At 33.0% G+C, this 144,179-nt stretch overlaps 3 protein-coding genes and 2 long non-coding RNA genes across 7 annotated transcripts; 1 reads left to right on the top strand and 4 right to left on the bottom strand.

The window, feature by feature from the left end:
• Positions 1-35,506: 35,506 nt before the first annotated feature.
• On the bottom strand, positions 35,507-48,377 carry LOC132717882 (zinc finger protein ZFP2-like). Its single transcript, XM_060701457.1, has 4 exons — positions 48,285-48,377; positions 39,862-40,642; positions 39,548-39,608; positions 35,507-38,788 (listed from the first exon to the last, which is right to left on the bottom strand). Exons 2-4 carry the CDS (start codon positions 40,591-40,593, stop codon positions 37,752-37,754), a joined length of 1,830 nt encoding a protein of 609 aa, XP_060557440.1. The 5' UTR covers positions 40,594-40,642; positions 48,285-48,377; the 3' UTR covers positions 35,507-37,751.
• Positions 48,378-52,136: 3,759 nt separating this feature from the next.
• On the top strand, positions 52,137-80,713 carry LOC132717897 (bifunctional 3'-5' exonuclease/ATP-dependent helicase WRN-like). Its single transcript, XM_060701474.1, has 27 exons — positions 52,137-52,180; positions 53,738-54,027; positions 54,900-55,373; positions 55,798-55,920; positions 56,462-56,543; positions 57,176-57,251; positions 57,796-57,863; positions 58,700-58,808; positions 59,547-59,621; positions 60,560-60,749; positions 62,026-62,132; positions 63,374-63,534; positions 64,078-64,242; positions 64,684-64,792; positions 65,370-65,471; positions 66,088-66,168; positions 66,995-67,124; positions 69,088-69,194; positions 71,177-71,316; positions 71,718-71,805; positions 72,499-72,655; positions 73,181-73,293; positions 73,919-74,075; positions 74,419-74,508; positions 75,259-75,421; positions 76,073-76,260; positions 76,968-80,713. Exons 2-27 carry the CDS (start codon positions 53,806-53,808, stop codon positions 77,160-77,162), a joined length of 3,672 nt encoding a protein of 1,223 aa, XP_060557457.1. The 5' UTR covers positions 52,137-52,180; positions 53,738-53,805; the 3' UTR covers positions 77,163-80,713.
• Positions 80,714-81,220: 507 nt separating this feature from the next.
• Positions 81,221-84,296, bottom strand: LOC132717896 (uncharacterized). The gene is made up of 3 exons (XR_009624003.1): positions 83,932-84,296; positions 82,921-83,109; positions 81,221-82,251 (listed from the first exon to the last, which is right to left on the bottom strand). It is a non-coding gene; the product is annotated as an uncharacterized LOC132717896 (long non-coding RNA).
• A 9-nt stretch (positions 84,297-84,305) lies between these two features.
• LOC132717895 (uncharacterized) lies at positions 84,306-88,769 on the bottom strand. 2 transcript variants are annotated; one of them, XR_009624002.1, is made up of 4 exons: positions 88,567-88,769; positions 87,728-87,884; positions 86,322-86,525; positions 84,306-85,314 (listed from the first exon to the last, which is right to left on the bottom strand). It is a non-coding gene; the product is annotated as an uncharacterized LOC132717895 (long non-coding RNA). The 2 variants fall into 2 exon arrangements; XR_009624001.1 differs by lacking the exon at positions 88,567-88,769 and having other exon boundaries at positions 87,728-88,559.
• A 7,549-nt stretch (positions 88,770-96,318) lies between these two features.
• Positions 96,319-124,410, bottom strand: LOC132717893 (fibroblast growth factor receptor 4-like). 2 transcript variants are annotated; one of them, XM_060701472.1, is made up of 7 exons: positions 124,196-124,410; positions 118,630-118,768; positions 112,579-112,742; positions 104,616-104,739; positions 99,707-99,867; positions 97,447-97,681; positions 96,319-96,816 (listed from the first exon to the last, which is right to left on the bottom strand). In XM_060701472.1, exons 2-7 carry the CDS (start codon positions 118,703-118,705, stop codon positions 96,395-96,397), a joined length of 1,182 nt encoding a protein of 393 aa, XP_060557455.1. In that variant the 5' UTR covers positions 118,706-118,768; positions 124,196-124,410; the 3' UTR covers positions 96,319-96,394. The 2 variants fall into 2 exon arrangements, with proteins under 2 accessions (XP_060557455.1, XP_060557456.1); XM_060701473.1 differs by lacking the exon at positions 124,196-124,410 and adding an exon at positions 119,348-119,372.
• Positions 124,411-144,179: the final 19,769 nt, after the last annotated feature.

Raw genomic sequence — 144,179 nt, 5'->3', positions numbered from 1 at the left:
GGCATATAATTATAAGTATTGTGATTTCCGCATTTTAAGTTTGTTAATAAATAGCTCTAAATATATCCATATTCTAAGTTAAATTAATTTAACGTTCATTATATACAATAAAAAAATTAACGTTTAATGGCCTTTCATTTCGACAACAATCAACACAAATATAGTTCAAAAGGTTTTTCCTCCATATCTTATACGATCCCGGATCCCGGGCGTCCCGGATCCCGGCCAGTAAATACATACACTAAATACCGGAAAGGATAAAATGACCGGAAAAAAGGAAAAATAAAAAATGCACAGAACCAGATGTACACTTATGTTAATTAGATGTACACTTATGTTAATTAACCAAACGAAACTTACTACAGAGAAAACGGGTGAAATCGCTAAATCAGAAGTCAGTGTAAATATGATTTATTGAAAAGAATTCATAAAGACACACATTTTAATCCACATTATATCTTTGCGCTCAAAACAATACTTGCTGATTTTTAAAAATGGCGTGAAAATTGAAGGTTTTTTGACGCTATGTAAGATTTAATTTGATTGGCTAAATAATTTTGGATCCTAGCCCTGATAGATAAATTTTGTAGAAAGCTGGAAGCCAAGCTTCGATTAAATATTTGGATAGCTTCGGAGTTTTAGGTTGTTTCTCAGTAAAATCCTACCGTAATACCGGCTCGCCGTGGCGAGCCGGCATAAGGTATCAGTGGCCATCTTTTTTACTTTAGCGGCAAATAAATATACAGGTGGCAAGAGATGTGCAACTTTACCCTAACAGAGATCTGCCGAGGACGCGATTTTGCGCCATTGGCGCTAAAAAAATGAGAATGGCGCAGGAAAATCGGCAGCAAAGGGCCATGGGCGCATCTAAAATCTGTGCCAGACTTATAAGAAAACAAAACTGTCTGCTGGTTTATTTAGTCATCCAGTCAAAACTGGTACCAGCAGCAACATGTTACCCATGCTCCTGTAATTACGCATATTCTTGAGTTTATCCATTCCCCTATAGCTTTTGTTCATGTTATCTACTTACTGCATTTCTTCTCATACTCCCTTTCCCACACAGATACTCATTTTTACTACAGTAAATTTAATCCAATAAAACAAACAAACAAATTATACAACTACTTAACATTTAAAATGATTATCGGTAACTGAAAAAAAAAGTGTTGCTATTTTAAGAAATGCTGTAAGTTACAGCATAATCTGACAGGTGTTCAACACGATCAACCCTAAGGTCACTCAAGTTCACGCAAGTTTTGGCTGATGAAGTGTAAAAAAAGATGTATATTTCGTCATCAGAATGTTTGACAGGGTGATTAACCAATCAGAGAAACATTGTGCATGACTTTTTTCATGATCAAAAGGTCTGTCGGCAAATGTCTTTGATGTATGCTGTCTACACAGAGGCATACAAGGGGCAATAAAATTCGTCAATATACAGTGGTAAGGGACATTTGGTGCAAAGTAGGAACAATTAAATGGATAATGCACAATATAAGACATTACAAGTAAGAACCAGCAATTATGTGAATAAATTTGCATATCAAATTTTTGAGCAGCCATTTAAAAAATATTTTCATTTTTGCCTGCAATTAATATTAGTTAGAAAGTTACCATGTAGGCATAATTTTTAATTATTGGTAAAGTACTGAATTATAAGTGAACCACTTGTCATAAAATATGATTTAAGTTTTATTACCGGGGAAATTCAATTATCTACAAACTTTTTAACAGTTATTTTGGTCAATGTTTACTTATTTTCCCAAGGCCCATACTTTGGTAAAAATGGCCCATCATTTTCAGACCAAGTGGGCCCAGGGCCCAGTACTTTCAAATTCTTGGCAGATCTCTGCCCTAAATTTAACGAAAAAGTGCTTCGTTATATCTTTTAAGAGAAAGCGAAGTAAAAGGGTGATTACCGGTATTCTACAAAAAGGAAAATCCATGTTGTCTATAGACATGAAATAGTTTGAATCCTTAATGTGATTTTAAGGAAAGCATTCAGTTGTTATTTTCATTTTTACAAGGACAGTCATAATGGATTGGACAGGTTTAGGTTGTTGAGTTTAATTCACCAGAAAAGACTACAAACGGTTGAATCCTGTTATCAAGAAATTCAGCCTAATAAATACGAACTGGCATAATGCTGGTTTTTACTATAAAGGTGAAGGGGATATCGTTCAGTGTTTTTCTTGCTCACTAACATTGACTCAATTGAAAAAGGAAGATGAGCCAATGAAAGAACATAGAACATTTTCTAAACAATGTTTATTGCTTCAAATGGTTGGATACAAAGAATACTATAATTCCATCAAGAAGCTTTTATGAAACCATAAGCTGAATTCAAAAAGTGCATATTTTTCCACACTTAATGTTTTATATCGTTAAACATTTCTGATAAAAAGAATAAATAATAAATTATCATATCATAGGTATAAATAAATATTTTAGATAATAAATAATTTTGTTTAAGCATGTATATTCTATAATAAATTATTGAAAATTTGTTTACCTTGTGGTAGATACAACTATTACTAAAATTTGTTATATTTTATTTCAAGAAAGACAATGGAAAATCTCAGAAAACACAGATCCGTGGAGCTGGTGCATACAGAATCATGTTGAAAGAAGCTGTCTGCTAAACAGACTTATAAATTCATATACTAATTCTCGGAAGATCTGGTGGGGTGGGGTTAAGTCGTCGTCTAAAAGTAAAACTCAAACCTTTCAATGAGTAAAAAATGTTATTTTTGTCTGTGACTATTAATTTCTAAGAACTAGTACCGTTTTATTTAAATGCTTTAATTGATACTGACAAACTCCAAATATCTCATCATAGACACCATGCATATCCAGTAACGCTGGTTTATGTGCAATTATCTTAAAAGTAAAGCCGAATATGTGCAACGCTATTGCCAAAACCCATAACACAGTAAGTAAACAAACAAAAATATTTTATTCTAAATCAAATTTAAAGAAATGAATTAGCGCATACGGCTGCTACTACATTATACTTTAACCAGCATTTCAACTTTTTTTTAGGAATTTGTTTACTTTCTTAGATCATTCGTGAGGAAGACAACCTGAGTACTGTGTTGAAGGTGTCTTTTGTGTTTTGTCAAATAAATGTGTTCATCTAACACATTAAAAACTTTATTTTTTCATATTCTGTATACCCAAGACAAATGCACATACATTTTGTTCTTTGACATCTATTATTTAAAATATTTTTCTTACATTTCAGAATTCAGTGTGCATTGCGTTAAATCTTCCACCTCAGATTATGCGTCAGGTCCATTGCCAAAATTACAGGAAATATGTTCGATCCTCTCTAATACTGAAGGGAGTATCGAAAGACAGCAAGGTATGTGACCAGCCCGATTGCAAAGGGGAAAAGGGAGTCATCCGGTGGATTCAGTGCTGTATGTGTTGACTGTGGTTCCACATAAAATGTTGTGGAGTCATGACCATAGCAGCCATTGAAGAGTAATTTGATTTTGTTTTACAAAAAGTGAAATCAACTTTTCAAAATAACTTGTACAAGCTGATAAATAACTGAGTGTTTGGTAAGTGCATACTTTTCCATACTAAAATGTTTTATATCGTTTAACATTTCTGATAATAATAATAATAATATATCATAAATTATTATATCATAAGTATAAATAAACATTTTAGATAATAATAATTAATAATCTTATTTTTAATATGTATAAATATTTCTATAATTGGAAAATATGTTTATGTTTTTTATGATAGTATCAACCATAACTAATTAATGTTATATATTTTTTTTATTGGAAAATCTCAGAAAACACAGATCCGTGGAGCTGGTGTATACAGAATATGATGTTCCTAAATATTCTTGATTAAAATATGACCATGTGCAGTTTTAGGGAGCATCCATTTAAAATAGCATTATGATTTAATGTACATTATTTTCTAAAATATAAAATACCCTAAACATTTAAACACGAAACTGGTAATAGAATCTTCCACCCATAAATTCATAAACTACAGAATGTATTACCGGTAGTTTGGATAAATAGTAATATTTTCAAATATATTTTTTTCAGAGCTGGGGTTTAAAGAAAGTTAAACTGGTGCCAGACTATGATGTTTGGATACTGCCAACCCAAATTTCAATTGCAAATCACAAGGCAGGTGGTAACCCAAGAAAACTGCTAGTGAACCTGCTTGATGTGTTTTTAACGAGGGAAACGTTGGCTTCATCAAGCGGTAAAGGGAGCAGAAAGGCCCATAATAAAAGTGAAAGTGAAGGACTTTCTTAACCCTTAAATAAAGTTGTGTTTGGTGCTATTAAGACATATGTCCTTAATTCTTTCAAAAAAAACCTAATGGTGAGGCCTGTTTGACTGACTCGACAATAACAGACGTTATTAACAATAAATGTGCCACAGCACGACGTGCACTGAAGGCTTAAACTTTAAGAGAAAAAACACTGATTGGGAGAAAAACACTGAATTCTAGATTACGCTACTACTAGTATATTTTAAAATGATTGGAACATATCTTTGGCTTTCTTATTAGTTTTATAATGAACTTTGTATTGATTGATATGTGTAAGTTGATGAAGTAAGTATCTTACATGTCTGAAATTTCATTTTCACAAAGGGTGTTAACACATATCTTTTCTAAATAATTAACTGATGATATTCAACAATTTTTATTATGACAAGATAGCGGACAGAACTATTTTTCTTTGTACTAGGCTGGTCGGTCTACCAGATTGGAATATTCAATAGCCCAAAAGACATTTCACTAGCACAATTCATTTGTTCAAAACATATTGCCTCTGAAAATACAGTAGTCTGGCCGGGCTTGTTACTTTGAACAGTTGGTAGCCCGAGGAGAAATTTCAGTAATTTCAGGGGTTATAAGACTAGTGCTAATTTCGAACACTGGTAAGTAACTAAGATGTACATGTACCTGATATATTAAAGTCAGCTGCTGTTAAGACATGCTTATGGAGAAGGGTGTGTGCACAGTGCATTTCTGGGGAAATAGCATTTTTAAGGGAAAATGTATCAAAATATACCTATTTTGGACTTGGGGGAAATAACCTTTATTTAAATATTGGGGAAAATCACTGATCAGTATAAAATAATTTTATGATGTACATGTGTATTTACATTGTCATAATGTAATTTGTCTATTAGTGAATGGGAAAACTTCTTTCTAATTATTATACATGAACTATGAATATGTCATAAATTTGAAGTTTTCATTTCACACTGGAATATAGAAAATTAATTTGCCATCATTTCATACAGTGTTATTATCATAATTTTATAAAAATTATAATTTTTAGAGTCATAATTTTTTCCCCATGAAATTTAATTTGTCAATACCTATGATGTTTGGATGATGTTTAAGGGTTTTTGGGTTGTAGAGGAGGAACAGGGGTATAGTGTAAGTCATGGCCACGCGACGTTCACCTGTGGGAGTAATTATGCTATTTTTGATAGATTGCACAAATATCTGTCTTATTGGGTGTTTAAGGTCACAAAATTACAGGCTGCCTCAAAAACAAAGTTACTATTAAAGTTTGGCCATGATAGCTAGAGGGAATTTACTATTCCCAAATGTAAGGTGCTTATGGGGTATTGAAAGTATAAATTAAACAGTAGCTCAAGGAGAATCTTTAGATGATTTAATTTCAAATAAAAATAAAGTTTAAACTAAGTTTCTGCATTTTGACAGATTTCTGTAGATGTTTAAAGGATCAACACCATTTACTTGTTATCCTCTTCTGAAATTACGATGGACTATATTTTGGCATTTATTAACATAAAGTTGGTTAATTTCTTTAAAAAACAGGACTGTTACTGTATAAATGATGGTTTTCATTCTGTACAATTCTTATATACATGTATATAATTGAATAAATGTCATAATTTCTGTTTTTTTATGGTATATGACAAAAAAAACAGAAAGATGTGTTTCATCCAGTGTTCACAGGGGTTGAAGAGCTTTGCTAGCACTTACAGCTACAGCTAGTCCAACAGATTGTGCCGAATAAACATTGTGTACTAAGTACATGTATAAAATAACCATTAGAAATAGTACAGTTGAACTCCAAGGCAGAAAACATAGAAGAAATCAGTGATCAAAGTATCTGTGGATCTGAAAGCCTCTTGTAAGTGGGAAGTAAATGTTATGAACAAAGACTTATAATGTGATTTACATGCATTTACAGAAGATAAAATAAGGATTTTTGACCTTGTTTATTTATTTTAAAAATAAAATTTGGGATGGAGAATTATGTGACATATTACTACAGCAAAGATCAAATCAAGTCATCAATCAGAGCCAAATAGCAGTCTTAAAGTCTTCACCACTGCAAAAATGATGAAATACGGTTAGGCTTCAATACTTGTATAGTATGGACCATCATCAGTATATGATCAGATACCTGCGAGTTGTGAGTTCCGACTGGCTGATAGTCATTCTCAATTCCAAACTTCAAAATCTCAATGGCTTTCAATGACCCTATCCCAGTGCCAAAATCTCTTCAAGCGGTTAAGGCAATTCAAGGTTAACAGCTCCAAATTGGTTTATTCATCTGATGGGAAATCACCATGGTAGCACCACGCACAAATGGTAAGAAGCCCGGTGCCAAAAAGCGCAAGGTCAACATTAAAACAACAAGTCTACCTAAAAGAGCCAAAATCTAGGAATAACTACTCTACTTTGCATAAACTCCTACAAAACAAAATAAAAGTACATTTGTACTTTAATACTTGTATTTCTGATACTTAACAAGCTGAGATATATAAAACTACGAAGCACATGAAGCTCTTTATCATCGGAAGGAACTACAAGAGTGAACCTTTCTTATGTTGTGTTTATTTCAGCAATTTGATACTTTGGTACCAGACGAGTGTGTTCTGTCACTTGCTTGTATGATGCGTAGGGATATACTTGTGTTCCCAGATGAACAGCTTGGGAAAGGAGAAGATGATTATAATGCAGCCAACCGTTATTATGCTTATACCAATTACACATTATGGAAACATGGACGATTGGGTGCTGGTGTAAGAATACCTCTGCCAGCCTGTGCTGTCTAGAGCATTTGTGATAAGTTTCCCCATCCATATGGGCAGTACACAAGTTTCAAACTCTCAAGAGTTTAATATAATGTCTCATATATCACCTTGCACTCATGATGAATTTTTTGGTAATATATGCTTATGAACTAGAAATACTTAGTTTGAGTAATTGTGTTTACTTTCTGTTCTCGACTACTTCCAGAAACGCCTTAAGCCAAACTTAAAACATGATCGAGGTTAACGCTCCTTCTAGGAAAGGACTTGTTGACTTATCAACCATGTGGTTAAACAGTCTGTTGAGGTCATACAGCATTTTTTGAAACGGCCCAAGCTCTTTTAGAAGGTCAAATATCTGAAATGAGAGCGGCATTCATTGGGACTGGTCAGTTCAGACTGGCTGATGGTCATTCTCAATTCCAAACTTCAAAATCTCAATGGCTTTCAATGCTCCATCCCAGTGCCAAAATCTCTTCAAGCGGTTAAGGCAATTCAAGGTTAATGGCTCCAAATTGGTTAAATCCTCTGAAGGAAAAAAAAAAACGTGGTAGCATTACGCACAAATGGTAAGACGCCCGGCGCCAGAAGCGTAGGGATATACTTGTGTTCGCAGATAGACAGCTTGGGAAAGGAGAAGATGATTATAATGCAGCCAACCGTTATTAAGCTTACACCAATTACACATTATGGAAACATGGACGATTGGGTGCTGGTGTAAGAATACCCCTGCCAGCCTGTGCTGTCTAGAGGATTTGTGATAAGTTTCCCCATCCATATGGGCAGTACACAGGTTTTAAACCCTCAAGAGTTTAATATAATGTCTCATATATCACCTTGCACTCATGATGATTTTTTTTTTTTTTTTGGTAATATATGCTTATGAACTAGTAATATTTAGTTCGAGTAATTGTGTTTACTTTCTGCTCTTGCAAGAAATGATAAAAATTTAATTTACTAAGCTTGCAATATATATACAGTCAGCTAGAATAAATTATTGAATTTTACTAAAATTGGCATAACTATTGTTAATGGCCTGACCAATTTGATTTATACTTGACCAAATACAGGATTGATGGGCACCTCACGTACTTGTGCATATACAACAGATTTTTTTTCGTAAAATGATTTTTGGCTGAGTGATAGCCCTTTTTTTATACAGTATTTTGTTAAGATTAAAACTATTTCTTCTGTTATTCATGTATGGTTTTTTCTGTTAATTGCAGATAACTGACATTCAAATCACATCAAGCAAGAATGTTGTGGAAGGTTTTAGTTTTATCGAAGAGTCAGTTGAATTTCTTACAGAGGAAAGAAATGTTATCAATGCAAGTGAGGCCGTTGTTGCTGCAACTTTTCCAGACACAACTAACCTGGAACAGACCATCCTTGAAAAAATGCCTATTTCTTTGAAAGTTTCAAAGAAAGGATCAGATGTTGCTGACATTGAACTGTAGTAAATTTAATAATCCTTAATAATCTTTTATTCCATTGTGTAAATATTATGAGGATGCTATAAATATTAAGGTGCATTACACTTAGGATATTGCTTGATATAACTTCACATTACATAATTATTAAAACAAGGGTTAAAGATAAATGTATCGGGTGTCTGTAACCAAAATGCAACTCTTGGAAGAAAATGTGAAAAAGTATGGACTGGAATGTACGGTATCGCAGTGATAAAATTGAACGTGTTTCGTGGTCTGCTGGCTGTTTTTCAGAAGTTTGTAAAAGCATTCCAGACTGAAAAACCATTGCTCCCCACTCTCCACAGAAGAATGGTGGAAGTAACAAGAGTACTTTTTGGAATGTTTATAAAAACAGAATATATCGGACAGTGTTTCTGCCAGTTAGATGTCACCCGCAGGACAATACAGAAACCTTAGAAAAATCTATGTGTTGAAAGGTTTGCATATTTTCACTGAAAGATATACCTGGCCTATTTTTGGCCAGCACAAACCATGAAAAACAAGCAATTATCATAGTATTGCAAGCAATCCATAAGTCCCCTACCGGTAAGAGCCCAAGCAACATTCTGAAGGGCCATTGGCCATTCACTTAGGTTCCTATTTAAAGTAAATTTGTTGAAAAAGTTCTTTAAAAGTGATCACAGTAAACAGTTTTTATGTACAGACAAACGGACTTGAAGGACACTCTAAGTTATTTTTTAAACATCCCTGTTATCAAAATATAACATTTTAAAATCCTATCATGATTGAAGAAGTTGGAGTAAAAATTACCAATTTCTCAAAAAAAAGTCTAAGTTCAAAGGGGCATAATTCTGGAAATAGTCTTGCTAGAGTATTGAACACTCACAAATGTTGAGTGACAATAAGAAACATTTATATGAAGTTTGAAGTAGATACATTCAGAAAAAGAAGTTATTAAAAAAACAATGTTTTTTTCATGAAAATTTAAAGTTCAAGGGAGGTAATTCTGATAAATTTTGTGCTAGAGTTGTAAACCTTGTCACATATGATGTGGTTGATGACAAGCAACTTATATTTAAAGTTTGAAGAAAATATCTTAAGAAATAAAGAACTTATAGTGAAAAAACTTAAAAACTAGAATCAGAAATCTTGAAATTCAGTCTATTTGTTGCCATAGCAACCAGAATTTTCAACATAGGAAGATAAAAAAGGATGTGCATAATTTCCATACTGCCATCTACCCATATGTCAAGTTTCATAAACATATTTTCAGTACTTTTTGTGTTATCACTGGATCCAGGTTATGTGTAAAATTTGCCATATTTTCAGTCTATTTGTTGCCATAGCAACCAGAATTTTCAACATAGGAAGAACAGAAAAAGACGTGCATAATCTACATACTGCCATCTATCCATATATCAAGTTTCATAAAAATATTTTCAGTACTTTTTGCGTTATCGCGGGATCCAGGTTATGTGTAAAATTTGCCATATTTTCAGTCTATTTGTTGCCATAGCAACCAGAATTTTCAACATAGGAAGAAAAGAAAAAGACGTGCATAATCTCCATACTGCCATCTATCCATATATCAAGTTTCATTAAAATATTTTCAGTACTTTTTGCGTTATCGCGGGATCCAGTTTTGTGGACGGACGGACTGACGGACGGACAGACGGACGGAGGGTAAACCTAAAGTCCCCTCCGGTAAACCGGTAGGGGACTAAAAACACATTTTATTGATTTTTTAGGTGAAAAATGCCTATTTTGTGAATACATGTATAACGGATTCCATCCTGTTTGTCCAATTATCGAATGTGAAGTATGTATAAAATTAAACAACTGCCAGTTTTTTTTAACTCACGGATAAAGCCGAAGATGACAGAAATTTACAGCAAACGCCGTGCCGTATCTTGTCATGTGACATGAATATTTATCTATTAAGATATTAGGCTTTATTAAGGGATCAACCAGAAATATCAGTTGTTAAGTCAATTCATTCTGAAGAAAATGGAGCAGGGTAAGAATTGAATTATAATTGCATCTATTCCGATGGGAAACAATGAATTACCTACATGACATATGTGCATTTTATTTGAGGTTCACTTTTTTAAATGTAAAGCATGAACATGTAAGTATATACTCAAAGCAAGTGTTTCTAATGATTTGAGTTGAGTTAACATAATGATAGTATATGACCAACACTTAAATGTTAAAATTTCAGCCTGTATATCAACATAACCTTGCAATCCAGCTATAAGGATTCTGATGACCCAGACTACGACCCTAGCTATGACACTAGCTTTGCTGTTTTATAAGATTTCTTTCTCTTTTTATTATAGTAAAAATGTTTTAAAGTATGTTTATTTCAAATGGCTCTTTCTTGATCTTGAGGAAAATGCCTCATGGAAAAATATTCATAGATCATGTGTATGCATTATATTATTTAAGCTATGATTTTTAATTGAATTAGCAAAGGAAAACATATGTATGAATAGACTTGATTTGTTTTTGCATGAAAAAAATGTAATTCATTTACGCAATACAAAATTAGACAGTATACAAGAGGGCCATGATGGCCCTGAGGTCGCTCACCTGTATATAGCCCCCCCCCCCGGCCCAATTTTTACCCAAGGGCTTTTATTTGTTTATTTGAACAGACTTCAGGTAGACACCCATAAGAAGATGTTTCATGCAAAACATCTAAGTTCTAGCTCATTGGGTTTTTTTAAAAGAAGATTTTTTAAGTTTTTACTATACACATATAGTTAAAAACAATGACACCCCTCGGGCAGGGCCAGTTTTGACCCCTGGGCTTTTATTTGAACAAACTTTGTAGGTATTTACTTAAAGATGTTTCATGCTTAATATCTAAACTCTAGTTATTTGGGTTTTTTCAAAGAAGATTTTTAAGTTTTTGCTATGTATATAAGGAAAATCAATGACCCCCGGGGCGGGGCCAGTTTTGACCCCAGGGCTTTTATTTGAACATATTTGGTAGACACACATTAGAACATGTCTCATGCTAAATATCTTAGCTCTAGCTCTTTGGGTTCTTTAAAAGAAGATTTTAATAAGTTTTTACTATATGCATATAAGGAAAATCAATGACCCCCTGGGGCGGGCTAATTTTGACGCCAGGGCTTTTATTTGAACAAACTTGGTAGACATTCACTAGAAGATGTTTCATGCCAAATATCTAAGCTCTAGCTCTTACGATTCTTTAAAAGAAGATTTTTTAAGTTTTTACTATATGCATATAGGGAAAATCAATGACCCCGGGGGCGGGGCCAATTTTGACCCCAGGGCTTTTATTTGAACAAACTTGGTAGACATTCACTAGAAGATGTTTCATGCCAAATATCTTAGCTCTAGCTCTTTGGGTTCTTTAAAAGAAGATTTTTTATGTTTTTACTTTATGCATATAGGGAAAATCAATGACCCCCTGGGGCGGGGCCAATTTGGACCCCAGGGCTTTTATTTGAACAAACTTGGTAGACATTCACTAGAAGATGTTTCATGCCAAATATCTAAGCTCTAGCTCTTACAGTTCTTTAAAAGAAGATTTTTTAACTTTTTACTATATGCATATAGGGAAAATCAATGACCCCCTGGGGCGGGGCCAATTTTGACCCCAGGGCTTTTATTTGAACAAACTTGGTAGACATTCACTAGAAGATGTTTCATGCCAAATATCTAAGCTCTAGCTCTTACAGTTCTTTAAAAGAAGATTTTTTAAGTGTTTACTATATGCATATTGGGAAAATCAATGACCCCCCGGGGCGGGGCCAATTTTGACCCCAGGGCTTTTATTTGAACAAACTTGGTAGACACTCACTAGAAGATGTTCCATGCCAAATATCTTAGCTCTAGCTCTTACAGTTCTTTAAAAGAAGATTTTTTAAGTTTTTACTATATGCATATAGGGAAAATCATTGACCCCCTGGGGCGGGGCCAATTTTGACCCCAGGGCTTTTATTTGAACAAACTTGGTAGACACTTATTAGAAGATGTTTCATGCCAAATATCTAAGCTCTAGCTCTTAGGGTTGTATAAAAGAAGATATTTAAAGATTTTTCTTTCGGTTGCCATGGCAACCAGAGTTCTGCATGGAATTAAATTCTTTGAACAATTTTTAAAGGTGACCACCAAAGGAACATTCCTGTGAAGTTTGGATGAAATTGGCTCAGTGGTTTATGAGGAGATGTCATTTAAAGCAAAAGTTTACGGACGGACAACGGACGGACGCCGGACGGACGGACGCCAGACGAAAAGCGATCACAAAAGCTCACCCTGTCACTTTGTGACAGGTGAGCTAAAAAAAGGATCGTGAGAAAGAGGACATTTCTACTGAAGTAATTGTAAGAATAAAGGGTAAAATATCAAAATACGGGCTAGATGGACATGATTAAAGATAGCACAGAAAAAATTTGATTTCATGTGTTGAAAAGACATGGTAAACTATTCTGGTGCAAATCTCAAAACAAGGTAGCACATACATCATAAAAAAACATTAGAGTAAAGAATTGCTCAAAAATGTACACTAAACCTGGCAAGGATGTTCAGTTATTGTTCACTGACAATACTACTATAAGCCAAAGTGAAAAAGGCCTATTGCATTGTCTTATTTAATTGACCACAATATCATATCTTAAACAGTTGTCAGATGGTGATAAGGCAAATGTTGCTGGCAAGATTGTTGTAAGAAGTGACCACATGGCCAAGTCTGCCACACCTTATATGTGGACCCTGCTTCAAGCTCCCAAAAGTTTCAGAATGCCTACACTTACCACACAAACCACAATTGAAGCATCCACTAACACGCATGAACTTTTTCCTATATCAGGGCAGCACTCAGAAACAAAGGAATCCCTAAAAGGGCATAAAAAATCATCCTTAAATCATGGAGAGACAGTACCAAAAACCAGTACCATTATCACATTTCCAAAAGGATTATAATTTTTTATTCTGTGGGCAAAAAATTAACGCCTTTCAACCCTCGATTAATCAAGTGTTAAAGTTCCTGTCTTTTTTATTTGATAAAGGTCTAAAATACAAAACATTAGGTATAGCCAGATCAGCAATAAGTGTCTTTCTTAAACTTTGTGGCAATATTGATATTCATCAAAATGAGGAAATTGTTCGATTTATGAAAGGTGCCTTCTTAGAAAGACCAGCTTTACCAAAATACAAACATATTTGAGATGGGAACAAAGTTCTTTTATATTTACAAAAATTACATGATATGACTTAACTACAATTATCGTGTTAATTGTCAATGCTTTTTCAATTGGTGACAGCACAATGCTGTCAAACTCTACATTTGATTGAAATTACAGACATAACAGTAAAACCCTATGCAGACAAGGTTAGCAATATACCATCTATGTCCACTTCAAGGTTGTGGAAAATCATAACTTTGAGAGCAAAGCATCATTGCTTTGTGAAATGTGCAATAAAGAATATATAGTCTTTGGAGACGGGCTTCGTTTACATGTTTCAGAAAGAAGACAATGTCATGTTTAACAAACAGTTGTAATTTCCTGAAACTTTCTAAAGAAAGTTTATTAAATTTCATTAAAAAGTTGCACAAATGTTTTTTAAAATTATAAATAATGCTTTACCTGTTTTAACTTTACACTGTTTACTAAAAATGTATGGTGAATCGATAATAATTTGATGATTTATTTCTAATAAAAACTTCTCAGGTTTTTATCATCTGCATGAGTGTAATTCAATTAAGTTGATATTCTTCTGTGTTTTACCTAAAATAGCTGATGTTGTATTTATTGCCTTTATGGGGACATGTATATATATTCAAATTATCCCAGTTTATCATAGTCTCATTCCTTTTGACTATATTATGTCAATGAAAGAAAATACAAACCTTGCATCATTTAATACTGCCAACTATATCTGAAGACCCAATAAATATTTTTGTAAATAAGAATGAACCATTAGCTTTTCTACATATTGCCCATATGATGTGGAACTGACACATACAGTTCTTTGGGGAAAAAACCCCACATGGCAGCAATACATTACAACACGCTTTCTCAATCAATAAGAAAGGTGGTCAAGGTCTGTTCCCTACCTCTTTTAGTTTCTTTACATAATATGAACCCAATTGCCTACAAACTTCCATTTCCACTGCACTTAGAATACAATCTAACTTGCCCAATGCAATAACTGCTCAAGACATTTTGAAACACAATTTGCCACAAGTAGCTGGAGACTTCAATTTTATGAAAAAACATGAAAAGGCACAGTGTCATATTGGCGAAACCAACTCCATGACTTGGTTGCAAAAATGAAACTGCTTGGCCCACCAACTCTCTTTTTATCATTGAGTAGTAATGATAACAATTGGCTAGAAATGTTTGGATAAATGTGAAACACTGACAACAACTGAAAAAATAATCTTGAAAACAAAAAAGCCTGTATTAGATGCTCTGTACTTTTACCACAGATGGGAACGCTTCTTGCATTCAAATTGGGGAAACCAAATCCATTAGGAAGTATCAAAGATTACTTTTCACGAACTGAATTCCAAAAACAGAGAAACTCCACATGTTCATGCATTTTTTTCTGGTCAAAAGATGCTCCAGACATGGAAACAATAAAAGGAAGGCAACATTCATCAAGTTTTTTTTTCAAGGAATTCTATGGCATCTTATCATCATCAGATGATGTTTGGCAGTAAGACAGAAGTCACAGATTGTCTATGACATAGTACATGATGCTGATTTTATTAAGCTTCCAAGAAATAGAACCCTATTTTGCCTATTCTTATTACATTAAAAGTGAATTAGGTTTTTACCAAGACGTACTCTGAATGTTAATGTTACACAGTAAGGCTGAAAAGTGTATCTCGTACAAAGAAGAGCGTAGTTATTGCGGTATATTGTTTGATGAAGTGAAGGCTAAAGAGGACTTTACAACAAATATTCTGGTGTGAACTTATAGGAAACTGCAATCTTGACAATATCGACAATACTTTTATGAAAACGCAGTGTTGTGTTGTGAGAGGACAGTTGCAAAATATGTTCTAGTGATCCAGAACCTAAATCAACGCATTTCTCCATTAACCCATTTGGTACCTCAAGAAAATTGTATGTCATTTCAGATGTTACCCCACCTAGTCAAAACAGCCAGAAATTGTTTTGGCAAATCATTTTCTCATAAAAATACATGCTGGTTGTTGAGAAATGGAAAAGACATCTCTTGGATGCATATATGTACATTATTTCAGGATTATTGTGAATATAACATGTACACACCTTTTATTAAATTAAAGGTCAGTAATCATCTGTACTGGTGTACTGCTAGCAGCAATGGTGACGGGGAACTTGTACAGCAGAAATGGCTGTCAATATTGAACCATGTTACCAAGGTGCATAAAGGGCATGGAGACAGATTTCCCCGCTGTGAGCATGGCGACATTGGTGATCGAATGTGGATGAAAGAAGGTATGGTTTGATTATAGTTGGTTACCCTCGAATAACTCCTTTCTTTCATTTTAATGTGTAAGAATATATCTGGAAATGTGTACGCCTTAACACACAAGTTATTGTACAATAACTGCAATTTATTTAAACAATAGAATCAGAAAATTTAGATCTATATCTTTTAAGTTGACGAGGACTTAGTTCTTAGGCATTTTGACGTCAGAAATGACATGATAAGCGTTGGCGTTTGTGATCACAAAATAACCAGGGCTTGATATTCCAACGCTTTGAAATAAGTTATAATGATTAAACAGTAATATTTGAATGTAATAAAACTATCTCTGTGATAATATTATATTCTTCAAATATTGATATTTAATGGTCTGATTTGTAACTTTAAATCAAAGTTATTTGTTTTAGGGTTCAAACCTCACGCAGAATTGGCCAAGGTTGTCCAAGGCAGGCAGCTTGTGCAGGACGTAAAAACTGTCACCTGCTGAACAGACATCTTCTCTTGAAGCATTTCATAAAGTGATCTGTAGTTTTGTTCTAAAATCAACGCACTACAAGCATGCCAACATGGAGGCAAAGTATAGTACTTTTTATAGCTTAAAGCTTTTTTTTCTTTTAGAGATTATGTATGATAGCATTTATTTAAGCTAATGCTAGAAACTAACAATTATTTAGTAAAAATCTTAAAGTTTTTACTTTTTCTTGAGTAAGCCAAGTTGAATCCAAGTTGAACTTTTTAATCAACATGTTTCAGACTAAATTTCTTTATTGCGATTGTGACAGATGCTTGATCTGCTAACATCATGGCAACACTTATATGTGGGCGTCCAAAGAGTTACTTAGATTTTGATTTGATTGAATTGCTGTTAAAATTAACTTTCAAAATTTACAGACTTTTCCTTGCTGCCCTACACTTCAACGAGAACTGCAACAGGAAGCAAGCTGTAACTAAAGATGGTAGACCACAGTTTTCAGTCTCGTACCCAAAAGCTAGGAAAAGCTAGGGAACCAGTTGCAAAGGATATCACGTCAGAACAGACCTTTGGTAATTACTTTTCATCACTTTCTATAAAATGACCTCTTTTTACGTGTACCAGTTGAGCAGATGTTTGCCATATTGTCTGTCTCTGGCTTTTTATGTGGTACATAACTTCACCACTTCATTAGCTATGAACTGTAAATTCCATATTCTGACACAACCCTCTAGTCTCTATATCAATAAAAAAAAACTAATTAAATCCTGGGATACAGTTTTTTTGTGCAAATGCTTATCACATTGACAAATGACGTCATAATGCCAAAGAACATTACGCAGACAAAAAAGACCTTGTGTTTCTTTTAAAAAGCTGCTTTTAAGCATGTGTTAGAATTAAAATAAAGGCCATCTTGTTCTTTTAAAATTTTCTAATAAACAAGTGTTCATCGTTTAGCTGCTTGTACATTTATCCAGCTTTCACCCTCGTGCCTAAAATATTGCGCATCTGAACTCTGACATGATAAATAACTATAGGGTCTACTAATTTCTAAAGTATAATTCAATTTCATATTTTAAAATGATGGTTGAATTCTTGTTTTTATAGGTTATGTAAAGACTTAATGAATGAAGTTTTGGGACTTCGAGAGTTTGGGCCAAGTTACAGTGCTGCCAACAATCTATTACTCACTATGGATAAGAACCGACCATTGCCACTCTCCCAGAGCACACCGAAAAGACAGTCCAAACAAGATGTGATACATGCGCATGTTTCTCGTTTTAACTGTTGACAAAAGACGAGACATATAACATTGGTTTTATTTACCAAACTCATAAACATGTAGACTTAAACACATTTTCTTACATGAAAGTGAGTCTAGCAACCAAGGTCTTTAGTCACAGTGTGACCTATGCACTAGAGGATTTATATGGAGATGAAGTTACAGAAACTGTGTCATTTATAAAGGTTTTGAAAAAAAAATTGACGTTTTGAATGACAGATCTGTGGTTGGGGCAGAAATGACTGTGATTATGGAAACAGGACGTTTTGGCCAAAAAAGAAATAGGCCCCAAAACAAAAATCGGACCCTGGACGTTTCGGCCCTTTTCCTAGAAATGGTGGGAAGTATATGAATATCTTGAAAGTCAAAATCATATGGAATTTTACTTGTGGGAAAATGGATGGTGTACAGATAACTGACACTATTTTTGAGGACAACGGTGAAGTTACTTACGAAATGGTCGACTCGGGCAGTAAAAGAGGGTGTAAGGAATTGGTGTTGTCTAATGGATTTTGCTTTTGTGATAATGTAAGTTTCTGTAATGAAATGTTAAACAACAATGTTTTGTTCGAAATTTAGACCTGTTCACAAAGAGTTTGTTTTTTCTTCTGAAACCCTATCTTCCAACATATACATTTAACATTACCAAGAGCTATATTTTTCTTGATAACATTCATCTAGTTTGAACATAATAAAATGTAAACAGAGTGAAATCAGATTTCAACGAAACCTTATGGAGATAGTTCCTTAAGTGTAAAGACTATAACGTGTAGGCACAGTCCCAGACTGGCCAACTATAATGTCTTTTTAAAGTACATGAGACTCTGAAACATGTAGGGATGACGAATACTATGTAAAAAAAAAATAATACTTTAAATCATTACGAATAATATTGAATGTAATTAAATAGCGAATGTAGTCTTGGAAAAGTATAGAAAACCTAATTGAACAAAGCAATGGTATGTATTGTACTGAATTTATTCTAGATTTTATTTATATGCTAATTTTCACTTTACAGCAATGTGGCAAGCCGTACCAACCTTTTCCCAAACTTTTCTGAAGAAGGCTATATCTTCCACTGGTCACGGACAGTCATGCGTAAAATAGGTAACATTGGACTCATGCAGGCACACGAGGGATGGCAAGCTATACAATGGCACATCAAGAAACTGCTAGCATTACGTTTCCCTGCACTGAGCAATTGAATAGCCTTCATAATGAGGACTCTTGACTACACAACCGATTGAAAAGATAGTTGTCTAAATGAAAACCTGAATGGCTGGAAACTCTGTTTGGTCTGATGAGCAGTGGTGTGTTTACAGACAGAATGCGCACAGACAATGATTTAAGGCGAGATGCTTAGGTTTTTGTTAATGACAAATTAAATCAGCTATAAAGTAGCTAAACTATTTCTATCTGACATTTACCAAAATCTAGTTTTTGGGCATGTAAAACGGAACTGAGTTTGGGCAAATTGAAATGTACAAGTTTATCTACTAAAAGCAATGCATTTATATGCTAATTTTCACTTAACAGCAATGTGGCAGGCCGTACGAACATTTTCCCAAACGTTTCTATAACAGGCTGTATCTTCCACTGGTCACTGACGGTCACGCGTAAAATAGGTAACATTGGCCTCAAGCAGACACACCATGGGATGAGAAGCTTTCACTGGTACATCAAGAAATTGCTAGTGATAGCGTTCCTGCCAGCTGGGCATATTAAAATAGCCTTCAATAAACTGAAGACACTAGCTTCCACGACCGAAATGAAAGAACTTGTTGAATACAATGAAAGCCAATGGCTGGAAAACTCTAAAAACTCTGTTTGGTCTGTGAGGCAGTGGTGTGTTTACAAACAGAGTGTGCGCACCAACAGTGATGTTGAAGGTGAGAATGCTTATTTTGTTAATGACAAATAACTTGACTTGGAGCAAAATTGTGTTATATTGATTTCTTTAATTAAGATAATATAAAATTAAAATATAATGTAAAATTAAAACGATCGTGACACATTGAAAGAAGAAAACAAAATTTAAAAGGAAAGACTCTGCTAACTTAAATCATCATCTGCAGATTGTCTTAATTTAATCATTATTTGGAGCAAAATTGTGTTATATTGATTTCTTTAATTAAGATAATATAAAATTAAAATATAATGTAAAATTAAAACTATCGAGACACTTTGAAAGAAGAAAACAAAATTTAAAAGGAAACTTATTTGATAATTCAGTTTTTTGGTTTTTTTTTTGCATTGTTTCAGGCTACCATTATAGAATTAATGGGAACACAGGTAGTGGAAATGTCAACATGCATGTTCTCATCCCTCTCATGTACGCTGAATTGAGATAGTATCAAATCAAACCCAATAAATTCAAGAACAATTGCTTACAATGTATAGACGGCCCAAGTATAGAAGGCTCCATGAACAGTTAGAGAAACTATTGGACGCCTATGTCTCTCGAGAGTTAATTACTAATTGACTCCAAGCGAAAAGGCAATGGGAACAAATAGTAGTCATTTGCAGTTACTAAATGTAAGTAAAATATTTTAAAAATTTTAATTAAATAGTTTCTGTTTAATAACGTTTCAGTTTATTTCTCTTTGAATTTTCAAAACAACTTAATTCATTACTGTCTGTGATTTTCAGAGAAGAAAAACTTTGATCATCAAACACTAAACGTTGATAGATATAGTTTCATGCTATTCAAAAACTCTTCTTTTAGAAACACAAGTTTGCATAATTATTCATTGCTGTTTTAGTTTATTTTAAAAATGGTGTACGCCTAGCCTCAACAGTGTGTAAAGCCTATCATACATGACTTGCATATAGCTAGCACTTCTGGCTAGCAACACAGGCCAGTATGTATTGACATGCTCACTAATAATGATAAAATGTTCAACAAAAACAGTTATTGCAAAACAAAAGTATATTTAATATATCGCTTTTTTGACATGGTAGGAAAGTCCACAACAGAAAATTTCAACATGTAGTTTTCAACAGTAGCAGATGTCTACACCAATACCACAGCAGTATTGATGGAGTGAAAACTCGGGTGAGGAAACACAGCAAACCATACCAGGCCATTCACTGTTTCCTTCCCCATGTACTTATGGTGGCTATACTAAGGTAAAATATGGCATGCAAATGTTGAAATATCATTTTTCATTATGCATCGTTATATATAGTGATGTGTTAATATAAAAAAAAAATATAAAAATAGAACCCTTATTCAACAAAACTGCGTTTGTCGTTTTTCTAACAAAACTTTCTTGTATATAAATCATTAACCAGGTAAAATTATTCAATTCCATTATTTTTCACAACATGCTGTTTTAAAACACAGAAACACTGCATGCAGTTGTCATTTGAGTGAAATCATGGTAACGGGTATAAAATCCTGGTAACGGGTATAATCTCCAAAAAGATTTCAGATTTCTGCTCCTGGTCTTATACCTGCACATTGTCATAATAAGCAAGTATTGATGACTTTTAAAATGTTTGTGTAATGGGCTACATTAAAGGTTTTTGCATGACAATAAAAATGGCAATGCAATCTTCACGATAGCTTGTCTTTTTTCGAAACATATATGCTAAAAATGGACAGATCTGCCCCTCAATTCTTATTATAAGACACCACTCAAAGATTTGACACACAATATATCTTTTGACTCTTCTTTAATTGACAGTCTCAATTGGTCGAAGAGATTTCGGGGATTGAAGACTACCCTAAGGCAGACAAAATCAAGGCAGTTCTTGTGGTTTATTTCTGGAAACAAAAACTGTCATCACAAAAGGACTCAGGACCCACACATGAGGCCCACAGGGTAGATTGCCTTTGTTGCAACTGTGTATTAGCCTCTTTAAATAAAGACTTTATTATTATTATTATTATTATTATTATTATTATATAGTGTTAAATGATTTCAAAAAAGAAGAATTAATGTTTTTATACTCGAGGTACATGTACAGAAAGTTTAATATTGAGACTCTTCATGAAGAATAATGTTTGAAAAACAGGAGAGAAGTCTTTGAATCGAATTGAACAATATTACTATGGTCACTGCTTAGGGTTCATAGTTGCTAAAACTGCCGTCTGTTGTTCATATGGGAAATGTAGGAGAGCACTTGTTGAAAAAAACATTGAATTTTTCTGGAAGTTCAAGTTGACAATTGCAAACTCTTTTCTCCAAAAAAGGATTCTAAAGTGCTACTAAAGAAAGATTTAATCAGGAACATAGACTTATAGAGACATTTATGATGGGGAATTGTACAAAAATTATGTGAAAAACAATGGACAATTATCATACTGAGATAATATAGCATTCACTTTTGATACTGATGGAGCTTCTGTATTTAAAAGCAGTAATGTGTCGGTATGACCACTGTTCATGGTCACAAATGAGCTTCCATCTAATATGCGTATGAAGAAAGACAGGACTGTGGTTTAAGAAAAAGAAACCATCAGTGGGGACAATTTGCTACCATTTCTGGATACTTTCAGGAATAATTTGAAAATAAAATTAAAAGTCACTCACTAAAATGGGGTGATTTTGTGATGAAAGCATTTTTTGTGGCACAGCAGACTTGCCTGTGTCAGAAGTTTACTTTGAAATAGAATGCAATATAATGGAGCTTACTCTTGTTGAAAATGCAAATAAAGTGGTGTAACAGCAAATAAATGTGCAGGACATTGTCATATTCCTTATTTAGATGAAACCCTCAAGTGCCGCTATGAATTCATTAGTCTGTTCCAGTGGATGCAAAATCAGCTCTTGATAAACACAGTGCAGGCATAAGGAAGTACGCAGTAAATGGTTTTAAAAGTCCATCATAGTTACCGCTCTTTCCAATGTTTAATATTGTAAATGGAATTTCCATTGATAACATGCATTCTGTGTTATTAGCAACAAAAAAACTTTTACTTGGACTCTGGTTTTCATCTATATATAAAAGAAAGTCGTACAATAATTGTGATCAAATACAAGAAGCCAATCGTAGACTTCTTAGTATTAAACCAACTTAAAGCATTTCAAGACTATCAAGACCAATACAAACAGATCTTAATGGTTATATAAAGTGATGACATATTTCTGTCTTATACGGTAGTTTTTAACGTATGTAAACGGAAAATAAATGAAAACCCCACACATCCTATCATTTCTTGTATTTAATCCTTGATTTATTTTACCTGTGCAGCGGTTTGCATTTTTATGCACCGAAAATCGTGGTACTAACTTTTTATGCATATTTGTTTGCATCGTACATTCACACAATATCTTTCATTTTAAGACATATAATTCAGTTATGTCTGACATTTGTTGTGCAGGAGGTTGCACTTATAGACCTGGGAGGAAACAAGTCTACATAATTTCCCAAAGGACGAAAAAATCAGGGCAAAATGGGTTTTTGTACTGCGGCATACTGGTACGCCATATTCCAGAGACAGTTCATGAACTCCACGATGAGGAAGAAATTCGCAGTTGGTCTGTAGCACCCACTTTGAGGAATCATGTTTTACTCTGCAAACTCAGACTATAATGAATAATTCAGGACTGCCTTCAGAAAATACAAAAGAATTATGTGTTGACAATGGCCTCACAGGAAGAATGAGCTTGACGAGTATGAAATTGATATAGGACGAATTTATGCCTTTCATGGGGATAAAGGTTTTATGATTACCACCTGACTTTTTCAAGTTAAGCCGCAGAAGCAGTTAAAAAAGGACATACAAAGCACCTGGGCAATCCATGAATCAGAAAATGTTAAGCTGATACTGGAGGGTACCGAGAGAAAACAAGATTTTCTATATCAACTTTAAAAAAATTGACATTGACATTCAAGGTCAATTTAAAGTAAAGGCCATATCAAAATAATTCAAGGCCATATCAAAATAATTCAACATGTCAGTTTTGTCATGAAGGTTCTTTTGTCTGAATATAAATAAAATCCATAAACAAGAGGGCCATGATGGCCCTTGATCGCTCACCTGACACAACTGCATCCAAGCAATGTCTTAAACAAGCATCATGGCCAAGTTTGATGACAACTGAGGCAAACATGTGACCTCTAGTGTGTTTTAAAGATTTTTCCATATTTGGGCAATGTGACCTAATTTTTTACCAGATACGACCCATATTCAAACTTGACCTAGAAATCATCAAAACAACCTTCCTGACCAATTTCCAGGAAATTTGGATCAAAACTGCAGCCACTAGAGTGTTAAAAAGATTTTTCTATTTTTAGCTCCTGTGGCCAAGTTTTTGACCGGATATGACCCATCTCCGATCTTGACCTAGATATCATCACAACAACCTTCCTGACAAATTTCAAGAATAGTTGGATGAAAACTGCAGCAACTAGAGTGTTAACAAGCTTTTTCTATTTTTAGCTCCTGTGACCTAGTTTTTGACCCGAAATGACCCATCTTAGAACTTGACCTAGATATCATTAAAATAACCTTCTTGACAAATTTCCAGAATAGTTGGATGAAAACTGCAGCCTCTAGAGTGTTAACAAGCTTTTTCTATTTTTAGCTCCTGTGACCTAGGTTTTGACCCGAAATAACCCATATTCGATCTCGATTTGTATTTCATTGAGACAAACATTCTGACAAAGTTTGATGATGATCCAATCAAAACTGTGACTGTGAACTGATAACAACCCAATTGTTCGAGTGTTAACAAGCTTTTTCTATTTTTAGCTCCTGTGACCTAGTTTTTGACCGGAGATGATCCATCTTCAAACTTGACCTAGATATCAGCAAAACAACCTCCCTGACAAATTTCCAGAATATTTGGATGAAAACTGCAGCTTCTAGAGTGTTAACAAGTTTTTTCTATTTTTAGCTCCTGTGACCTATTTTTTGACCCGAGATAACCCATCTTCGAACTTGATCTGTATTTCATTTAGACAAACATTCTGACAAAGTTTGATGATGATCCAATCAAAACTGTGACTGCTAGACTGTTAACAACCCAATTGTTAGAGTGTAAACAAGCTTTATCTATTTATAGCTCCTGTGACCGAGTTTTTGACCGGAGATGACCCATCTTCGAACTTAACTTAGATATCATCTAAACAACCTTCCTGACAAATTTCCAGAATATGAAAACTGCAGCCCATAGAGTGTTAACAAGCTTTTTCTATTTTTAGCTCCTGTGACCTTTGAAGACACCCATTAGAAGATGTTTCATGATGTCAAGTTTTTACTACACACATATAATGAAAAACAATGACCTAGACCCCCCCCCCCCTGACAGGGCCAATTTTAATCCAAGGGCTTTTATTTCAACAAACTTGGTAGACACCCATAAGATGTTCAATGCTAAACATCTAAGCTCTAGCTCATTCGGTTTTTTAAAAGATTTAGATTTTCTAAGTTTCTACTATACACGTATAGTTAAAAATAGTGACACCTCTGGGTCGGGGCCAGTTTTGATCCCTGAACAAACTTTTTAGACACTTACTAGAAGAGGTTTCATGCTTAATATCTAAACTCTAGCTATTTGGGTTTTTTTCAAAGAAGATTTTTAAGTTTTTGCTATACAGTGATAATACACATATAAGGAAAATCAATGACCCCAGGGCGGGGCCAAATTTGACCCGAACAAACTTTGTAGACACTCACTAAAAGATGTTTCATGCTTAATATCTAAACTCTAGCTACATGTATTTGGGTTTTTCAAAGAAGATTTTTAAGTTTTTGCTATACAGTATAACACATATAAGGAAAATCAATGACCCCCCGGGACGGGGCAAATTTTGACCCCAGGACTTTTATTTGAACAAACTTGGTAGAAGGTGACCACCAAAGGAACATTCCTGTGAAGTTTGGCTGAAATTGGCTTAGTGGTTTATGAGGAGATATCATTTAAAGTAAAAGTTTACGGACCGCCGGCCGGACGCCGGACGAAAAGCGATCACAAAAGCTCACCCTGTCACTTTGTGACAGGTGAGCTAACAAAAATATGACAATCTAAGCTAAATTCAGTATTTGACTTTAAAACTATGTGTGTTTTGAAAAATATGTCTTGATTATTTGATATCTGAATACAGATGTGTTATGACTTGAACTATAAACATGTACTTTCATTAAATAAACAAGGATTGAAAAGGACACCTGATTTCTGTTTCTAAAAAGATAATATTCCCAATTTAGTTCCCGCATAACACATGGTGGGATAAGAAAGATTCGTCCTACTCATTTAGCAAGCGAGTAATGCCACCTTCTGCGGGATCTAGCAACTACAACCTTAGATCAGTTGAGGCGGCAAAGAGGGTGCTAGGGATTGTACAAGAAGAGGCAGGGCCCTCGATCAACCAAATCTGTCCCCAACCAAAATAGTATGTTTTTTTCCTTATAACAGAGGTAGAAATTCCCCCTCAAAACATATAAAGTGTTAAAGAGAAAAATGAAAACTAATGTTGTTTTTGAAAATTAAAATCAATCTATTTGACGTCTATTTTGTAAGTGGAATATCTTACAGTACCATGATAAAGGGTGAAATTACGGTAACCTTATGATATTTAGTATTGTTATGACATATTTTCATGCATCGAATGCATTTACACATGCTTACTTTTCTCTATGTTTTAATCTTTAAGTTCAAAGTTTTAAGAATCTTTCAAAAGTTCATACTTTCATAGTGCATTTGGAACCTTTTGCAGATTTTAAATTTACTCAAATAATTTTAATTTACACTTTTTCACAGTCAGTATAAGTTATTGAGGACAAAATGCTTGCAGATTGCAAATAAGAATAAACAAGCAATTATCATAGTATTGCAAGCAATCCTAAGTCCCCTACCGGTAAGAGCCCAAGCAACATTCTGAAGGGCCATTGGCCATTCACTTAGGTTCCTATTTTAAGTAAATTTGTTGAAAAAGTTCTTTAAAAGTGATCACAGGAAACAGTTTTTATGTACAGACAGATGGACTGAAGGACACTCTAAAGTTATTTTTTAAACATCCCTGTTATCAAAATATAACATTTTTAAAATCCTATCATGATTGAAGAAGTTGGAGTAAAAATTACCAATTTCTTAAAAAAAAGTCTAAGTTCAAAAGGGGCATAATTCTGGAAATAGTCTTGTTAGAGTATTGAACACTCACAAATGTTGAGTGATAATAAGAAACATTTATATGAAGTTTGAAGTAGATACATTCAGAAAAAGAAGTTATTAAAAAAAACAATGTTTTTTTCAAGAAAATTTTAAGTTCAAGGGAGGTAATTCTGATAAATTTTGTGCTAGAGTTGTAAACCTTGTCACATATGATGTGGTTGATGACAAGCAACTTATATTTAAAGTTTGAAGAAAATACCTTAAGAAATAAAGAACTTATAGTGAAACTTAAAAACTAGAATCAGAAATCTTGAAATTCAGTCTATTTGTTGCCATAGCAACCAGAATTTTCAACATAGGAAGATAAGAAAAGGATGGGCATAATTTCCATACTGCCATCTACCCATATGTCAAGTTTCATAAACATATTTTCAGTTCTTTTTGTGTTATCACTGGATCCAGGTTATGTGTAAAATTGCCATATTTTCAGTCTATTTGTTGCCATAGCAACCAGAATTTTCAACATAGCAAGAAAAGAAAAAGACGTGCATAATCTCCATACTGCCATCTATCCATATATCAAGTTTCATTAAAATATTTTCAGTACTTTTTGCGTTATCGCGGGATCCAGTTTTGTGGATGGACTGACTGACGGACGGACGGACGGACGGAGGGTAAACCTAAAGTCCCCTCCGGTAAACCGGTAGGGGACAATTAAGTCCCACACTTTATTTTGAGACATACATGTGTATGTGTTTTATTGGATGATTTGAACACAGTAGTAAACCAAACAAGAGGGCCATGATGGCCCTGAGGTCGCTCACCTGTATATAGGCCCCCCAACCCCCCTCCCCATGATCAATGACCCCCTGGGGCGGGGCCAATTTTGACCCCAGGGCTTTTATTTGAACAAACTTGGTAGACACTTATTAGAACATGTTTCATGCTAAATATCTTAGCTCTAACTCTTTTGGTTCTTTAAAAGAAGATTTTTTAAGTTTTTACTATATGCATATTGGGAAAATCAATGACCCCCTGGGGCGGGGCCAATTTTGACCCTAGGGCTTTTATTTGAACAAACTTGGTAGACAACTATTAGAACATGTTTCATGCTCAATATCTTAGCCATAGCTCTTTGAGTTCTTTAAAAGAAGATTTTTAAAGTTTTTACTATATGCATATAGGGAAAATCAACCCCGGGCGGGTCCAATTTTGACCCCAGGGCTTTTATTTGAACAAACTTGGTAGACACCCATTAAAAACATATTTCATGCTAAATATCTTAGCTCCAGCTCTTTTGGTTCTTTAAAAGAAGATTTTTTAAGTTTTTTCTATATGCATATAGGGAAAATCAATGACCCCCCCCCCCCCCGGGCGGGGCCAATTTGACCCAGGGCTTTTATTTGAACAAACTTGGTAGACACTTATTAGAACATGTTTCATGCTAAATATCTTAGCTCTAACTCTTTTGGTTCTTTAAAAGAAGATTTTTTAAGTTTATACTATATGCATTTAGGGAAAATCAATGACCCCCTGGGGCGGGGCCAATTTTGACCCCAGGGCTTTTATTTAAACAAACTTGGTAGACACCTATTAGAACATGTTTGATGCTCAATATCTTAGCCACAGCTCTTTGAGTTCTTTAAAAGAAGATTTCTTAAGTTTTTACTATATGCATATAGGGAAAATCAATGACCCCCCGGGGCGGGGCCAATTTTGACCCCAGGGCTTTTATTTGAACAAACATGGTAGACACCCATTAGAACATATTTCATGCTAAATATCTTAGCTCTAGCTCTTTGGGTTCTTTAAAAGAAGATTTTTTAATTTTTTACTGTATGCATATAGGGAAAATCAATGACCCCCGGGGCGGGGCCAATTTTGACCCGAGGGCTTTTATTTGAACAAACTTGGTAGACACTCACTAGAAGATGTTTCATGCCAAATATCTAAGCTCTAGCTCTTATGGTTTTTTAAAAGAAGATATTTAAAGTTTTTTCTTTCGGTTGCCATGGCAACCAGAATTCAGCCAGGAATTAAATTCTTTGAACAATTTTTAAAGGTGACCACCAAAGGAACATTCCTGTGAAGTTTGGATGAAATTGGCTTAGTGGTTTATGAGGAGATGTCATTTAAAGTAAAAGTTTACGGACGGACGGACGACGGCCGGACGGACGCCGGACGAAAAGCGATCACAAAAGCTCACCCTGTCACTTTGTGACAGGTGAGCTAAAAACGTTCATGTGACCAGTCACCTGGAATTATCACTGCATATGTATTGTATTGTAGTACATGTTACTCATTGTCATAATTTTGATATATCTGTTTTACAGTTACACCCTACATGTTCCAGTTCCCTGACACAGATGAGGTATTCTATGACTCCCCAGGCGCTGCTGGTAGGTCTTCTATACTTTTTTTGAAATTTAAGTAAGCCCCTTTATAATTTTAATAATTTGAAATGTATCCTTTAGTCCATACAGAATTTATTTTAGTTTGATTGAACCAAAAAACGTTCATGTGACCAGTCACCTGGCATTATCACTGCATATATTGTAGTACATGTTGCTCATTGTCATAGTTTTGATATATCTGTTTTACAGCTACACCATATTTCACCTGTCCACCCTTCAAAAAAAGATACTATTGCACGTGCTGTGACTCCCCAGGTAGGTATTATATACTTTTTTGTAATTTAAGTAAGCCCCTTTATAATTTTAATAATTTGAAATGTATCCTTTAGTCCATACAGAATTTATTTTAGTTTGATTGAACCAAAAAACGTTCATGTGACCAGTCACCTGGCATTATCACTGCATATATTGTAGTACATGTTGCTCATTGTCATAGTTTTGATATATCTGTTTTACAGCTACACCATATTTCACCTGTCCACCCTTCAAAAAAAGATACTATTGCACGTGCTGTGACTCCCCAGGTAGGTATTATATACTTTTTTTGAAATTTAAGTAAGCCCCTTTATAATTTTAATAATTTGAAATTTATCCTTTAGTCCATACAGAATTTATTTTAGTTTGATTGAACCAAAAAAACGTTCATGTGACCAGTCACCTGGCATTATCACTGCATATATTGTAGTACATGTTGCTCATTGTCATAGTTTTGATATATCTGTTTTACAGCTACACCATATTTCACCTGTCCACCCTTCAAAAAAAGATACTATTGCACGTGCTGTGACTCCCCAGGTAGGTATTATATACTTTTTTGTAATTTAAGTAAGCCCCTTTAAAATTTTAATAATTTGAAATGTATCCTTTAGTCCATACAGAATTTATTTTAGTTTGATTGAACCAAAAAACGTTCATTTGACCAGTCACCTGGCATTATCACTGCATATATTGTAGTACATGTTGCTCATTGTCATAGTTTTGATATATCTGTTTTACAGCTACACCATATTTCTACCCTTATCCAACCTTCAACCCAACATACTATGCTACGTGCTGTGACTCCCCAGGTAGGTATTATATACTTTTTTTGTAATTTAAGTAAGCCCCTTTATAATTTTAATAATTTGAAATTTATCCTTTAGTCAATACAGAATTTATTTTAGTTTGATTGAACCAAAAAACGTTCATGTGACCAGTCACCTGGCATTATCACTGCATATATTGTAGTACATGTTGCTCATTGTCATAGTTTTGATATATCTGTTTTACAGCTACACCTTATTTCTACCCAAAAACATTCAACGATTTATTCTACACGTGTACCAGTAAATCATACTGTGACTCCCCAGGTAGGTATTATATACTTTTTTTTGTAATTTAAGTAAGCCCCTTTATAATTTTAATAATTTGAAATGTATCCTTTAGTCAATACAGAATTTATTTTAGTTTGATTGTGAAACAATCTATCAGCTTATAAACTCACTCTGAAAACCTGTTCCTGGAACCAACCAGTACTGAGAAATTATAGTGTTATGTTTCTGAGCTCAAAGAAACAAAGGCTTGCTCCTCAGACCGGGTTTGAACCCATGTGGCTAGTAGCCATCCTTAGAGATGACTAGTTACACTGGGCCCTCGATCAACCAAATCTGCAGCCGATAATCAGCCACAGTCTCCCACCTAAATAGTATGTTTTTTCCCCCCTAACATAGGTAAAAATTCCCACTCAAAACAGACAAAGTGTTAAAGAAAAATGGAAACTAATGTTGTTTTTGAAAATTAAAATCCATCTCTATTTGACGGCTATTTTGTGACCGGAATATCGTACAGTACATGTCTGCACGTTTCCGTTTCTTTTTTCCTCCAAAATCTACTGTCACATATTGGTCAAAAATGCTAAAATTTCAACAGAAATATGCAGAAAAAAAAGTCACAATTCCCATCAACAATTTGTTTTCAAATCATTTTTTTGTCTTCAAAATGTTACATCAACCACGGTAAATTTTGCCGTAAATTACAAACTTGTAAGTTTTGTTTTCATGATACTTTTATTAAATAACTGATGAAAAACAATCTTATAATAAACAAACAATTTAATTTTATATAATTTACATCAGAATCAACTAGAATGTGGATGTGTAAACAGAAAACAAATTTTCATTTGTCACATTTTTTCGTGATGCCGACTTTTACGAATGTTTTACAAAGTCAAGAAAAGGAAGCTTTGTCTTAGTAAAAGGTGTGTTAGAACACTAAAAATGTAGTTTATGAATAGAATTTACTTTAGGTCCATGTATTGTTCATATTTGTGGAAATGGAGACATTTTTCTGAATGTGTTTCACAATGCTTATTTTTATTTTATTTTATTTTTTTGTGAGGTGGGGCAGTGAGGGGTGGGGGGTGGTGGCAATGAATCATAAAGAAATCTAAGCAGCATAAAGATCTGATGGTGTAAGGTGTTAAAAACTTTTCTTCAAATCTTATCAATCACTTCTGAACAGTTTAGTGTAACCTATTTGGGATTTTTAAAAAAAAAAATATGCGTGTAAATAAACAAGAGGGCCATGATGGCCCTGGATCGCTCACCTGACACAATCGCATCCAAGCAATGTCCTAAACAAGCATCATGACCAAGTTAAATTACAACTGAGTCAAACATGTGACCTCTAGTGTGTTATAAAGATTTTTCCATATTTGGGCAATGTGACCTTATTTTTGACCGGACACGACCCATATTTAAACTTGACATAAAAATCATCAAAACAACCTTCCTGACCAATTTCCAGGAATTTGGATCAAAACTGCAGCCACTAGAGTGTTAAAAAGATTTTTCTATTTTTTAGCTCCTGTGACCTAGTTTTTTACCGGACATGACCAATCTTAGCAATTGACCCAGTAAACATCAAAACAGCATTCTTGACAAATTTCCAGAATATTTGAATCAAAACTGCAGCCACTAGAGTGTAAACAAGCTTTTATATTTTTAGCTCCTGTGACCTAGTTTTTGACCTGAGATGACCGGTCTTCAAACTTGATCCAGAAATCATCAAAACAACCTTCCTGACAAATTTCAAGAATATCTGAATCAATACTGCAGCCACTAGAGTGTTAACAAGCTTTTTCTATTTTTAGCTCCTGTGACCTAGTTTTTGACCGGAGATAACCCATCTTCGAACTCAACCCAGAAATCATCAAACCAACCTTCCTGACAAATTTCCAGAATAGTTGGATGAAAACTGCAGCCCCTAATGTGTTAACAAGCTAGTTACAAGTTTCTATTTTTAGCTCCTGTGACCTAGTTTTTGACCGGAGATGACCCATCTTCCAACTTGACTTAGATATCATCCAAACAACCTTCTTGACAAATTTCCAGAATATTTAGATGAAAACTGCAGCCATTAGAGTGTTAACAAGCTTTTTATATTTTTAGCTCCAGTGACCTAGTTTTTTGACCTGAGATGACCCATCTTAAAACTTGACCTAGAAATCATCAAAACAACCTTTCTGACAAAATTTCAAGAATGTTTGGATTAAAACTGCAACCATTAGAGTGTTAACAAGCTTTTTCAATTTTTAGCTCCTGTGACCTAGTTTTTGACCAGACATTACCCATCTTAAGAACTTGACCTAGAAATCATTAAAACAACCTTCCTTACAAATTTCCAGAATATTTTTTAATAACAAGAGCTGTCCCGTAAGACAGCGGGCGCTCGACTTTTTTTTAGTGCTTGCCTATAATACAAAACATTGACAGTTAAGGGCCATAATTCAAATAAAATCTTTGACAGAATTACCTTCTCCTGGACATGTTTGGGAATCATGATTGTAAACAAGTATTCCAACTTTCAAATTAATATCTCAAACAGTTCAGTCAAAAAGTGGACTGGTACTAAAACTTAACCAAGATTCTAAGTCGATAAAAGGCCTTAATTTTTAAAACAAATCCTTGACAGAGTTACCTTCTCTTGCGTACAGATGGGGGTAATGATGTGAAATAGCATTAAAAGTTTCAAAGCAATATCTCAAAGGGTTAAGGCAATAAGTGGATTTTACCCATATTCAATGTATTTTCTAAGTCAAAAAGGGGCATAATTCTGTCAAAAACCTTGACAGAGTTATGTCCTCTTGTCTGTTGATGAAGGTCGTGATGGTAAACAAGTATGGTCAGTTTCAAAGCAATACCTCCAATGGTTTTGAAATAAAGTGAGGTGGTACAAAAAACTTAACAAGATTCTAAGTCGATAAAAGGCCTTAATTTTTAAAACAAATCCTTGACAGAGTTAACCTTCTCTTGCGTACAGATGGGGGTAATGATGTGAAATAGCATTAAAAGTTTCAAAGCAATATCTCAAAGGGTTAAGGCAATAAGTGGATTTTACCCATATTCAATGTATTTTCTAAGTCAAAAAGGGCATAATTCTGTCAAAACCTTGACAGAGTTATGTCCTCTTGTCTGTTGATGAAGGTCGTGATGGTAAACAAGTATGGTCAGTTTCAAAGCAATACCTCCAATGGTTTTGAAATAAAGTGAGGTGGTACAAAAAACTTAACCAAGCTCAATACACTTTCTAAGTTCAAAAAAGGGCCATAATTCTGTCAAAAACCTTGACAGAGTTATTACTCTTGTCTGTAGATGGAGGTTATGATGGTGAACAAGTATGTAAGTTTCAAAGCCATACTTGTAATACTTCTGAAATAAAGTGGGGTGGTACGAAAAACTTAACCAAGGTGTGACGCCAAACGCTAACGCAACCCGACGCCGACGCCGGGGCGAGTAGGATAGCTCCCCTTTTCATAGAAAAGTCGAGCTAAAAACCTGCCGCCACTAGCAGTGTTAAAGCTTTTTTCCTATTTTTAGCTCCTGTGAAAACCTAGTTTTTTTGACTGGAGATAACCATCTTTGAAACTTGACCTAGAAATCATCAAAACAACCATCCTGACAAATTTCCAAAATATTTGGATGAAACTGTCGATGTTTAAAAAGCTTTTTCTCTATTTTAGCTCCTGATGACCTAGTTTTTGACAGGACATGACCCATCCTCGAACTTGATTTAGATATCATCAAAACAGCCTTCCTGACAAATTTCCAGAAATATTTGGATGAAAACTGCAGCCACTAGAGTGTTAACAAGTTTTTTTATTTTTAGCTACTTTGACCTAGTTTTTGACCGGAGATGACCATTTTCGAACTTGATCTAGAAATCATCAAAACAACTTTCCTGACAAATTTCCAGAATATTTGAATGAAAACTGCAGGCACTAGAGTGTTAACAAGCTTTTTCTTATTTTTTAGCTCCTGTGACCTAGTTTTGACCGGAGATGACCCATCTTTCGAAACTTGACCTAGATATCATTAAAACAACCTTCCTGACAAATTTCAAGAATATTTGGATGAATACTGCTGCCTGTAGAGTGTTAACAAGTTTTTTTTCTATTTTTAGCTCCTGTGACCTAGTTTTGACCCCGAGATAACCCATCTTGGAATTAATCTGTATTTCATTGAGACAAACATTCTGACAAAGTTTGATGATGATCCAATTTCAAAACTGCTGATTGCTAGAACTGTTAACAAACCAATTGTTTAGAGTGTTAACAAGGCTTTTTCTATTTTTAGCTCCTGTTACCTAGTTTTTGACCAGAGATGACCCATCTTCGAACTTGACCTAATATCATCTAAACAACCTTCCTGACAAATTTCTAGAATTATTTGGATGAAAACTGCAGCCTTTAGATGATAACAAGCTTTTTCTATTTTTAGCTACTTTGACCTAGTTTTTGACTCAGAGATGACCCACTTCCAACTTGAACCTAGTAATCATCAAAACAACTTTCCTGAAAACAAATTTCCAGAATATTTGAATGAAAACTGCAGGCACTAGAGTGTTAACAAGCTTTTTCTATTTTTAGCTCCTGTGACCTAGTTTTTGACCGGAGGATGACCCATCTTCGAACTTGACCTAGATATCATTAAAACAACCTTCCTGACAAATTTCAAGAATATTTGGATGAATACTGCTGCCTGTAGAGTGTTAACAAGTTTTTTTCTATTTTTAGGCTCCTGTGACCTAGTTTTTTGACCCCGAGATAACCCATCTTGGAATTTAATCTGTATTTCATTGAGACAAACATTCTGACAAAAGTTTGATGATGATCCAATCAAAACTGTGATTGCTAGACTGTTAACAACCCAATTGTTTAGAGTGTTAACAAGCTTTTTCTATTTTTAGCTCCTGTTACCTAGTTTTTTGACCAGAAGATGACCCATCTTCGAACTTGACCTAGATATCATCTAAACAACCTTCCTGACAAATTTTCTAGAATATTTGGATGAAAACTGCAGCCTTTAGAGTGATAACAAGCTTTTTCTATTTTTAGCTCCTGTGACCTAGTTTTTGACCAGAGATGACCCATCTTCCAACTTGACCTAGTAATCATCAAAACAACCTTCCTGATAAATTTCCAGAATATTTGGATGAAAACTGCAGCCTCTAGAGTGTTAATAAGCTTTTTCTATTTTTAGCTCCTGTGACCTAGTTTTTGACCCGAGATAACCCATCTTGGAACTCGATCTGTATTTCATTGAGACAAACATTCTGACAAAGTTTGATGATGATCCAATCAAAACCGTGACTGCTGAACTGTTAACAACCCAATTGTTGACGACGCACGAAGACGGACATAGCCCCATCACTGTACCTCACCTTGACCACTTCGTGGTCAGGTGAGCTAAAAGCAGCTGAGATTTAAATAAGTTTATTTGATATTTGATCGTAAAAAAAGAGGAAAATTCCCCCTATACACTAAAATTCCCCCTGCTGAGGGTAGCGACCTGCTTCCCCCAAATTTGATTGAGGGACCTGATAGGTAATTCCCCAAACTTTCTGGAATATGGCAAGTATACACCTAGATCAATATAATGGCACAGAAAATTCTGACTCATATGTAATAAGATTTAGAGACTGTTAAGAAAATAAACTCTTGACGAACAACTAGAGAATTTACGTAGGCGCCTGGGTGGTTTGGCCCTTCGACTGTTGTACAAGTCCTTGACAGTAAAGCCAACAAATGTGTAGGACTTAATTAAAAATTTAAAGGAAAAGTTTCAGACTGATTGTGGCATTGATATCAACTTGTTAATCCCTATAACACAATCTGCAGAAGAAATAAGCGACAATTTCTTAGATAGACTGGAAATGGTTTCATACAAGCACAAAGTGGATAACAAATTACATCTCTAGATTGCTTTAAGTGGAATGAACACTAACATTGACGATGCAATAAGTACACATGCTCCAGATTCTTTACAAAAGTGCAACAGCTTGCACGAGAGGTGTGCAATGTTCCACACTGAATGTGCCACAAGCGAGTGGTCCAAATAAAAATGGAAGCAATGGTGGACGTTTTGGTGGCTGCTGTACAGCAGCTGACAACAGGTAGACTTTGTAAAAGATAAACAATCCTTATGTTAAGAAAAACAACCCAGGTTATATGACAATGTGATGATTTGAAAATCATACACTTACAAAATTTTGATCCATGTGTGTAAAACATAAAAACATTGCATTTTTCTCAGAATATGATGGTATGATAAATTGAAATCCAAATGCATATTTCGTATTTGTGTGTGTAAAATGTGAATGCCCAGCCCCACAAATGAGACAGATTAAACAATCAACAGTTACTGAAAGCGTGTATAAATCAAACTTGGTAGATGGTCACCAATGACCATTTCTGAAAATATTAATATCTTTAAGATTATTGACATAATTCCAATAGTTTTGACAAGATTTGATTTTTAGTGTATTTTATGGATGCCAACTTTTAAAGATTATGCAAGGAACATTCTTTTAAAGGTTTGTTGACACTGGCACAGCGTTGTAAATGGAGATATTGTTAAAACAAATTAAGACGGATGATGGCTGCCGGAGATTGAGTGATCACAATAGCTCACCTTAAGCACAGTGAACTAATTATGGGAACCTTATATGAATATTAAATGAACTCCACTGAGAGCCAAAGACCTGACACATAAAATTTAAACATAGATCAACTTGGACACTTAAAACAGAAAGATACGCAAAAGATATTTAAGAAATAAACTCAGAATATATTTAAAATTGTATATTTTTTTTCTATTAAATCCCGTTTGAGTTTGCAACGCTTTTCAATATTGGATCCTTTTTCACAATTCAAATAATCATTCTCGAAAAGTGAGCAAATAATCTGAAATTTTGCAAGGTATTGGTCTAGACCAACATCAAATGGAACATCAATCTTAAAAAAAAAATCCAGTCTAAACATGTCAACAAAAAAAAACTCAGTGGAGTCCCTTTAATTAACAAGAACAGAAACAGTAGTAACAAAATTTCTATCAAATCTGGATGGACTAACTTGTGGTATTTGTTCAGAAAAATTACCATTTGTTAGTAAGTCAGTAGCAAGCTTGTCTTTACCTTGAGGTCCATCATATTCATTATGCACTTGTGTCTTCATTAACTTTGTCTTGTCCGTTTCAAGATTTAAAATTCTTCCTATATAATTGAACTTTAAATTTTCGAATCATGTTTTAACCTTTTTAGTTCTTTTACCAGCTTTTCTATTAGTATGATTTGTATCTACATTCTTTTTGATGTCTATTATGTCTTGCACACTTACTGCAATAAAATGTTCAACACTATCATCAGTGATTAAAGTTTCTTTTCTTTGAGTCCTTACATGGTCTTTTTCATGTACTTTCATATGCCGCTTAAGATTTGATGGATAGGTGAACTTATGTTTACAAATTTTACACTCCAGCAACTTCTGCCCATTATGCTTTAACATATGTCTTTTCAGTTTTGATTCACTACAATTTTTATAGTCACAGTCTCTACACTCGTATATCTTTTCTTCACAAGGATGTTCCTGATGTTTTCTGAGAGTTTGCTCCTGAACGAATCTCCTATGGCATGTTCCGCATTCTAACATTGATTCACCGGTATGTCGCAGCATATGTCGTGTCAGAGATTCTTTATTGGCTAACTCTATCCCACAATGCTCGCACTGCTGCCGACGATCTCCAGTATGCACATTACGATGCTGTTTCAAGACGTATCCAGATGTGAATGCTTTGTCACACATGTCACACTGATAGGGACGCTGACCCGAGTGCTCTAACTTGTGTCTCATCAGAGTGTCACTCCTTATAAAGCTAGCATCACACTCACTACATTTATATGGTTTCGAACCAGTATGAAGCCGATTATGGATTTTCAAGCTCGACTGCTGGGTGAACCCCTTACCGCAAACGTCACAGGTAAAAGGCCGATCTTTATAAGAATCTTGAAAATTCAACTCACCTCCGGGATGTTTCAACAGCTCATGTTGCTTCAGAGAAAATCGATGAGCAAATGTCATTGAGCACAATTTACACTCATGTGGTTTTTCACCAGTATGTTTAACCAGATGGTCCGTTAGATAATGTTTCACAGGGAATGATTTCCCACAAAACACACAAACAAATGGCTTATCCCCAGTATGTGTCTTCATATGCCTGCGTTTATTAGTTGGATGTGAAAATTTCTGTCCACAAACATCACAAGAGAAAGGTTTTACCCCTGTAAAAATTAAGAAAAAGATTTTATCAATGTAATACTGTATAAAGGCACACAGAAATTTTGGCGAATTTCGCGAATTGACAAAAGTCGCTAAAATTTCCTCTAGCATAAATATCAACTAACCTGTCATTAAATTCTACCCTTGGTTGATTTGCTAATATTTCCTCATATGAAATGCCTGGAAAATTTTAAATGCGCGAATTTTTCAACAGGCAGAAAATACAATAATACAGTAGTATTTCAAAAGTTTAACTATTTCCTGTTAAAAGGGATGTACTATTTGTCAGCAAGGTCACCTCCAATCTATTCTGGTGTCCAAGACATGCAAATACTAGAAACTGTCAAAACGTATCACAATTACTGGCCCCGTCTGAGCCAGTCTTAAAACAATTATTTGTATAAATGGGTGATTTTTATGGTGAATATTGTACATCTACATACTATTTTGTTGCTTTAAAGTTAGGCACTATTCATAAATAATGGCAATACTAAAATTGTGTGCTTTTTTTATACAGTTATTTTGAAATATTTTAGTACTTCATAAGAGAAAATTTAGCACACGGATGCCATCTTTTTTTTAAGTTTGTCAAGCTTGCAATCATATTTGTCATTTGAAACAAGTGTTGAACAGCTTTACATAATGTCCTTTGGACAACAACATTGAAGTCAGTCAAAAGAATTATTTATCATTCCTGAAAATTAATTAAAATTAAAACTGATCACTGAGATATACTGATATTTACTAGAGTGTTAACTTACCTGTATGTGTCACTATATGAAGATTAAGTCGTGACTGAGATATAAATCTTTTATTACAGAACTGAAAACAGGAATGAAAAAAGACATAAAATGATGATTTAATCAATACTTTATATGTGTAAATAAGCATATACATATATAATTATCATTATACAATGTCATGTAAACATTTACAGATTGAGAAGTCAAATTTCAAATCAAAGAAATAACTGTACATTATATAATTCAGGATGACAGTACAGAAATAAGTTTTATATACATTTATAATAAAAGAGTGAGCAAAGAAAAATCTTAATAAATAAACCACCAATTACCTTGCAAATATATTTTCCCTCTCTGATTGCTGTATTCTCGTTACTTCCGTCAACATGCAGCTGCTCCTTGTGACGCTTTACACGATTATCTGACGTAAAGGCCTTATTACATATTTCACATACATGCTCCTTGGCCTTCTTCGTTTTACGCCCATAGTCTATGACTTTAGGTTTGATCTCATCTTCAAGGTCATCCTTCACCTCCTTTTTGATAATAATATTTACTTTATTCCCAAAGTAATCTTCATCATAACTATCGGTGTCATCTCCATAATCAAAACTACTCTCCGCTTTCTCGCCAATTTCATTTGAGATATCCCCACTATTTCTGCTACTATTAAAACTACCCTCATACTCTTTGCCAATCTTATCAGAACAATCCAAAGTAAAGAAACTGTCCTCAGTTTCAGCTATACCAAAACTGTTATCACTGGTTTGATAAATATCAGCTTCCAGTTTAATAAAATCATTCTCTTTTGGAACAATGTCATCATCTTCTAAAATGTTTCTTTCAATATCCATCTCAGGATCATCTTCTGATTTTATAGAGAAAGAGATATCGTATTTATCTAATGCATATCCCACCTCATTATCTGAAAGTCTATCATCTGATTTATGATCAGCCTTCACAATTTCTGCTTCGGTTTTCCCACTCATACTAACAGCTGATCCAATACTTCTATCTGTTTTTGTATTCTCACTATACTGTTTGATACCACTGACATCCATCATGTCTGTTTCCTTTTTACATCCATTTCTTGCCAATGCCTTGCTCTTATTTCTAAAACAAGAAAGAAACATTAAACAAAATATGATAAGTAAATTACGTGTGATATGTATAAAGATCTGTACATGCCGTAAATAAAAAGGGTGGCAGCTCGATTTCACTTTGATGTTCAAGCTCAGCGAAGTTCAGAAACTTAAGGTGACCAAGTCGCCCAAATCTCCCATTTGCGAGAGCCCTGGTATTAGTATCATATTTGATATTTCAAAGATTTTGAAAATCCAGGAAGGCAAAAACAGTCTACTAGGGAAGACAGTTATAACAAGTGGTCTGACAGAGAGACCAGAAATTAAACTCTATTTCTTCTTTGCCTTAATTATTACTACAAATACTTACAAAGAAAAAATTATTTTATAATACTAGACTCTTGATAGCAACCCCAACTGATAAGCCTACAGCTTAAGAAATTAGCGTAAAAATCGATAGTGTGTTCATAAAATTGATTGTAAAACAATAAATTTTAATATTGACCATAATAAAAGTTATATGAAATAAATCAGCGATAAATTGTCTTCAAAATGATATAAAATTCATTATTCATGCATAATATGCATTTTAATCATTATCAGTTAATCTTAATATACAGGTGTACTTTCGGCCGATTTTACAAAACCCGATTGTGGACACGCGCTTGTCACATGTATGCCGCATGACCTTATTTGCGGGTCATTTGTTGCTAATTAATATTCATGATTTTTTGCAACCAATCAGAAAAATGTTTACATTTCATCCCGGAATTTTCGTCATTTAAATATGTTTACAAACAAAAAAGTTATGACGCCCGATACTCGCCGACGATTTGCTTGAAAACTATCGGTAAGTGAAGAAAAACGAATAGTGTTCTAGAAAAAAAATTGAATTATCTTTTAAATGATTCATAAATCATAAAATTATGTTGCCATTAAAGCACCCGCATCTACGATTAAATACAGCGAGTTGTGGAAATTCAACAGTCCATCAGAGTCCGCCATTTTGAATTTACCGCCATTTTAATTCAATTATCTAATCAATTGTGAGATAACCGTTGAATAAACAACTAATCAACATGTTGAATAAACAAGGTGACATGCAATAAACACTTAATGGATGAAAGTGCTGTGATATACATTTGGCAATACAACCAATTAACCTACGGTAAATCAGCTTTAAACTTAGTAAAAATAAAGGTAATAAGCAAAATTTTTAATCAAATTATACTAAAAATAATAAATATAAACATATATAAGCATTTTGTTGTTGACCAACTTGTTTTATTTACTTTATAGAAAAAAATGGATGAGGGGTGAAGTGTCTTACTGATTTTGGGGGGTGAAGTGTCTTAAGGGGTGAAGTGTCTTCAAAATTTGAGGGGTGAAGTGTCTGGGGGGTGAGGTGTCTTGCTACCTTTTCAAATTCTAAAAAGTTTTTTTTTTTTACCGATGCTTCAGGTTTCAATGAGATATCGTATATTTAATAAGGAAATCATTTTTTTATTAAATATTTAATTAATTTTTTATGGTTTTATAATTATTTAAAGCAGAAATTTATTTCTAATGAGCAATTTACATGGTGAATGCAGGGTCGACCTGCTGTCAGTGACAGTTTTGACTGAAAAAAATCTGTTTACCTCTACGCTCATATACAAAGGATAAATAATATTTTTAAACAATGTATTTAAACTTATTTTGCCAGCATTTCTTTTTAATTCATATCTGATTTATTATAATTACTAACTTTATACTTTATTTTTTTCCAGGTGCATGACTGACCTGACAAAAAAATATCATGAAATAATATTGATGATGACAATATTTGACAACACTTGGATCATTTGGACAAATATAAGATGACAAACCAATGCTGTTAATGAATAAATCTTGTCATATAGTAGTATACAGATTACCAAACACAACAAGAACTGTCCCAAAATTGTTAATGCGGATGCTGAGATGTCTGCTTTATATTCATTGAAATCCCGAATCAGCTATGATAAGAAAATTAGAAATGGAGTCGGCTAATTTCAAAGAAAATGGTTAAAGATGAAACTCCTTTAAAAAAAATCTGGAAAAGGGGAGAAGCAGATACTTCAATAGCATTTAAAAAGTATATAATACCAACTGGCATTTATCTGCAAAATATATGATGATAACAGTACTTATACATTACCAATCATTGCAAGAACTGCCCCAAAATTGTAATGTCGAAGTATGTTTAATTGCCGAGATGTATGCTTATTCATTGAAATCTGATGAAATGAAGTCAACTAATTTCAAAGAAAATGGTTAAAGATGAAGAAGACTGCTTTTAAAACAAATCTGGAAAATGGGAGAAGCAGATCCTTAAAAATAACATTAATTTAAACAATTATGTCCTACCGACTGACATTTATCGGCAAAATAAATCATATTGATATTATAGAGCTCTTGACAAAGACAACTGATATCCAGGTGCATCAATTTATGTTAGCAATAGAAAACATTCTTAATTTTGATCTCAATTAATAGCAAATCAAATCAATTTCATTTCTTTTGGTCTAGTGAGGAATTTCGGGCTGTTTGACTTATGTTCAATTTAGAATATACTGCGATAATTCGAGACTGCGGGAGTTCTGGAAGAATAGTTATTTAATAACTGCAAAAGAAGTGAATAATTATTTTTTGAGAAAAAAAAAGATAAAAGCATGACATTGCAGATGCTGTAGAGCAATTTGATATTCATTCATGTTGGATTTCATTATACAGTACTTCTGTAGTTTCTTGTTACTTCATATATGTTGATAAATGAAAAATGAATAAATTTTTTCAAAAAATTTATCGATGCCTTGCCCACTGTATTAGACTCAGTAATTGCTCTTCTACATTAAATGGTCTGTAAAATAATCCAGTTATATTCAGTAACACCTAATCTACCTATATTCCAAATTTCATCAAAATATCTCAAATAATAAAAAAGTTATGGTATTTTAAATGTGAAATTTGTCATAAACGAAGTCGTTTCGGTTCCGTCAACGCGCAAGCATTTCTCATTGACTGTATATAGTAAAAATTCTTAAAAAATGCGCAAATTTCAACATTATTAAATGCCATAACTTTTTTATTTTTAAAGATATTTAGAAAAGGAAAACTGTTCTGAAATGCTTATAATGAGCACCATAAGATGAAATAAATTGTTTATAAATACAATAAAATAAAAAAATTGGTGTGGGGTTGCTACTCTTGAACTTATTCAATTACGTTTTTAAATTTTTTTTAAGCATTTCTGATCCTGTATATGAATAAGTTTTCATTTGGTATTATAACATTTTTTGGGGTTTAATCAAATTTATCTTTTAAAAATGCTTTGCTATCATAACTAGAACTCCGCGAGTCGGATGTGTCGCCTTGTGAACAATATAGTATAGGAGAAATGGACTGGACAAAAATGAAATATGAAAATTAACAAAGGGCAATAACTCAAAAAATATAAAGTGGAGAGCAACAGTTCTTGTGTACTGCACTTCTTATCAATAAGATCTATCACCCTATGAAGTTTCAAGTTCATAGCTTTTATAATTTATGAGAAATGGCCTGGACAAAAATAAAGTAAGAAAATTAATAAAGTGTAATAACTCAAAAATAAAAAGTGCAGAGTACCGGTTCTTGTGCACTGCACTTCTTCTTAATGAGATCTATCATCCTATGCAGGGCTCAAGCTAGGTTGAAAATTTAGGGAGAAGTCACTTCTCCCTCCAGCTGATTTAGGGAGAAGTGGGGAGACTTTAGGGAGAAGTGAGGAGATTCATTTATCAATGTTTCTTGTATGTTATCGCAATGATGTTGACTCACTGTACATATCTTATTAAATGAATTGGATTTGTGTTACAACAGAATATTCAATTTTAATTTAAAACAGAGACATAGATAGCTATTATTATAACTATTGTTATCTATGTCTCTGTTTAAAAGAAGTTTGAAACAAGTAATAAGAATGAGTATCATGTAATGCAACCATTGCATTTAATGAAGATAAAAAAGCCATAGTTGATTCCTATCATGGATCATATCATGGGTGGATTAACAGTTATTCCCTTCTGATTTACTATTAAAAAGCTTGCGCCGGACATTATATTCATATTCACTTATGTTGTAAAGAAAATGAAAGTAGATAACGAAAGAAACGATCTTTAATTTAACTTCATTTGTAATAAATACAGTGTAATACGCCGTTAATTTTATCAAATTTAACTCGTCGACAAAAAAGGTTATCATAACTTTCATTTAAAATTACCGTTACAGTTATATGTCGAGCGGTCCTCTTTATTCTGACAATCATTCGATAGTGAAAATTTAATTGACGTTTGATCCGTCCATCATAAATAATTGTTATGGGTAGTTGTATGTTAGCGATTTAATGATTGGTTAAATAATGTCGCCTCGATTAAAACGTAAATTACGATTTGTTTCTCGCACGTATCGGTAATCTCGCCGTGGGCAGAGTCTAATTGTTCCTCGAGCGTCTGTTAATTAGACTTTTATGACATGTTGGTAAACAAACAGATTAATGACATTTCGCGTTGATTAAGATGCATAACAGTCAATTTTTCCGGCGGCGAGGGTAAACAAAGCAAACACACACAACATGTTATTCACAGTTATTGTTATCGTTGGTAATTTTCAATAATGGATCAATAAAATCGGGCGACTTCATCTTCGCTTTCATGTAGGATGTCGGCGAAGTCAGACGGAATTCGGCGACTATTTCGCCCGAATCGCCCACTAGCTCGAGCCCTGCTATGAAGTTTCAAGTCCATAGCTTTTATACTTTAGGAGAAATAGCCTGGACAAAAATAAAGTAAGAAAATTAATAAAGGGTAATAACTCAAAAATAAAAAGTGCAGAGTACCGGTTCTTGTGCACTGCACTTCTTCTTAATGAGATCTATCATCCTATGAAGTTTCAAGTCCATAGCTTTTATACTTTAGGAGAAATAGGCTGGACAAAAATTAAGTATGAAAATTAACAAAGGGCAATAACTAAAAAAAAAAAGAAATGCAGAGTACCGTTTCTTGTGCACTGCACTTCAGGTCATTATAAGAAGCATGCATACCAAGTTTGAAGTCAATCTGACTTATAATGACTTACTCAGGGATTTTTTCCAAGATTTTGGGAATACGACCCATACCCATGGAATTGGGAATTTCAGCGGTGTTTTGTTAAAAATTGAGAAAAAATGCATGACTGAAATTTTGCAGTGATTAAATGGATGCAAACAACTACTGTCAATGATGGCATCTTCAAACATTTAAGCACTATTACAGTGAAGAAGCCTTTATTTGCAAAAGATGTTTGAATTTTTTATTCAATATATTATTCAGTAACTTTCAAATGGGAATTTTTTCCTGTGGATTGGGAAAATAATATACTATTTTCTATTGGGAAAATGACCCAATAACAGCTATTAAATGAGCAAAAAAAATCCCTGTGACTTATGGCTCCGGACAAGCTTCAGGGGACGCTGACAAGGCGACACAAAAATGCTGTACGGCTATCCTAAACAGTGTGTTTAGCCTTTAGGCTATACATAAGTTACTTACGTACAGCTAGAACTATTAAATCCGGGTCAGTTCGGCCCTAAAACATACTCGGGCCCCCGAGTCAGCTCGGCTCTATTCCAACTCGGCACGTGTCAACTCGGCCCACTTTTAAAAGTGGATATAAGACATCAAAGGACTCCTATTGTCACGGGCTATTATTATCAATCAATGTGTATGTTAAGGATACCGATTAATCAGGTGATAATTATGATTAACTCATTCATTAAAATTTGATTAGTGACCACCTGCAATTAATTAGAAGCTTATGCTATTAATTAAACACGTTTTTGTTTCATTATTTTTTTGAAAATTACTTTACAAACAAAATGCATATATCTAACTTAACACATTTTTAATATATCTATATTAATTTTATCGAATCTGCAAGACAAATAAATAACATTTTTTTTTTCTAAATAATATTTCTTATTAGGGTAATTCGCCCTTAAATCGAACAGGTTAGAAATCAATGCTATCATACTATTCATTTACCTTAACAACATGCAAAGCAAAGTAAATACGTTATATATATTTTTGTAAAGTGGGCCGAGTTGACCCGTGCCAAGTTGGTATAGGGCCGAGTTGACTCTTTTCCGAACTATTGGCTGGCAGTACAGCCCATACTGTACAGGTTTACAGACACTTCACCCCCCCAGACACTTCACCCTAGGCCCTTTTTTGCAGACACTTCACCCCTCAGACAGTTCACCCCTCATTTTAAGAAATTTGATTGAGACACTTCACCCCCCATTTTTTTATTTTGTGTTAAACAATTATTTATGTTGAAAATGTTAAATATATTCAATAGTGATTGAGTATGTTAAATGTTTTAACAAATTTTATTATTATTTCATCATGTTATTGACCAAAGACAATGTATATACATGTATATTGTTGTTTTTGTCCTACAAAAAGGCTCATATCACAAAGTTAATATTAGTAAGTTAATTCTTTTTATTTTATTTTTATATATTTTAAACTCATTTCATTTAAAAGGAAAGTGATATAACTAACTGAATATTCTTTCTATTGAAGTTTGTGAACCCTCATTTTATTTATCTATTTTTCATACAATATTATTTATCTATTTATTTTACATACAATATTATTTATAAATTTATTTATTTAATTTTCATACAATAATACCTTTTTAATCCAATCAATTATGAGATATCTGTTGAATAAACAACCAATCAACATGTTAATTGAATAAACAAGGTGACATGCAATAAACAGTAAATGGATAAAAGTGCTTTGTATAACATTGGGCAATACAATCATCATGAATTAAGGACTGATCAAGGAATTCTTAGAGAAAGTGGGGGAATTTATGGACGTTTATAAAAATATGTTTTTTGAACCAGTAAAATGTTCTGTTATTTTGCATGTTATACGTAAATGAGTTTACAATTATTACATGTTTTATTTGTTTCTGAATTATTTACTTAAACATGTTAAAACAAATATTTACTCTTAAAAAAAAGTCTGTAAATTGTCCTTTAATTAAAAACTTATTAATCAAATAATACTAAAAATAATCAAAATACTTTAATTAAAAACTTATTTATGATTTTATCAAAAAAATACTAAAAATAATTAAAATAAACATATAAAAGCATTATGTTGTTGGCTTATTTACTTTATAGAAAAAAAATGGATGAGGGGTGAAGTGTCTTACTGATTTTGGGAGGTGAAGTGTCTTGAGAGGTGAAGTGTCTTCAAAATTTGAGGGGTGAAGTGTCTGGAGGGTGAAGTGTCTTGCTACCACTGTACAGCTAGCCACTTCTTGGTAAAATGTTAAAATAGCTGATAAACAGGTTCTAAAGTCTATTGGTAAGGGAACATCAACTTCACACATTTATAAAAATTTCCGACACTGTCGGCTTTGACCTATCATAATATCAGGGTTTTCACCAGGATTTTTAAAATACAGTAGGGGCCGTAGGTCTCCGAAAGCAGAAAAACTTGAGAGTCCCAAAGCACGTGGAAATTTTTTACGCCCTCTTTGCTTCAAAACAGTGTATCGTATGAAGTGACTGCTAAGACTTGAAGAATATTTTTCAAAACCTTACATTCAAATAATATTACCTATAAAATGTCACATGGTTTTCCAATATGAAATCTTTTCTTCCTTACAAATGGCGAATTGCTTCAAGGGAACGTAACTCTACAAGTATGCTTGTTTTATACTTGAAACACTTTAAATAGGACCTTATCTCTGTTAATCGAATAAAAAATTTACATTGGAGGGAATCCAATACAAGTGAAATGGTAGGTCATTCTAGACAAGAGCAAATAAACATGTATACCTTCGGTGTTTTACCTGTAATGTCTAAAGATTTTTTTAGAAAACAATCTACGAACAACTGATGTTACATTAATAATATCTGTCATATGTTGCGGTTCGGACCGGAATATCCGTCCCGAGGGGACCCGCCCATTGGGCGGTAACGAGGCTTGCCGAGTTACCGCCCATGGGCGGGTTCCCGAGGGACGGATATTCCGATCCGAACCGCAAACATATGTCAGATATTTTTTCTTGCATATTCTGCCATATTATTTCATATTTAAAATGGTTTACCTCAATGCGATATATGTTCATGAAAATTAAAGTCATTTCATCCATTACTATTTTCTTACAATAGCGTATGAACTTACAACTTAAATAACAACAGTGAAATGACGTCATCATAAGCACATATTTCCCTTCTAAAATGACGTCATTTTAACGCGGTTCATTCATAAAGTGCGGTAAAATGACGTTGTTGTTTGGCACGCGACTCATCTGGAACCCCCCATGCCAGATGAAATTTCCGGCATGGGTAAAACTCACGGAAACGTTAGTCTGCTATGCAAGAATTATCTATCTATCTTCCGTTAAATAAAACGTCAAACCCGTCGCGGGGACGTAGACATGTCTGCACGTCAAAAGTCGCAAGAAAGTAAAAAAGAGTTGTTTAAAAGAGGATAAAAGAATATTTAAAAATGTTAAAAAACAGGGGCTGGAAAACTAGGGTGAAACATGCTCGATGCAAGCTATGGCTGCACTGAACTGCGGTGGTATACTGTCCTAGGAAAGAATGAGAATTTATAATAGGCCGAAGTTGCTGTGAATAACCTATAACATAAGAGATGACCTTGACGTAATATTTGGGACAGGGGTCTCAAATATTCTTCTATAGGGATAGCAACCAGACCATGGTGAATCTTAGAGAAAAGGGATAACCTAGCATATATACATCTGAGTTCCAGTTTTCGATGGTTAAAGGAGTGAAGCATATCCGTGACGCTAGAGGTCTGACTATAGTCTAGCTTTATCCATTGGGCTGCTTTTCTTTGAACACTTTCAATTTGATCTATTCGTGTTTTGCTGTTGGAAGACCATACTTCAGAACCATATTCAAGCTGGGGTCTGACTAACGTCTGGTAAGCGATGGACTTAATGGATTGGGATTTAACCTTTATGTTTCTGCGAAAGAATCCTAGGGTTTGGTTTGCTTTATTGGATGTCCTGTCTATATGGGCATCCCACGTGAGGTTTTCTGATATATCCACGCCTAGGTATTTAGCTGAGGTTACCGATTCTAATTGGACTCCATGAAGGTAGTATTTGATGGAATAGGATGTTTCCTTTTTGCGACGTGGATAACTTGACACTTGGAGGGGTTAAATTCCATATCCCACTCCAACTCCCACTTTTCTAACCGATTTAGGTCATTTTGGAGGGTGACTGATTGGTTTGCAGACGTCAGAGCAATGTATATTGCAGTACCGTCTGGAAACAAGCGGACCTGGGAATTTATGTTATGTGGGAGGTCATTTATATAGGCGAGAAACAGGAGGGGTCCTAGAACAGAGCCTTTGGGGGGACACCTGAGGATACTGGGATGGGCTTTGAGCAATTAACTGCCAATTCAGCACAACAGACTGCTGCCTGTTATCAAGAAATAAATTTCATTATATTTCTGATCATTCTCTTTGTGTGAAATTTTAACTACTGTCCTCTGACATTTTACAAATGCGTCAAACACTTGAAAAATATATATAAAATTCAGGAAAGAGCTTCAGAATTCATTTATGACGATTTTGATTGTAGCTATGATCAATTACTTGAGAAATCTCGTCTGAATGCTTTAGAGCAAGGAGGTAAAGGACAATTACCCCAGAAACATACATGTACAAAATTCTCTATAACATATCTCCAGAATTGTTAAACATAATGTGTTGAAGTATACTAAGAGTAAGAGAATATCAAATACATTACCCTTGGTAATTGAAGAAACAAATCCAGAGTATGCATAGTATTAATTAAATTAGGCTAGCAAAAGAGACCCTAAGTTGGTCTACTAATAAATTAGAAAGAAATAACCCCATATATGTGTAACTCAATTTTTATATCACGAATATAATGCTCAAATGAAGACTTACCAATATTGTAAGTTCCAAAAAGCATTACTTGTAAAGATATTAACGAATTTACATTTCATGTTAATAAAGAGAGATAATTAGAAATTTATTTTTTATAAAGTCTAAGTCAATGTTTCCAATAAGAAATGAATGCATTTATTTTAATGATTACATATAATGTAGATAAATATTTTCAGTACATATTTCACATATTCTTTGATGTTTGAATATTGTTTTAGAGGCATAATTATATACATATATAAAATTTAACTTAAGTGTGGTAACAACATACAGGATCTTTAAGTAGATGTAGATTCTCAACTGTGCTATTCCAATTGCAAACACATATTTCAAATCATTAAAATAAATAATGTTCAGATGTTATTGACCATTCCCAAATATCATTTATTTCCTTTTTCTGATTTAATCATTCTCTCCTTAGTTCTTAAATCAATTTCATAGTTCTCTCTTTCTCTGCTCCTATTGCTCTCCTTTCCCCCTTCTCTCAAATACTTCTTAAGACTATAAAAAAATATAGCTTTCTATACAGCAAAGCAAATTAGGTTGGCTTTAGATATATAATATAAGAAACGTAATTGATATTTCTAATGACGTGTTTGTTTCGCAAGAACTGGTTTCATAATTTTAAAAATAATAGATTCCAACCAAAATTTGATTATTTCTACCCTTATCTCGTTATTGTTTTGATTGGACCGTTTTAAACAGGTTTTCTTGGCAATTTACATCACAAATATTGAAATATATTAAACTTGAATTCAGCAGGTACGTATATGAACAGGTTAATATACGTACCTGTATATATACGTACCTGAATTCAGTGACCAAATTTGGCAATCCACATGTTCTTGAAAGTGTTACCTCATTTTATAATAACTTTAATCTCAAATGGTATTGAGTGTTCTAAAACTTTATATATTATATAGCAACGACAGAAAATCTATAAAGATTTTGTTTTCAGTAAATGCTGTAAATGTAAATTATTTTCATTCACATATATTTACACATGTTTGCTTTAATTTCAGCCTTGATGTTACAGAGTGTCTTGAAATAATTGATTACAGAATTAAATTTCAAACTTCCTTGAATAATCGTGCAATTAGGATAGCATACAACTATCTATTTTATGCAAAGAACAATAACACAGATCTATACTGTAGGCCTATCTGAATTCTGTAAATATAAGTCTCTGACAATAACGAGGGAAAATGTGCATATATATGAAATGCATTTTGGCACAGATGTATATACCATATATACAATGTATCTACAATCGATAGATCTATATTTAGCTCCATGATTTGGCACATAAAAAATACAGAATGACAAACATGTATCTGAATTGTCCTATCAACATTAATTCAAACATACACTTTTACTTTATTCTAAGACAAAGTTAAACTTCAAATTTTAAAAACTTAAAAAAATTCAGTTGTGTTCATGCAAATTTAGGTGTTAAATTCAATGAATGGAAAATTTAGTACCGTGTTACCTAACCTGGTACTGTTTTTTGAACATGTTCTGTGTTGATCGCTAGTAATTAAGCCATCTAAATTGCGGTAAAAAATTATTTTCATTTATATAAAATGTTAAACAATACCAATGTCCTTATTTTTAATCCAAAAAAGCTTATTGTTTTCAACTTATAAGAAATCTTGAACAGTTTTTTACTTGTTTAATAAAGATAAAGTGCTGACAGTCCTTTGATCATACCGAGTTACAAAATTTTCAACTTTTACTTTGTGAATGTTGCCCGCATAAAAAAAATCAAAGCACAGAAGGCGCTGACCCGAATGTCAGAAAGGTGAAGGTTGTGAGATTATAAACCAATTTGTTTTTGTATAGTGCCACCAATGCTTTCCAGCGTTTTACTTGTAGTTAATTGGCTAAAAGACTAATTGCAACACTGATATTCAATCCAATGTTTATTTGACTTAAACAATTTGGAAAAAAAAAATGATTTGCCTTATCTGGGATTTGAACTTCAGACTTCTCGCTTCCTAAGGGAGCGCGCAAACCCCTCGGCCACGGTGAATTTATATGTTAACGGCATGAAGAAAACCATATTATTCTAAATTAGGGTTTGTAACGACGCTAACTGTTGTTTAACACTTGTGTAAATAATCATGACGCTTTCTATAAGCATATATATCTATAATGTTTGTTTGTTTCATTTTACGCCTTTTTCCAACAGTATTTCAGTCATATAGGCGGGTAGTTTCCTAACCATCGTTCCTGGAGAGTTACACCAGTACTAGACTACCTTCCTCCGCGCTAAACTACCAAAGCATCTCCCGGGGATCGAACCCACGCCAGAGAGGTAACTGGATTAGAAGTCATCGACTCTAACCCCTCGACCACGGAGGCGGTTATATATCTATAAAGAATAAAACAATATTAGAAATCTTCGACCATTCGGGAATTATTTTGCTTGAAAATTAATGCGCCTGTCATTTGACCATCTTTACGCAGTGATCTCCCCTGAATTTTTCGGCGTTAGTGTACATATAAAGGGAAGTAGCCGCTTCCAAAAAGTGGACACCTTCGGCATTTGCAGTTAACAGCATTACAGTCTGAAATTTCTCTACCATTATTTGTTTGGTCTGACGACCCAAACAAATAAAAATCATGCACCTGACAGGAGTTTACCTTTTATTTTGTTTTTTCAGTGATTTGTTGAGCATACATCTGAGAAAACGTTTTATTTAATTCAGTTGAAGCAAAAAAATCAATATTTTATCATTTTACGTTACTCTAGTCAAAATATATTGACGTGTCAAAACTAGATTCTGAGATATTTTCATTCTGGGTCAGAAACTCGCTTCTTAGAGGCGAGATATTGCCCAGACAGGAAAATAGCAATATCTCGTCGCGCAGTACAATTAGTTGGACTAACATAACTCTAACTAATAGTAGATGCTGGCCGCAAACCCACTATGTTGGTTTTGTCGTGACGCGGCTCAAATGTTTTTTTTTTTGTCCATAGAAATATAAGCAACTGGCACAAGGTTTTAACTCTCCTTTTGTATTTAAATGGATTTAGCTTGATGTTGTGAAAATTTATCGATGTAAATTACCTTTTTATTCTCACAATATTTTCCATTTCTATTTTTCAGAATTTATTTCCCTCACCAAAAAAACATGTAGAATGAGGAGTTAGATCTTAAAAGATATTTTCAACAATATGGCTAAAAATATTGAGCAGATAGTTGCACTGTTGAAGGAAAGTGTGGACAGTTTGAGGGGAACTTGTGGTGCATTATCGAAGGATGATAGGGTAGCTATATATGACCAGCTAGGGGAAGATGGTATTGTGAAAGCTGTAGAACAAGTTCATCAGATACAAGAGAAGATTCTTGATGTTCAACTTCATCAAAGAACTGAAAAGTTGATGGCTAAACATCAAGTAAGTGTTAATAGAGGGTTAATGTAACTTCTTTATGCATTTACATCAGCAGAAGCAGAATATACATTAAAAGCCTGAGAACATCTAGCAGGGGATTTTATTAACTTGTCAAGTTTCATGACTTCTGCAGATGTTTATGTATGAAAAAAGGCACTTAAGTTACATTAGTGTTAGTCTGGCATAAAGTATTGATTTGATTCAGTAATTTTGTGTTTTGTTATTTGTTTATGGTTAAAAGAAATGTGCAAGATGCCATTTTACAGTTTTGATTAGGTAATTCTGCATTTCGTCATTTATTCCTCGTATTATTTTGTTTTTGTATAAAGAAATGCACAAGCGTGATTAATTTGACAGTTATATTTTGATAATGAAATAACTGGGAGTGTGTGGGACCATTATTGCTTTTAGGTATTTTTACCTGTCACCAAGAGTCATTCTGAATCATATTAATAAACAAGCAACATTAGTGCATGCTCATGTTATTTTATCCATTAATGCATGGTTTCTTCTCTATTAATATATACTTGCACCTGAATTTTTTTATGCAAAGATTTGTATTTAAGTATCTTTTGTTCATAATTATCAAAGCTATAGCATTTTCATATGTATGGAGTGTTTGTTGAATATTTAATTTTCTAGTAGGACAGTTGCTTTACATTTTGATTTGATTGTTACTCGTCTTCATGATTGGAGTAAAGTTTGGAAAGTTGAGTAATGTTTGATGAGGTTGAATTGCCTCGCAGACATCATATATTGTCAAAAATAAGATAAAACAAAAGTTAGCTCTATTAAGCATTTTCCAGAGACACCATTTAAAAAAATGTTTTGTATGTTTCGTGAAATTTCTATGAAAGTTTTTGTTTCAACTTCAGAATGAAAGAACATCAGATGAAATAGAGGATATTAAAATATCAAGAAATCATTTAAAGAGACTAAAAGTAAGGCTAAAGAAAATCCAAGATATTGGTGAAACTGATTCTGACAGTGATGTCATAATAGGAGGATCCCCATTGGCCAGTTTGAAAATAACTGCAGGTTTAAGCAAAAAATTGACCAATGACAATGAAGATGACTCTGATGTCACTGTTGACCTTGATGAAGAGGAAGGTCAAAGTTCAGTGAATGAAAAAAATGATCTGAATAGTAAGGATTCAATAGATTTGACAATGAATGAAGTAAATACAAACAATAATATGAAAAAGGTTTCTGAAACAGAGATAGATTGGGACTCTGATAATACTGATGACCTAGAGAATTTTGATAACTTTGACCTTGATGATGTTGTAAAGTCAACTCCTGGTAAATCAGAAGAAATGAAACCCAACGCAGCCAATGACAGAAAAAAGGTTAGGATAATTATTATTAGATTGTTTTGCCTTAGTTCATTGTGGAATCTTGAAGTCTAAAATAAGTCTTTTTAATATTAAAGTTGCATTCAAGTAATTGCATATATCTTATATCCTAGGGAAGGTTTTAAAAACTGTTGGAAATTTACAACAAATAATTAACATAACAAATAACAAAATTAATCCAACATTTAGCAAAAAATGGCTTTGGTCTCATTTTGATATTAGTATGAAAATTTTGCAATAAGACTTTTAAATTTTGGGTTTAAAATTTATTATTCATATTATTTGTGGAAGCAAAGAACATAGTTATAACAATTATATGACAAGTCTTTTATAAAACTATACACTTATTGCTATGTACAGTGTTGTGTTAATCAGCTTTGAGACTTGAATAGTTATTCTTTTGTATTCTTGTTTACAGCAAACTAACAATGAAAACAAGGAACAGAAACCTAAGGAGGAGACCACAGTTGACGAAGATAAAGATTTATTTGATGATGATGATTTTGGCGATGATGATGATTTTGATGATGATGCTCTCCAGGTAAGTTAATATTTTCTTTTCTTTTTTTCTGTAGGGGGCATTCTAGGGATAGTGGTTTAGGTCATTGACATCAAACTATTTGCAACTCATTTTGTGTGTTCCAATCTTGCCAAGGACTTTGAATTCTTTCATGTGAGGTAACTTTCCAGCTACCTTACTGAATGTCTATGGTTCTGCTCAGATGCCTGCTCATACCTGAAATAAAGCATGGCGGAGTATCTGAGGTAATCCTGCACCAGTAAAGCTGGAATGTGGCCTTATGGTCATTACAGTGTTTGCTTGATTTAAAACAGACCCCCAAAAAAACCCTTATTTTTTGTGATCATTTACCCCATGCTGCTAAGAGCGTCAATTTTTTCATTTAAAGAAGTGTTTAGAAGGTCTATCTTTTGCAAGAAATCATGATAAAAATTTAAAGGTATTTAATGTGACTTACAATAAGAGTGTTCTACAATTATTTTTGAAAAATTTCATTAAAACGTGATTTTTTCCTTTCAAAGTCATAAGAACAGTGTTTATTCTTTGTTGTTTTCATTTCTAGGAGTTGGACGCAGCAGAGAAAAGTTACACAGAGAATTGTGACACTACCCCACCTGATGTGGAGATAGTAGAGAATAATGATGGTTTGTTACTATACAAAATTGCTATGATTACATTTGCTTCTGTGTAGCATGCAACTACTTTCCAAAACTAAGAGTATTATACTCTACTGTATTATGCAAATACTTTTCTGAAACTAAAGTATTATACAACTACTTCCTGAAACTAGAGCATTATGCAAATTCACCCTGAAACTAAAAGAATGATGCAAATACTTTCTGACACCTAAGTATTATGCAAATACTTTTCCAAAAGATGAATTATATTCAATTACCGTCTGAAATTATACTTCATGTATACTTTCCAAAACTTCAACTTTAGAGTATTATGCAAATACTTTCAAAAACTAGAGTATTGTGCACATATATATTTTTTTTTCTGACACTAAAATACTATGCAAATACTTTCTAAAATCTGAATATAAGAAAGCAAGATTGTATATGTTTATAATCACATTAAAATTGTTAAACATTCAGAATTCCAATTTCAAAATCATTGAAGATTTTTGCATACTTTAATTCACTAATCATTAAAAACATTGCAAGATTTGTTTGCATTTTAAATTCGACATTGATTATTCCATAAGAAGTTTTGTCGTATATTTTGCTCATAAGAAATTGTGTCAATTGAAATCATTCACATTTATTTATAACAGATGACGAAAATCAGCCTCAAGATCAGAAATATTTTCAAGTTCTAAAACAGTACTTTGGATATTCAAAATTCAGGCCGTAAGTAGTATATTAGTTATACAATGAACAGTTTAGTCTGTAAATAATATTTCATTAAATTGAATGAAAGACTGAGTTGATAAGTTAGTACAGAATTTATTTTAATTATGGTGTGATTCTTGTAAGCTATAAGCTTATAGATATAGCTTATTGAAGTTATAGACTTACCCTCAAATCTGTTCCTGGAACCAACCAGTACTGTGAGTAATGAATGTAAAGTTATTTCCTCATGGAAATAATGGCTTAAACCAATAGACTGTATGAGAGCAGGATTTATTTTACCAGAGAATTTTTTTGCTCTTTACTCACAACATAAAATTATGATAAAAAAAACCTGACATCCAGTTGTTTGCATTATATGAGAAGGAAGTATCCATGGAAATATAATAGTGAATATTATAGTGAATGACACTACTTTGAGGGAACTTTTATGACTTTGTTATGAAAACTGTGGAAAGAGAAGAGACTCACTCTGTTTTCATCAAATGAAATATACTGTAATATAATAGAAAATTGCTATTATAGAATTATAAATGTTTTGTAGAATGCAATGGAAGATTTTACATTCTGTGATGATAGAGAAGAGAGATAACTGTGTTATTATGGCAACAGGTAACTCTATCTATATTTTATAGTACATAAATTGTTATAAGTATTTTCTTTTTTAAACCTGATTTATTGCTCATCATTGATATTAGTTTTGATCTAACGTTAAAGGTTTTGAAGCTGGTCAGTAAACTTATAGATATTTCAACTTTGATCATTGTTGGTGCCCAAGTGAGTCTGAAGTTATGCATGGAGTCAGACTAGTGTCTTGGTCCTTTAGGAAAGGCTGGAAAGCTATATATAGATCCTAACAGTGTTCATTTGATTTAAAACTCAATTATAAGGCCTCTTTGGCTGGGTGTTTAAGGTGGTTGAATTTGAAACACCACCCACATTACTGGGTTTGAATCCTGAAAAGAAATTTGGATTCTTTCATGATACCCAGCTTATTAAGGATTGGTAGTTCTACTTAGGTAAAATACTTTGGTCTGAAATAATGCATGGTGCATTAAAGGTATTCTGCTCTAGTGAAGACGGAAAGGGTCTATGACCTAAACAGTGTATTTGTAAAAGAAGGGGTAAAATAAATACCTGTACTCACAGGGGATGGGAACGGGTTGAATTTTGGCTTCAAAAATCATAAAATTTGGGCTCCTAATGGTAATTGCCTCCAATAAATTTCGTTTTAATAAATTCTTGGCACAGATATAGGAAATCTCTAGTTATCTTCAGTTTAAACTATAGAAAAAAGAAGTCCACTCCAATTATAGTTTGTGTATGAATATGCTATCAAGATTTTCCAATTTACTGTGCAGTGTTATTTTTACTTTTCAATATCTTAAAGTTTAATGACATAAATGGGTGCCTTGCTCATGTTTTATAATACCTTTCTATGTTTGTAGGTTATGGGAAAAGTTTATGCTACCAGTTTCCATCTTTGATGACACAGGGAACAACTGTAGTTATCTCCCCTCTAATATCTCTTATGCAGGACCAGGTGTTGGGATTACAGTGAGTTGTCTCCCTTTGATTTGTGACTTTTTGTTGAAAAAATTCATGTAGATTATGCAAAATCACTTTTAATCTTTCGTGAAAGAAGTGCTTGTTAAGTTAATATCACATTTTTTTTTAAATTATGCAGATTGATTACTTTACTACATTTTCCAGAAATATCTTTCATCAGTCTATATATCTGAGAGTTAAACATCACTTTTGAAGTTTTTCTGTGTTGTTGACACTTTAAGCCTTGTTATAAAGATAATTGACACTCATATATGTCAAGAAAAACTCTATAGTAATATTTAAAGGCCCATGAAGCCTAAAAATGCTACTACTTTAATTTATCAAAAACTTTATAATTTTTATTGTCCTAGTATAATTTCCAAATGTTTTCATTAATCATATAGCTGAGCAAAGTTAGAGTGATCTACTTCAGAAGTCTACATACTACTTTGTTTATATTTTGCTACCTTCATTACAAATTTAGAGCTATTTTCTTCAGGTGATAAGCGTCTCACAATCATGTTCTTAATCCATTGTTGCAACATCACTAACACTTTTGCTCTTCTTACAGAAGGCAAAAATAATCGCTTCTGATGCATAATGTGCCTTTAAATTGCTCTTTAGCAAAAGTTGCAATAAAAAGAGTCATGATATATTTAAAACTAGTATAATACTAAATATGTTCTTATGTTGGTACATAAGCTATCACAGTTTAGGTTTTAATGTTCATTGTTATTATGTTTTCAGGGCAGCTAATATTCCTGCATGTTATCTCGGATCTGCACAAGAAAATACAGCTATGGTTAAGGAAAATATGTACAGGTAAACATTAGTATAAGCTACATGTTTGTTTTTAGTGAATATGATATACATTTATATCACATCATGAATTGGGAATGCTTAAATATTTCAAGAGTGCAAAATGCAAATGAAAACAGTTTGAAGTGACTTATTCAATTTTTACCCAAAACAAAAAATTATTAAATATTTTAATATAATATAATACTTCATATTTATTTTATTTATATGATATTTTATGTCATATTTTAATGTAATATTTCTTCATCACATATTATAGTTTTTGTATAAAAACAAGTTAGACATTACAAAAATGGTATCATATGAAGCTAACTGACCCTCTAATGCTTTGACATAAAAAACTGTTATCTATTATGCATTACACTACCCTGCATCTTTCAGTGAATAGTATGGTGACCAAAAAAGTTCATCCTTCACACAGATTTTTAAACCATTTCTTAACTAGCTGATATAATACTATTATTTTAACATTTCATAAAATGAAGAATGAAATAAACTAAATAGATACAGAAATGCCTGATTCTAATCGATTTAACAATGCTCTGTTAAGATGCCTCTAGATGAGCGAAATTATTTCAATAAATTCAAACTTGAGAAAAATGTACCAAGGTTTCTAGAAAAATTAAAAAATATTCATAATTATTTACATGTTATATGCGATTAATGACTGATTTTTCAGTAATAACTATATTTCTAATGTGTTACTAGTGCAGTAAGGGCTATTTGCATATTTGTCCTCTTTTTAGTAATTTACGTGAGTGGTAAGTGCCATTGATAATGTGTAAATTGCTTCCTTTTGGTTATTTCACAAAATTATACTTTTAAACACATTTTCAAAATTTTTATGAATTTGGCATGAATCCGGAGTCGGGAAGTTTTTAAATCATGTAGGATAAATCCTGAATAATATTAAATTTTTGGTTCTGTGAATGAATTTACAGAGGAGAATACCGTGTTGTGTATATAACCCCAGAGTTCGCAGCCGTAGCTACAGATTTACTAGGAAGTCTGAACACTAAAGTTGGAATAGATCTGATTGCTATAGATGAAGCACATTGTGTGTCACAGTGGGGTCATGATTTCAGAGATTCATACAGAAAACTTGGACAGCTCCGCTCATTTTTTCCAAATGTAAGTCCAATATCTTACATGTATACCTAAAACAATCAGTTACATTTAAATATGCAAGAATTTTGATTATGTTAATTACCAATTTCAACATGTATTTCTAAAACAGTTACATTTGAATTAGAAATCAAGAGGTTAGTAATTGGATAGAAGTAAATGAAATATATTTAGGTCTTTAGCCTTGACATGTTGGTGCAAATTTGACAAAGATTTTCCAAGAGAGATAACCTGCACGCTTATATGCTTGTTTGACAAACTATTAGATAGGGGATATGTTTAGAGACTACAAGGAGTTTGAAACTTAAAATAAAATTCAGTCTTGTTTTCTTGTGCAAACAGTTCTATAATCATTATATCTGAAACAATTAGTTTCATTTGAATTCAAAAGGTTAGTTATTGGATAAGTAAATGAAATATTTTTAGGTCTTCTGTCATGACATGTTGCTGCAGATGACAAAGATGTTGAATAGATGATCTATTTAGCTATTTAGAGATTACAAAGAATTTGAGATTGAAAATAAGAATGACAGTCACATTCTCTTGTGCAAAGAGTTGTAAAATTAGATAAGGGGCGTCTGTGGCCGAGTGGTTAAGGTAGTTGACTTCAAACCACTTGTCCCTCACTGCTGTGTGTGCGAATCCCGACAGGGACTTGGATTCTTTCATGTGAGGAAGCTATCCAGCTAGCTTACGGAACATTGGTGGTTCTACTCAGGTGCCCATTAGTGCCTGAAATAATGCATGGAGGGGCACCTGAGGTCTTCCTCCACCAGTAAAGCTGGAATGTTGCCAAATGACCTATACTGTGTTGATGTGTCGTAAAACCCAATCAAAACAAACAAAAATCTAAAATTAGAAAGGCATTTTATGACTTGAAAATATAGGCTGCCTGTTATTCTCAGTATCACAAAGTCTCAATTTGAAAGATGTAAATTTTATAGGTATATTATCAACTGAAAATTGTTCTTCGTTTTCTTACTGAATCCAGTATATGTTGTATACATTAAATTAAGTATCATGTCATTAGAAAAAGGATAAACAGCATGTTAGGCTAAAAGAGCATTTACACCAGGAAGAGTTTCGTAAATGGTAAAGGATAAATTGCGGCACCTCTGTGATCAAATTTTAGAAATTTGCTTCAAACCTTGCAGGATTTCTGCAATCCTGCTCTCTAAAGCCAACCCTAAGGATATGAAATTTAATTTTCTATGATACTGATAAAATGTTGTTTAACAAAAATTGATTAAAAAGCATACCTGATATCAGCTTTCTTATTTAGGTTCCAATAATGGCACTAACAGCTACTGCCACCCCTGAAGTTCGTATTGATATTTGTAAAAGTCTACGTCTTAAAAATCCAGTTATAACCTGTACTGGATTTGACAGGTAAGATTCTACATTATGACAAAGACAACCTCTTTATGAACTGTTTATAGAGAGTATTGAATGAGTGTAAGTTCAATATTGAATTTATTGAACAAGTTGTATAAAGTTATATTATGCAAGCCTCTGGCAACATAATTTATTACATGATTTTCGGTGGTTTATAGAAATATATCAGTGATATAAAACTGGTAATTTCACTGTTTGAAACAGTGAAATTACCACTTTGATAATTGCACTGTTTTGAATTTAAGCCCCTTACGTTGTTTCAGTGAAATACCAGCGTGCACAGTACTGGGTACCAACTTAATGATGTGACGTCGTAAATGACGACACGTTATATTATTATTTGGCGCGCTTTTCATTAGGTTTAATGTATTTTTAAAACGTTTCTTTGCATGTAATAAAAAGAAAATTTGTTTACTTTAGTGTAAGATTGAAATATATTTTACCTTGTGAACACCAAAAGTTCATATTTCACTCGTGGCTGCGCCACTCGTGAAATATACCTTTTGGTGCTCACTCAGTGAAATATATTTCGATCTTACACTGAACTAAACAAATATCCTTTATATAATTATTCAATGTGTTCAATAAATTCAGTATTTAACTTACGCAAATGTAATATTCTATTTATCACATACCCAAAATAAAGAGTGTTGAAAGTGAAAGAGATTTTTTTTTCAATGACGCTCCTACATGTATAGTGTAAGGCGACCATTATGTGCATCTTTACACTTTGCACAACACAAAAGATGTCATGTCAAAATATATGCACGGCTGTGCATAACCGTTTTAACTGAAGTCTCATGCATACAGCAGTAGAATTTTATCAGCAGCACAAATTTTAGATGAAGAGTTGATTTGATCGTTCTTATAAAGATTTTTATACACCCACACCAATAGCTAGATTGGGGGTTTATTGTTTTGTCCAGCTTGTCTGTCTGTATATCTGCTTGCCTTTAGTGAAACACAACAAAATGACTTATATACCTAAAAGAGCTTAAATTTTCTAAATTCATAAAAATGTATCACAACTGTTACTTACAAACAGATTTTAGATGAGGTGCATTTACATTTTATCTATATTTATATTTATTTTCAACAAACTAATAATTTTCATCAAGCAGTAATATATATCAGTTTCAAGCTATACCTTAATCTGTTGACACATTTGAGAAAGGTGCATTTGTCTTATTACATATCTGTATTTTTGTGATACAAATATACTATCTCCATTTCAGACCAAACTTGTTTCTGTCAGTGAGTATGAAGAGTGGTGATGTAGCTCATGATATTAAACAAGAGATGGAAGTTAAAGGAAATAAATACACATTCTGTGGTCCTACCATTATATATTGTCCAACAAAGAAAATGACTGAAACTGTTGCTAGTGTTGTAAAAGGTAAGTTCTGTTACTTTTTAGCTCCAGTATATGAAGAAGAGTAAGCTATTCTACTCACCCGGTGCATTGGCGTAATGTGCCTAGGCTGAACAATTTGATTTAAGTTTTGTGTGCAACTTCTTTTACAAAATCATATTGCATCACACACTTACTTGAGATCAAAATAGAAGGTCACAGTCCTAGGCCCAATAATTTTATTTTGGATTTTGGGGATAAGACAAATTCTTGGTTAAGTTTCATACAACGGTTTCAGAGCATTCCTATCAGCAGAAGAAATAAGCATTGAATGTGAAATTACTTGTCTTTAAATAGTATAAAATACTATGTCACTGTAACTGTGCTAATTGCCAAAAAGTTACAGAAGCAAATGATTGTTCAGATTATTGGCAAGTGGATAACTTTTTTGGAAACTATAAAAGGCGAACAGCATGGATCCTGATCAGACCGCGCAGAAGCGCAGGCTGGTCTGGATCCATGCTGGTCGCAAACGCTCTATGTTGGTTTTGTCATGGCGTGGCTCAAATTTAATGATCTTATATCCAGGTATCGGAGTTGCATGTCTACCCTACCATGCTGGATTGACACCCAAAGCTAGGAAAGAGGCCCACAAAAGATTTGTGAATGATGATATACAGGTTGTTGTGGCAACGGTTGCCTTTGGTATGGGCATAGATAAACCAGACTGCAGGAAGGTTATTCATTATGGAGGTAAGTTGGTGGAAATATTTATACTTATGGATACATTGTAAGTGTAACAATGACAAGTGCTTGCTAATGTCATAAATCTTTGCCGTGTGAGTTTTGTTCCCATATAGCAGAGTTTTTGATCAATTTGGAAATTAACAAAGAGCTTTTGGTTGATTGTAAATTGGAAGAAATGTTCAGAATAATGTGTTTTATTATAAAAAATGGTTTTAATGTCAGCAACTCTTGTATTCTTTTTTCATAATCCTTCAGCCTGCTGGCAGCAACAGATTATTCCCATGGAAACAGTATAGACTGTGCTGTCTGACCATGGTCTGTACTGTGTGCTAATTAGACAGTACTTATTTTGAAATTTTCGTAAACAATGAATTTATTGGTAGAGACTGAAAGATTAAGTTCATTATATAACCCATACATGTATTGTATTATATATTCTTTTTACAGCTCCCAAAGACATAGAGTCTTACTACCAAGAAGTAGGTAGAGCAGGCAGGGATGGTCTTCCTAGTTTTTGTCACACATTCTATATGAATAGTGACTTTAATACCACAAGGTAAGTCCTTTAAAATTATTTCTCAAGGCAAAGTATTTTTCACTGCAATGAGGTATTTTTAGTGGACGAAAATGATAAGTATACACATAACTATTTCATCAACATTTTTTGGCATTTTTTTAGTTTGAGTCTTTTATCTAAGTTTGTATAGGAGTAATGTAAGTAAAATGGTTATTAAAATTGCTTTCCAGTTCACTTTTGGATTAAGCAGGGTTGCTTTCATAGAATAAAAATGGCTGTGACAACTTATGATCTTGCACCGATTATGATTATAATGATAGGCAGACTTCTGTATAAGGAATAGAATGGTTTACACATTTTCTTTATAAGAAATAGAATGGTTAACACATTTTCTGTATAGGGAATAGAATGATTTACACATTTTCTGTATAAGGAATGGAATGGTGTACACATTTTCTGTATAAGGAATAGAATGGTGTACACATTTTCTGTATAAGGATTAGAATGGTTTACACATTTTGAGGAAGTATTTTATTGATTTTTTTTTTTTCATTTAAGATTTATGTTGCTAAATTGTTTCAGACTGTCTATAAATTTTATTTATTTGATATTACAGGTACCTGTTAAAAGATATTTCAAATGTGAAATTCAAGCAACATAAGTTGAACATGTTATCGAAGATGCAGCAGTATTTAGGTGCGGCTACATGTAGACGAAGGTAATATAGAATGGTGATCACAGACTTGCTGTCCCATATTGTTTTTGTGAATGTTTGATACTATTTTATTTAAATATTTTATGATATAAAAATTGCCTTATCTGTTTGTATGTCAGTTTGTCCAAAAAGCTGTTGCAAACCAGACTGGTGTTTCCATTCCCGTCGGTGGATAGGCTCAGTGTCACACAAATAGATCAAAAACTATAAAAGGAGAATTTTTTTATACTGTTAATTAATACCTTTGACATTATTTGATGGATTTTGTAATTATTTTGTAAAAATGTTCTCAATTTAGAACTTGAAATTATATGAATTGTCTATCATAGTTTTTTGGTTCATATTTTACCGTTCATGACAGTGTGTTGAAATTTCAGTTTCTATAATTTTTCATTATTCTAGGCTATTTGAAATTTCAAATAACCTACTCTGAGCATATATATTTTCTTCAATTTTAAGGATAAACATTTTTTATGTATGAAACTCTCAGTCACAAAAGCATAACCTTCTATGTAGACAGTTTAAAAATAACAGCAAAGAACTTGAAGTACATTGTATATAGAAAATTGTACGTAAGTAATTAAGGACTAATATTCAACTGTTTTATTTTTGTTACCAGGATATTGTTGTCCCATTTTGACAGCAAGAACCTAGAGCATGTTGGTGGAACTATAAATTGCTGTGATAATTGTAGAAGAATGTAAGTAATGGTTTAAACTGCAGTTATTTTATATGATGGGATTGAAAATATATTTTTAAGATATTTGAACCATTTGATGTAGGTTTGGACCAATAACTTGTGTGCAAAATTTCAGATCATTGACTTAAAAAGCAGAATCAGGCTAAGATTTATACATAAATATGGTTTTCAATTAAATTTTTTATATTATCTTTTGCATTTCTTACCATTTAAAGAGCCCAAGTTGATTTGTATGGAGGAGATTCAAATTTTATGGATCAATTAAATGTTAAAATGAAATTGTTAAGAATCAATCAAACTGGGAAACATATCAAAAATCAAAGGACTTTATTGAAATCAAACTGAAGAAAGGTTTTGCACCCTAAAAAGGAACTTTAATTTAAGATGCCATCCTTTGTTAGATGGTTAGCATTTGATATCTGTCCACCTAGCTTACGGAAGATAAGTGGTTATACCAAGTGCCCGAATTAATACACATAGAGACACATCATGTCTCCTGCCATCAATAGATATGGAATGCAGTGGTGTGATCTTTATACAATGTTGGTGTGACTTAAATCTTAAGTAAACTAAAATAATAATACAGTTCAAAAGGTTCAGCAAGAAAAACAGAAATTTTGACTCCAAAACTAATAACATAGATCAAACCTGATTAATGACCAAACATGGAGGAACAAAAACTTTAGAAAATGTCTTCATGTAATTTCTATTTATAGCAACATACATTTTTTTTTTCTTGAAGAATTTTTTGCTTATTTTGAGGCATGCTGCTTTCAATATAGTACTCAAAATTTTTGTACATAGCAATTTGAATGTATACTTACAGAGTGGATATAGGTAGACAGAAGAGTTACTATGACAACAAGAACTGGTCATCTGTTGTATCTAGTATGGCATCAAGAACAGAACCTACGGATTACAGAAAACAAGCTAAAGATTTCTTCACTGTGGTAGAGGTGAATACACTTAGCACACTGAATTTAAGAAATGGAATTTTCATGCTTTTAAATTAAATTTTGACTCATTTTTGGGGAGATTTAGGGATTTTTCATTGCTGAGTGGTTTAGGTGGCTAATTTCAAACCACTTGGCCCTTATAGCTGCGGGTTGAAATTCTGTCAGGGGCTTTGGATTCTTTCACATGAGGAAGCTGTCAAGGAAGCTTGGAGGTGCTGCTAAGGTGCTTCTATCTGAAATAATGTATGTAAGGGCACCTGAGGTATTTCACCACCAGTAAAGTTTGAAAGTTGTCAAAACTTTTAATTTAATACCTAGTAAAGAATTGCACAAACAATTGATTTTCAATTTGATTTCTAGTAAATTATTATCCCCCGCCGATGGAATCGGGAGGGGGATATAGTTTTGGCGTTGTCCGTCCGTCCGTCCGTCCGAATTTCGTTTCCGGAGTAGTTCTCTGCAACTACTGGCTGGAATTCAACGAAACTTTATGGGAATCATCAATATCAAGAGGAGATGCGCATCTGACCGTCCGTTTGTCCGGCCGTCCATCCGTCCGAATTTCGTTTCCAGGGTAGTTCTCTGCAACTACTGGCTGGAATTCAACGAAACTTTATGGGAATCATCAATATCAAGAGGAGATGCGCATATCGTCAGCTTGTTCATGTCAGACACTTTAACTCAGAGTTATTGCCCTTGATTAGTTATGTAGTATGCATATAGAGTAAAAATCGTTTCCGCCCTATTTCTCTGCAACTACTGGCTGGAATTCAACGAAACTTTATGGGAATCATCAATACCAAGAGGAGATGCGCATATCATCGGCTTGTTCCGGTCAGACACTTTAACTCAGAGTTATGGCCCTTGATAAGTTATGCAGTATGCATATGGAGTAAAAATCGTTTCCGCGCTACTTCTCTGCAACTACTGGCTGGAATTCAACGAAACTTTATGGGAACCTTCAATACCAAGAGGAGATGCGCATGTCGTCGGCTTGTTCGGGTCAGACACTTTAACTCAGAGTTATGGCCCTTGATTAGTTATGCAATATGCATATGGAGTAAAAATCATTTCCGGAGTAGTTCTCTGCAACTACTGGCTGGAATTCAACGAAACTTTATGGGAATCATCAATATCAAGAGGAGATGCGCATATCGTCGGCTTGTTCCGGTCAGACCCTTTAACTCAGAGTTATGGCCCTTGATTAGTTATGTAGTATGCATATAGAGTAAAAATCGTTTCCGCACTACTTCTCTGCAACTACTGGCTGGAATTCAACAAAACTTTATGGGAACCTTCAATACCAAGAGGAGATGCACATATCATCGGCTTGTTCCGGTCAGACACTTTAACTCAGAGTTATGGCCCTTGATTAGTTATGCAGTATCCATATAGAAAAATATTTGTTTCCTCGCTACTTCTCTGCTACCACCGGCTGGAATTCAATGAAACTTTATGGGATACTAAGAGGAGATGTGCATATAGTCACCTTGTTCCAGTCAGATACTTATAACTCAGATTTATGGCCCTTGATTAGTTATGTAGTATGCATACATCTCATTGGCATTTCAAGATTTTACTATTTAGCACAAAGTTATGGCTCTGTTATTTCCCTGAATATTTATCAAGTTCAAAGAATATTACTGTTTATGCCATGATTAATATATAAATAAAGCCTTATGTCTTCAGTTGTTGTGTTAATAATAACCAGTACTCGGCGGGGGATATAAATTCAACGAATTTGCTTGTTTTCTTTTCATTTGCATATATATCTCTGATGTAATGTGTCAGTTTATGTAAGTAAGAGTTTCAAATTTATGATTTTAGGCTTTTGGACCTCATTGGTGCTTTTGTAAGCATCGTCAAAAGTAACTTTAGGGAGTGTCCACCAGGGTAACTGATATTCTTGTTTTGTTTATAATGATAAATATGTCTCAATAAAGCAGATAAATGTTTATGACAGGCTATAAATGGAGGATTTGGTTTGAACAATACAGTGCTTATACTGACAGGCTCTAGCAGTCAAAAGATTAAAAAGTTCTCCAGCAGTAAAGTGTATGGCCTGGGGAAGTAAGTTTTTTTTACAGTTTTTAGCTCACCTGTCACAAAGTGACAGGGTGAGCTTTTGTGATCGCTTTTCGTCCGGCGTCCGTCCGTCCGTCCGTCGTCCGTCCGTAAACTTTTACTTTAAATGACATCTCCTCATAAACCACTAAGCCAATTTCATCCAAACTTCACAGGAATGTTCCTTTGGTGGTCACCTTTAAAAATTGTTCAAAGAATTTAATTCCATGCAGAACTCTGGTTGCCATGGCAACCGAAAGAAAAAACTTTAAATATCTTCTTTTAAAAAACCATAAGAGCTAGAGCTTAGATATTTGGCATGAAACATCTTCTATTGAGTGTCTACCAAGTTTGTTCAAATAAAAGCCCTGGGGTCAAAATTGGCCCCGCCCCGGGGGGTCATTGATTTTCCCTATATGCATATAGTAAAAACTTAAAAAATCTTCTTTTAAAGAACCCAAAGAGCTAGAGCTAAGATATTTAGCATGAAACATGTTCTAATGGGTGTCTACCAAGTTTGTTCAAATAAAAGCCCTGGGGTCAAAATTGGCCCCGCCCCGGGGGTCATTGATTTTCCCTATATGCATTTAGTAAAAACTTAAAAAATCTTCTTTTAAGGAACTCAAAGAGCTATGGCTAAGATATTGAGCATCAAACATGTTCTAATAGGTGTCTACCAAGTTTGTTCAAATAAAAGCCCTGGGGTCAAAATTGGCCCCCGCCCCAGGGGGTCATTGATTTTCCCTATATGCATATAGTAAAAACTTAAAAAATCTTCTTTTAAAGAACCAAAAGAGTTAGAGCTAAGATATTTAGGATGAAACATGTTCTAATAAGTGTCTACCAAGTTTGTTCAAATAAAAGCCCTGGGGTCAAAATTGGCCCCGCCCCGGGGGGTCATTGATTTTCCCTATATGCATATAGTAAAAACTTAAAAAATCTTCTTTTAAAGAACTCAAAGAGCTATGGCTAAGATATTTAGCATCAAACATGTTCTAATAGGTGTCTACCAAGTTTGTTCAAATAAAAGCCCTGGGGGTCAAAATTGGCACCGCCCCGGGGGTCATTGATTTTCCTTATATGTGTATAGCAAAAACATAAAAAAACTTCTTTGAAAAAACCCAAATAGCTAGAGTTAAGATATTAAGCATGAAACATCTTTTAGTGAGTGTCTACAAAGTTTGGGGGCCTATATACAGGTGAGCGACCTCAGGGCCATCATGGCCCTCTTGTTTTTATAACTGATCTTACTAAACATGATTTTGTAACCCCATTACAATGCTATATATACAGGGCATTTTTTTGTCAAAATTGTGTAGGGGTCTGGGCCTGTTTTTTTTTTGTGGAAAAAATTTGCGATATTTTGTAAAATTGTGGGAAAATGACATATTTGCAATATCGAAACATTTTGAAACCGAAAAAGCTTAATTATAATTTCTGACCTGTGTAAAATCTGTTAAGGTGGTACTTTTACCCTGTAAACATGTGCAAAAACCATTTAACTCAATTTAAACTATTTACGTGTTAGCGATTGGCAAAAATCAAGTTTTGCTGGAAGGAAACAAAGAATTTCAAAGACGGAGTCCCAATATTTTGTGAAATCTCTTGAAATTGTGAATTTTTTTCTGCTGCTTTGTGGAAAAAATGCAATTTTGAATTGTGAAGGGGCCAAACAATGAACCCTGTTACAGAAAAAAAATGCCCTGATATGTAGGAGTATAGTAAATCTCTTGTGTAACCCTATTGATTTTGGTATATTAAGTTGTGAGATGTTACTATCATGGAAAGATACCATTCAAACATTTAATTTGTCACATGTTTAATTTAATCCATGCAAAAATCAAATAATCTCCAGTTGGAATAGAAATGTATTGTCATTAGTCTGTTTTAAGACCTTACCAATTAAAAAGGCTGTAACAATATATATGCCCAAGGTACAGAATTTTGAAAAAAAAAAAGAAAGATGCTTTTTTTATATTTTCATACAGATACAAGAAAATCAGTTGGTGGAAAGCATTTGGTAAATGTTTGATAGATGAAGGATATATAGAGGAGAAAGCTTGTGGACAGGGAATGTTTGGTTCAACCATTCAGGTCTCTGAGAAAGCCCAAGACTGGATGAGTAATGGTTGGGTGTTTTCTTGTTTGTTTGTATTTTTTACTTTTTAAACCCTACTGAATATGTGTTTAATGGACTTGCTTAGGATTGAATTTGGAAAAGCTCATTTTTCAATTTAAGGAATTTCTTGGTTAAGGTCCTTTACTTCAAACCATTTGCCTGTTTACTGTTTTTTGGGACAATTTTATGCATTCATAATAATAAAGCAGTGATTTACTCGATAAAATATCTAAATAACGGTAACAAGCCTTTGTACCTTTTCAGACAATTTTATGTTTTCATATAGATAAGCATTATTATACTCAATGAAACACCCTTGTGACAACTTTTTGAAAAATCGAGCGTTACTGTCCTCCGACAGTTCTTGTTCTGTAATAAAATGATATATAAATGTTCTGTATGTATCGCAGGTGGAATGTCGGGCAGTAAACCTCTCAAGTTTATACCAAACACAGAACTAGCAGCAGAAGAGAAACCATCTGTCAATGTGTCACTCAGGTAATGGCACGTAATACTGTTTATATGCTCCCAGTATGGGGAGGGGGTGGGAAATTGATATAGATTAGCCCCTTGTTCATCCAACCCAATTGTCATGCTGTAATGGCCATAACTACAATGTATGCTTTCCTGAGCATGAAATGTACAAGACATAATTAAGGCTGTAAAAATTTAATTTAAAATCTTTTCATTAAATAAAAATGTTGAAGTGGCCTAATGGTTAAGATGACTGCTTTTTCAACCAAGGGGTAATGGGTTCAAACTCTACTGGGTCAGGACTATGTTTTCTTATAAGGCACTAGATCGAGAGTTCACTTCTGGGAACGGAATCAAGCTTATACAATTCATTGTGTATAGGTTTTTATGATTACGAGTTCCTTTAACTTCCGATCATTGTATCATATATTGTAAGCTTAAACAATTCAGACTGAATCATTTTTGTGATCACAGGATGTAGATGTGTTTCTACAGAATGAACTGTTTATAGAAACATACTTGAAAATGAGTCAACTCAAGCAAACTGAAAGCTTTTATCACAATTTAGCTATAATTAATATGCTAAGACTTATCAAAAGAACTATTTAGATATAGAGCTCTACACATAGTGTTATTTAAATACATTTTTTGCAGGTCAAACTTAACATATTAATTGATGTACATATATAATAAGATATATATTTTTATAATTTTCAGACCTAATGTACCAGAGGTTAAACCAGCAGAGCTAAGGAAATCTTTCTCCAGTCCTGTACAGAAGCCTGGATTGATGAAAGATCCCTATGAGGATATACAGAATGCCAAATATACACCTAAGAAAGTTGTAGTGGATGAGAGAACAGCAAAATTAGAGGTGAGTTCAGTATTTGTAATAATGTTTTAGGCATTAACAGTGAATTTTGTTTGTAATTTCAGGTTATTTTTTTTTGTCTTTATTGCTGAGGAATGTCTACATATACTTCTGAAATTGGTAAAAAATAATATTTGATTAACAAGACACAACATTAAATTCTGCTTAAAAATTTCTGAAACTGTACCATTCTACTCTTTAACCTTATCAACCGAGGAATAACAGCACAATGAAGGTTTGTGTACTGGATTAACAGGAGTATGATAGTGAGGTAACATGTTTAAAACTATGACTGATGAAAAATAGAAGAGTGTAAATACTCTTTATTTTTCACAAATCAATAACCAGTGAATTGACTAGTGCATTATTAAAGGTTGTATAAATTGGCAATTTCTGTAGATACCTCACTACGGAATACTCCTATGCATCTGCACTTTGATTTTAAAATGGTCTGTTACAAGCTGGAACATGAATCATGAAAATTCTTAGTTGAAGCTCAATATTCTTCCGGTTTATTGATATTTTCAGTCTGACTTATATACCAAGTTGATACGACAGAGGAATGAGCTTGCCCAGGAGACCGGATATACTCCACACTCTATAGCCAGTAATAAAGTACTTCTAGACATGGCGAAAATCAGGTGAGAATCTTCATTGCCCTAATTTGTTAGCTTTTGTGATGACAAGTGTTTATAATATCAGACCTTTGACACCAGTATCAAGTTCGGCTAGATTCTAAAACTTTGTAATATGACCATACCCTGTATTATGAAGCATCAAGAGTCCTTTGGTTAAGTGGTATAGGTAGCTGATTTTGATTCACTATATTTATACTGTCATGGGTTCTAATCTCATCAGGGACTTGGGATTCTTTCATGTTTAGAAGATATTCAGCTAAACAAAAAAAAACAAAAACAAAACAAACCCTTTCTGATGAATTCACAGTGACACCTACCGCAATTGCTATAATAAGTTTCACCTGTTACATCTATTTTTACAATCTCATTATATACTTACCTTATGTTGCTGAACAGTTTTCATTTACTCTAGCCCATAAAACAAATGAATATTGGAAAGTCCCAACATGATCATTAAAGTGTCCATGTGTTTCAACCCCCTCTTCGCCACACCCTCCACCCTGATAAAAATCTGATAAAGACTACTCATATATAATGAGGTATGTCCACGTAGACCTTACAAAGCTGACATGGTTGGCTAATGTATTTTTATACATGCAATTTAAACAGTGTAATATCTTAATTTTAGACCAAGTACGAGGGCAGGTTTGTTAAAGTTGGAGGACTTTCCAGAGGCCAAGGTTGAGAAGTTTGGGGCACCATTGCTTGAAGTGATTGTAAACTTCTGTAAAGATAATGATCTTAAAACTGACAACTTTCCAGAATCATTTTTCGATACTGACAAGGTATAACTGTTTTATTTTAGCCAACTTAATTTTACATAAAATATTTACTAAATTAAGTTAACATGTTTATGTATATCTGTAAATAGGAGGAATGCCTGTTTAAATAAAGCCAGTGATGTCTTAGGAAAATGCTGATTTAGTTTACAGGGAACTAATGATGCCTTCCATGCTAATGTAACTTCTTTTGTAATAAACAAGTGATCTTCACTTGGATATAAGCTGTGAAAGTCATCAAATTACATTGGTAGTGTCATTCTAAATCTTGGTTGATTTTGCAAATCAAAGTGGATCTGTAGAAAAAAATATAAGTAGTAACACAATATGATTATATTTTGATTTACAGGCTACTCGGGACCTTCAAGCAGAGATTTACAGCTTGACGGAGACACAAAGGGCCTCCTACATAATGTTTGCTGTTCAGAATAACTCTCTGGTATGTAAAAAGAAATTTTCTATTGTTTAATAAACATCTGTTAGTTTAATACATAAAGTTATCTAATAAATTTGAATTTTTTTTTTTTATAAAATTTATGTAAAGAGTTTTGATACTCTCTGGCATAGAGTCTGATTATCATTTCTCTCTCAGCACTAATTCAGAAATCATAAGGATTTAGTACTTGGTAACTTGCAGAGAAATTAGTTATTACTGTTATCAAGCCAGTTAGGTTGACTGACCAAAAAAAAATGTGAAGAAATCAGTGAACAAAATAACAAGCTAAAAAGGGAGTGTCTGTGGCTGAGTGGTTACGTTCGTTACTTCAAACCACATGCCTAGCGCTGTAGGTTTGAGCTGCACCAGGTTCTTCAGATTTTTTTTTCATGTGAGAAAGCAATCCAGCTAGCTTATGGAACGTTGTGGTTCTACTCAGGTGCCAGTCTTCCTCCAACAGTAAATCTGGAAAATTGGCATAATAAATAAAAGAAACAAAATAAAAAAAATCAAGCAAAAAAGAATTGGCCAAAAGAATAAACTTACAATCATTCTGCATACAGGCTCCATACAGGTGGCATAGGAAAACTAGTATTGCTGCTGGAAATTTTGATGAAGTTTTATAAGGATCCAGGAAGACTACATAGATTAACTACTTGATAGCCAAACTAATGTCAATAAATTGACTGAACTGAACTGTAATAGAGTTACAAACTTTACTCCCATCTCTTTTCATTATGTTTTTTAAAACAGGAAGAGGTAGCATCAAGGAGAGGTATAAAGACTAGTACAGTGATGTCACACATGGCTGAGGCCATGAAAGTTGGACTGCCTGTAGATGTTGAAGCACTGGGAGTTACTAGTCATATAAAGCAACTGGTGACAAAAGCTATCCGAGGAAATGTGGTCAAATCAGGTACAATTGCTAAGGCTAAAATTGTTAGTAGTATACATTATTATAAATTGTTGGACCTGCAACTTGTATTTTATGTCCAGTATCCAGACTATTATTAATTTTACAATGATTAATATTTTTCTGGCTACGGCTAGAACAAACAAGATAACTTGAAACTTAAAACTGGTATAATAGTTTACATGTTTAAGCAATTTTAAAGGCACAAGTTTCATGAGAGTATTTTGTTATGTAATTTGTATAAATGCATATCACAATGTATTCGATATTTTTGTTCATTCTATATAGCTTTCATAATTTTATGTACTTAACCCATAAGACTGTTGGCAGGAGCTGAATCGACCCATACAACCATTGCAGACCAAGATCAGCCAGGACATTCATGCTATCTGATAATGGTCTGCATTGTTCGATATACTCAGTCAGTACTAACTTTGCAATTTTGAATTTAAAATAGTCCATTCAAGATTTAAGGGACTTCAAAATCAAAATACAATAAAACGAGCTGAAAACTGTTCAGAACCAAGTCGGACCACACAGAAGAGTAGACTAGTGTAGATCTTTATTGGCCGCAAAACCTACTCACTTTCGTTACCAGCAGGCTAATGGTTAATTTCTAGGGTATCGCTGTATGTATTTGGACTTGTATTACAGATATCACCAGATTGACCAAGATAAAAGATGTTCTACCAGACTACATAGAATATAACCACATCAAGATTGTGATAGCTTTGTTAGTGCGGCAGTACGGTCAGATAGTGAATAGTGAAGGGGCAATAATACTGCTGGATAGCCAGTCAAGTCAGGACAATGGACAGATTGATTTGACAGATTCAGCTGAGGTAAGTTTGAAAATGTGATTGGTTGAAATTATAAGTTTCTCTACTTACAATAGGGTAGTAAGCGAACGGCATGGATCCTGATCAGACTGCAGAGATGCGCAGGCTGGTCTGTATCCATGCTAGTGGCAAACGCACTATGTTGGTTTTGTCATGGCACAGTTCATATAATCATTATCTGCAAGAGTAGGTTATGTTCGCTCAGGTGCTATTTTTGGCAGTCTTTTTGTTCTCAACCAGGCTTTAGCATCACTGTCACACTTTGATGAAGTTTTTGTGTGGAAGTAGTTATCTAAAAAAACTACTAAAGGGAATGGTTTGAAACTTCAAACACTTATTTGAGAGCATAATAGGAGATCACCATCCAAAGCCCATAACTCAAACATTAATTTCGACAGAATTATAGCCCTTCTTGAACTAATAAAATTCTGTATTGTCCAGGCTCTTGTTTTACTATCAAGCACTGAGAATTGTTGGGAACCCTGTCCTACTGACAGTTCTTGTTTTGAAAATCATCTAAAATCTGTTGGGTTGTTATTTAAGTTTAAATTGTCTATCCCTCTAAGTAATAGATAAATGAGATTGCTAAATATTTTGGATTTTATAATTTAATTACTTTCATTTATTCAAGATGAGTTTCTATAAACTTAAAATTTTATCAGATGAATATTTTGTGTTTTTAAACATTTTCTTTTGTCATGTTCTTTAAGCCCAGTCAAGGGGAATCTTGGAACCAGCCTTCAGGAAGTAAGTATGCTTCTGGTTCCCAGTCACAATTAGAGGCAACACAGTCAAGTACACAAAGTGGGGGAACCAAAAGGAAACTTCCTAGCTGGATGTCGTCTGGTACAAATAAGAAGCCAGTATTGACCAAGAAAATGAAGTCAAATAGCTTGTTTAGATAATGAAACAATAAAGAAACGTTGAGACCTTTTTGTATGGTGACCAAACAGATTGCCAAAGTGGTTTTTCTCCCAGAGATTTGCTACATAACCTAGACGGGTTGTGATGTGACTTTACTAAAAAATCCAAGTGAAAAAGGTGATACTTGACCAAATTTTATGGTTTAATAAGTTGATACTTGTCTTGTTCTGAAAATGAAATTAGTTGCTCTGCTAGGAAACTTGGTTATGAAGTTAATAAAAATTTATGAAGACTATAGATGTTACAGAATTTAGAACTTCTGTTTATTTGTTCAGGCTAGTAACACATATTTTAAGATGTTTGCTTGCAAAATAAAAATAAAAAAAATTATAAGCAAATAACTCGTAAACAAGCATTTTAGGTCAATGGGAAAAGATAACGAGATTGTTTCGAGCTTGGATAACATGTATTTCATCAGATTTGTTAGGAGGATATTAAACAAAAAGTGCTTTAACTGTTTATGATTTATGTTTGTATATAAAGTATGAGATGTGAAAAGTATATAACTGTTAAGAATATATATATTGGAATCCTTTACTATATTGTAAGAAAAACTAACCATAATCCAAAACATTTTGAAAGAAGAAATGTTTATGAATATAAAGTCTTACTTAACATTATGGCTGAAAAGATTTCCTTCACTCATCAATGACTTTCCAAGTGTTTTAACTGTTACCCTACTGGAACAGAAAGTGATTGGTCTATTCAACTAGTAAAGAGCCAGGTTAGCCTGTGTGTCTATGCTCTAACCAGGCTATTTACTGTTTAGTTTTTATGCCCCCGCCATGTAATGGCCGGGGCATATAGTGTTACCCTGTTCCGTCCTTCCGTCATTCCGTCATTCTGTCATTCCGTCATCATCAGTTTCCGCTCATTATCTTAGTAACGGTTGCACATATTCAACTCAAATTTGACATATGGATATGTCATGAGAAAATACAGGTCAAGTTTGAATTTGGTCATGGTTCGATGATTTTTGGCAGAGTTATGCCCCTTTTACTTTGAAAATAATATGAAATTTTCAGTTTCCGTTCATTATCTCCCCAACGGTACATCTCATTCAACTCAAATTTGACATATGGATATGTCATGAGAAAATACAGGTCAAGTTCGAATTTTGTCATGGTTCAATGATTTTTGGCAGAGTTATGCCCCTTTTACTTTGAAAATAATATGAAATTTTGAGTTTCTGTTCATTATCTCCACAACGGTACAACACATTCAACTCAAATTTGACATATGGATATGTCATTAGAAAATACAGGCCAAGTTCGAATTTTGTCATGGTTCGATGATTTTTGGCAGAGTTATGCCCCTTTTACTTTGAAAATAATATGAAATTTTCAGTTTCCGTTCATTATCTCCCCAACAGTACAACATTTTCAACTCAAATTTGACATATGGATATGTCATGAGAAAATACAGGTCAAGTTCGAATTTGGTCATGGTTCGATGATTTTTGGCAGAGTTATGCTCCTTTTACTTTGAAAATAATATGAAATTTTCAGTTTCTGTTTATTATCTCCCCAACAGTACAACACATTCAACTCAAATTTGACATATGGATATGTTTTTGGAATGCCCAGGCCCAGTTCGAATTTGTTCATTGTTCAATGATTTTTGGCAGAGTAATGCCCCTTTCACTTTGAAATTAATATGAAATTTACAGTTTCTGTTCATTATCTACCCAGCAGTGTTACATATTCAACTCAAATTTGACATATGGATATGTCAAAGGAATGGCAGGTCAAGTTGGAATTTGGTCATGGTTCGATGATTTTTTGGCAGAGTTATGTCCCTTTCACTTTGAAAATAATATAGATACATCTTAGGAATAAGCAGTTTAAGTTTGAATTTGGTCGTGGTTCAATGATTTTTGACAAACTTATCTTTCTTGAAAATTGGAAAAATTTTGAACTTTCAGTTTCAGCACTCATACTTTTGTGGAAATGTATGTAGCCATTATTTTGGCTACAAATATGAAATATGCTATTTTCAAAAGGTTAAGACTGAATAATTTCAGTGCCTTGAACATTGTATGGAAATGGTTTGTGTTAACATTGAAAAGTTTTAAGGGCTTTGAACTTTAAATGAAAACAATAATTTGTGCAAACAAATTTGGAACTAAATATTATAACATCTGAAATTTTGGCTGCATGCGGGGGCATCCGTGGCATGATGACACATTTCTAGTTGTATTTTGATTCTGAAATACCTTAAACTTGGAATGGACTGTTCCAAATTCAAATCTGGGAAAATCTATTACACAAATTCAGTAGTGGTAGGTTAAAGCAGTTGGTTAAAGGTTTACCTTGCCAATTGTTATATTTTTTATGGGGTAAAACAATGGAAATGAGAGATCTTTACTGTAATTTTATAATGATGTGGTTTCATTTCTAATGTTATTGTTTTATCATGTTATTTCTTAATACTGAAATTCATAAACATATGGAAAAGTGATATACATGTACCATCGTCGGAACCCGCGGTACACATTCCATATATACTACATTTAATACATTTATTTACTGATACATCTATACGGTAAATAGCCTGGGTTACCGAGGATGTACATGTTTCCTTAATTTTGTTGTATTAGAGGCTATAGCATGATATTATAAACCTGGAATTTATTAATTCCCTAAAGATCTGATGTAAAGAATATTTGTTTCATTATGTAAGTTTGGGATATATTTCACCTTGTGAATACCAGATGTAATGTTACCATGGAGGGACATGTCAGATGGTGTTTACAATTGAAAGATAATTGAACTTAACATAATTATAAAACAAAACACATTGTTTATTTATTTCAAGTTTTGTTCAATGATTGTACCCTTTATTCTACTAGAATTGAAAGTGATTAGTCTTTCCTAATAGTATAGAGACTGACTAGCCTATATAACAGTGCACTCTGACCAGGCGGTATATACTTTTAGAATGCTCAGTGGTCATATTTTGATGCTGAAATCTCTTGATTTTCAAAAAAAAATTCCAGATTCAAAATTTGGACAATCCATTGCACAAATTCAGCTAGTTATATGCTAATACATTTTTGCAGGTAAAAAGTGAAACTAGGCACATGACATGTATATAGTATTGCTTACTGGTAAATTATCTTTTTAAAAAGCTTGTAATAAAAGATAATCATTTTGTCTTTATTTTATTCTGGTGTCTTAGACAAAGAAACACTAGTTCTGAGTTTAGTTTATAAAATATTCATTTTAAATAAAACAATTAATAAAAACTCAGCGCTTACATTTTTCCAAAGAACTAGCCAGTAGTGGTGACATATTAAGATAAACTTGGTTGTCACTTGACGAGGGCTTGAATTCGTTATCCCAGTTTAAGAGGGTGACCCCTTAATCACTAGGCAACTTATCCCATTTTGTTAACTTTCATCATTATGTATGCCTGTGGTATAAATTTTGTAAATTTAAAGGTGCATAAACATTACAGGTGCTATTAAGAAGGAAAAATAATGTACAAAGAAAGAAATACAAAATGTATGAATAAAGCTAGTTGGAAAATATTTATTATTTTGTGTTGTGTTTTTATAATTTATATACAGTTTAACTGTTTCCTTATAAGCAAGGCCAAGGGTTTTCTGTGGCATTTTAGAAAAATTGGAATCAGTTACAACTTTTGTAATGGTGTGAAGTCTGCAACTGATTCATCACTCAAGTCTGCATCCCGGACTTACCAGCACTTGATTTCATTAGAAAACATGGTTGTGATAAAAATACAAATTACACACCCTTGCTATACATGGTTTTTCTAGGAAACATGGGCATGTCTCAGGCCCAGGTTAATAATAGACAGGAAGTTTTAATCAGGAGGATTTGTAGTCTGCTTTTTTGGTATAATGTTAGAAAACATAGTCCATACCCAAGTTGAGAGCTTGCACCAATCATCTTTGAGTTGAGAGGTAGACACCTTATGGCTTTAAGCATCAAGTCCACATCTTTCATTCATAAAGATAAGGTCACCTCCCTTTCATAGATATGAGGCGCGACGCGAGAAAACCGGTCTTAATGACATTTTTTTCGAAATTTGGTTTTTCACTTATTATTGCAGAGAATTTCTTTCTGAATATGACGGTGAAAACTGTTTTAAAATCAAAGAGTTAGTTATTGAGATATACTTATTTAAAGAACGTCATATATTTGATCACTTTGTAAATAAATGACGTCGAAAAATTAAATTGACGTTTAACGTTGTTAATTGCAATATTTAAAACGGCAATTATATTTGAATCTTAACTTCACTCCATTAGTATGTTTAAGCTGTAAATAAGTTAGTAATGAAGTTATGTAAACTATAGACTTCCCGCTTATTGCGATTTTTAGCGTTGCTTAGCAACGTTATAACAACACCCATAAGCGAGTCATACATGGCGCAAATAATTGTTGTTTTTTTTCAACCATTACCACACTATATACCTTTAATTATAACATCTTTACGGGAAATTTTCAGACTATATTCTGCTTAAAAAAGAAATAATGCATGCAGACCACGGTCAGAAGGCACAGGTGTGTTGGTGGGTTTTAGTATGCACGGGTCGCATCTATTGAAATCAGACAATTTTTTAGGTATATACCCAAAGTAATAAATCAACAACAGTATATAAGTCTACGTTTAACGTTTATAAAAAACATAGACAGTAATAATAAGTTCTATTTTTCTTTATAACAGAAACAATGGCCGTGCTTTAACAACAATTGATATTTAAATAGAAACATTGAACTTTTCTGCCTCGTAAATATATTTGAAGTTATTCATTTCGTGTTGTTAACATCCATCAAACAGCCAGACTATTTAAATCTGCACTAAGCTGTTGTAACAGTGCACTGATAATATGATTAACTGTCTTGACTGACGAACGCACGCACACTTCGCGACACTGCTGACATTCCTACTGGCGTAATAACGCTCGGACGGACACATGAACTGAACCGGAATCCGTGTTCTTTCAAGACTTGAATCTTATATTCCTCGCCTTCAGGTGTTACTTTGGCCATAACCACACCCGGTGTGTTCGACTGGAACCGGAAGTGCAGGATATTCTATCTATAGAAAAATGATAAATGTCCGTAATGAAAAATGCAGCAAACTTATTTCCTAATATGCTTTAATAAATAAATAAAAAAAAACATTATTCAGAGCACATTTACAACTCGTTGAGTTAAAAGAACGGAAGAGCTTGGACAGTTTTTAGAGCATGACATGCAGTAAACTTGGTCACATGACTGATTTTCATAAAATGTAAATGTTAAATAAGACCATCCGTACATATAAACTTAATTAAACCAGAAACAAATGTTACAGAATTTATCTCGCATTAAAATGTATTAGCTGGATATATGTTGCGAATTCCCTCTGCATAATATTTTGTTCCGGAACATTTTAAAAATGCTGATCACGAAGAATATACATGTGGAGACATTCTATGTAACAACAATTTCTATTAATATGTAATTACAGAACTATTTCCTTATGTTTTTTGTTTTTTTTTGCTTTTTTTTAACAGATAAGTATTTTAACAGATAACTCTTTAAGGACCATTTATACAGTATCTACATTTTCTTCAAAATATAAAGTTAATCAAAGAAGAAAATAAAGCTACTTGTAAACGATTAAAGAAACAATTAACCCTTAAATTTTCATGTTTAAGATATTTTCTTAGTCTGGAGTTTTGAGTTTCAACATTTACATTTAAATGAGATAAACATAGGTTACCTTATACCAATAATTGGTTTGAAAATCCCCCAAGAACAGGTTTCCATTGCCGCCATGACCGCTTGGGGTAACATACCGGCTGTTTGTTGTAGATGACTTCTCTGTTACATCGGCCAGCTGTTGAAGTGTTTCTAAATCATGCCTTTAGATGTGCGAATCCCGCATCAACTAAACACCGCGCATGCATGTCTTTAAAAGAAAATTTAAATTATTTTGTAATTATATTGAAAAGCATTAATTACCTGCTGCGATTTGAAGTGCTTTTTAACAATACTACAGTGTTCATATTTTGTCTTTGGGAAAACAGATAAGAGTGTCAAAATCAGTCCAGATTGCCGAGTAACTAGAAGTAAGTAAAATCTTAGTAATGAAGATTTCTTGAATCAGTACCTAGTACTTGCATATGGTACTCAATCTTTTCATTCTGTCCTGTCTTATCGTCTAACATAAAAAATAACCAACGTAACCAGTGTAACGGTTTTTATTTTGTCCTAAAATATAACGTGTACAGACTTGGTAAAATGATAGTAAAATCCCTAAAATGTTAAAGCACTGGTATTTATTTGCTTCCAAACCAAACATACTGGTGCAGCAGTACTGGTATTTGTACTGATACTATATGAGTTGACAAGTAGTGGTTGTAATATTTTAGTAGTATATCCCTAGTACTGATGTATATCTGATTGTGTAAGATGGTAGTTTTGAGTATATATTAAACCTCTTGTCCCTTATATCATTGTAAATATTTTGCTACAAACTGAAAAAATACCAGGATAAACGTAAGTTGTACAAACTTTTCCTCCGAGTCACGTGTGGCTACGCCTTATGCACTCATTATATAATATTGTCCGAAAAGAAATCAGTGGCTCACATGCATTCTTTTAAATTCTTTAGTACAAATCTTATTTGATCTTATCAAAATACGCTTGGAAAAAAATCAAGCATGGCAGATATTTGTTTAAATTATTTTTAAGTGTATTGTTACATTTAATGTTCATTTCCTATTATTACCTTTTGTGCGAGAAGTACGTGGTCCCGCAGTGCCGTCGTTGCAAGTGTCACATTTTTCCACTTCTGAATAATCATAGTCAGTATCTCTTGAAATATCTGTTTTGTGACTTGATAAGTGTTCTCCCAAAAATAATCCGAGCAGAGGGATTTCAGATCCTATGCATGACAAAAAATAAATAAAAAACAGATATAAAAAAAATTGGTATCAGACAGGATACGAGCTCGATTTGTTTGATTGTAAGGCCACAACATAATCCACTGAGCTATACTCTCATCAATATTTTAGCGTGCTAATTAATTAATAAAAGATAAATAATATTAAATCTAAAAAACTTTTTTATTCCATGATGACGTAACATATTTTGGACATAATTGAGGCACGACGCGAGAAAACCAGTCTTAATGACATTTTTTTCGAAATTTGGTTTTTCACATATAATTGTAGAGAATTTCTTTCTGAATATGACGGTGAAAACCGTTTTCATATCAAAGGGTTAGTTATTTAGATATACCAATTTAACGAACGTCATATATTTGATCACTTTGTTAACAAATGACGTCGAAAAATTAAATTTTGACGTTTAACGTTGTTAATTGGAAAATTAAAACGGCAATACTATTTAAATCTGAAGTTCACTGCATTAGTATGTTTAAGCTGTAAAGAAGTAAGTAATTAAGTTATTTAAACTATAGACTTCCCGCTTATTTCGATTTTAGCGTTGCTTAGCAACGTTATAACAACGCCCATAAGCGAGTCATACATGGCGCAAATAATTGTTTTTTCAACCATTACAACACTATATACCTTTAATGTGGACAAAATTATTCATCATCTTTACGGGAATTTTTCATACTATATACTGCTTGAAAAACAAATATATATTGAACCGGAAGGTACAGGTGTGTTGGTGGGTTTTAGTATGCCCGGGTCACATAGATTGAAATGAGACAAATATTTAGGTAAATACCAAAAGAAATAAATCAACAAAAGTATATAAGTCTACGTTTAACGTTTAATACTTATGAAAAAAAACATAGTTAAATAAAAAAGTTCTCTTTTTCTTTATAACAGTTTCTTTATAACAGAAACAATGGCCGTATTTTTTAACAACAAACAACAACAGTTCTGGATATTTAAATCAGCACTTAGCTGTTATAACAGTGCACCTTAATCACTGATAATATCATTAACTGTCTTGACAGACGAACACACGCACACTTCGCGACACTGCTGACATTCCCTATGCGTAATAACGCTTGGACGGACACATGGACTGAACCGGAATCCGTGTTCTTTCAAGACTTGAATCAAATATTCCTCGCCTTCAGGTGTTATTTTGCCCATAACCACACCCGGTGTGTTCGACTGGAACCGGAAATTTTCTATCAATAGAAAAATGATAAATATCAATATCCGTAATGAAAAATAACGCAAACTTATTTCCTTATATGCTTTAATAGATAAAAAACCAACATTATTCAGAGCACATTCACAACTCGGTAAGTTAAAAGAACGGAAGAGCTTAAATTGGACAGTTTTTAGAGCATGACAGTAAACTTGGTCACATGACTGATTTTCATCAACTGTAAATGTGTGTAAAATATTTATTTTTTTTTGTAAAATAAGACTATCCGTACATATAAATCTAATTTAACCAGAAAAAAAATGTTACAGAATTTCACATTAAAGTGTATTAGCTGGATATATGTTGCGAATTCCCTCTGCATAATTTTTTGCTCCGAAACATTTTATGCTGATCACGAACAATATACACGTGGAGACATTCTATGTAACAACAATTTCTATTAAAATGTGATTACAGAACCATTTCCTTATGTTTTTTTTCTGTTGTTTTTTTTTTAAATTTTATTATTTGTTTGTTTGGGTTTTACGTCACATCGACACAGTATAGGTTATATCGCGACGTTCCAGCTTTACTGGTGGAGGAAGACCTCAGGTGCCCTTCCGTGCATTATTTCAGACACGAACGGGCACCTGAGAAGAACCACCGACGTTCCGAAGCTAGCTGGATAGCTTCCTCACATGAAAGAATCCAAAGTCCCTGTTGGGATTCGAACCCACAGCGGTGAGGGGCAAGTGGTTTGAAGTCAACGACCTTAACCACTCGGCCACGGACGTTTAATTTTATTTTTTAATTTTATTAAGTATTTTAACAGATAGAGCTTATTACTCTTTAAGGATCATTTATACAGTATCTACATTGTCTTCATAATATAAAGTTAAACTAAATCGAAGAAGAAAATAAAGCTTCTTGTAAACAATTAAAGAAACAATTAACCCTTAATTTATTTTTCATGTTTAAGATATTTTCTGAGTCTGGAGTTCTGAGTTTCAACATTTGCATTTAAATAAGATAAACATATGTTACCTTAAACCAATAATTGGTTTGAAAAATCCCTCTAGAACGGGTTTCCATTGTCGCCATGACAACTTAATGGGGTAACATACAGGCTGTTGGTTGTAGATGACATCTCTTTAGCATGGGCCAGCTGTTGAAGTGTTTCTAAATCATGCCACCGGAATTTAATCTTTAGATGTGCGAACCCCGTATCAACTAAACACCGCGCATGTCCTTTTTTTTGTTTGTAATATTGAAAAGCCTTAATTACCTGCTGCGATTTGAAGTGCTTTTTAACAATACTACAGTGTTCATGATACATATATTTTGTATTTTGTCTTAACCAACGTAACCAGCCCTAAAATATAACGAATGCTTGTTAAAATATAGTCCAATAAGTAATTAATTACACAATCTATACACAAATTAAGTCTTTTAACTTTAGAGAAAATAGTAGGACCAAGTTAAAAGACTGATATTTTTACTGTGTACAGACTTGGTAAAATGATAGTAAAATCCCTAAAATGTTAAAGCACTCAGTCTGGTATTTATTTGCTTTCAAACCAAACATACTGGTGCAGCAGTACTGGTATTTGTACTGATACTATATGAGTTGACAAGTAGTGGTTGTAGTATGTTAGTAGTATATCCCTAGTACTGATATATATCTGATTGTATAAGATGGTAGTTTAGAGCCCTAAAATATAACGAATGCTTGTTAAAATATAGTCCAATAAGTAATTAATTACACAATCTATACACAAATTAAGTCTTTTAACTTTAGAGAAAATAGTAGGACCAAGTTAAAAGACTGATATTTTTACTGTGTACAGACTTGGTAAAATGATAGTAAAATCCCTAAAATGTTAAAGCACTCAGTCTGGTATTTATTTGCTTTCAAACCAAACATACTGGTGCAGCAGTACTGGTATTTGTACTGATACTATATGAGTTGACAAGTAGTGGTTGTAGTATGTTAGTAGTATATCCCTAGTACTGATATATATCTGATTGTATAAGATGGTAGTTTAGAGTATATATTAAACCTCTTGTCCCTTATATCATTGTAAATATTTTGCTACAAAATAAAAAAAATGTCAGGATAAACGTTAGATGGACAAACTTTTCCTCTGAGTCACGTGTGGCAACACTACGCCTTATGCACTCATTATATAGATCACGTTCCAATAAAATTACAAAAAAGAATATCCTAAGTAAAACATAAATTTGAAGTTTTTTGTAATCACGGTCATAGGAATCATGATATCGTCCGAATAAAAATCACATGCATTCTTTTAAATTCTTTAGTGTATTGAATCTTATAAAAAATACGCTTGGAAAAAATTCAAGCATGGCAGATATTTGTTTAAATTATTTTTAAGTGTATTGCTACATTATTGTTCTTTTCCTATTATTACAATTTTTCCTATTATTACCTTTTTGTGCGAGAAGAACGTGGTCCCACAGTGCTGTCGTTGCACTAGTGTCACATTTTTCCACGTCTGAATAATCAAAGTCAGTATCTCTCGAAAAATCTGTTTTGTGAGTTGATAGGTGTTCTCCTAAAATAATCCGAGTAGAGGGATTTCAGATCTTATGAATGACAAAAAAATAATGATTAAAAAACGGATATAAAAAGTTGGCATCAGCCAGGATACGCACTCGATTTGCTTGAATGTGAGGCCACAGCATTATCCACTGAGCTATTCTCTCAACAATTCTTAAGTGTGCTAATTAATCAATAAAAGACAATATTAAATCTAAAAAGCTTCTTTTTCATTCCATGATGATGGACGTATATTATTTTATTGCTTCATAGAATATGTTTCTATAATTCATTTAGAATATGCAAGCCTTGCATATTCTAAATGAATTATAGAAACATATTCTAAATGAATTATGAAAAAAGAGTATAAATGTAACTTGCGGCTGATTAGCAACCTAAATTTAGATTAGCCTATAAAATATGAAAGCAATTGATAAACCCATACAATACCGTAGACTTAAATCTAATTAAGATCAAAACAACGTAAATATATTCTATATAAAGGCACCGATGTACGTTGCCGATTAATTTATTCTTGTGTATTTCAAAGCATACTAGTTAGTCTTGGTGTACTGTGGATATACAGTACAGTACAGTAGTGAGTACAGAACTGTAAACGTCAGTGTTAAATTACCAACAGTAAATATTTATCAATTCGATGCTCTGATTTAATAAACATGATATGTTTTTGTTGCTGTTTTTCATAAATTATACATTATAGACACTTACTTCTAACTCCTCCTCCATCATATAAACTTTTCTGTGAATCCTAACGATAGCCTAATACACTTAAAAACAATAACACACGATAACAAGCATTTCCGTGTTTACATGTGTATACGCAATAAGAGTGACGTCATTTAAATCGCTGTAGTGCACATTTATTCTAGTGTCATTAAGACCGGTTTTCTCGCGTCGTGCGTCATATATTATTTTACTGCTTACATGTTCTAAATGAATTATAGAAACATATTGTAAATGAATTATGAAAAAGAGTATTAATTTAACTTGCGACTGATTAGATTATTCTTAAATTAACCTAAATTTAGATCTGCCTATAAAATATGAGATCGATCGGTAAACCCCTACGATAGACTTTGATTTAATTAAGATCAAAACAACATAACTTTATTCTATATAAAGGCACCGATGTATGTCGGCGATTAATTTATTCTTCTGTATTTCAAAGCATACTTAAAGTACAGTACTGTAGTGTAGATTTTATACAGTACTGTAAACGTCAGTGTTAAATTACCAACAGTAAATATTTATCAATTCGATGCTCTTATCTGCTTATAAATAAACATGCATGATATATTTTTGTTGTTGTTTTTCATAAATTATACATTATAGACACTTACTTCTAACTCCTCCTCCATCATATAATCCTCTGAATTCTAACGATTCTACTACACTTAAAAAACTATAACACACGATAAAAAGCATTTCCGTGTTTACATGTGTATACAGTACGCAATAAGAGTGACGTCATTTAAATCGCTGTAGTGCACATTCATTGTAGTGTCATTAAGACCGGTTTTCTCGCGTCGTGCGTCAATTATATCTTCTCAAATTCATGGACCCTTCAAATTTACAAGGATAAGTCCACCTCTCAAATTCATAAAGATAACACCATCTATGTTCTTGGTAGTTTTCACTTTTAATCACAGCAGTAAGCCACATCGAATTTACCAGAGCACAGTTCAGCCACCGCACTTTTCCTCGGCAAGCTGTCAAGCAGTTTACCAGTACTAGTTGCCTTCACTTTCTCATGGAACTGAAACTTCTGTACATGCCAGAGCAGAGGTACAGTGTGAATGACCATAGAACCGATTTCATGATCAATCAACGAAAATGACATGCACTGTCCAGGAATCGAACCTGGGTCTCCCAATTCACAGTCCAACTCTCTTAACTATTGAGTTAACCGGACGGCCTTCAATGTTCATAATAAGTCTACCTTTAACATTTATACAGATAACTTCTCACATTCATTAGGATAAGGTCAACTTTGACATTCTTTAAGATAACTCCGCCTCTCACATTCATAAACATGAAACAACAACAACAAGATGTAGTATTATAAATTTATTACTAAACTAGATAGAGTATTGCAAAGTTACAGATCAAATCTACCTATCGTTGTTTACTGATATCAATGATATAATGTCTCTCTCTTCGTATGTACACTTAATATTTTAATTAACACATTCTCAAAAATTTCTTAGAAAAAACCTTGAAAAACAAAAAGTTAATAACTTTCCCTGATAAAAAAATTCTCTTTTTTAACCTTAAATCTGAAAGTAAAAATAAATGGGCTTGCAGAAACCAATGTTTCATGACAAAAGTCAATTTATAACATTAGTTTTTAAAATTCTCAATATTCTTTGTTTTAATTTTTTAATAAAGTACATATCATATAAACATGACTGGTAATTTCATCTTTATATTAAACATGTTTAAAATATACATGTCTCACAGCAAGAGTACATATTGGTAAGACAGTACACAGATTTTTGATACTACAACACAATACAATAATTATGACTATAAAACCTTAACCTGCGGGAAACCTTTGCCACCAGTATAGAGTGAAGCCAGCCTGCACATCCATGCAGTCTAACCAGCCTCCATACTGCTGGTAGGTTTATTTTTGTGAATTTTGATGTTGAAATCCCTTCAAATTTGAATGTACTGTTCCAAATTCAAAGCAGGGCAAATCCATTACACAAATTCAGGTTAAGGGGTAAATCATTTCAACATACATTGTAATTAACCCTTGTAATCATGCCAATGTTATTAATGACAATATCTTGCCTATGTTACCAGTAATGAGTCAGGCCAGCCTATCTTTCTGTGCAGTTTTGATCAGGCTGTATACTTAATTTTGAAAAAAGAAATCCTTTGTTATATAAATGGACTGTTCTAATTTAAAAACTGGATAAGTCACATTACATAAATATAGTTTACTATGGGGATATCACTCAACTTTTTTACTCTGTATTATGAAAATTGTTCTCAACTTTGTATATAATTTCTAAGCCAGATCAATTTTAGATGTTATTTTAAATTAACACAATGCATACATTTCCAGTATTTGTTGTTCATGTAAGAAAAAGCAATATTTCATATTTAAAGAAGTATCAAATTCTCTCAAAACAAAAAAAACTTTAATACAAGAAAGTGTAAAAATGAAGCTGTTCAATAGATAAGAGCTTCTCATCAAAACATTACCAAAAAATTCTATAAAAGGATTTTTATGTCAACATAATTATATACTATTTCACTGGAAGTCAAATCTATAAATAAAATTGTAACATAGAAAATAGGCCATTATTATTCAATTTTCATCCCTGATGAAATAAATGCAATGCCAATATCAGTTCTTATACATGTATACAGTTAAAGATAAACAAAGTACAAAAAAATGCATGTATTGTTATAATTATTCTATTTAAACAATACTTAAATCTGTTATATTTTTTTTATATCTTTGTACAAGTGGACATCTACAGTTATTAAACATTGAAAATTTGTATAATAAATGTATATGTATGTAACATAATCTTATTTCAATATTATTTGAATCTTTTCAATATTATCAAAATAATACAAAACAAAACTCATTAACATAATACAAAAGATTTAAAACCTATAATTATGATAGCAGTAAAAATTGAATGTTTTTTCAATTTGTTAAAAAATGCTTTTTTTTTTCAAGCTCAAAATGTAGGTCTCGTACAAATGAAAGAGAAAAAAATTGGTTATACCAAAAAATAAGTTCTTAAAACAATGCTAAACCATAAAAGTAATATATCTATATAATTTTAAAACTGAAAATTAGTGGTTTAACAAAATCTCCTGAAATGTTTATCATTTTAAAACTGGTTACAATTTATAAAGTAATTACATTAAAAAATCCAAGAATATCCATTATATGGTGGACGATCCCTTATATCCTGACAAAGTTAAAAACATTGCCTTACTTATTAGAACAAGAAGGATATTCTATTTTTATCCTCGGTGACCTTGACCAGATCAACCTTGACACCCATCAAAGTTAAGGGCTAGAGGTCTAAACAAAGCACCAACAGATTGAATTTGTAAAATTTCAGTCACTAAATGAATTTTATTTTTTTGGCCAAATACCAGGTAAAACAGAACAGAGCAATCTGGCAACTTTATATGTATAAATATGCTCTAGTGTACTTCATCAGAAAGCGTAAAAATTGTTAAATTAAAATGTAATACTTTTAAAACACAATATGGCAAGTAAAATAAAGGAGGTAGTAACAAAAAATGAAGAAAAAAAAACAACATTTTGATTATAAAATAAATCTCATTGTATAAAGAGACACTGGTGGGAGGGATAAAAAAATATCAAAATGTAAATTTTTTAAATCTGACACTAAAAATCGTAAATTTTCAGTAATCAAACAATGAACAAAATGTACTGATGTGAAACAGATATCTATGTGTGGATTTGATGTAAAATAGTAGACATTGCACTTTTTTTTTTTCTAAAAAGGAAATAATGACGGAGTTGCAAAATTGCTAAAAACTTATAAAAATACTCTAAAAATATTATGTACTGTAATTCAATTTTATGATACCCTGTAAAACTACTTTGCCAAAGGAATTCAATCATGTTCTTCTTAACAATACATCCTCTATTATTTAAAATACATGATAATGTAACTACAAATCAGATATATGAACACACGTTTCAAAAGGGTAGTGTGATTTGAAACCAGACAATTTAACCACTCAGCCATGCAGAAACCTTTTCAAAGCTACATGTTGTATATGACACATTCTGCATGTTGTTAGAATAGATGTACTCCGGAAACTTGACTTTTGCCGGATTTTCTCATCTAACTCCCAGGTACAAACAACTTTTTTTGTTTTTGTGTACCCCTATGTATTAGAATAAGTATAATCAACATTTGCCCAGTTCCAGATAACATCTATTGCAACTTTTAGAAAAATTAATATTTTATTTCATAAGCCAAACAAAATAATCTCTTCAAATTTTCAAGCCAGCTGTTTTGTATTTTTTCTGTTTTTATATACAGAAACAAATATAGTACAATGCAAACATTAAATAAATACGTCATACAAAAAACATAGATATAAAATATACATACATATATCATGATACATGATAAAAAACAAAAATATTTCCAAGAAGAAAATATATATACATCTCCATCCTAGAATACATTTACATGCCCAGGCCATTTTTCTACCTACATGTATATTGAGGGAAAAGTATCATAGAATATTGGGAAATTTCTTGGCTGTCAATTTTGCCCAAATTGGGAAAAAAATTAAATTTTACATCAATGTTGTTAAGAGAATGAATAATGTATCAATAAAAATGAATGTTGCTTAATATTAGTTATTTATTACATGAAATTATGCACAAAATTAAATTTGTGAAATTTTTTTTAGTTTTGACTTAATGGTGTTAAGCAGACTTATGAATGATAGTCAGAGCAAAGAGATAGGTAGAAAAAGGCCCGAGGACTGAATTTCAAGCCCATGTGAAAGTTTTGTTATCCTTAAAATAAAAGATGTATAATACAAAGTATGACAACACTGAGGTGTGTTTGGTATGAAATATAGAAAGTGCAGACAACATGTCAGAAATAAATCCGAATTCAGCACTTACTAAAACTCTTATAAATGTGTCACATTAGAAGACAGACATCCTAATTGATAACTTACTGTTTTGTTGTAAAGATTATTTAGACATATTGCCATTTTTATCGTAGGGTTATAACATTTGGTCATCATAATATGGTTAATTAAGAAACAAACAAAAAATGATGAAATATAAAAATAATCGTGTGACAAAATTTTGAATATCAGATATTTCAGGCAAACTAGAAAAGATTGTTATTTTTGTCACAAAAGAATGAAAAATGATTATTTTTGTGACTACGTAACAAATTTTTAAATGACTTTGTTATTTTGTCACTAAAAATCAGAAATGACTGATATTTATTATCACTAAAGTAATACTATTACAAAGTAATGGAAATGATTGTAATTTTTGTGACTAAGTATTAATTAAAATGTAGATTGCACAGGAAATACTGGCACTAAATCAGGTAAAATATTTCACAGTGTAAACTTTACATAAACAAGTAGACTACATTAAGAAAAAGAGCAAAAAAAAGAAAGAAAAAAAAGATCATATATGTATAAATGGCACACAAAAAATCCCTATTTCTCTCATAATCAGCTGCCTAAATCATGGTAAAAAAAACCATATAGAATATAAATTTTTCATGTAAAAGGTATGTCTCAATAAAGTCTACACTTGCAAGTTTCTTCTCAGCATTGTTTTTTGTTTTTATATAAAAAATAAAAACAAACTTAATCCTGTATTGTCCAGAATTATTGAAATTTATGTTACAACAAATGTTGAGATATCCATCGTCAAGATATCTGACATTGATAATATCAATAATGCTAACTTGTAAATAAGGAAAATGCTCTCATATATATATCTGCTTCATGGCCATAATAAAAATCCTACTCCCAAACACATATACATATGTATATACATGTATCAATAATAACACAATAAGAAATAAATGCTAAACAACACTAAATAAACATTTGTATATAAATTGACAATACATCAATACATCACTTAAACATAAGAAAAAATTCTTCAAACATAAAACAATTTCTATAATCTCTTTCTAGTTTATATTTTTTCTCCCAAAGATGTGATTCAACTCCAGAGTGATTGTTCTCCTTTTTGTTTCATATTACTTTTATATACATGTCAACTTACATAATAATTCTATTTACCTTTTCTTTTTACAACACTTAATATAATTCTATACGCCATTAGAATTGTCACAACCTTTTTATAAGGTAGGTAAGAAAATTAATTCTCAAACAATCTAAAGAGTGCTAAGGGTTTATTTGCCATGGACAACTTTGCGTTATATTTCTCTCCTGTTTTTAGGTTCTTTCCTTTGGGGTTGTTGGGGTTCATTTCAAGATGATACGGGTTCATTCATTTCTTTGGATTCCTTTACTCCAAACAAAACTCTTCACAATGGTATCAGAAACAAAAGTAAAAGTAAAATTTTACACGCTCCAAGCAGTCTTATTTGAACACACATACAGTATGTATGAAATGTACATTTTATATAATGTGTATATAGAATATACCTCTCACCAAATATCCGACTGCAATAGTTTCAATCAAATACCACAAACATTATTAACACTGCCTTCCAAATAATTTACACAATTTACACCTTAAAGTCTATTCACAAGAATGACTTGCCAAATGCTCAGTAAATAAGAGTTCAATGCAAATCATTCTATTAGAAAATATTTCTCTGTATACTTATGCTTATAGGAATCTAAATGATTGACTTTTAATTATTATACGCTACACAGATTCAATGTAATAACTTTCATGCCGTGGAGTAGTTTGTGTCTCTGTTCCCCCATTCGGCACAAAGTTTGACCCCATATTTGACCCCTGAAGCTGTCCATCCCCCGCACTCTGACGTCATAGTCAGACTGACGTCGACTTATATTGTGGGTCCTCCTCGCGTTGGCAACATAATGCAATTGCTATAGCAACAAGTCCTGCTAATAAAATTCCACCCGCGACAGCACCCACTATTATATATACAGTATATACACTTATACCTCCACTCGTGGCTGCAGCCCCGTTCACTGTCTCATTCTTCTTACTCACTGAACTAAAGTTATTATCATTGTGAACATCGTCATTATTTTGGTTCTTCTCTGTCATGTAAATATTAAAGTCTTTGTTGCGAACTTCAGTTGGGTTTAAAACTTTTTCAAATATAATCTTGTGAATTTTTTTTCCCTTTTTCAAAAAATTTTAATTGTTTTTTTAAATTGGGTTTTTGGTCGACAATTTTTCTGAAAATAAAACAACAGCAAATTTTAATGTTTAAAACGGAAATTTAAAAAAACTAAATATTATTCTTGAGAAACCATTTAATGTTTGAATTTAAGGGTTTAAAATGGAAATTAAAAACTTAGGTTTTTACTGACATTCTCCCAAATTTTTTTGTACAAAAAAATTTTCTCACAATAATTTCTCTCTATTCTTAAAAAAATAAATGAACCTACCCAAAAATTTTAGTCATCCCTCACAGGGAATTTTAAGGGAAATTGAATCTGAACTATAAAACATTCTTTTATATTTTTTAAGAAATTAAACCCCCTCCGAAAAGGAATTTTACAAATTTCCCTTTCCTTGCTGCAGGGTCATTATTAAACACAATATAATAAGTTGTCCAGTTTTACAGTATAATATATCTGGTCTGACTACACTGATGTACAATTTGCCATGGATATATAATGTTGGCAAAGACTTTTGTAGTATTTTATTTCATCAGCAGACTTATAAAGTATTTCATTAGATTTGAAATCCTAACTTTAAAATGCTGTTGCTGCACCACCCCCCTCCCCCCAAATATGCTTTGTCCCTTGTATACATGCACAAACATGATAATATTATGTTGCCAAAGGCATTTTTGGTATTTTAATTTATTTCATCAGCATTGAAATGCTTAATACAAAAATGCCTCTGCCCCCGTCCCCCTTCCACCCCCAAATCTGCTTTTTCCCTCGTAAACATGCACAAACACCCTGAGTATACCAATATATTACCTTTGTCAAATGGGTAAGAATTATCAAACCCAGTTGGTGTAAGGTCTAACTCATTATAATAAGAAGGGTCCTCATATAACACTTTATCCTTTTCTTTTTCCCTTTGTCTGTCCTTCTTCTTCTTGTCTTTCTTCTTTTTATCCTTCTTTTTCTTGTCTTTCCTCTTCTTGTCCTTTTTCTTTTTATCTTTCTTCTTTTTCTCGGGTCTTTCTGTGATTCTCTCAGTAATCATTCTCTCAAATGTTGTTGTTGTAGATGGCAATGTTGTTGTTGTTGTGGGTGTGGTTGTTGTTGCTATAATTTGAAAATGAAGTTAACTCAGTCCAAAATAGATTTTTTTTCACAATAAAGATGTTATTTTTTTTACAACATTTTGGTAAAATAACCCTAAATGTGTTCATACATGAAGAAAAATGTCCTTTTTAGTCTAACAGTACAACAGTGAGGGGCAGAAAAACATTGAATTTAACTGTTGCAGTATCTGAAAAGATTCTTCGATTCTTTTACCGGGACATATCCTTTTGAACTACACCAAGTAAGTATGTTCGCCTAAATCAGCTTCTGGGGGATTTCAGAATAGAATCATTTAGAATCATTATAATTGAAAAGTTAAAGTGAGACGTTTTAAAATCACTACAAACACTAGCCAAACTTCTCTTACTTAATGCTGCTAACATTATTTTTGCTCTTTGCAAACACCATGTCTTTATTCAATGGAAGTAGAATTTGAACTGGCATTTGCTCAACTTCAGTTGTCGTCTTTTTCTATATTTTGAAATAACTGTCCTATATAATGGAAATTTCCTATCTTACAGCAGAACAGTACAAGCATTTCAATTAATCTTGAAAAATTGTGCAAAAAAACCCCAAAAAACACAAAAATACTGACATTAAGATCAACTTAACACAAAAAGATATACACACTTGTTGTTGTTGTTGTGGTGCTTGTTGTACTTGTAGTAGTTGTTGTTGTAGTTGTGGTCGGAGTGGTTGTCGTCGTTGAAGTGGTCGTTGTTGTAAGCTCAAGTACCGTCAAGTACATGTGCAGGTACTTGGAGCCATACTTGTTACCAATGAGACACATGTATTGACCAGCATCTGCGGGCACGACATCGTGAAGTATCAAGATCTCGGGACTCTCGTTAACCCCTTGTAGGAACTGAAATTAACAAACACAGAAGCCAAATGAAGTATTACATATCAGAATTCTGAGGTCCTTTATTATACATTACTTTTCAACATCCAAGAAAAAGACAACATGGCTATCAAACAACAGTTTAGTTTTTGTCAATGTGACATCTGAGGTCTTTTATTATACATTACTTTTCAACATCCAAGAAAAAGACAACATGGCTATCAAACAACAGTTTAGTTTTTGTCAATGTGACAGAGTGAAAGTGAATTCCCGTCATGTGATTGTGAAACATTACATTTCTTTAATCCCCAAAGCTCTGATATATTCTGTATCAATCTTCAACAGAAATAATAAGTTGCGCTTTCACATCTATAGCACTCAAACCTTTTTTCAATATGCGATAAATTTGATCCGTACACGTGACTTAAAGACTTATAGAAATAGTTAAATACAAGGAACATCGCAATGCGATGCAACCAGGTTTTCAGCAAAATATTTCACAGAAGCTTTGTCATGAAGGGGCATTTGTTTTTAATTGAACTTTTAGGAGGAATTATGGCTTTTTTAATATTCCTCAAACAAAAATGATTGAGAAATTTTATGTTGTCTATTCGCCTTTTTTTCCCAAATGTTTTAGAAAGGTAAACAGTACTTTATTTTTGCTTAATTTTTGCATTTTTGCGTCTCTTGTCATTTTCTTTTGTCAACAATATTGGCGTGTGGTGTTTTGTGCGATATCAAGAAAAGTATGTTCACAATTTTAAAAAAATACTTGAATGATGTCTTGGAAGAAACATGGGAATTTAGTGAGCGCCAGGGCACTTGATGACAAAGCTTCTGTGAAAGTTTGGTCAAAATCCATTGAGAAATGTAGGAGAAGTTGCGCACTGTAGAAATTGTTCACTATATATTCTGTATAAGGAAAAAATATATAAAGGGCCATAATTCGGTCAAATATTATCCAATCACAAAACCCCGACAATATGTGCCAGGCACTTGAAAACAAAGCTTCTAAGAAAGTTTGGTCAAAATCCGTTGAGAAATGTAGGAGGAGTTGAGCACAGAAGAAATTGTTCTCTATATATTCTGTATAAGGAAAAAATATACAAAAGGGCCATAATTCGGTCAAATATTATCCAATCACAAAACCCCCGACAATATGTGCCAGGCACTTGATAACAAAGCTTCTAAGAAAGTTTGGTCAAAATCCGTTGAGAAATGTAGGAGGAGTTGCGCACAGAAGAAATTGTTCACTATATATTCTATGTAAGGAAAAAAACAAAGGGCCATAATTAGGTCAAATATATACCAATTGCAAAACCCTGGCAATATGTGTCAGGGCACTTGATGACAAAGCTTCTGAGAAAGTTTGGTCAAAATCCGTTGAGAAATGTAGGAGGAGTTGCGCAAAGAAGAAAATGTTCAATATATATTTTATATAAGGAAAAAAAACAAAGGGCCATAATTAGGTCAAATATTATCCAATCGCAAAACCCTGACAATATGCGCCAGGGCACTTGATGACAAAGCTTCTGTGAAAGTTTGGTCAAAATCCGTTGAGAAATGTAGGAGAAGTTGCGCACAGAAGAAATTGTTTACGCCGCCCGCCCGCCCGCCCGCCCGTCCGCCCGCCCGCCCGACCGCCCGCCCGCCGACATACCTCAATCTAATAACCAGTTTTTTCCTTCGGAAAACCTGGTTAAAAATTATTGTATATATTTCATGCTCTGCAAAATGACACTAGCTAATGTGACAGTGTTACTTATCAAGTGAATCACCTCTGGTATAAATTTACATGCATTGTGGTCTAACACCTATTGGTGGTGGTGGCATGGCTGAGCGGTTAACGCTTCGGACTAGTAATCTAATGATCGCTAGCCGCATGGGTTCAAACCCTGTCAGGGGCAAGTTGTTGATTCCTTGAACTCATTGCTCAGTACTGGTTGGTTCCAGGAACGAATTTCGAATGTGTGTTTATAAGCTAATAGCTTCCTACACAATCAAACTAAACTAAATTCTGTATAAATCAACACCTGTACTTTAACTTACTGTATGTTGTGGTCTATCACCTATGGTTTCATCTCGTTCTATTCGAAGCCACTGAATCTTTGCTGTCTCGTCATTGGTTACAATACAGAAAAACCTGGCGTCCTCCCCCTCATATACAGTCATATTGGACGAGACATTGGCTTCAAGTGGCCAAATCTTCTCTGAAAGCAAAATAAATTACATCTCTATGTATTATCATAAGAGGGAAAAAATCATTATTTATTAAATTCCAGGCATTTTTATAAATAGCCCCCCCAAAAAATGTTCAGTCAATCTTTTACTGTAGATTAAGTATTTTCGCAAGGTCAAAATTTCGCAAAATCAACATTTTTCAAATTTTGGACTATTTTGTAAGATGAAATGTTGCAAATTTCTATTTGCAGTTCCATTAATTTTATATGGTAGTTACTTAGCAAACATTTATAATCACAAAAAAAATTTTTAATGCTCAAAATTAGCAATAGTAAATAGTAAAAAATTCTGAATTTGCAATATGAATTTCAAGCTGTGGGCATTGGAATAGTTAACGCAGACAATACAGTTTAACCTCTGCAAAGCAACAATACCCCCTTTGGGAGACTTGAGAGTTTTAATCTATTGTGAAGTATTGCTTTAAGCAAAGTTGACACAGATGTTTAAAGCTGGTTATTGCCCTATAGAAATTTCACTGAAATACCATTTTGACAATAGATATAAAGTTTTATAGTAATATACTATCAATTTCTTGTGATTCATCCATGATGTTGATGACAGAATAAATCAAAGCACAGAAGGCGCTGAATTTGTTTGGGTCTCAGAATGTAAGAAAGGTACAGGTTGTGAGATTATATGTATAGTGCCACCAATGCTTTCCAGCGTTTTAATTGTAGTAAATTGGCTATAAGACTAATTGCAACACTGATATTCAATCCAATGTTAATTTGACTTAAACAATTTGAAAAAAAATGAGTTGCCTTTACTGGGATTTGAACTCCAAACCTCTCGCTTCCTAAGCGAGCGCGAAAACCCTTCAGCCACGGTGAATTTATATGTGAACGGCCTGAAGAAAACCATATTATTCTAAATTAGGGCTTGTAACGACTTAAACTGTTGTTTAACACATATGTAAATAATCCTGGAGCTTACTATATAAGCATGTATATTTATAAAGAATCAAAGGGCTGCAAGTTCTGTGGTGTTTTCTGATCTTTGCAATCTAAATCGTACTGTATATCTGTATGTATTTTCCTGTATAAGTTTATTTTTATGTATTATAATTCATTTTGCAAGGCACCAGAGTTTGATACATACGGAATTCTGCATAACTAGAGTTGCATCAAAAAATCATTTATGTTCATTTTTTATGACAGACACACCTTGCATATCATGGCTACTTCCTTAACAAAGACACTTAAAAAAGAATTTAAAAAAAAAAAAAGTTTCCTCGACTGGGGTTTGAACTCCAGACCTCTCACTCACTAAGCGAGCGCGTTACCCCTGCTTCACGGAGAAGTTATACCAATCATGTCTGAATAACATCAAGTCATTCTAAATTTAGAACTTCCATTGCATTTCGGTTTGTAATCCTTATTAATTTCGAGGTATTTTGTTCAGGATAAACCTATTGTTTAATTGAAGTAAATAATTTAGCGAAAATCTTCTCGCCCAAACAGTCCTACATGTAGAAACTATATATTCCACTACTCGGTTTGTGTCACAGGTGCTTGAAACAAATTTTTAAAGTTTTATATGGGCTATATACTAAAATAAGATATATTTATATACATATATAGACCGGTTATGTAAAATATTTGATTATGTGACTAGCGCCTGTGGTTTGTGTAGTATTCGGTAATCGACATCGCTAAAAATAGTATTTTCATTGATAAAATCATATTCATCCGCGTAATTTGTGATTGTGCATTTATTGACAATTCTATAAGCCAACGCTATTTTTAAACTTTGAATGCGTTGTAATTTGTTGGATACTTGTAACAAAATAAAAATATTTTTTTCTTTTAAATCACTAGTTTTAAGCTGTTTTGAGAACTACTTGTTGTTAGGTTTGTCGTAAACTTCTGTGTCAGAGATTGAATGTCCGCTTTGTATTAACTTATTTTCGATCAGAAAATACAATAAAACAATATTAGAAATCTTCGACCATTCGGGAATTATTTTGCTTGAAAATTAATGCACTTGTCTTTGATCATCTTTACGCAGTGATCTCCCCTGAATTTTTCGGTGTTTGTGTACATATAAAGGGAAGTAACCGCTTCAAAAAAGTGGACTACTTTCGGCATTTGCAATTAACATCATTAGACTCTGAAATTTCGCTACCATTATTTGTTTGGTCTGACGACCCAAACAAATAAAAATTCTTGCAGATATATTTAATTTTAGAAAGTAGGCATTATAAAGATAGTAAAAGACCTTGGGCCAACAAACAACCTTTATGCTAGCAGTTGGGAAATAGCCCCGTCACATTTAAAGATTTAATATCACTTTAATATGGGATTTGAATTTTTATAGCACTTCCGCGGGAACAATTTCGAGTGAACAATGTTAAAACTACTTTGCCACAAACCACTAGCAAAATATTTATGCCAACAAACTCTTATTTCAGATTAACATTTTTGGACAAACATCAAAAGTATCAAAGTTTTTTTCCTGCCATCTTTTCATAAATTATATAAGCTGACTGGTACAGAATACATTTTGAACAATTTACAGTCAATTGCTTCACCTTTAGTAAAAGCCAATGTAAACAGATACTGCATAATCAGCAATTTTGCAGCATTAATTCTGTCACCTCAGAAAAGCACACAAAAAATTGTAATTACATATAAATAATGAAGTACATGCAATAGTCTCGAGAATCGGTGACAATTTTAGAAAATCTGCCCATAAATCAACACAGATTACGGAAATTCTCTAAATTATTCATATAGCCCATCAGCAGTAGGCCTGCTAATAAACATGGTGTATTTTGTACACAAACTATTTAGGTGACATATAAGTTTTCATTAAAATGTATAATAATGTATTGTTATATGTCTTCTGCACATAAATTTTTTATTGTCAAAAGATTTCCCCACAAAAAAGAGACTACAATGCTAGTTCTTGCTAAGTTCAAAGTGCAAGTTGTAAAACTTATAACATTACATGTTTGTAACAAAAGCCCCAAGGTCCCATTAAATTTGAAAATATAAAAATCCACTTGGGGATTTAAAATGGAAAATTATTGATAAAAATTGCATAATTGATAAAGGACCTAGTTTCATTCAAATTATTGTAACCCTTCTAAAAGTTGGTTATATAACCAAGTTACTATAACCCTCTGAATGCTGTGTTATAAAACAACAACTTTCTGATTTATATAACCATACCCATCTTTAAGCCAGTTAATATAACCATACCCATCTTTAAGCCAGTTTATATAACCATAATCATCCTAATTAACCTTGTCTCCCTGAATGCTGGTGCATATAACCATAAGCTTCTGAATGTTAGTTTATTTAACCAAACCCTTTAAATTTTGGTTTATATAACCAACCAAAACCTAAATATGCAGGTTCATAAAATCATAACACTGTGCATGATGGCTTATGTTACAAAGAAACCTCTGAAATACTTAACACTTTGAAGGCTTGTTTATATACAACTGGTTGTATAATTTCAACATTCTGATATTCAACAACAAAGAATGGTTATAAGTTCCAAAATAACGGCAGGTCTGATTAATACTGTAAACATAGCCAGGAAAAAAATGCTCCAGTAAAGTAAACTGTTTCCAGAGTTCTTCCAAAATATCAGAATCATGCAACCTTAATAGATTGGAGTTTAATTTTATATAATATAAAGATGCATATTTATCAATATTTCTGGCAGTAATAAGTAATTACATTGCTCTGTATTCTGTATCTATCATGCCAAGTTAAGAGCAAAACATCTAATTTACATCAGCTATACCTGCTATTTTAAATTGGTCTGTTTTATGAAAATGAAATTTACCAGATACTCTAGTCCTATTTTGTTCAGAATATTTGGGAGCTCTTTTTTCTTGGTATTTTCAGGAACCAGTCTATAGCAGACTTTCAATGGATGATTATTTCCCAAAAAATGTAAATAAAAAGAAAATCTGGTGATTAAAAGATGTCATTTGGGACAGCAGTTTTGCCTTTTTCCCTTTTTTTCAGGGTTTGATAGCAAAAAATTTTTTTAAAGGGGAAAAAGTGAAAGGTCCCTAAGTTATGGTATTGTTAAATTACCTACCAACAGTTACCTCTTGAGATTCAAGAAAATGCCACCTGTCCTTGTATATATAAAACTTGCTAGCAAAGCCTTGTTTTTTGTTGTTGCTGTTTTTTTTTGTTTTTGTTTTTTTCACAGATGGGTATAAGTAAGCCAAAATTCACAGAAGAGTTACGGATCTTGGATAGAGACAAATTACTGTTTGACCCAAATGTGTTTATTTTTAAGTGAATATGTTCAGTTGTTAATGTTACATGAAATTGCACACAACAAAAACTTGAACATGTTGTGCCAATTAATGCCTGGGTTATGTTCAAATAGGCAAGCTAAAAATTTGGTTTAAAACAAAAAATGATTATTGTCCACACTAATTCACACCTTGTCATTGTGTCATCATTAAGCGCAAGTATATAAGTAGCCATTGGATACTGACAAAATTCTACCCAGCCTTTGTTAGAAACATAGATGGGACTTTGTTATTACAAATTAAAACAGAAAAGGATTTTGACTGGACAGTTTCTTGTTCTCCAAAAGTGCCAATCACAATCTTCGGTCTTAGCATTTACACTCAATGGTCAAAATCCACTGATAAAATTTTAATGTAGTCACTAAAAATCACTTAAAATTCAAATGTGCTCCCCTAAATCCGACAGTGTTTTAACAATAATCATTATCTTACCCATGACCTCCAGAACATAAGTAAACTCTATTGAGCCCGCAACATTTTGAGCAACACAAGTATAGTTCCCCTGATCTTTCACCTTCAAGTCCATGAACTTTAGGTTTGTACCTTTCATCCTGATCTGAAATTGACAAAAAAAAACAATACCAATTCATTAATCAATTAACTTCATGTCCTGTCCTCTTCTATGAATATGTTGCTTATTCCCCCTTTCAATTTAACAAACATTAAGAATGCATATTTTTCTGTTTACAATATATGACTATTAGTTATACAATACGTAATAGAAAGAGCATCGAAACACGAGGCTATCTGATTTGTACGAGGGGGCATAGCCCCCGAGTATAAATCAGATTGCCGAGTGTTTTGGTGTTCTTTCTCTTTTGTATCATAGTCAAACATAAAAGCACGTTCCCTGTTTCAAAATAAACCCCGGCAAAAAAGAACCAAAAGAACGAACATCTGAAAAACATTTTTGTCCCTTTCCCTTTCTCTGCCCTCACAAATGTAAAACCCCCGCAAAAAGACCAAAACAAAGGGCCCTTCCGGAATGCGGAAATAATAACCCCCCTCCAGTTAACGCACTGTGCTGTTAGTATAAGATTTAAAACCCCAACATTTTTAACGAAAAGGGCTCCGAACTATGATACAAATGATTGTTAGTTATAATAATTCATGTAAATTCATTTATCTAAAATCTACTTCAGATTCGGTACTAGTGATCCCCCCCCCCCCCAAAAAAAGCGTCTACCGGCTTGTCTTTATTTATATCAGAAGGCCTTCACACATAACATAATCAACAAAAAAGTTTGATGAGTCAATATGTGCAGTCACAGTGATTCAAGCCCACACTCCCTTGTTTTTGTATTTCTATTATCAATTTAATATACTGTAAATGTCATCTTAATTATAAAAGTGTCCTCTCAAAGAAAATGTCATACTACTATGAATATCACACTACCCTAAATATCATCTCATAAATGACATCTCAAAGAGAAGAAAGAGAATTAATAATTATAATTATCATAATGGTAAAGTGTTATATGTCTAATCATAGGGAATGTCACTTTTACAAACGTCACTTTAAAATATCATCTCCGAAATTCACTTTTTTCGGTTATATGTATTTCTGACAGAGGTAAAAATATGTGAATAACCTTTCAAACATCTCCCTACAGTTTTTTGCTCTTGCATTAAAAAAAGCACAAAAATTCTATCTAATTATTTTATTCTATGAAAAAATTTGCCAGCTGTTTGGAAACTTGGAAACAACTCAACTACCTCCAGGGGTACTGTGTGGTCTGTTACATGCTTTATGCGTTTACTTGTCTCTTAAAAAATACCTACGCCCCTCCCCTATAATTACTCCCTCAGGATACATCCTTGCAGAATGCCATTCCATGTACATAACCTTAATGAACAAGGTGGCTAATGGATTTTTTCAAAACTTGAAAATTCCCTGCAAAAAAACGAAAAGAAAAAATTCTCCATATTTTTGAACATCTGCTGTCATGTTTTTGTGTCTAAATGAGACAAGGTTAAATGTAAATCTTAAGCATTTTTCTCATGTTTTCCTCCGTTTTTTTACCAGATAATTGTTCAGAGACTATTATCTGCAGAATTTCATTGCCTCCGGTCTTCACACAGTTTGACAAATCATTTCTGACAACTTTTGAGATTCCTTGGAATACAAGCATTTGAACAGCAGTTCATGTTGTTGTTGGGGTTTTTTTTTCCTGTCAGGAGTATTCCAGTCTAGAAAAATTTAACTTTCATATTCTCAATAATTCAACCCCCTGTGCATATTTTCATCCCAGATTCCATTAAAAATATGAAAAACTCAGCAAAAACATACCCCTGCAGAGTCAGATAAAAAAAGAAGAGGGAGGGAATTTTCATTTCTGAGCTATAATCAAAATATCATGCGTGCAAAGACAAGGGAAGAAAATTACTAAGAATGAAATATTAATGTTAGGGAAGATTTTGAATTTCTGTGAATTAAGAACCTCTATGATCTGCATTTTTCATTTTTACTTTAGTTTGATATTTAGAATTACAGACAAAGAATATCATTATATTTCTATGTAAATTCATCTTTTGTGTTCAATTATTTTCTATATTTCTGATTACCAGTTCAAGACATAGCATTACTGATAAACAATATTATTACATTCTATGAAACTTCTATAATTAAGTGATCCAGATTTGAAAAATTGATTCAATTTGAAATATTCAAATTTTTAGAACATAAAATGGTAGAGAATTAAACTTGCTGAGTCATCAAAAAATAGAACTAGACTAAATGAACCCTTATCATATTGTTATTATATATCACGACAGAGGAGAAAGCTATTGATATATGAGGACAAAACTATAGATTTATGAGGGCAAAGATATAGGCATAAATTATGAGGGCAAAGATATAGATATATGAGGGCAAAGATATAGATATATGCTGGCAAAGATATAGATATATGAGGGCAAAGATATAGATATATGCTGGCAAAGATATAGATATATGCTAAAGATTTAGGTACATGAGGGCAAAGATATAGATATATGCTGGCAAAGATATAGATATATGAGGGCAAAGATATAGGTACATGAGGGCAAAGATATAGATATATGAGGGCAAAGATATAGATATATGAGGGCAAAAATATAGACATATGAGAGCAAAAGATATAGGTACATGAGGGCAAAGATATAGATATGTGAGGGCAAAGATATAGATATATGCTGGCAAAGATATGGGTACATGAGGGCAAAGATATAGATATATGAGGGCAAAGATATAGGTATATGAGGGCAAAGATAAAGATATATGAGGGCAAATATATAGATATATAGGGCAAGATATAGATATATGCTGGCAAAGATATAGCTATATGAGGGCAAGATATAGATATATGCTGGCAAAGATATAGGTATATGAGGGCAAAATATAGATATATGAGGGCAAAGATATAGGTATATGAGGGCAAAAATAGAGATATATGAGGGCAAAGAATACTCTTTAGCTTTATCTTTGGCCAAAAAGAAAACTATTTTAAATTGACTGTGATAGCACAGCTAGAGTAGAACAACATAACAACTTTCTGTTAGGTAATCTCCAGCAGTCTTACATCATTATGTTTCTCCTCAACAAAAACCTAACAAATTTTAATATCCATTTTTTTTCTCTGGTAATAATTTTCCTAAATTATTTTCATGCCAAAGGCAAGACGTGTGACCTCATTAAAAGTAAGTAGTTTTTAATAGATTAATCTGAGCCAAAAATTTGTTTTCCCCTTTTAATCATAATCATGGCACTTGAGAAGAATTTTGTGCACCACTTGCTTTCTTTCCTTCATTTCTAGAGAGTTTAGAGTGTTCTTTTCTTGCTCCACTTGTTTTTTACCCTTCATTTCTAGAGAGTTCAAGATATACAAAGTGATTTGGACAACTCTAATTCTTCACCTCCATTACTGGAGAATACTGTACTTAAGAAATAGATAAACAAAATGTGGCATCAATTTACCCTATTGCTTACTACTATGGGACTTAATGATGTTTTGATACAGAATAAGAATCTGCACCTTTCTACAAATAGATGTCATCTGGAACTCAGTAAATAACAGATTTTAACCTTTTTGCTTCATGGTGGACTACCATTTAATATCCAGTGATCAATAGGTAACGCTTATTATCAATATATTTACCATGTTGTAACTTTGTAACACAGGATAAGATGGAGAAAACCAACATTAAATTTGCCAAGTTCCGGATAACATCTATTGTAAAGCTGCACAGCTGCAGGCACCAAACCAAGGACAATTTGTGTATTACATGTAGTTTAAATGAATCTGTTTTATTCTAATTGTGTAGGAAGCTATAAGCTTATTGAAACACTTTTGAATCCATTCCTGGAACCAACCAATACTGCCTGTAAGCAATGAGTGTAAAGTTTCTTGCTCATGGAAACAGCAGCTTGCCTCAAACAAGGGTTGATCCCTGCAATTCTTAGATTATTAGTCCAACGTGTATCACCAGTAGAGATCTGAATTGTGGATTGAAACATAACATCGCAAGAAGATGCAAAATGACCTAGAAGTGTGCAAGATGACCTGGGTGGCTTTAATGTGGTGTCTTAGGCATAGTCAAGTCCTTAATGTGAAAACATCTAAAAATACTTCTTAAATGATGGCTTTTATTAACACTAGAAACTTATCATATATCAGTCTGTTCTGCACTTTCTTGTTTAAATAACTAACACTCAATTTTGTTTTACTAAAATTTTACTTTTTTGTAGAATTTTGATAAGTAAAAAAAAAACCCTGTTATTTCTCACATGCAGTCACAAATAACAAGCAAAAAACAACAAATGTGAGTATGATCATATCACTACCGTAATATCTGCAAACATAATGCTGCTAGGTTACAAGCTAAAATTTGTCAAAACATTAACCTTGTTATTGAGAATGTACAATATTTCAGTAAAATAAGTACTGTTTGTCTATGATAATGTGAGAATGACGTTTCATATGTGTACACAAAAATTTGCACATAAATGGTAAATGATTTCAATTTTGTGAAAAAAATATACAGTTTTGAATGTTACATCTTAACTAGAAATTAAACACATAACATCATTACTGAAATTTGGTATATTTTTTTCATTATTAGTAAGCTTACTTTAGATATATCACTAAACTGCTTGACTAGTGATAACTTGTACAAGATAATAACAGTTTTACACTATAAAAGTGGACTTGACCAGCCTGTCACTGTATTATTATCCTAAATTGAGCTGTATAAGTTTAAATAAATTCATAAATATAATGATACAAGCTGAAAAAAGCTGAAAATTGAACAAGAGGGCCATGATGGCCCTGAGGTCGCTCACCTGTATATAGGCCGCCCCAACCCCCAGGGCTTTTATTTGCACAAACTTGGTAGACACCCATAAGAAAATGTTTCATGCTAAACATCTAAGCTCTAGCTCATTGGGCTATTTAAAAGAAGATTTTTTTAAAGTTTTTACTATACACATATAGTTAAAAACAATGACACGCCTGGGGCCGGGCCAGTTATGACCCCAGGGTTTTTATTTGAACAAACTTTGTAGACACTTACTAGAATATGTTTCATGCTTAATATCTAAACTCTAGCTATTTGGGTTTTTTCAAAGAAGATTTTAAGTTTTTGCTATACACATATAAGGAAAATCAATGACCCCGGGGCAGGGCCAATTTTGACCCCAGGTCTTTTATTTGAACAAACTTTGTAGACACTCACTAAAAGATGTTTCATGCTTAATATCTTAACTCTAACTATTTGGGTTTTTTCAAAAAAGATTTTTTAAGTTTTTGCTATACACATATAAGGAAAATCAATGACCCCCGGGGCGGGGCCAATTTTGACCCCAGGGCTTTTATTTGAACAAACTTGGTAGACACCTATTAGAACATGTTTAATGCTAAATATCTTAACCATAGCTCTTTGAGTTCTTTAAAAGAAGATTTTTAAGTTTTTACTATATGCATATATAGGGAAAAATCAATGACCCCCCTGGGCGGGGTCAATTTTGACCCCAGGGCTTTTATTTGAACAAACTTGGTAGACACTTATTAGAACATGTTTCATGCTAAATATCTTAGCTCTAACTCTTTTGGTTCTTTAAAAGAAGATTTTTTAAGTTTTTACTATATGCATATAGGGAAAATCAATGACCCCCTGGGGCGGGGCCAATTTTGACCCCAGGGCTTTTCTTTGAACAAACTTGATAGACACCTATTAGAACATGTTTGATGCTCAATATCTTAGCCATAGCTCTTTGAGTTCTTTAAAAGAAGATTTTTTAAGTTTTCACTATATGCATATAGGGAAAATCAATGACCCCCCGGGGCGGGGCCAATTTTGACCCCAGGGCTTTTATTTGAACAAACTTGGTAGACACTCACTAGAAGATGTTTCATGCCAAATATCCAAGCTCTAGCTATTTAAGTTTTTTTAAAGAAGATATTTTAAAATAATTTCTTTCAGTTTCCATGGCAATCAGAATTCTGCATGGAAATTAAATTCTTTGAAAAAAATTTAAAGGTGACCACCAAAGGAACATTCCTGTGAAGTTTGGATGAAATTGGCCTTGTGGTTTATGAGGAGATGTCATTTAAAGTAAAAGTTTACGGACGCCGGACGGACGCCGGACGCCGGACGAAAAGCGATCACAAAAGCTCACCCTGTCACTTTGTGACAGGTGAGCTAAAAATTCTATCCACAAAGGCAATCTTATTATAAATATCCATGGAGTCTGATACAAGAACTTTTTGTCAGTGTACAAAAATACTCTTCAATTACTAGAGACATTATTAGCTAAGCCAGGCTGACACTGTCCTCTGTGTGGTCTAAACAGACTCAGTCAGCCTCAGAACTTTAATATACCTTTATTGAATTCCCTTCAATCATAAATGGATAGTTACTAATTCAAAACAGGTCAAATCCATTAGAAGGGAGCATTTATTTGAGACAATATGGTAATGAAGGTAAATATGGCACTAATCTCAAGCAAAAACATCAATTTATGTGAGACTAGATAAACATGCACCACAGATATGAATATTTCTTTTTTGATACAGTATCTGTGTGTGTGTTTTATATAAAACTAGCAACATTCCTGATTAATGAATACAGTAAATGAAATTAAACAAAAACTATCTTGGTGAGACTCAGGCAACACTGTATTATATATCTCAAGGAACTGTGATGAAGATGGAACAGTTTTGTTCTGATCTTGAGCATATGTTGGTACATTAAGCGGGGTAATTAAAGCATAAACCAGAAATATATGAGAGAGAGAGAGGTATGATTCTTGATGATGAGCCTTGATGAATGTAGGAACCTGTTTTCAGGTCTCAGAGTAAATAGATAATAAATACAGTAAACTCAGACTCAATGATGGATGAGGAGGCACTATCTTCTCTAGGAGATCATGAAAACTGAGCAGGTAATTTGTATAAGATATACATTTTCTCAAGTGGTGTTTGTAAAAGACTTTATAACAGTATGAATCATTTTAAATAGTCATTTTTTTCATTTGTAGTAGGAACCATGCCTACTTGTACTTAGTCAGAGCATTATGCTTTAACTTCATAGAGCTGCTCTCCAAACTTAATGACCATATCACATAAAGCTTCCACTCTCTGGTGGTAGAAGACCTCAGGTACCATTGTCTGTGTTATTCCGGGCACAAGCCAGGATACAAGTTGAACCATCCACCTTCTGTAAGATAGCTGAATGTACTCCCAAAATAAGGAAATTCGAAGACCTTAGCAGGATTTGAACCCAGTGACAGGCAAGTGATTTGAAGTCAACAACCTTAGCCACTCAGCCAAGTATATTCTTGATTTAAAATCAAATCATACTAGTCAGGAACAAGACTAGGGGACAATCCAACAAGTAATGACAGTTGTAAATATTCCACTTGGCAATATTTATGTACAGGAGTTATCATGCTTGGACTTAAAATGTTGTAAATTTAAGACAACACAGCCAGCAGTTTGGGGATCAGATCCTACTGAACATATATGCAAGGTCTTGCTCTTTAAAGGTGCTAATAGACATCATATATATATATATATATATATATATATATATATATATATATATATATATATATATATATATATATATATATATATATATATATATATATATATATATATATATATATATATATAGACTGCCCATCATGTTACAATTACCATGCTTAATATCTTATATCATCTTGTCCATTTTTCAATCTGGACAAAACCTTTTCATCATTTTCAGGGAAGTTTTCAAAATAAGTACTGACTTAATAACTTGCAGTGCAGACTATAATCAGATGGTTAAGATGTGCCAACTGATCTTGGTCTGCACTGGTTTTACGGTTAAAATTAGTTGCTGCCAGCAGCATAAAGGACAAACAGTAAATACTTACTTTATCTGTTCTCGGGAAGAAGGCTGAATCATCTTTGTACCAGATCAGCTCCGGTTTAGGTCGACCTTTAGCCGGACATGATAATTTAACTTCGGTACCTTCTATCTGACTGATAAAAGGACTGCCAGTTAATGCACCAGCTCCCTCCTTCCATTCCGGTTTTTCTGAAGATAAAAGATAAATGTTAATATAATACTGTACTGAAAAATGTTCACCTATGAAAAAGCCTGTAATTTCAGGGGATTTAACATTGGAGGAATTCAAATCCTGTAAAAAAATGGTATTACTTCAAACAAACTGATACTGAAGATAATCATAGGAAACTTTCTTGATGTTTTACCTTCTTTTTTTTTTAATTCAAACTTTAACTTACATGTACCTTTTGTTTTATTAAATAGCTTAAACTTTATGCTAATAACTGTATGCTATATAACAGAAAATTTCCACCATAATCCTTTACATGTTGGTGTCAAAGTCATGAAAACTTCTTCACTTTGTTTACACAGCAATCAAAAAGTTGCCGTTGTCATTTTGTATTGTCTTAATTTTGAGAATGTTGACTTGTTTAACACAAACCTGACACAATGGCGTGGTGCCTCATTTAAATGAACTAATTTCAATGCTGAGATTACAAAAATTCAGAACATGATTGAATATTTATACTTCATGAATATTAATGAGTTTACAACAAATTGCCATAATTTTCATCTGTTTCTCATTCTTAATAGACAGGCTTAGCAAATTTTGTAGTCTAAATATGACAATGTTTTTTCTCAAGGGATCAAAATTTAAGTGTTTATACTTAAAATTAATATAAAATTTTAATTTAAGTTTTAAAATTCATTTTGATATTAAAATATCCCTTGTTTGAGCAAAATCAAATTAAAATTGATAGATTTTTTTTTCAAATGTTAGGTCAAATGATTTTATATTAAACATATGAAAGTCCGGAGTACAAGGTATGAAGAAGTTTCTCAGCTCAAAGTTTAGATCTCAGATATCTTATTAGTCTAAGTCAGACACCTGAATAGAATATACACTAACCAATGAAAACTTTTGTGTAGTCTGACCAGGCTTTGTACCATTGGTAGCTCATTTTTTGCCATTTAATGATATGAAAAAATATCTTTTTAAATATTGAAGGAACTGTTCCAAGTTTAAAGCTTTAAAAAAAACATATGAAGGATTAACATGTCAGATTAGTGGTACAGTTAAAAACATAATCCTTTCATAATTTTTAAACCCAATGCTGAGACATGGCATGTTGCTACGGGACAACAAATTTTATGTTATGCTCTCCATACCTACATCAAAGACACTTAAAATAGCACATTGAAATATGTTTTGGGGGAAAAAAACATCAAAGGAATATGATATTTAGATAATGCCAAGCCTTATACAATATAATACATATATATCATTTTGTTGAAAAACAGATCTGTATTCAAGACTTAATTATATTTTTTTCTTTTATAACTGCATGGGAAAGTTCAATTTACATTAACACCTTAAACATGTTAAAGTAGGCAAAAACTTACTGGATGCTTCCAGGCCTGGGAAGTTTAAGCAATTAGGCACCATGACTGCAACTGTATAATTCCTGTTACAACCTACAGTTTAACTTGTCACATTATTCTTTTTTCCTTTCTCCTAACCCCATGGCGGTCCCATGCTAAATACCTCATTTCTAAATGTTAGGTGGAAAGTTTGATCACGTAACAAATTGCAATGACAAATAAAGCAGTTTCTCATAAAACAATAAATTCAATGTAAGAATGTAAGTTCATAACATAAGGTATGCAAGGTGGCAGTACAAAATGCCTGAAAAGCAGATAAAAAAAACTCATAACAATCAATGGTCACAACCTGGATTAACTAGCAGATGCTACTATTTTTCAATTTATTAATTTTTAATTATTCAAAGAAATACATCACCTTGTATTCCTAACTTGACACTAAAAAGTCAGCTATTTGTCGTTAGGATTTTTAACATGCTCATGTTAAAACAATTTATATTGCAAATTAATGCTTATTTGGTTACCCCTCAGTTACCCTTTGCCTATAAATAAGCCATTGTGGCATTTTGCACTTGCTCTATAAGTGATGGGTCATCTGATAAGATCATAATGTTCATTGAAATTGAATTAAACCCTGTGGTCCAGTAGTAGTAGTAGAATAATAAATGAGCTTTAAATTCCAATTAAAGTCTCTTTGTTCATTATATGACAATCCCAAAGATCATGCATGTCTAGGACTGAGCTCAGGAAATCAGTTAAATCAAAGTCACATTAAAACTTAATCACTTTTATTTCAGGGGAAAAAATCCTTTCATGTGAAAAGTTAATTTTTTCTTTACTGTTGCTAAATTAGTTTCAGAACTCTAATTAAAGAAGTCTATAGGCAAATGATGCTCACTTTTTTTAATGACAAGCCCAACAATCTTTGCAATTATTGGCAAAGCCACTGGAGGTGTAAAACTTCATTTGGAGAGAAATACTCCAACAAATGACTTATTTAAATACAAATAATCTGATTTAAAATGTTAGGTGGCAGAAAAAAAACAACCACTTTTAATAATATAATGACAGAACAAAACATTCTGTACATACAGAACACACTGGAGGAAGTGGAGGTAGGTGTTGAAGTCGTAAAAACTGTCTGTCTACTACAAATCAAGAAATCTCAGTTTTGATCCTCAGCTTTTATTAAACAAAATTACTAACAAGTTGTTGGGTTTTTTTTTATTCAGTTGAACTTTAAAGCCACTTTTACATGAATGATATGTTTTTCCTGAAGTGAAATTAAACCATTAAGTTGCAATTGAACCTCAAACAAGAGGGCCAAGATGGCCCTAGATCGCTCCCCTGACCCATCAACCTCATCTGAGCAATGTCTTAGACAAGCATCTTGACCAAGTTTGATGACAATTGAGTCAAAAATGTGACCATTAGAGTGTTAACAAGGTTTTTCCATATTTGTGCAGTGTGACCTAGTTTTTGACCCAGCTGACCCATATTAAAACTTGACATAGAAATCATCAAACAAACTTGCAGACCAATTTTCCAAAGATATTTGGATCAAACTGCACCCATAGATTTTCAATATTTTCCCCTTTGTGACCTATTTTTGACCGGAGGGCCTTATTCATCTTGACCTAGAAAATAAAACATTTTCTACAAATTTCCAAAACATTGGATCAAAACTGAAGCCACTAGAGTGTATCTATATATTCTTGAAACATGATAGGATCATAACACATGCCAGGGTGCTGCTATCAGCAGTATGGTGACAAACAATGCTAATATAATTAAATGCTAATCACTGGCCAGAGATAGGAAATTTTGAGGTAGGACTATAAAGGAAACAATGACTTGTCCATGACACTTTTAGGTTTGAACCCACCTGTCAGCAATCTTTAGAGTGTTAGTCTGATGAGTTAACCACTCAGCCAGTCGCTACCACTTTCAATATTTCCTAACATGTATAAGGGCCAATGAAATTAAACACATTACAAACTTTTAAGCATTCAACACCTTTGATTCTCATATCAACACAAACATCTTTTTTACATAAATCCAAAGCTCAAAGAGTTTCTAAAATTCAAAGTTTATCTGAACAAGATTAGCACTGTCAGGTTTTGAAACGAAAAACCTGTTATTGTTTAGAAGTCTGGGGAGTGCCTGGCTGATAGATCACATCGGAAAAATAAGCAAACATTTACAGTTTGTACAAACTGAAAACATATTGTGTATACTGCTTCCCTCTGATAAATTCTCTGTTGGCGATGAAACTATCAGGGTCTGGTAAATTTATACAGTTAATGTGAAGAAATAAAGTAAATGGATTAAAAAAAAAAACAACCTTGAACATCTATTTATATAAGAAACTTCAAATCTGATAGTTTACTTAATGGATGTACAGACAAAATTGATGGAAATTAAGTGAAAGAAATTCTTTCATCAAAACAAATTTGTAAGGAAGTTCTTAAAATTTGGTATCTGACTAAGGCAAATTTTGTTTTCCATCAATTAAAATTCCTTAATATCTCAAATAGACTTGTCATTCTTCAAATCTAAACAAAACCATTCATCATTGTTCAGAAAAAAAATCAAAATATGTATTCACTTGGCAGAATCAAGCAAACAGTGCAGACCATTATCAAAGGATGTGGTCAGTTGATCTTGGTCTGCACTGAGTTTAAATGGGTAAAATCATTTGCCACCAACAGGCTTAGGATTAATCACCTCGAGTAGTTTTAAAAATGATAAAAATTGCCTTCCCTATTTTTCTATTTTCTCTTACATGATGACTTCTGTGATGAATAGGCAGATAAAATTTGCCATCAATTCTGATGATTTGTCTTCTCTTATCAACAAATAGATTCTCTTTTCCGGTTCATATTACTTCAATGGAAAGATCAGATTAAATAATCAAACCTCTTACTCTTTTAATCAGTGCAATACCACTGGTTAAGACTCTGGCCAAACTCCAAGAAATACTTGGTCTGGTTCTATTTATAACTATATCCTGTTTATTTTTATGATTTTGCCCAGATCAATTTTATGATTTTGCCCTGTTTAATTTCATTTTTTGCCTAGATCAATTCTATGATTTTGCCCAGTTCAATTTTATGATTTTGCCCAGTTTAATTTTATGATTTTGCCCTGATTAATTTTATATTATTTTGCCTGTTTTATCTTATGATTTTTGCCTGTTCAATTTTCATGATTTTATTTAATGACTGACTATTCAATTGATTTTGCCTGTTCAATTTTAGCCGGGTCTATCTTCTGATTTTTGCCTGATAATTTTTACGCTTTTATTTTATGACTGACTTTTTAATTCTATGATTTTGCCTGTTTAATTTTATATTTTACCTATTCAATCTTTTGATTTTTTCGTTTCCAATTTTATGATATAGCCATGCTCAAGTTTATGATTTTGACTATTGAATTTTATGACTTTGCCTAGTTTTATAATATGAGTTTGTCCTATTCAGATTCTTTTTATTATGCCTATTCAATTTTATGATTCTGCTTTTTTTTCAGTTTTTGATTTTGCCTGTTCAATTTTTATGATTTTTCCAGTCAATTTTTATGATTTTGCCATGTCCAATTTTATGACTTTGCCTGATCAGTTTATGATTCAAAATTCATATTTCATACTTACAACCTCTTATTTATCAGAAGCTGTAGAAAACAGAAAGAAAGCGTTCACTTAATTTAATGGTGTTTCCCACAACGTGTAATGTCATTTCTGAGAGCACTAATTCTCTTTTACTAGTTCCGCAGGGGAAATACATATAATTGAGCAATCATAATTTCCTAATTACAGACAGTGCCAATGGGGAAAATTTATCATTTACTAACACATAGGTTATAGTTACACAGTGACAATTACATATCACATCTCTAGTTTTTTCTCACATCTCAGTAAGTCATAAATAATGGTGAAAAGTTGCTTCCCATAAATAAGATAAGTATGCTTTATATGAATAGCATAAATTGGTAAGATTTGTTGGAATTGCCCTCCTGACCGCTGTTCTAATTATTAAAGGGTTTTAATATGAAATATGAAATAATAAGAGGAAAGAAGGCAATAGAATTAGGTCCAGTTGGACTCTCTGCATTATATCAGGCATTATTATAAGCTGGCACAAGAGAATAACCAACCTTCGTATGCTAGCTGGAAGACTTCTTGTTTTGTTATAATTTATTCCTAAAGAAATTTTTTAATGCTATTTTTATGAAAGTTCATACAAAATCAAAACGTCAATCATAGTTACTAGTTTGACTCTAAGGAACTTTCAACCATGGTATTAGCCCTGAATACTTATTTTACATGGTCTTACCTACAATAGTTCAAATATACATAATTTTGAAAATTATACACATAGCAATGCATTTTCTACACAAAGTCATAAAATCCATCCCATTTTATTAAACCAGAATAAATATCATTTTGGGGGCATTAGTAATTTAAAACATCAGACAAAACTCATAAATTTCTCAATCCTCTGTATCAATAAAATGCTTATTATGTAATACTTACTATTTGCATGAGTCTGAATCAAACAGATGCTTGCCAGCACAACTACCACTGCTAAGGAATGTTGTCTCAATCTCATGGTTGACTCTGATCAATTGACTTTCACACTATTGTCTATGACATTGATATTCGTCTTCAATATCTGAAATAACGCAAGAGTGACAAAATTTTAATTTAAATGCAAATATGAACCACACACAGATTAACAAGGAACTGATAGGTCAGGTGAGATTACTTCAAACAATCTGTCATTGACAAGGAAATGAGCTTTAAAATAATGGTATAATTCCATTCTGATTCAGGGCATTAATTTTTTTTATTTTACACAAAAACACCAAGCGTTAGTAATTAAGTCCCTGGTTTCAGTAGAAATCAACAAAATTGTTCCCAATTGCAACAACTTTCACATGAAATCATCTTAACACCATTATTAATTGACAATAACTAAAACATTCATGCAATCAAAATTTGTAATCACCATTTTTAATTAACAAATAACTGAAAAAATCTCTGCTGAACACTTAATGTACACATATTTATCTTTATATCACCCCTCTCCAAGAATTTTTCTAGAACCCCCTTCTACAACAGTAAGTAATACTCTAAGACTGCACTGATAATACAACATATCATTTACAATTATGCCATCCAGTATGTCATTTGGCAACTCATATAATGCCAAGTAATATAATGCCTTTATGATCAATAAACAAAAACTTACATTGATAATATGGAACTATTTCTTAAGACACAACTTTGTTTAATCATAAATATCTGCACTTAATAAAGCAATTAAATAGACACAAGGTTATTAATCATTTGAACTTCCTCTTACAGCACTACAACAATGTTCCCTTATCAAAGACATCTGTACTTTTACAAGAAAGGCATCTCCTCCTTTTAATTCCAGCACACAATACATCAATATTATCTTATCACATCTCTGTTTTTCTCCATAATAATCCAACAAATACGTCATTATCAATAATATTCTGTTAATAAGGAGCGAAGTCTTTCAGTGAAGAGCTCTCAATCAGTTTTGTTTAGCAGCATAATGTCAAATATCTCAAATATCTATAATCAATACAATCTCTTTCTATGATTTTCTATAACTTAATTATAAACTACTGTTAATTCAATACCTAGATGTGATTACACTAAATGTGACCGAGTGTCCGCGGTTTTAATCTAAATATTCTAAAACTTCAGAAGATGTTTTCTATATAAAGCATGGATTAAAGAGCAGCTATCAGCAAATGATGTAAATTAGATTTTTCCGCTGAATCAGCATTTTACTAATTAACCTTTTTCTCTGCTGAATTTATGTAATGGATTTGACCTTCTTCAATATTACTTACTCTTGAATAAGATATATTTATTTTTCTTTGCTTATATCCTTTGCTACAAACAAACTCAACCAGTAACAAGTTCAAAATGTGAACAGTGGTGCATCTTAAAGCTAAAATAGTAAAAGTTTGTTTGCATTGTATCAAAGGGTTATTTTGAAGAAAAAAAAAATGCCGAGTTACATGTCACAAGTATTTAGAATTGTACATTGATTAACAAAAGAATCAAGATTTTTTTATTATGTGCTATTATATGTATAAGCAGCCAACAAAAGATATGGAACTTAGCTAACACCCATCTTATCCAGGGGTACAAACAAAATTTTACTATTATAGCTTCACAGTGCACTACTGTTCATAACAGTGATCTATGCCTTGCCATTATTTTTGATATATTTAGCAAGTTGTTACTCAGGTACCCAGGGATTACATAGGAAAAAACCCACATTTACTGAATTACAGAGTATCTGACGATTTCATTAAAATAATGTTGGTACTGCAGGGGTCAATATGAAGGGTTACTTCTAGCTTGACATCAAAACAGAATTTACAACCCATGTCACCCTTTGAGCATTATATCACACAGAGACTTGAACCTGTCTTGAATAAATTGAGATTCAAATAACTTATTCAATTTCACACACAGAATCTTTACCTTTAACCTGCTGACATTTGTATAATGGATTTTACCCAGCTTTGAATTTGGAACAGTCCATTCTGAGTTGAAGAGATTTCAAAATTAAAATACAGAAAATGAACAGCCAATAATTACTATGAATGAGAACAAAGACATACAAGGCAAGGCTCTAGTCAGCCTGTACTCTGATATAAGTATTATTCAACAGATTAAAAGTATGACTTATCTTGCAGCACACTATAATGCTTGATGGTAGAATATTTCTATTGAAAACAGCTATAATATATTAAGATGATATCAAAATGTGTCATGGTAACTATGCATAAACACTTAAAATTGTAAGAAAATTATTACTTTGTATTTCAAGTAATACTCTATGAAACATTGAAGAATCATAGAATATAGGCAAAGGAATATATTAAGCTTTATTAATACTGTTATAAAGCCTGCTGTCACATATACAGCAAAAAAGCAAATATCTGATAAATCAACTATTCCACTATAAAACAATTTAAATTACTTAAAGTTACTTTTAAAATGGAAAAGAATGGCATTTAACTTGCATACAAAAGTCATTCAACTATAAATTAAAAATTCAAACAGTCTGAAGAACATTACAGTAACACTTTTGTGAATTGCCTACAGTAAAAGGAATGATTTGCCAGGTGATTTTTACATTTTTATGCTCTTGATTGATTTTAACACCAGAGGCTTCTTGAAAGTTTAACTACTGGAGTAATTACCTTGTATATTACATGCAGACAGCACTGAATGTCACCTAATGACATTTGTTAAATGTCACACTTAGCTGGAATCACAGCAAGTGACAGCCAAAAATCAATCCTGATAATGACATTCTTTCTCCAAAACTAATTCACTGACAAATTTACAAACAAAAGTCAAATGTAACCACCCAACCATCCAACAACACTATCTTGAGGGAATGTGGGGAATAGTGGGTAGGTATAACCTTGATCTTTGCTATTTTTTTACACTGCCTGGTCAAAGTGATGGTTTTGTTTGGGTGCCAAAACCTTGGGGGTTTATTTTACCATTCTGAGTGTGCATTTAAGGTGAGGCCTTTGGTTTATACAGAATTTATTTTAGTTTGATTGTGTAGGAAGCTGTAAGCTTATAGACACACTTTTGAATCTGTTCCTGGAACCAACCAGTACTGAGCAATGAGTATAAAGTTTCTTTCTCAAGAAAACAATCACTTGCCTCTTGACAGGGTTTTGAACCATAAGGCTAGCGATCGTTAGGCGAGTAAACCACTCTACTCTGTCGCTACTCTGACTAAGGTTTTCCCCAGGAAAGGAAGGTTGTAAATCACCACTGACTAGTGTTAAAGCTATGTAATTGTACATGGAAAATTTAAAGTAATTCTTGGACATTATTCTTAGTCTTTGAATAGTTGAAACTGTACATTTACCTCAGATCTTAAGCATTTGATAGGTCAAAAACCATTACAGAGTAATGCACTGACCAATGAAAATCCTGAGGTCCAAGAAAGATCACAGAAAAAAAGTTTTATAACCTCAAGGCCATCAGTGTGCATAGCCGTCCTATTGTAGCAACATTCAATTTCCTTATTTAGAAATTTGCCCTTTAAAGTCTCAATTCTAGTAGACTACCATGTGTTAACAAATATCTGATAAGACAACATTTTCCATGTATGTGGCACCATAATATGAAAATGACAAAAAATATCTGATAATGGACACCAGGTAAGTTAGATGACAAGAGGACAAAATTGGTAAAGTTTCTAACTAATAGGCCAACAGTTTGCATGAACACAATCTGACACTTTAACATTTTATCAACACATTATTTAAGTAATCAACTCTTGGAACAAAAAAGGTCAGGAAGATGACATTTAAATGCTTACTATGATCCCAGACACAAGATCAAAGTATTTAAAATGTTTCTAAGGACATTCACTACAGCAACTTAATAAGATAATAACCCCATGGCATGATGATGTAGGTATTATTGCTGCTTTTTTCTTCCACTGGTAATAACAAAACAAGATCTTAACCAGCTGTTTGAATCCCTTGAAGTCTGGCATTTATCATAGTGGGTTATAGATTATAAAACACTGATTTTATACCCACTTCTAATCAGTACAGAATGCCAAACACATTGCTACAGTCTTAGTTCTATTTCTTTGAATATCTTTAATGCTCCTTTTTGAACTTTGTTCTTTTTAAAATAACACTTTTATCAGTTAATCATGTTAACGCAAACTACTTAATTATACTGATGTCTTAAACCTACACTCTACTCAAATAGTCTTTAATTTGATAGTCTTTAATAGTCTTTTAAGTCTCAAATGCTCTTGCTTCTTGCTTGGAAGTTCAATTGTTGATATGAAGGATTTCATTTCCTTTCCCATTGCCCTATAATAATAAGGGATTTCAGTGTACTTCTTATATCAGTTTTTCATTGTTACTTTCAAAGGATTTCAGCATACTCATTTTTCTATTTTCCATTGTTATACAAGGATTTCAGTGTACTCCTTATTTCATTTTTCCATTGTTAGTCAAAGGATTTCAGTGTACTCATTTTTCCATTTGCCATTGTTATACAAGGATTTCAGTGTACTCCTGATATCAGTTTTTCAATGTTGCTTTAAAGAGATTTATTTAACTCATTGTTCCATTGTTCATTTTGGAGATTTCAGTGCACATGTTTTTCCATTTTCTTTGTTGATTATAAGGAATTTCAGTGTTCTCCTTATCATTGATAAAGAAAACGGATTTCGGTTAACACAATGTCCATTGACGCTCTTTTCAGATTTCAGTGCATTTATTTTTCCAATTTGTTGCTTTCCTGGGATTTCAAGACATACCTAATGTTCCTTTGCTGTTTGTTGATATAAGAGACTTATCAGTAAAGTCATATTTCCATTTTTTGTTTACTTTTTAATATTCACCTGCTTAATCTGTATAATATATTCTGGCTAATGGATACTTTGAATTTAGAAATGCGCATTGTCAATATAAGGAATTTTGATATCAATTCAACAGCTCAACTGTTTTGGACATAATCAAAATAACAGGCAGTCTGGTTCGACAGCATAGAAGTGCTGATGTGACCTGGTAGTGTACTCAGGTCACATATGTCTTTCATTTATGTCTCCTAAGCACTCAAATACCTAACCCCTTAACAGCCCTAATATCTTAAACAGACTTTTCCATCATTCTGTCAATCTGGAAGAAACTATTCATTATTTTTAGGGAAAATTTTAAAATACGTACGGACTGAATAGCTTACAGTGTAGACCATAATGAGATGGCACAAATCTGCCGGCTGATCTTGGGTCAGCACTTGTCCTTTTGGTAGACACAGTTGCCGCAAGCATGTTGAAGGTTATACTAACTTTGCAACTACCGAGGTCAATATGGAAAGATAAGTAATTGTTGAGAGCAGGCTATGGGTTAGGTACCTCATGACCCCCATGCTCTAAGTAAAAAATAAAGCAATTATTTACCTCATTTACCTGTATACAATGAAATTAATATATAAATATTTCTCATACTGGGCAAGCCCTCAATATTCCAAAAACAGCTTGAAATGAACTTACATTTAAAACAGTCAGTTAATCACTGAACTTTTTAACCTCATCTTGTATCGCTTGTGCCAAATTTCCACCAATCTCCTTGTTTTAAATCCAAAGTTTCATGAATTCACAAGAAGGTGCTCAACAAAGAACCTTAATTAATCAAAGCGGAGAAGGCTGAACCAAATCTTTCCAAGCTAATTTAAATTCAACATAGCCACATTTATAATGCAAGACAAAAGTAAAATTCACAGGGAGTTACAAAAAACATCAAAAACACTCTTAAAATAGAATCAAGCACATATCCTTGCATGTAGACATGCTTGATGATTAATTCCAAGATTCTTATCAGAGAACGAAATCAGGATACAAATCAGATAAGGGCTGGCACAAGCCTGTGGCGCTGATAAGTAAAAAGCTTTCAGCTTCAATATTATCTGTATTGTTTTCTTTAGACTGATAAGGTATTTAGGTGCAGTAGCTAGGTTACACTAGAGACATAAATGTGTTTGTTACTTCTTAAAATATATGTCTAGAAACAGAGAATGTATGTGTGAATTGAAGCTCTCTGTATTAATATTTTGATTTTGATTTCCTTTCCGCTAAGATTTTAATTATGATTAATATCTGGATAATGATATTTAGTGAGGAATTATAAAATGTTTGTGATTATTTCATTAAATTGAATAATTACAAATTAGCTTTTAGATAAACAAACTCATTTGTTTGAATTACCATTCCATGCCAATGAACTCATTTTATAATTTCACAAGAGCCACCGCCGGGCGGGGGCAACGCTCGACTTTTTACTTTCTCTAAAAGCAAACAAAGAAATGTTTGAACAAAATCTTAACGTTTCCTTTTTATTAAATTAATCATTTTGTTTTGTCACATTAGATTTGTCTATATATTTTTTATATATAAGTATACTAATTTATATATATATAAATAGAGACACGCAATTCTATAAATAGAAAATTCTATAAATAGAAACACACAATTCTATAAATAGAAAATTCTATAAATACATACACGTAGTGGAGTCACGTGGTGAAGTCACGTGTCGAAGTCACATGGTAGTCACGTGGTGGTGTCACGTGGTGGAATCATGTGGTGGTGTCACGTGGTGGAGTCACGTGGTGAAGGCATGTGGTGGTGTCACGTGGTGGAGTCACGTGGTGGTGTCACGTGGTGGAGTCACGTGGTGGTGTCACGTGGTGGAGTCACGTGGTGGTGTCACGTGGGGCAGTCACTTGGTGGAGTCACGTGGTGGAGTCACGTGGTGAATGCACGATAAACAACAATGTCTTGTCCTTAAGTATGTTCTGTTATAATATGAAGTTGATCCCTTCAATAATAGCAAAGCTACAGCCAGTTACAGCCAAAACAAAGTCAAGGTCATTAAGGAGTAAAGGTCAAGGTCTGTCGGGTTATTTTTAAGGGTTATCCTTGAAGATTATTATGTTCAAGTTTGAAGACAATCCATTCAAAAATAACAAAGTTACAGCCAATAATAGCCAAAAACATGAAAATTTCAATAATTTGACCTTCAAAGTCAAGGTCATTTATGAGTGAAGGTCAAGGACTGTCGGGTTATTTTTAAGGGTGATCCTTGAAGATTATTATGTTCAAGTTTGAAGACAATCCATTCAAAAATAACAAAGTTACAGCCAATAATAGCCAAAAACATGAAAATTTCAATAATTTGACCTTCAAAGTCAAGGTCATTTATGAGTGAAGGTCAAGGACTGTCGGGTTATTTTTAAGGGTGATCCTTGAAGATAATTATGTTCAAGTTTGAAGACAATCCATTCAAAAATAACAAAGTTACAGCCAATTATAGCCAAAAAAATTAAAATTTCAATAACTTGACCTTCAAAGTCAAGGTCATTTATGAGTAACGATCAAGGTCTGTCGGGTTATTTTTAAGGGATATCCTTAAAGATTATTATGTTCAAGTTTGAAGACAATCCATTCAAAAATAACAAAGTTACAGCCAATAACAGCATGAACAAGCAAAATTTAGACTTTTAACCTTCAAGGTCTAGGTCATTTATGGATGAAGGTCAAGGTTAGTGTGGCCTACTGAAAGGTCTTGTCCCAAGGGTTGTTGTGGCCAAGTATGAAGACAATACACCAAGAAATAGCAAGCAATTATCATAGTATTGCAAGCAATCCATAAGTCCCCTACCGGTTAGAACCCCAGCAACATTCTGATGGGCCACTGGCCATTCAATTTTACCAGTGAATGAATGACATGAATGAACTTAAATCTTTTGAGTTCTAAGTTTGTCTATATCACTGTAATGTGTTAAGTTTCCATGCCTAGTAAGGCAATTATGTTACTACAACCTTGTCATATTATTACGATGTGGGATTTTAAAGTAAATCATTTAAGGAATGAAGAAGTTGGAGTGAAAAAAACCAATTTCTCGAAATAAATCTAAGTTCAAGGGTCAAATAGTCTTGCTAGAGTATTTAACCTTCTCAAAAATGTTGAGTGATAATAAGAAACATATATATGAAGTTTGAAGTAGAAACATTAGGAAATAAAGAAGTTATTTAAAAAAGACAACATTTTTTTTCATAAAAATTCTAAGTTCAAGGGAGGTAATACTGATAATTTTTGTGCTAGAGTTGTAAACCTTGTCACATATGATGTGGTTGATGACCAGAAACTTATATTAAAAGTTTGAAGTAAACACCTTAAGAAATAAAGAACTTATAGTGAAAAAGCTGAAAATTTTAAATCAGAAATCTTGAAATTCAGGCTATTTGTTGCCATAGCAACCAGAATTTTCAACATAGGAAGAACAAAAAAAAGATGTGCATAATTTCCAGACTGCCATCTACCAATATTTCAAGTTTCATAAAAATATTTTCAGTACTTTTTGAGTTATCTCTGGATCCAGTTTATGTATTACATTTTCCATATTTTCAGACTATTTGTTGCCATAGCAACCAGAATTTTCAACATAGGAAGAAAAAAAAGAGACTTGCATAATCTCCATACTGCCATCTATCCATATATCAAGCTTCATAAAAATATTTTCAGTACTTTTTGCGTTATCGCGGGATCCAGTTTTGTGGACGGACGGACTGACGGACGTTCTCACAGGACAGTAATTATGTGGCTACTCTATTGTTCTCTCTATTGTTCTTTTTAGCCACACAAAATAAAATAGCCACATAAAAGCATTACGGAATGAATGACATCAAAGAGAAAGAACAGTTACCTATTGTCCCTCTAGCCACATAATTACTCTCCTGTGAGTGCGGACTGACAGACAGACGGACAGACAGACAGACGGACGGACAGACGGACGGAGGATAAACCTAAAGTCCCCTCCGGTTAAACCGGTAGGGGACTAAAAAAGTTATGATCCAGGTACAAGTTTGCGGACGGGAACGGCAACGGCAACGCCGACCCGACTATAACAATACCTCTACTTTTTTTTTCAAAAAAAAGTCGTGCTAAAAATAATTGCTTTATTAATTCCTTTTGTAAATGTCAACTGAAATATTGCATTTTTATCTTTTAAACTTTGTTCCTGTTGTTGTTCCATCGTCAAGGAATCGATTCACCTTGTCCCTGCAATCAACCCCGGAAGTAACTTATGAAGGGTCTGATTCTGCCATTTCCACTGTACGTTACGTTTCCTGTTATTATACGTCGAAGCAAATGGTTGGGTATGAATGGTGTAACGGCACCTGGATTGACAAATGTCTCGTTAATTCTTTATTGAAAATAGTAGCCTCTAGTATTTTGTGTTCCGAAGAACCTTGATCAACAGGTCATTGGACAAGTGTATCGAGTTTAAGTGGGTACATGGACACTATCCCAGTTTTTCTTGAAGAAATGGTATTTATCAGTTTGGAAGGAGCATCCTTAAACTAAACACGGAGTAACTGTTTCTGGCTGCCAATTTGGCGCACTTTCGGAGGATGGTGATGTTGTTGATGATGATGAAAAGGGTTGACCATAATCGTGGATAAAATTCTCCAAATCATTCTTGTTTACTTGATTATCAAGAATATTCATTGTACTGCATAGAAAGAAAACATGATAGCATTTGTGAAAAAATGATATGTCACCGCATTTAAACAACACTAAAAAGTAGTGTAGGAACATATTTATTTCTACACAATTGAAGATTGCCATAATGCATAGATCCCTGACCTTTCTTATTCTTATTATCAGATTTGTAGTTAAAGCTTTTGTTATTCAAATAAAAGATCAGAGAGCAGTTGAGTCTAGTGAATAAGGTGGTGAAGGGCAAAGAATGGGTTTGGCATGGAATAACTTGTGTTGCTTAAGTTCAGATTTTGTCGCGAACAAACAGCCATAATAATAATATCTTTATTTACCGAAGGTAACACATTAAGACATATACAGATTGCAACATCTTATTTACAATGCGACCTTCTAAAATGAAAACACACACACATTAGAACACATATCAATCAAAGAAAATATAACATGTAAAAGAAATGATTAAATGGTTATCACAATTTTAACATATATTAACACATATACTGAACATTCATACAATTCATTTTATTTATCATTAAACATAATACTTTCATCAGTGCATCATTTTAATCTGCAATTTAAAAAGTAAAATTAGCTTACAAAATGAAAACAGTAAAAAAACTTAAAACTAAGACAGACACCTATTATAAGAAAACATAATAATAAACAAGAGGGCCATGATGGCCCTGAGGTCGCTCACCTGTATATAGTCCTCCTGGCCCTCCCCCCCCCCCGGCAGGACCAATTTTAACCCAAGGGCTTTTATTTGAACAAACTTGGTAGACACCCATAAGAAGATGTTTCATGCTAACCATCTAAGCTCTAACTCACTGGGTTTTTTAAAAGAAGATTTTTTAAGTTTTTACTATACACATATAGTTAAAAACAATGACACCCCTGAGGCGGGGCCAGTTTTGACCCCAGGGCTTTTATTTGAACAATCATTGTAGACACTTACTGATTAATGCTTAATATCTAAACTCTATCTATTTGGGTTTTTTAAAAGAAAATTTTTAAGTTTTTGCTATACAAATATAAGGAAAATCAATGACCCCCGGGGCGGTGCCAATTTTGACCCCAGGGCTTTTATTTGAACAAACTTGGTAGACACCCATTAGAACATGTTTCATGCTAAATATCTTAGCTCTAGCTCTTTGAGTTCTTTAAAAGAAGATTTTTTAAGTTTTTACTATATGCATATAGGGAAAATCAATGAACCCCTGGGGCGGGGCCAATTTTGACCCCGAGGCTTTTATTAGTACAAACTTGGTAGACACTCATTAGAAGATGTTTCATGCTAAATATCTTAGCTCTAGCTCTTATGGTTGTTTAAAAGAAGATATTTAAAGTTTTTTCTTTCGGTTGCCATGGCAACCAGAGTTCTGGATGGAATTAAATTCTTTGAACAATTTTTAAAGGTGACCACCAAAGGAACATTCCTGTGAAGTTTGGATGAAATTAGCTTAGTGGTTTATGAGGAGATGTCATTTAAAGTAAAAGTTTACGGACGGACGGAAAGCGATCACAAAAAGCTCACCCTGTCACTTTGTGACAGGTGAGCTAAAAACACATGTATGAATATAAAGAGCGTATCTTGTATATACAATACTTACGGACCGTGCTAAAGTTGATTAAATAAGTATTTCTTGAAATTATTCTAAAATATTGACAATTTTGTTATTCATCTTATAGTCCGTGGTATGGAATTCAAAATAACTATGGCATTAAATTGGAATGTGTCATTAAAATAATTAGTACGTGGTTTGTAAGACGAAATAAAATTTCCGTGAGATCTCGATCTTAGATTATACTTTTGATTATTAGATATGGTAAATAAGTCTGGGGACAAATTATTCAGTGCTTTATATACTTGGACACCGGTGTGAAAAATACATCTTTTCTTGAAAGGCAATATTTTTAATCTTTTGTATAAATTTTCTGATTGGTTTCCCATTGGAAGATCTAGAATAATTTTGCAAATTCGTGTTTGTATTTTGTATATTTGGCATATATATATTTTTTGTTTTCTTTTCCCCATATATAACAAAAATAATTAAAAATAGGAAGAATGTATGCATTATAAAAAAGCATGCGAGATTCCTTATTTAAAAAGTACTTTATACGCATAAATGAATTAAAGTTAGAGTTCAATTTTTTACACACATCATTTACCTGACAGTGCCAAATGAGTGTATTTTCAACATAAATACTTATCAGTTTTTGTGATTCTACATTGTCAAGAGTTGAGTCGTTAATTTTCAAATTTAATGCTTTTGCAATCTTTAGCTTTTGTCTACAACCTACCAGCATAATTATAGATTTTTTAGGGCATAAAAGCATATTATTTATTTTACACCACTTAATAATCATATTAAGGCTATATTGTAGTTTTTCCTCTATAACTGATATATCATCTCCAGATTTATGCAACGTGGAATCATCAGCATATAAATCTATATTAACATCCTCGCAAATATTTGGGAGATCATTTATATTAAGAAGAAACAGTAAAGGACCTAATATTGAGCCTTGTGGAACGCCAGAGATAACATATTGTACGTCAGATTTTAAGTCGCCAATTTGAATTATTTGCATACGATTAGACAGATACGAATCAAACAGTTTTAATGATGTGACAGAAAAGTGATAAAGTTTGAGTTTATATAAAGTATTTCATGGTGAACTAAATCAAACGCCTTTTGCAGGTCTAAAAATACTGTACCTATATATTTGCCACTATCAACATCTTTTAGCCAGGAGTCTATCAAATGAATTAGGGCCGTATTGCATGAATGATTCTTTCGAAATCCTGACTGTTTAATACGTAAAATATTTGTTTTTTGGTCAAATGCTGCAACTGATTAGCTATGTGACGTTCAAAAATCTTAGATATTGTAGGCAAGATAGAAATAGGTCTATAGTTGCTCGGATCATCTTTCCGTCCAGATTTGAAAATTGAAATAACTCGGGCATTTTTTAATTCATCGGGAAATATTGAATGGCACGGAAGTGTCACGTTGAAGGTTCCATGATAACCGCCGTATGAACACATCTGCGGATGTTTTTAAATTCAAATTTTACCATTTCATTTTTAAATGTTGAATTCTGCTTAAGCCGGTGCTAGGGGGCGTGGGCGGTAGTTTGCACTTTACAGTATCGTTCATGGAACAGGTTCAATCAAACCGAGCCTGCAACATTTTCAATTATGTTGTGTTGGATTTTCTTTAGGGTTTCTTATTTTCTCTATTTTGTAAAGCTAAATTTGGATCAACATATACTCCACAGATTCTAGAGAAGGTCGAGCTAAATCAGTCTGAAAAGATTGTTCATTAAATGTCTTGAATGATCTATTCTTCATTGTCTCATGGACAATTCTGGAAACAAAGTGATCCCTCGGAAGCAATAATCACAAAAAAATAACATAAGAATTGCAGACTCGGTTTGATTGAGCCTGTACATGAGAGATAATGAATAAGTGCAACATCCCTCATGCCCCCTAGCACCGGCTTGAGCGGTACTCGATTCTCAACACTTTATAGTGTTGGAATCAATGATCCCGAAAGAAACCACGTTTAAGTCGTGACTGTTCTAATGAAACAGACAGGGAAGTGATCACTTATTGATAAATTTGATACAAATATATTACAGACATGTGTATGACTATTTACACTGCAATAAATACGATCAATAATTGTTGCACTAGTTTTAGTTGTTCTTTGCTCCGCCAAGGTTGTTTGCTCTGAAACATAATTTGAAATACTTTAAGATAAGTGATGTAAATATGGCTTCCATGTTTTGTTTAACGGTGTTGGAGTTATTATAACGGGGTTTACGTATAATTTTAGTGATAAGCATGTCCATGCTCTGCCTTGTGCTCTGTCCTGTTTTTGTTTTGGGTCCTCCTGGGCTCCTTGCCACTGGTTTTTGTTTCTAGGTCGTTTAGTGAAATTAAACGCAACCTTTACTTGTTGATCTTGTTTATCATAATTCATACTATTTGACCTCATCAGAATTTTTTTACTTTAGGAGCATATATTATGCATTCATTAAGGGTACATGGTATGTCCCTGCTTATAGCAAATATTAGAGCAATATATTGCTTCAGAGTGATCTTATTTCATTTTCTCAATATCTTTTATCTATATTTAACCATTTCTTTGTGTTCTTTCGATCTTTGACACAGAAGCCGTATGTAGACACAAACTAAATCCAAAATAATATAATATAACCTATACTTTCAGCACATAATGTAATCGTCAGGGTGTATTAAATGTGTTATGATTGTGACTATTCAGTGTTGGTGCGCCGTAAAACAAAACAAATCAAACCAAACAGTTATATTGACCAAAACCATGCCATTTCTGTATGTGTGTAACAATATAGTCATAGAAAGAAAGATGATAAAAGATACCGATTATGCATAGAACGTTACTGGATGGTCTTCACAGTATAATGTTGTAGCCCCCGGTCATACGTTGCTAAATTTAAAAAAAATCCGTTTGTTTTGATTTAACGGTCCTAAACAAACCATGTCGAACACTATAATTGTTAACGAAAAAACTATTAAACGTAACAAGAGCTGTCGGTAGGACAGCACGCTCGACTATTCTAAGTGCTTGATAGTAAAAGAGCCTTGATAATGTTAAATTTTTTAAGTTCACAAAAGGGCTAATTTTTTTTTATAAATTCATGTTATAGGCCTTAGAGACAGTCTAATTATAAAGTATTGGCTTGACTATTCACAAGGGTGTTTTATTGAGTATAACAATACTAATTACCTATGAATACATAAATTTGACAGAAAAGGTAGTAAGGCTTGTTATTAAGATGTTTTATCAAGTAAATCACTGCTTTATTATTATGAACGCATAAAATTGTCCCAAAAAAGGCACAAACCCTTCAGTAGTTACTGAGATAACAGCTTACAAGCAAAACTTTACCATGAATTTCTAAGTTGAAAAAGGGGAGAAAAATCAGTCTAAATGCAAGATAGAATTATGGATCTTTGTCAGTGACCTACAATTATGACCCTAAATGCATATGTGAAGTTTTAAATAAATATCTTTAATAGTTATTAAGATATGTAAAACTTGCATGTAAACATTAATCAAGAGACTAAGTAGAAAAGGGGATATGAATCAGCCTTAATGCAAGATAGAGTTATGGAACTTGGTCAGTGACATACAATTATGACCCTCCAATTATGATCCTAAGTGCATGTGTTAAGTTTCAAGTAAATATCTTTGAAGACCTTTAACCTTTAACCAAATTTCTAAGTTTCAAAGGGGCAAATAATTCTGCAAATATTGCAGGCAGAGTTACGCAATTTTGCAAACTGATGTACATTGTTACTATAAATAAGTATTTTAAATTTCAATTGAATATCTCATATATGACTTTACAAAAATACTTTAACCAAAATTTCTAAGTTCCAAGGGGGCATAATTCTGTCAATATTGTAGGCAGAGTAATCAAACTTGTCAGTCTGATGTACCTTGTTACTATAAATAAGTATTGTAAGTTTCAATTGAATATCTCAGGCAATAATTGAGATATTTGACTTTAGAAAAAAACTTTAACCAAAATTTCTAAGTTAAAAAGGGGCATAATTCTGTCAATATTGTAAGCAGAGTTATCCAACTTGTCAATCTGATGTACCTTGTTATTATAAATAAGTATTGTAAGTTTCAATTGAATATCTCAAGCAATAATTGAGATATTTGACTTTAGAAAAAAACTTTAACCAAAATTTCTAAGTTAAAAAGTGGCATAATTCTGTCAATATTGTAAGCAGAGTTATCCAACTTGTCAATCTGATGTACCTTGTTACTATAAATAAGTATTGTAAGTTTCAATTGAATATCTCAAGTAATAATTGAGATATTTGACTTTACAAAAAACTTTAACCAACGCCGACGCCGGGGCGACTACAATAGCTCTCATATTCTTCGAATAGTGGAGCTAAAAATTGGTTAATTGGTTAATATAATGATATAATTTTATTTAATTAAATGATCGATCAATGTTTTACAAAATAACTGAGTCAAAATAATCTTTAAGTGATTTTTTTCGGTAATGTCTATCACGAATATGTGCAAAATACAAGGAAATAATGTTTCACATTACAACTTTTGAAAAAAAATGTTTCACTGTGATATATTTATTGCAACTTTTGAAAACAATTGGAGATTGATCGTTAAAGTTGATAAAATATAATTCTAGTGTGTCGTATTCGACATCTAAGAGATGGAGATGACAACACGTGTTTATGTCATGCAGATTTTTTCGTTAAAAAAGAGTAAAATGAAACATCACTTATGACTGTTCTGTATCGGTGTGCTGATTTAGTCGATCTAAACGAGCGTTCATTGAACGCCGCCTTTCCTTGTTGATCATATTTTTTACTTATCTTGGTAAAGTTGAAAATAGATAAATACAGAAGTTTGGATGAGAATTTATATAGTAGGAATGTTGGAACCACCCAAACTAGAATCTACCAAATAGTTTTAACTAAAATACCACAAACACAATTTTAATGTTTTCATACGCACATACATACGAACAAATATAATTCTGGACATGCCATAAAAACCAATGTAAAATAACTTGATTTTTTTCTGTTATCATAATATTCCGAAATCCGAACAAGTTGATCTTTATAATCAGCATACATCAAAATATTCTTATTCAAAATGTCCAAAACATAAGTTGCATATGTTTGAGTTAAACAGGCTTTTTTATACAAGAAATGTGATAAAGTTCAAAACAATAACAAAATATTATAAAATGTAACAATAATAACAAAACTTTAAGATTAAAAGGGGACTTATTAATGGTTAGTCCTATTCAAACCATATCCAATTACTATTTAAATAGTTTAAATACTTAAGTGACCAGAAACAATAACTTGTTGAGTGAGTCTTAGGGTATCACTTAGCCTACGTCCAAACATCTGATGTCACTTAGTGTAAAGTTCAATAACTGATGAAATAGCACACTTATTTCATAATAAGCTAATACAATGTACTTAGTGCTATATAAAACACACACGGCTTTTAATGACTTGGCTTATGATCACTATATCAGTCAATCTTCAATTAAAGCCAGTAACAGTAGAAAAAATGTTATAAATATCCAATTCAAAGAATACTTGAAGATAGGCATTCAAATATCATCCGTTTTCAGAAACGTTGAATATTTTCCTGTAATAGATTAAAGAAACAAGTTTTAATCAAGGGCGAAGGAGGTATAACACATACACATACAACAGTCTTTTCTTGACTAAAGACGTTTCAAATACAAAACTAAAATAATTAAATTAATGCAATACCAGACGAGTAGTTTATTTAAGTAGAAGTGCAGCCGGGTTACATCATACATTCATACATGTAAATGAAAAACAATTTTGAGAAACATGTCTCGAGAGATCTATGAATACATTTCTAAATTCAATACAAAAATCACTGATAAAATGTCAGCTGTATTCATGTATATCTACATGTATATCTATTTGTTTTTAAAATTTCAAATGAAAATACCATTTACCTGCGAAAACATGTAAAAACGTTCCAAAATATTTATCTAAACTTCCGTACAATATAGCGAAACTTGTAACCAAAATTTAACACAAAGATTGAATGACGAAACGACTCGCCCAAGTAAAAAACAGAGGTAAAAACATTTTCTAAATGAAAATAGCTCTGAAAAGCCTGTGCCCATTTGTCAATGTCGGGCCTCATTCCTTACAGGTATATGGTAAAGCATCATAAATGTAGCATTACATATATACAAAATATAATGTGCGTTACTCTGCAACAAGGAAAACGTACTTTATGAAGTAAAATACAACTTTCATTTTCTTCTTAACTAGTGCCTGATTAAAAGCCTGCTAAATGCATGTATTGTAATAGTGCTCTGTATTTCTAAAAACTTTGATTTATTGCAAAAAGCAATGCAATATCAACCAAGTGTGTCACATTTTACTCTCACTTTTCTCCTGTATGGCCAACTGAGAGGCTACTATAAATCCTTTTGTCTTGTTTGTTTTTCTTTTTTTCATTTTACGCCTTTTTCCAACAGTATTTCTGTCATATAGTCGGGTAGTTTCCTCAACATCGCTCCTGGAGAGTTACTCCAGTACTAGACTACCTTCCTCCGCGCTAAACTACCAAAGCATTTCTCGGGGATCAAACCCACGCCAGAGAGGTAACTGGATTATAAGTTATTGACTCTAACCCCTCGACCACGGAGGCGGTCGTTGCTTTTGTCAAAAAGGGCCAATAACGGTTTGTGATGGACTTTCACGTACATGTAACCTAAATATTATATTTGAACATGTATGTCATAGAATAATTGTATCAACTACTGTTCATTTACTGAATTGTGCACTTTATATTTATCAACCGGCAACACCCTTCACTCATTGAATTATCTGCCCCTGAAATAGTAAAAATGGTTATTTTGATCCTTCAAGAACGTCCCAACTGCAGTGCCTTCAGTACTTTGATTTGTTTACATTCGTGCGATGAACAAGAGGACAGCTGTTAGTTAAGACGCTCGTCTTATAATATTAATATCGTGGACATTTATTTTCATAGAAATACATAGGATTAAAGAGAAAGTAACCATGAAAACAAAAATATTTATTAAATTACCTTTTCTCTCCAGAAACAAAAAATATATGTAATAGATGGTGAACAGTTTTTTTAAATCCGAGTTTTCAATCGGAACGTTTTAACTGAAATCATTACTGGTTCTTTAGCATTTTGTTTTCTATGCAATACAGCAGTTAAAATAGTACAGCGTTTATATGTTTTAAAGTTTTGAATGTTGTTTAAAGTGATATTATGCCCATCCAAGGGTATACAGTAAGTGAACGGGTGAAGATCAAAATAAGTTTTCATTTTGCCATAATCCCATTCATTTTGATAATAAAGTTCGCCTAAAACATAAACATAAATAACACACAGATTGAAATTAAATTTCTGTAAAGATCCATAAGAATTTACTTTAAAAAAAGAGTGGGGCAGTTTTTTTTATACTTTAGGCATATTTAAAATTTTATCCTTAACAATTTCCAATGTCAACTGCTGGACAAAACACCATTTAATTGTTGACAGTCAATCTTTTGAAATATAAAGTCAATTCAGCTCATCTTGACTTTAGAAATATAAGCATAGTGTCACTTTATAAACTTTCATTAGAGAACTTGTGACATTTAAAAATAAACCTACACCTGGGGAATTCTAGTTTGAATGCCCATTTGCAATAACCGAGTCCCAATTTCAGGTAATTCAATACTTTGAACAATATGTTTTCAGACGACATGGAAAAGGCTGAAAAGTTCATTTTTTGATAAAATTAACAAATTACTGGTACCGAATTATATTCAAAATAAAAAGGGCCGGAAAGCTGCTATGAGATTTGCATAAATTGAAAAAAAGGTAATGCTGGATAGGTACCTAGCTTTGTGCTAACAAATTACTCGTCCGTAGATTTTATTTGTTAAAGCAGTAAACACAATCCTTCCCCATGAATGCGAATTCCAATGTTCTTATAAACATCATAACTATAAACATCAAAAATAATCCTTGACCTTCACGAATTAAGTACCAGAGCTAAGTGAGATTCTACTTTGCATAAGGCGTTAAAAGATCAGACGTCGCCGATATTGACAGGCATATTGTTTGTGTTTCGGGGTGTCAATCAATATCGCGAGACGAAAAAGGGTAGAGGCATTTGAGAGTGTACAAAAATACTTTAAAAACACTAAGCCGGTTAAAACTTATTAGTACGCATTTACAAAAATAAATAGGGGCGTCCGTGGCCGAGTGGTTAAGGTCGTTGACTTCAAACCACTCGCCCCTCACAGCTATGGGTTCGAATCCCGACAGGGACTTTGGATTCTTTCATGTGAGGAAGCTATCCAGGTAGCTTACGGGACGTCGGTGGTTTTACTCAGGTGCCCGTTAGTGCCTGAAATATTGCAAGGAATGGCACCTGAGGTCTTCCTCCACCAGTAAAGCTGGAACGTCGCTATATGACCTATACTATGTCGATGTGACGTAAAACCCAAAACAAACAAACAAAAATAAATTAGCCTGATCAATTTATTTTTGTAAATACGTACAAAAAAACTTTATCCTATACTAAGTCATTACACGGTTTGGTGACGCGTTATACACATGACATTACAAAAGATGAAGGTCATCAGCTGTTTATTTGCAGTATTATTGGTAAGTTGTTTATTTTCCATTCTGTCTATTTTTGTATTACAATGTAAAATTAAATAAATTGCTTTTTTATTAAGTTTAAAATTATATTATTTTGTACTGTACTGTATTTATAGTCTTTAAAAAAGTCACATAAGGTTTATACTAATTCTGTCTTTACATTACCAAATGAAGCATATAGATCTTAAATGGCGACAGGAATCCTGTAGATCTATAAACCTGTGAAACATTTCATATTTTGCAGAGCTTCTTTAAAAATCCAAATAATTAATCATACTTGGAGTTATAAAACTGCACTGTATACTTAATACAGTAAACATTTAAAGTGTTTTTTTTTTTTTTTTTTTTTTTTGAAAACTGTAAAGCAGAATTTATTGATGCATGTGTTAAAAGTTTATGTGTCCGTTGGGATTCTGATTGACATCTGCATTTATTTGGATCTTAAGGCATTTTGTGCAGACTACTAAGTCTGTGTTTTTAACTGTCATAACATCGAAGTTATAGTTATGATATAGTGATACGACGGGTGGCATCTCTGGTTTTCCCGACCGAGGCACTATGACCGAGTACATTTTCTGTAGGGAAAACCCGAGATGCCACCCCAGGCTATGATATTTCCACATTACAGTAGAGTCCCATATACAATAACTGTTTTATCGCATGATAACATAAATAATTCTTTGATTAGACATAAAATTTAGATATAAATGCACCATGCGATAAATTAAATATAATGAAAAATATCAGGTTAAGAAGGTAAAATATAAAATGTGTTAGCTCTACAACCAAAAACCAAAAGATGAAAGTATTATATAAATAATTTTTATTATTAAGACTTAAATTATATCGTCCCTAAATTATAAAGGCGTTCATTAAATTGTTGTTCATGTAGATAACTAATTACAACTGGTCTACTTTATTAAGTTTCAGGTATTGCAGTCTTTACTTTTTGTCAAATTAGTGTCAAATCATGGAAAACTTATACATGTCTCTTGAATACATGTCTCTTTGACAACGTGTTAAAAGTACATAGTTGGACTAGTAGAGTGTAGGACAAAAGCCCCCGGACAAAAGCCCCCCCCCCCCTCCCCCCATTTTAAAATCCGGAACACGATGTATTGAGCAGTATGTTTAATTTAACAAATAAATGCAATTGTTTAAAACGATAATTTACATTTAAAAAATAATTAGAGAATCGCTTATCAACGCTTATCAAGTAAATGTAAATGAATATTTTCAGAGAATCGCTTATCAACGCTTATCAAGGAAATAAAAGTCAAAGGCGCAGACTCATTAAGATTTTTTGAAGTATAACCAAGTGCCCTAACAAAAAGATAGTAATCAGTCTGGTCTATAAACCTTAGGGTTTTCGACTTCGAAAGTCTTGGTTAAGTTTGTGCGTGCAAGCTAGTATCTCCATAACCACTTAAGGGAATGGATTGAAACTTCACACCCTTGTTCTCTGTGATTATCTTACATGATTGGCACACGTCCCATGACACTGATTTTTTTTTCATAATTATGCACCGTTTTTTGGCATAGAAATTCTAGGTAAAAATTCTGCTTGTAAGCTGATAATCTCCATAACTACTGAAGGGATAATGCTTTTTTTTGGAATAATTTTATGCATTCATAATAATAAAGTGGTGATTAACTTGATAAAACATCTTAATAACAAGCCTTTGTACCTTTTCGGACAATTTTATGTATTCATATGGGTAAGCATTATTATACTCAATGAAACGCACTAAACTTTTCGAATAGTCCAGCGTTACTGTCCTCCGGCAGGTCTTGTTTATATTCAATCCCACTGTATTATACAGACAAGTTTGGTAATAAAAAGCTTTATAATTTAATTTAACTTTTTACTCCATAGATACTTTTAAAGGCCAATAAAATGATTATCGCCCAGAAATGCTATTTATGCCACAGCAGCATCTGCGATTCGGTGGCATTTAGCGATTCACCTGTGTGTGTGTGTTTGTGTGTGTGTTCTATAGATTATATTGTGAACTTATAAAATCTTCTAGTGAAAAACCACAAGTCTAATTTCAACCATACTTGGCAGGATTGATCCTTGGGTAAAGGGCTTTCACAGTTATTCAAAGAATTTCATTCTATGCTGAAATTTGGTTGACATTTCAACCAAAAGAAACTATAAGAATAAATTTAAAAAATATTCTTGTAAAGACCCAAAAGGCTATCGCTTAGAAATTTTACATAAGGCATTGTCTTGTAGACCTCTACCAAGATTGTTTAAATTATTACCCTGGGGTCAAAATCGGCCCCGCCCCGGGGGTCATTGATTTTCACTATATGTACATATAGTAAAAACTTAAAATACCTTCTTTGAAAGACCCAAAAAGGCCTAGAGCTTTAATATTTTGCATAAGGCATTGTCTGGTAGACCTCTACCCAGATTGTTTAAAATGATAGCCCTGGGGTCAAAATCGGCCCCGCCCCAGGGGCCATTGGTTTTCCTTATATGTATATAGTAAAAACTTTAAAAAAATTCTTCTAGCATTTGACAAATGCTAGAGGTTAGATATTTTGCATGAAATATTGTGTAGTGAACGTCTAGCAAGATTGTTCAAATTATAGCCCTGGGGTTAAAATTGCCCCCGCCCCGGGGGTCATTGATTTTCAATATAAACATATAGTAAAAAATCAAAAAACTTTATTGCCTGAAGGTTCAAGGTTTAGAGCATTAATATTTGTTAAATGATACCATGTATACTTCTCTACCAAAGTTGTTCAAATTTTGCCTCTAGTTGCACAATTAGCCCCGCCCCGGGGGCCATAGGTTTTCCTTATATGTACGCTCGTATATAGTAAAAACTTAAAAAATCATCTTCTCTGAATTTACAATGGCTAGAGTAAAGATATTTTGCATGAAACATTGTGAAGTGAAACCTCTAGCAAGATTGTATAAATTATAGCCCTGGAGTCAAAATTGGCCCAACCCCAGAGGTCATTGATTTTCACTATTTACATATAGTAAAAAATTAAAAAATCTTATTGTCTGAAGGTACAAGGCTTAGAAATTTGATATTTGGTATATAATATCATCTTTGGGTCTTCTACTAAAGTTGTTTTAATTATGCCCCTAGTGTTAAAATTACCAAGCCATGAGGCGATAGCTTTCCTTATATGTATAAAGTAAAACTTGAAAAATCTTCTCTGAATTGACAAAGGCTAGAGGTTAAATATATGGCATGAGACTTTGCGAAGTGAACCTCTACCAAGATTGTTCAAATTATAGCCTGGGGGGGGGGTCAAAACTGGTTCCGCCCGGGGGTCATTAATTTTCATTATGTACATATAGTAAAAAAAATTATGTCTTAAGGTACAAGGCATAGAGCTTTGATGTTTGCTATATAATATCATCTAAAGGTCCTCTATCAAAGTTGTTCAAATTTTCCCCCCTGCCCGGGAGCAGTGATTCTCATTATGTACACATAGTAAAAACAGAAAGTAAAACAAATGATTTCTGAATGGGAGAAAGCTACAGCTTATATATTTGACTTGAAATATTGTTTGGTGGACCTGTATCAAGATTGTTTTGAATTAAACCCTTGGGACAAAATTTTGCCTTGCCTAAGGGAACAGTGACCTACTTTTTTGTCCTTTGATGTACAGCAATGAAATTTTAACCATGTGCAGTTTTAGTTGTAAAATTGAACTTTGATATCAGGTGACCTAGATTTTGATGATGTGACCTACTTTCTTGTCCTTTGATGTACAGCTATGAAATTTGTCCATTTGCACAGATTAAGATGTAAAGTGAACTTTGATATCAGCTGACCTAGATTTTGACAAAGTGTCTAACTGTGTTTTCCTTGATGTAGTCATGAAATTTAGGCTGTGTGAAATATGACCTTCACCACCAAATTCACTAGACTCAAGTGCATTGATATATTCTACTCTGATCTTTTATTGAATTAACAATAAATTTAACCACTAATCTGATAAAAAGAATTTGATAGGTCAGGGATTTATGCATTATGACAATCTTCAATTGTATAGAAACATAAAAATATGTTCCTACACTACTATTTAGTGTTGTATTAATGCGGTGGCATAGCATTTTTCTCAAATGCAATCTTGTTTATTTCTCAAAAACTTTTTCTCTTTAGATACTCATTTTAACACAGAAAAAACAGATACTAGAAGCTAGACCACTTAAACTGAATATAGTATACATGTAAATTTTCAATAATCATTTAAAGAATTTTAGAAACTTTTTTTCCAAATGTAACAATTTTTTGCTTTTTTAAAAATGGCAAAACTGCTTGAAAAAATTCCCAAACTTAGATTACTTTTAGTTTGCATACTCCCTTATAAATTTCAGCACAAGACAGGAAATGATAAAATAATCAGATTTTGTTAACACAAATATATATAAAGACTGAATTGAATTGAATTGGTGTAAGTCACCCTGTGCATTGTGGATTTATGCAAATAAGCTGAGGCACTCTGTTTATTCAGTATGTGAATCTGTGAAAACAAACCAATCAAGGATGATTGGTGGTACTGTTTTATGACCATAATAATTATAATCAGCTAGTGTTTAGCTGATAAAATCCATGGTTGATAATTTTTAGATTTTTTAAGGTTTCTTACACAAAGTTATGTATAAACTACACTTACAGTTTTGGCTTTAAATTGCTTAATAATACACAGTTTCTTGTCAATAAAATTTCATTTGGCAATATAATTACCAAATATACCGTAATAAAATTAACAAACATACATAAATTCAATAAATGTTTGTTTCATTAGTATTTTTACATAAGTAAGAATATGAAATTTAAAAAGATACAGCTTTTACTTAAAGATCATCTGAAATGTAAAAAGATACAGCTTTTACTTAAAAATTATTTGAAAAGTAGCTTAAAGTTGCTGTAAATTAGTAAACCATTTTTATCACATTCATTGCACTATGTTACAACAGCATGAGTGTTAGACATGGATACATGTTCTGTATATGTTTTGGGTGAATTTTCATAATTGCTAGACATTTAATTAATCATTCAAAATAATTGATTTCTATGCCCCGTCATAAAATGGCTGGGGCAGTGCTGCCCTGTTCCATCATTCCGACACTGACCATCATTCTCAGTTTCTGTTCATTATCTTGGCATTCAGTCAAATGCAGGTAAAGTTCAAATTTGGTCTGATATGATGGTCCATTGATTTTTGACATAGTTATGCCTTGAAGGTAACTTCTGCCGCCTTTTTAACTACATTTGTATATCCCTGAAAATGTTTTGACACCTGATTCAGAATGTAATAAATAATGTCTCTAAAAATATCAAAATATGTAAACAGTCTTCTGAATGTTATTTTTCAATGGAGGAAAATACAAATATAATGGGTACCTCGCATAGATTTTTGAATTAATTACTTCAAACAGAAAAAATAGTCAAATTTTGGAATTATTTTTTTGTATTTCTCCTTCAAATGATATTTATAAAATATATTCCTTGACAGGCTGAAAGCATACATAATTTTCATATTACAGCCTTCTACAACAAATTTAACTTCAGGTATTTTTATCAGATTTGAACATTTTATTGCGAAGCCGTTCTATATTTATCCCATTTAGTAGCATGCCACAAATATTTTTGTGCCCCCCACTATAGTGGGAGGGGGGGGGGCATTTAGACACTTCAGTCCGTTCTCTTTTTGTGTCGCACGTAGCTCAAAAAGTAATTGACCTAGAGTCATGAAACCTTACAGG

Source organism: Ruditapes philippinarum, unplaced genomic scaffold (assembly GCF_026571515.1).
Source record: "Ruditapes philippinarum isolate M1 unplaced genomic scaffold, ASM2657151v2 ctg1424_1_1_1_1, whole genome shotgun sequence".
NCBI lineage: Eukaryota > Metazoa > Mollusca > Bivalvia > Venerida > Veneridae > Ruditapes > Ruditapes philippinarum.
This window is presented reverse-complemented; position numbering and strand designations above follow the sequence as displayed.

Bases quoted from the DNA above. Each gene is read 5' to 3' on its own strand.
- LOC132717897 (XM_060701474.1), top strand. From the start codon at position 53,806: ATGGCTAAAAATATTGAGCAGATAGTTGCACTGTTGAAGGAAAGTGTG. The intron at 71,317-71,717 runs GTTGGGTGTTTT...TATGTATCGCAG, and splicing joins CCAAGACTGGATGAGTAATG to GTGGAATGTCGGGCAGTAAA. The intron at 75,422-76,072 runs GTACAATTGCTA...CTTGTATTACAG, and splicing joins AGGAAATGTGGTCAAATCAG to ATATCACCAGATTGACCAAG.
- LOC132717882 (XM_060701457.1), bottom strand. From the start codon at position 40,593: ATGATGGATGTCAGTGGTATCAAACAGTATAGTGAGAATACAAAAACA. The intron at 39,609-39,861 runs GTAATTGGTGGT...TCCTGTTTTCAG, and splicing joins AGGGAAAATATATTTGCAAG to TTCTGTAATAAAAGATTTAT. The intron at 38,789-39,547 runs GTAAGTTAACAC...TAATTTTTACAG, and splicing joins TCATATAGTGACACATACAG to GGGTAAAACCTTTCTCTTGT.
- LOC132717893 (XM_060701472.1), bottom strand. From the start codon at position 118,705: ATGAGATTGAGACAACATTCCTTAGCAGTGGTAGTTGTGCTGGCAAGC. The intron at 112,743-118,629 runs GTAAGTATTACA...TTTTATCTTCAG, and splicing joins GATTCAGACTCATGCAAATA to AAAAACCGGAATGGAAGGAG. The intron at 99,868-104,615 runs GTAAGATAATGA...TTTTGCTTTCAG, and splicing joins TTATGTTCTGGAGGTCATGG to AGAAGATTTGGCCACTTGAA.